At 47.7% G+C, this 144179-nt stretch overlaps 3 protein-coding genes across 3 annotated transcripts in view; all 3 read right to left on the bottom strand.

Moving 5' to 3' along the window:
* Positions 1-901: 901 nt before the first annotated feature.
* Positions 902-13187, bottom strand: LOC143927480 (galectin-1-like). Its single transcript, XM_077451572.1, has 4 exons — positions 13035-13187; positions 8803-8882; positions 4524-4695; positions 902-1525 (listed from the first exon to the last, which is right to left on the bottom strand). The coding sequence occupies exons 1-4, from the start codon at positions 13044-13046 to the stop codon at positions 1382-1384; spliced, it is 408 nt and encodes a 135-aa protein (XP_077307698.1). The 5' UTR covers positions 13047-13187; the 3' UTR covers positions 902-1381.
* Positions 13188-30082: 16895 nt separating this feature from the next.
* SH3BP1 (SH3 domain binding protein 1) lies at positions 30083-106642 on the bottom strand. Its single transcript, XM_077451571.1, has 18 exons — positions 106500-106642; positions 98196-98238; positions 94384-94488; positions 94226-94302; positions 77171-77282; positions 73099-73175; positions 72663-72786; positions 68667-68735; positions 56796-56886; positions 55005-55138; positions 46035-46146; positions 45832-45913; positions 45671-45751; positions 42337-42450; positions 38090-38187; positions 36318-36462; positions 34107-34228; positions 30083-30660 (listed from the first exon to the last, which is right to left on the bottom strand). The coding sequence occupies exons 1-18, from the start codon at positions 106553-106555 to the stop codon at positions 30386-30388; spliced, it is 1917 nt and encodes a 638-aa protein (XP_077307697.1). The 5' UTR covers positions 106556-106642; the 3' UTR covers positions 30083-30385.
* A 30278-nt stretch (positions 106643-136920) lies between these two features.
* GGA1 (golgi associated, gamma adaptin ear containing, ARF binding protein 1) overlaps positions 136921-144179 on the bottom strand; it is a 43078-nt gene continuing 35819 nt past the window's right edge. The window contains exon 15 of the mRNA XM_077451570.1: positions 136921-137279. Within this exon, the coding sequence (XP_077307696.1) occupies positions 137169-137279 (111 nt within the window). The 3' untranslated portion in view covers positions 136921-137168. The remainder of the gene's footprint in view (positions 137280-144179) is intronic.

Below are 144179 nucleotides of genomic sequence, written 5' to 3'. Positions count from 1 at the left end.
CCACCTAAACTGACCGGGCCGGGCAAGCAGAGCATTCATCAGAGAAGCAGCCAAGAGGTCCATGGTAACTCTGGAGGAGCTGCAGAGATCCACAGCTCAGGGGGGAGAATCTGTCCACAGGACAACTATTAGTCGTCTCTCCACAAATCTGCCCTTTATGGAAGAGTGACAAGAAGAAAGACATTGTTGAACGAAAGCCATAAGAAGTCCCTGTGCACTTCCGTGGGCTTTCGCAGGGGATCCCAAGCTGGCAGGAAGGTGGCCAGATGCGGGGCCATAATAAAGAGTTCCACAATGGAAATAAAAGGGCCCCGGGATCAGAAGAAAGGGCCCCAGTCGGGGGCCAGGGAGGCCCTACATGGTTTCTTGCACCAAGGCCCTGAAGGTTCTAGTTACGCCCCTGCTCCAACCCTTACTTTTCTATTGTAAAAACAATTCTTACAACTAATACTACTCTGACTGGTTTACTACATTTACAATGCTATTACCACCACCCCCCTGTTGCCCTGTTTTTACTACTACTCCTAATTTATTGCCCTCACTATGATATAACTTTTCTTGCAGCCTCAGCTCTGACTGCATCTAGCATTCTTCTTAGTGCGGGACTGAATCTGCCGCAGTAACTCCTACCCCTAGAGCTTCCCCCTGCCCATACTGGGGTACTACAACATGTACTGCCACCACTACCGCCCATACCCTACCACTGCCTTTACTTGCCAAATCCACTGAGGCTACTCTCTTTTTTTTTTCTGTATTTATTTTACCTATAGTTTGGGCTTTTCCCGAAAATTGCATTTTACAGCGTGTAATTGTTGTTGCTGGAAGTTTGTGGTGAAAGGATGGAATAACTATCTGTATACATATTCCTGTCTGGAGCCAGAAAAGTTTTAAAAAAAAAATATAAAAGATCAGAAAGATTTTTATTGTTTTACTGAAAATCCAATAAATCAGACAATGCAGGCAGACAATGTAGCATTAGCACCCTCTCTGTTGGTTACTGTGGACCTTTTAAAAGTAATGCCATAGTCCTCCAGCAGGACGGCGCTATAGAGCAGGCGGTGATTTGCTATCGACTACAAAGACTAATCCAAAGTTTCAGTGCTGAATGATAAAATGATCGGTTGGATCAGGCACGAGTTCGTTAGATATTATATGAACTGTGGATGAAATTCATTTCTAATAAATGAACTGAGCAAAGCACACCATAGGGCTATATGGTCAGCAAGGATACAGATTGGAGGAGAGGGTGAGGGTGAGGGGGGGGGGGGTTACAAAACAGGATAAAACTATTTTTTTTTTTCCTTCGTCCACTATGGCCATATTTCACAGATCCTGAATATGGACACGTGGGACGGGCGGCGCTCCTCTACTGCGGGATTCCTCATTCTAGCGTGAGGCACTTTAGCTGGATGCCTTCCAAGGACAAGAATGAGATCACATCTGTGGGAAAGCGGGCTGGAAATGAGAAATTCTCCCCGGAAGATAATTGTACGTTGATCTTGTCTTGGTCATACTTGAAGCAAATCTGTAAGAAACAAAAGAGGAGGCACGGTGTCAGCTTGGCCGTAGCGTGATGGACTATAAAAAGGTCAACGAGTGTTGGCCATAGAGACAAAGAGACTCTGCCACCAAAACCATTCATTTCAACAAAAAGTCTTTCCGTGGGGTGATATGTGCCTGTAACGTATTTCATGTATTCTTTATTTATATGTTGCGGGAAATTGTTAATGGAAAGAAAACCTGGAAGGATGTGCTTCTGTGCTGCAATGTTTTATTGACAGGGCCTCTTTGAGGACCTGGTATCTGTCACCTAGAACAATAACTGGAGCCATAAAGAGATCAATTGGTGTTGGCCAGTTTGGAGTCCCTGTATGCCAGTCAATCTGACCCGGGGGTTCAATGGAACCTGAAAGTTCCTTCAGAGGTTGCTACGGGGTTCCTTGAGCTTCGGGTAATTGACCTCCCATTTGATGATGCCTGCCTGTTTTTGGGTCCAACGCCACTTGGCAAAGCCAGCTTCCTGACACCAATGGTGTTTTTCACTGTCTGTATGGTTGGAGTGTGGACCACCACTGTAAGTGGGGCAATTCTTGACACTGACCACCACGGTAATGGGGCATTGTTTTTCACTGACTGCCAATGAATTGGTTTTATCAGAGGTTCCCCAAGACCTGAAAGTTGTTTCAAGGGTTCTCCACGGGCAAAAAGGCTGAGATAGGCTGCTAAATGCCATGCCAGCTACACAGTGTCTACCAGAAGACAATACATGAATACTGTGCAGGAGACTCGACTGTGCATTGAAACTCATTGAAACATTGGGCATTTGACAGTGAATTCTAGGGGGCACGCAGGGGTGTAACTATAGGGGGTGCAGCAGTTGCGACCGCAACCGGGCCCTGTGATGCAGAGGGCCCATACAGCCCCCTCTACATATGGCCGGCAGCAGCATAGGCAGCTAGGGGTACCAGTGCACCATGCACACGGGTGGCTGGAGGTGGAGGGTGACTAGCAGAGCTCCATGCTCTACTATCGCACTGGCTGCTCTTTAGTTGTGCATTCCCCGCATGACCTGTGTCCTCGGTCAGCCCCTCAGAGTACCCCTCTCCTGCTCCATGCATTGCCGCTCAGTCCGATGTCTGTTCTCCCCAACCAGTGGGGGAACTACAGGGCTCACAAAGGTCATACCTGTGACCACGCCCTGGAGTTCCACCGCCGGACTCGGAGGGAAGGGCCCTGGCTGGGGTTCAGGGGGGCCCTTCATGGTTTCTTCAATCGGGGCCCTGAAGGTTCTAGTTACGCCACTGGGGGCACGGCTTAATGCCAAAGGGGCTGGACTTAATATTTGATGTGTATATAACAATAGCAATGCTATGCTTCTGTTATCTGCAGATCACAATGACCAAACCATGTCTGAAAAGCATCTAATTATTTCTCCTTTTACTATACTGATTAACAAAAAAAAATCTCATCTTTCCAGGGGTCCCAATCCTTGTCTGTCCTGATTAGGGCCCCATCTACCACAGTCCTAGCCAGGGCTACAATTGATATGTGTTCTTGACAGGGGCCCCATCTACTATGACTGACCTGGGTTTAAGGAGAAGTATTGGTGAGAATACTATTATTTTGGGTCAATTGTATCCTATTCTACCCCATAAAGATATAAGCCTTGTCACTTTTAGTTTCTGAGGATTTCTGCCCCCAGAGATGACTTTAGATGAATAGAGCACTCACCAGTATTGAAATCCTTCCACTGCATCCCCTCCAGTACACACATTGGTATCTCCTCTGTATCCCTCCCAACATAACACACATTGGTCCATCCCCTGAAACTCACTCAGCTCCCCCATTGGTCCCTCCCCTGATTCCTGCCCTCAGCACACACATTGGTCTCTCCCCTGTATCCTGTCCCAGTGCACACATTGGTCTTCCTCTGTATCCACACATTGGTATCTCCTCTATATTCCTCCCAACATAACACACATTGGTCTATCCCTTGTATCCTCTCCCAGCTCACCCATTGGTCCCTCCGCTGATTCCTGCCCTCAGCACACACATTGGTCCATCCCCTGTATCCTCTCCCATCACAAACATTGGTCCCTCCCCTGTATCCTCTCTCAGCACACCCATTGGTCCCTCCCCTGTATTCTCCCCCAGCACACACATTGGTCCCTCTCCTGTATTCTCCCCCAGCACACACATTGGTCCCTCCCCTGTATCCCTCTCCCAGCACACAGATTGGTCCCTCCCCTGTATCATCTCCCAGCACAAACAATGGTCCCTCCCCTGTATCCTCCCCCAGCACACACATTGGTCCCTCCCCTGTATCCTCTCCCAGCACACAGATTGGTCCCCCCCCTGTATCCTCTCCCAGCTCACACACATTGGTCCCTCCCCTGTATCCCTCTTCCAGCACACCCATTGGTCACTCCCTGTATCCCTCTCCCAGCACACCCATTGGTCACTCCCCTGTATCCTCTCCCAGCACAAACATTGGTCCCTCTCCTGTATCCTCTCCCAGCACACCCATTGGTCACTCACCGTATCCCTCTCCCAGCACACCCATTGGTCACTCCCCTGTATCCTCTCCCAGCACCCACATTGGTCCCTCCCCTTTATCCTTCCCCTGCCCACACATTGGTCCCTTCCCTATATCCTCCCCCCAACACACTCATTGATCCTTCCCCTGTATCCCATCCCCGGGACCCACATTGGTCCCTCCATAACAAAGTTATAGTATGACACATATATAGTAATAAACCAACAGCAACCATTCGCTGGGCAGCATATCAGAGCCCACAAAGACAGCATGGTGGAATCCATTGGATCCTCCTATATGGAAGGTTCTCATCATTTATGGAATCAGCTGAATTGGCAAATATTGTGGCAAATCCGGCATACCCTTGACCAAAGGCGCCACTGGCTGCCTACGGCATCTTTCAGAGATGGATATTCTGTTTCCAATATGGATGGAAATGCCACTTTGCCCCATACAACCTTTGTCCTACCCCCCGTGGTAGACGTACCGAGGTTTCTGCCCCCTCCTGGAAGGGGAAGAAGCTCTCCCTCTGCTCCGCTCCCCAGGCGTTGTCCTCCTTCGAGTTGCAGACTATCTTGTGGGTGTCTCCATGAAGGTCAAACCGAGCGTTAAAGTGTAGCAGATAATTCTTATGATCTTTTCCCAAGTTTATGGCAAATCTAGACAGAAAGAATGGAGAATTATTCTGCTCAGCGGAGATATATCACTCGAGTCCTTCACCGGCGGTACTCCCATTTGGTTTCAGATGTACTTATGCTGCATTTAATGATACATCATATTAGCACATTATATATCAATTCTATTTTTGAAGATTTAAAACGATAAGGGTTTGCTTGAAAAACCTTTACAGTATAAAAAAAATATAGTCCTGGTAATAAATGTCCCCATACCAAGAAATCCTTGAGGTGAACCCGTAGCCAGGATATGGACATGTGTTATTTACACATTTTTAACACGCAGTAAGTAAGCTTTAGGACAATCCCTCACTGAACTTTGTAGTTGCAGCCACTGTGGAACAACTCATCCTGAAAGTTCCCAAGAGAAGCAGTGAACTCATGCCTGCTGCTGGGAGAGGGAGAAGGTGAGCTGAGTTGCTGAGTCACTGCTGGGAGAGGGAGCAGGGTGAGCTGAGTGTCCGAATCACCGCTGGGAGAGTGAGAGGGGTGAGCTGACCAGCTGGGTCACTGCTTGTTGAGGGAGCATGGTAATCTGAACAAATTCGGGAAAAAGGAGCAGGGTGAGCTGAGCTGCTGCTAGGAGAGGGAGCAGGGTGAGCTGAGCTGCTGCTGGGAGAGGGAGCAGGGTGAGCTGAGCTGCTGCTAGGAGAGGGAGCAGGGTGAGCTGAGCTGCTGCTGGGAGAGGGAGCAGGGTGAGCTGAGTTGCTGCTGACTCAACACTGGGAGAGGGAGCAGGGTGAAGCTGTTGTGTCACTGCTAGGAGAGGGAACAGGGTGAGCTAAGCTTCTGCTGGGAGAGGAAGCAAGGTGAGCTGAGTCACTGCTGGGAGAGGGAGCAGGGTGAGCTGAGCTGCTGTGTCCCTTCTCAGAGAGGGAGAAAGGTGAGATGAGCTATTGCCAGGAGAGGGAGCAGGGTGAACCTGTCAAGTCACTGCTGGGAGAGGGAGCAGGGTGAGCTGAGCTGTTGACTCAACACTGGGAGAGGGCACTGGGTGAAGCTTTTGAGTCACTGCTAGGAGAGGGAACAGGGTGAGCTAAGCTTCTGCTGGGAGAGGGAACAGGGTGAGCTTGGTCAGTGCTGGGAGAGGGAGCAGGGTGAGCTGAGTCAGTGCAGGATGAGGGAGCAGGGTGAACTGTGTCAGTGCTGGGAGAGGGGGCAGGGTGAGCTGAGTCAGTGCTGGGAGAGGGAGCAGGGTGAACTGAGTCAGTGCTGGGAGAGGGAGCAGGGTGAGCTGAGTCACTGCTGGGAGAGGGAGCAGGGTGAGCCGAGTCAGTGCTGGGAGATGGAGCAGGGTGAGCTGAGCTGCTGTGTCCCTTCTCAGAGATGGAGAAAGGTTAGATGAGCTACTGCTGGGAGAGGGAGCAGGGTGAAGCTGTTGAGTCACTGCTAGGAGAAGGAACAGGGTGAGCAAAGTCACAGCTGGGAGAGGAAGCAGGGTGAGCTTAGCTACTGTGTCCCTTCTCAGAGATGGAGAAAGGTGAAATGAGCTACTGCTGGGAGAGGGAGCAGGGTGAAGCTGTTGAGTCACTGCTGGGAGAGGGAGCGGGGTGAACTGAGTCAGTGCTGGGAGAGGAGGCATTGTGAGCTGAGTCAGTGCTGGGAGAGGGAGCAGGGTGAGCTGAGTCAGTGCTGGGAAAGTGAGCAGGGTGAAGCTGTTGAGTCACTGCTAGGAGAGGGAGCAGGGTGAGCTGAGTCACTTCTGGGAGAGGGAGCAGGGTGAGCTGAGTCAGTGGTAGGAGAGGGAGCAGGGTGAGCTGAGTCAGTGGTAGGAGAGGGAGCAGGGTGAGCTGAGTCAGTGGTAGGAGAGGGAGCAGGGTGAGCTGAGTCAGTGCAGGGAGAGGGAGCAGGGTGAACTGAGTCAGTGCTGGGAAAGGAGGCAGGGTGAGCTGAGTCAGTGCTGGGAGAGGGAGCAGGGTGAGCTGAGTCAGTGCTGGGAGAGGGAGCAGGGTGAGCTGAGTCAGTGGTAGGAGAGGGAGCAGGGTGAGCTGAGTCAGTGCTGGGAGAGGAGGCAGGGTGAGCTGAGTCAGTGCTGGGAGAGGGAGCAGGGTGAGCTGAGTCAGTGCTGGGAGAGGAGGCAGGGTGAGCTGAGTCAGTGCTGGGAGAGGGAGCAGGGTGAGCTGAGTCAGTGCTGGGAGAGGGAGCAGGGTGAGCTGAGTCAGTGCTGGGAGAGGGAGCAGGGTGAGCTGAGTCAGTGCTGGGAGAGAGAGCAGGGTGAAGCTGTTGAGTCACTGCTGGGAGAGGGAGCAGGGTGAGCTGAGTTAGTGCTGGGAGAGGGAGCAGGGTGAACTGAGTCAGTGCTGGGAGAGGGAGCAGGGTGAGCTGAGTGAGTGCTGGGAGAGGGAGCAGGGTGAGCTGAGCTGTTTAGTCACTGCTGGGAGAGGGAGATGGGGAAGCTGAGCTGAGAACTCACTACTACTTTGCGACATTTCACTCCCTTTTGCCATTCCAAGGGTGTCTGGACCTCTAACTAGGTACCTGACAGTGTTGAAGTGCTTTTACTGTAAATTTTGGAGATGAATTACTCTACAGTACCTGCAGCTACAGAGATAAATGTACTCCAGGAGGAGAAAAAGAAGACGGAATTTATGTCTAATGCCGCGTACACACGACTGGACTTTTTGACAGCAAAGGTCCGACGGAACGAGTCTGTCGGACAATTCGATCGTGTGTGGGCTCCATCGGACCTTTGCTTGCCAAAGATCCGGCAGACTTTAGAAATAGAACATGTTTTAAATTTTCCTACCGGAACTCCGCCGGACCGAGAAATCCGTTCGTGTGTATGCTAGTCCGACGGACAAAAACGGACGCGAGGGCAGCTATTGTCTACTGGCTATGAACTTCCTTATTCTAGTCCGGTCGTACGTCATCACGTTGGAATCCGTCGGACTTTGGTGTGATTGTGTGTGGCCAAGTCTGTTCATTCGGAAAGTCCGTCGGAACTCCGCCGAAAGTCCGTGGGAAAGACCGTCGGACCTAGTCCCTCGAAAAGTCCGGTCGTGTTTACACGACATTAGTGTTTGTTCCCACACCTATAGCACATATTGTGGATGGTGCATCTGGTGGAAGTAAAACATAAATCTAGAGATTAGGGTTGTCCCGATACTAGTATCGGTACCGGGACCGATACCGAGCATTTGTGCGAGTACTTGTACTCACACAAATGCTCCCGGTGCCAGATCCGATACCTGGGAGAGATAAATAAAATGACCTGGCACAAACGGAAGTCAGCAGACGGAACAACGGAAGTGACGCTCCGTGTTGACGTCGGTGGTTGGACATCCCAACGCCCACCTTTGTACTCGGCTGCAGTAAGCCAGCGCCGGACATCTTGTTACACCCAGCCCATATAGTTTGGGCAGGGTGTAACAAGATGGCCGCTGCTGCTTTTATGTGGCCGAGTGCAAGGAGTACCAAGCTGGGCCATCGCAGGCAGCCTTTGCTCATGGCATTTCAGTGCCTGCCCATCAGTGCCCATAAATGCCACCTATCAGTGTCCAATGCCCATAAGTGCTGCACATCAGTTCCAGCTACCTGTCAGTGCCATCTATCAGTGCCAGCTACCTGTCAGTGCCATCTATCAGTGCCAGCTACCTGTCAGTGCCACCTATAAGTGCCAGCAACCTGTCAGTGCCAGCATATCAGTGCCACCTAATCTGTATTGTGCTTTAAAAACTGTCACATGACATAAAAAAAAAAAAGTATCGGTAATCGGTATCGGTGAATACTCGAAAAAGGGTATCAGTACTTGTACTCGGTCTTTAAAAAGTGGTATCAGGACAACCCTGCTAGTGATATACAGTGGGGGAAAGTAATGATTTGATGCCCCGCAGATATTGTAAGTCATTTGTCAGGTGATGGCTGTTAAGTCACCAGACAACTTGGATTGGGATGACATTTTCTCACAATGTAGAAGGACAAATCTTCTCACTAAAGTTGCTGGGAGTGAAGCACTTGGATGTGCGGTCTTACTCGTAGTCTGGACCACACTGTACTCAGACCCCACCTTTCTACTGTTGTAAGCTGTACTCTTGGTAATATACAGAGAGCGGCGTATATTGTATAATAAACAGGCGACCAACCAGGACCTACCCTTTGCAGCCCTCCGGAATGATGGCCTTCACCTCCACACACTGACCACTCTTCAGGTTGAGGTGATTTAAGACAACGCCCTGTATAGGAGAAAGGAGAGGATTATTACACCCTGTATAATGGGGGGGGGGGGGGGTGATACACCCTGTATAATGGGGGGGGGGGGTGATACACCCTGTAAAATAGAGGGGGGATTTATTATTACACCCTGTATAATAGAGGGGGGGTGATTATTACACCCTGTATAATGGAGGGAGGGGGTTATTACACCCTGTATACTAGAGGGGGGGTGATTATTACACCCTGTATAATGGGGGGGTTGATTATTACACCCTGTATAATAGAGAGGGAGTAATTATTACACCCTGTATAATGGAGGGGGGGGGGGGTTATTATTAGATTATAATAGAGAGAGATATTTATTGCACCCTATATAATAGAGGGGGTGATTAATAATAGAGTGGGAGGGGGTGATCATTATGCCCTGTATAATATAGAGGGAGGGGGTGAATATCACACTCTGTATACTGGGGGGTGGGGGGAGGATTGCTTATTACACCCTGTATAATAGAGGGGGGTTGATTATTACACCCTGTATAATAGAGGGGGGTTGATTATTACACCCTGTATAATAGAGGGGGGGATTGATTATTACACCCTGTATAATAGAGGACGGTGATTATTACACCCTGTATAATAGGGCGGGGGTGATTATTACACCCTATATAATGGGGGGGGGGGTGATTATTACACCCTGTATAATAGAGGGGGGTGATTATTACACCCTGCATAATATGGGGAGGGGGTGATTATTACACCCTGTATAATAGAGGGGAGGTGATTATTACACCCTGTATAATATAGGGAGGGGGGGGTGATTATTACACCCTGTATAATATGGGGAGGGGGTGATTATTATACTCTGTATAATAGGGGGGGGGGGGGGTTGAATATTACACATTATATAGACACAGAAGAGCCGTCTCTCGGTTGCAGTCTCGGCACTTCAGCTATATTTGGGCATTTTGGCGGCGGTGCTGACGTCACATTCTGGCATTGTTGGGTCCTTTGTGTGAGGAGCTCCGATATTCGGATATCTCCATCACATGCAATGACAGATCAATGGTTGGACAATATACAAATCTTCTCCCCTATAATGTATCATGTCCTGTATGACGGCTGCCCAGACCTTTTCTAGAAGTACTAATCCCGTCGGCCCCACACAGTCATATACTGGCCGGCAGAACCCGCGCCGCCTGTACCATTAGTAAGGATTGTGGATTTGGTTTGTACAGTACGAATGTAATTCTAGTCATGATGTTAGTTTGTGGTCACGAGTACATCATCAGATATCTATTAAAGTGAACTGTCTGGAATATCCCCCCCGCCCCCCACCCCCCTTCCCCGCCCCGGCTTCCATCCAGCAGGGAAAGAGTTATTGATGCGGCACAATGGATTACCCCGGAGGGGCTGGACGTGCCACGTCTCAGAATAGAACCGTTATATTTATAAAACCGCACCGACCGAGCAACACATGGTTAATATTATCACAGATGGGGAGGGGGAGGCACGGAAATAATGAGTCACTGAGGCCAAGTGCAGAGGAGACGAGCGTCTGCGCCATACCCGTATATACATCTGTATACCTATATCCTGCCGCAAGATGTGCCCCGCTCTGTGCCAGGACATCGCAATTCATGCATCACACCCAAAATAGCCTGAATAACTGGAAGGTCAAGAACTAAAAGAATTACCTACAGTACACCCAGCAACCCTACACCAATCTATGCCAACACTCAGCAACCCTACACCAATCTATGCCCACACTCAGCAACCCTACACCAATCTATGCCCACACTCAGCAACCCTACACCAATCTGTGCCAACACCCAGCAACCCTACACCAATCTATGCCCACACTCAGCAACCCTACACCAATCTATGCCAACACCCAGCAACCCTACACCAATCTATGCCCACACTCAGCAACCCTACACCAATCTGTGCCAACACCCAGCAACCCTACACCAATCTATGCCCACACTCAGCAACCCTACACCAATCTATGCCAACACCCAGCAACCCTACACCAATCTATGCCCACACCCAGCAACCCTACACCAATCTATGCCCACACTCAGCAACCCTACACCAATCTATGCCCACACCCAGCAACCCTACACCAATCTATGCCCACACCCAGCAACCCTACACCAATTTATGCCCACACTCAGCAACCATACACACAACCTGTGCCCATACTCAGCAACCCTACACCAATCTATGCCCACACCCAGCAACCCTACACCAATCTATGCCCACACTCAGCAACCCTACACCAATCTGTGCCCACGCCCAGCAACCCTACACCAATCTATGCCCACACCCAGCAACTCTACACCAATCTATGCCCACACGCAGCAACCCTACACTCATCAACCCTACACCCACCGCTGCCCACACCCAGCAACCCTACACTAATCTATGCCAACACCTAGCAACCCTACACTAACCGCTGCTAACACTCAGCAAGCCTACACCCACCGTTGCCCACACCCAGCAAACCTACTCCAATCTTTGCCGACACCCAGCAACCCTACACCCACTGCTGCCAACACCTAGCAACCCTACGCTAACCGCTGCCAACACTCAGCAACCCAACACTCATCAACCCTACACTTACCACTGCCAACACCCAGCAATCCTTTACCCACTACTGCACACACCCAGCAACCCTTCACCCACCACTGTCCACACCCAGCAACCCTTCAGCCACCACTGCCCACACCCAGCAACCCTTCACCCACCATTGTCCACACCCAGCAACCCTTCACCCACTACTGTACACAATGAGCAACTGTACACCCACCACTGCCCACACCCAGCAACCCTTCACCCACCACTGTCCACACCCAGCAAACCTACATCAATCTATGCCCACACCCATGAAACCTGCACCAATCTATGCCCACACCCAGCAACCCTGCACCTACCACTGCCCACACCCAGCAACCCTATACAAGCCTATGCCCATACCCAGCCACCCTACACCCACCACTGCCCACATCCAGCCACCCTACACCCACCACTGCCCACAGCCAACAACCCTACACCTACCACTGCCCACACCCAGCAACCTCATACCAGCCTATGCCCATACCCAGCCACCCAACACCCCCCACTGCCCACACCTAACAACCCTACATCCACCACTGCTCACACCCAGCAACTATACACCCACCACTGCCCACCTCCAGCAACCCTTCACCCACCACTGCCCACACCCAGCAAGCCTACACCCACCACTGCCCAAACCCAGCAACCCTTCACCCACTACTGCCCACACCCAGTAACTCTGCACCCATGACTGCCCACATGCAGCAACCTTATACCAACCACTACCCACACCCACCACTTCCCACATGCAGCAACCCTATACCCACCACAACCACCACTGCCCAAACCCAGCAACCCTTCACCCACTACTGCCCACGCCCAATAACTCTGCACCCATGACTGCCCACATGCAGCAACCTTATACTCACCACTACGGTACCCACACCCACCACTTCCCACATGCAGCAACCCTATACCCACCACACCCACCACTGCCCAAACCCAGCAACCCTTCACCCACCACTGCCCACACACAGAAACTCTGCACCCATGACTGCCCACATGCAGCAACCTTATACCCACCACTACCCACACCCACCACTTCCCACATGCAGCAACCCTATACCCACCAGACCCACCACTGCCCAAGGCCAGAAATCCTTCACCCACCACTGTCCACACACAGCAACCCTATACCCAGCAACCATACACCCACCACTGCCCAAACCCAGCAACCCTTCACCCACCACTGCCCACACACAGAAACTCTGCACCCATGACTGCCCACATGCAGCAACCTTATACCCACCACTACCCACACCCACCACTTCCCACATGCAGCAACCCTATACCCACCACACCCACCACTGCCCAAGCCCAGAAATCCCTCACCCACCACTGTCCACGCACAGCAACCCTATACCCAGCAACCATACACCCACCACTGCCCGCACCCATTAACTCTCTACCCACCACTGCCCACACCCAGCAACCCCACACCCACCTACATTATAAAAAACAATGCCCACACTCAGTAGCCCTCTACCTACTGCTGCCTAAAACCCACAATCTCCATTTGCCCAGCTTTTGCAGCTTCCGCCGGTGCTCATACTCACGTCAGCTGCCATCGTGATCTTCTAGCAGAGAAACTTGTGAACAGCTGCACTTCTACTTCTTCATATATAGGACGTCTGCTCAGCCAGGAGGAGGGATCACCCCTCCCAGCGCTCCCTGGACTGAGAATTGTTCCAGAACCCTTCATTACAGAGAATGAATGGAAATGAGAATACAGTGTGACTGAGCACGGGCGGTCCATCGCCATTCCTCTATGATGTCATCACCGACCACACACAGCGAGGGGACAAAGGATGACCATCCTCATCAAAGGATACAAGCAAGGCAAACCCCTTCCTAAGATACAAAGTAACAAACAAATTACATTACATGATATATTATCACATCACCTGAGACTCCTGACATCACATGCGTGGCATCAAATGAGACGTATGCCATTGCATGAGACACCTGACATCACATGCAATGCGTGGCATCAAATGAGACGCACGCCATTGCATGAGACACCCGACATCACATGCGATGCGTGGCATCAAATGAGACGCACGCCATCGCATGAGACTCCCGTCATCACATGCGTTGCGTGGCATCAAATGAGACGTATGCCATTGCATGAGACACCTGACATCACATGCAATGCGTGGCATCAAATGAGACGCACGCCATCGCATGAGACACCCGACATCACATGCCATGCGTGGCATCAAATGACACGTATGCCATTGCATGAGACACCTGACATCACATGCAATGCGTGGCATCAAATGAGACGCACGCCATCGCATGAGACTCCCGACATCACATGCAATGCGTGGCATCAAATGAGACGCATGCCATCACATGAGACACATGGCATCACATGCAATGCGTGGCATCTAATGAGACGCACGCCATCGCATAAGACACCTGACATCACATGCAATGCGTGGCATCAAATGGACTGTATGTTATAACCTAGAGGCGATTCAGTTCGCATTGTGCGCTATACAAGTATTTCATTCATTCATTCATTCATTCATAACATGATACACATGACATCAACTGAAAAACATGGCATCACATGAGATGCATGACATAATATGGGATGCATGGCATCACATGATACACATGGCATCAACTGAGAAACATGGCATCAAATGTGACACGTGACATCACATGAGACGCATGTCATCTCATAGGACATGTGACATCACTTGAGACACATGTCATCTTATAAGACATGTGACATTAAATCAGATGCATGGCATCACATGAGATGCGTGACATCAAATGAGACGCATGGCATCACATGAGATGCGTGACATCAAATGAGATGCATGTCATCTCATAAGACATGTGACTTTAAATCAGATGCATGGCGTCAAATGAAACACATGACATCAAGTGAGACCCATGGCATCAAGTGAGACCCATGGCATCAAGTGAGACCCATGGCATCAAGTTAGACGCATGGCATCAAGTGAGATGCATGGCATTACATGAGGCGCATGCATGGCATCAGCTGAGAAGCATGGCATCAAGTGAGACACATGGCATCAAGTGAGACACATGGCATTACATGAGATGCATGCATGGCATCACCTGAGACGCATGGCATCAAGTGAGACGCATGGCATTACATGAGATGCATGCATGGCATCACCTGAGACGCATGGCATCAAGTGAGACGCATGGCATTACATGAGATGCATGCATGGCATCACCTGAGACGCATGGCATCAAGTGAGACGCATGGCATTACATGAGACGCATGCATGGCATCAGCTGAAAAGCATGGCATCAAGTGAGACGCATTGGCATCTCATGAGCCACATAACATCAAATGAGGTTCATAACATCACATGAGACACATTACATCATAAAAGATGCATGACATCACCTGAGACTTGTCATTACTGTTTATACTGTTGGGGGGGGGGGGGGTCCTGGCACAGCAAGGTGTCCTCCTATATTGGATGTTCTCCACTTGTCCTGGAGGAAGATCCGTTCTACTACATGAATCCCCCTTCCTCCCCGTGTGGCTCGTTTATGTCTGTATGCTGTAGCGTAGTACACAGGACAGGCTGGACTTACATGCGTTATGTGGGCCTCTTGAAATAAATGATATACGCCGTTTTTAATGTAGTTCTGTGCGTTTTTAACTCATGTATGTGAGACAGACAAGGTTTCTCTGTCTCACCAATATGTATTTTTCCTGTTGTATTGAACAGTATTAGATTACTATTGTTCTTTTGTATGCTGACATCTAGTGGTGGTTTAGGGCCACTAAAACTTGTCTTATGATTTGGTATCTCCCTAAGTTCTGCCCTCCTTTTTAGTGCTAGTTAGTGCAGTTCTAGCCGGACCCTCCCGTGTTTCTTCCATTTTCCCCCAGTCAGTTCTTTGCAAAGAGCCAATGTAGGAAAATAATTATTTTCTTACACTTTAAAAGACTGAACAAACATCTTCTGTACTGCCCGTATCTGAAATAAAATTGTGGGATCAACTTCTGTTGATTTCTTATTGATGAGTTAAGCTGCCTATGGATGGTGCCAAGTCAGCAGTTGATTATAGAAGTCTGGGCAGACTGGGTCTGTTGATGTATGTCAATGCATGAAACAGCATTTGAAACAGAACGCAGATACACCATGAAATGTTCCCGTTTCTGCTGATACAAACTCTTCTTTTTCGATTTAACAAAAAGTTTCATAACATTTTAGATTAATTGCACATTGAAAAAAAGTACAATTCACACAGCAGGGGAGGTAATACTGCGTTATATATAAGAGCTATAAAAATGTATTATAATAATAATAATAGTGTGTGACTGTGGTGGGGCCCAATCTGATGTGGCGCGCCACCTCCTGCTCTTGGATGGCAGGCCAGCAAACCTGGAGCGGGGGTTCCCGACCCGCCACCCAAGAGCATCAGTGTGAAGAACGGAGCCGACAGTAGAGGAAGCGGAGCCGATGCTCTGCTTTCTACTGAAGCCACATGCTCCTGTCACACTGATGCTCGGGGATGGCAGGTCGTGAACCAGCAATCTGGGGCAGCAGCCACCAGGGGTACCCCCAGCAGTAGCCACCAGCAGTGGCAACTGTCAGTTGCCAATGGCAGTACCCATCAGCAGTGCCCACCAGTAATACCCACCAGCAGTACCCACCGGCAGTACCAGCCAGCAGTGCCCACTGGCAATACCCACCAGCAGTGCCCATCAGGAATACCCACCAGCAATACACACCGGCAGTACCCACCAGGAATACACACCAGCAGTGCCCACCAGGAATACCCACCAGCAGTACCAGCCAGCAGTACCCACTGGCAGTACCCGCCAGCAGTGCTCACCGGCAGTACCAGCCAGCAGTACCCACAGCAGTGCCCACTGGCAGTACCCACCAGAAGTGCCCACCAGGAATACCCACCAGCAGTGCCCACCGGCAGTACCCACCAGCAAAACCCACTGGCAGTACCAGCCGGCAGTAACCACCAGCAGTGCCCACCAGGAATACCCACCAGCAGTACCCACCGGCAGTACCAGCCAATAGTGCCCACCATCAATACCCATAAGAAGTACCAGCCAGCAGTACCCACCAGCAGTACCCACCAGCAGTGCCAGCCAGCAGTACCCACCGGCAGTCCCAGCCAGCAGTGCCCACCATCAATACCCATAAGAAGTACCAGCCAGCAGTACCCACCAGCAGTAGCCCCCCAAGAATGCCCACCAGCAGTACCAGCCAGCAGTGCCCACCATCAATACCCATAAGAAGTACCAGCCAGCAGTACCCACCAGCAGTACCAGCCAGCAGTACCCACCGGCAGTACCAGCCAGCAGTGCCCACCATCAATACCCATAAGAAGTACCAGCCAGCAGTACCAGCCGGCAGTACCCACCAGCAGTAGCACCCCAAGAATACCCACCAGCAGTACCAGCCAGCAGTACCATCCAGCAGTACCCACCGGAAGTACCAGCCAGCAGTGCCCATTGGCAGTGCCCACCAGGAATACCACCAGCAGTGCCCACTGGCATTACCCACCAGCAGTACCTGCCCTGGAGGACAGCCACCAGCACCCGCCAGCCATGCCCACCTGGGGGATAGCAGCAGCCAGTGATACCTGCAGGAATCCTGAGGAAGAAGTGAAGATTGAGGTCAGTATAGGTGCAGGTACCGCAGTGCATCAGTGTGAAAGCAGCCTTAGGCCCCTTTCTCACGATGGGTCCGCCTGTCTGTTTTTCTTGCGGACCCAATCTTCACCTCTATAGTGGAAGATGTAAAAATAATGTGTGTGCGTTTACACCCACCTATCTCCAACAGAAGGGGATCCATCCCTCTCTGTCTGGGTGGATCAGAGGGTCCGTAGAGTAGAGCGGGCTGCGGCTCCTTAAAAAGTTGGGCGCCCCCTGCATTAGAGTGTAAGCTCCTCTGCTGTAGATACTAATGTATGGACTCGGTGTTCTCTGTACAGCACTGCGGTATATGTCAGAGCTATATAAATGTGTATAGTGTGTGACTGTGATGGAAACATTAGAGTGTAAGCTCCTATGGTACAGAGACTGATGTGACTGGCTGAGTGTTCTCTGTACAGCACTGCGGTATATGTCAGAGCCATATAAATGTGTAATGATGGTGTGTGACTGTGATGGGGACATTGAAGGGTGTACTGGAAGATTTCACATCGCAGATTCTGCAGATGTGTGAGTTGGCGGAAGTGAAGGCAGTTTTTTTTTTTTCTGTGGTTTGGCTTCTCTCCCCGTGTGTCATGTGGAGATATCCGGGGGGGGGGGGGGGGGCACAAATCCAGGACATTCACTGAAATGTGACAGTCATGGGGACACAGAGAGGTGACACCCGGCAGGAGGATCACACCCGGGCCCATCCATTATACAACACACAGGTTTTTCTGTACACAAGGCTCACATACAGTAGATGAGGAGTGATCTGGGCTGTGTGTTCTATGCACTCTGTACTTATTGTGCACCTGGGTGGCTCGGGACATCTCTGCACCTGGCTATGCCTGTTGAATGATGTCTGTGCACCTGGGTGGCTCGAGACATCTCTGCACCTGGCTGTGCCTGTTGAATGAAGTCTGTGCATAGGGTTGCCACCCGTCCAGGATTCACCCGGACAGTCCGGGTTTTCAATCATGTGTCCGGGTTTCGGTCTGTCTGAAACCCGGACACATTATTCAGACTGGGCTGTGGCTCCCCAGGTAATTGAGATAGTTACACAAAACTTTGTTCCCATCTGGGAGCTGCAGGCTGCTGTCTGTGGGCAGGTCCAGCATTCCAGGAGGCAGGAGGGGGAGGTGGTGATGATGTCAGCAAGAGCAGTTAGGCCACACCCACTGTTCTAGGTGTCCCAGGTCTTTTATAATTCTATAGTGTATACTACGGGGTGGGAAATAAAAAAATAAAAAGTTGCCCTGCGCCGCTAAAGTCTTTGGGTTTGGTTTGAAGAAAAAATGGCAACCCTACCTTAGCACCTGGCTACGGGTGACATGAAATATTTGTGCACATGGCTGTGAGCGGCATGGGACATCTGTGTACCTGGGTATGGGTAGCGTGTGATGTGTGCGCACCTGGATATTGGTGGCTTAGGACCTCTTTGCACCAGTCTGCGGATGTTGTTTGAAAACTGTGCACCTGACTTTGGGAAGCATGGGATGTCTGTGCACCTGGCTATGGGTAGCATGATATATCTGTACACATCTCTACACACGGCTGAGTGGTGTGGGCATAGGCATGCGCAAGGGGTGTGCCTGGGCACACCCTAATCCGGGGGGTTGGCAACTGGCAACTGCCTCTACTGATTGGCAGGTGATTGGTAGACCATAATCCTTCTATGCCAACTTCCGGAACCTTGCCACGAGGGGTAATGAGAGGGCAACACTTATGCCTTGTTTCCAATGAGCGAATTGGTTCGGTACGGTTCAGTGCGGTTCGGTATGGTTTGGTACGGTTCAGTACGGTTCGGTACGTTTCGGTACGGTTCAGTACGGTTCGGTACGGTTCAGTACAGTTCGGTATGTTTCGGTACGGTTCAGTACGGTTCGGTACGGTTCAGTACGGTTCGGTACGGTTCAGTACAGTTCGGTATGTTTCGGTACGGTTCAGTACGGTTCGGTACGGTTCAGTACGGTTCGGTACGGTTCGGTACGGTTCAGTACGGTTCGGTACGGTTCAGTACAGTTCGGTACGGTTCGGTATGGTTCGGTACGGTTCGGTACGGTTCGGTACGGTTCGGTACGGTTCAGTATGGTTCGGTACAGTTCGGTGCAGTTTGGTATGGTTCGCCATGGTACGCTATTTTGAGTGTTTATTTTGAAAGCGGTCCATGCAACCAAACTATACCGCACCATTCAGGGTCCTGCTTCAGATGTGGGGCCATAGAATATGGTACGGTACGGTTAGGGCGGAGCTATGATACATTCCACTGATTGGCAGACAGAAAAACATCTGCCAATCAGTGTGACGCCACGCTAGGCTTTTTTTTTGTAAACCCCGTATGGCCCCTGGTGGTCCGACTTGCAGTGGAAACGCTCACCTGAATAGGCCGGACCATTCTAACCCTTCCAATCTGTACCAACCCGAACCGATCCGCTCAGTGGAAACGAGACATTACTGTATCTGATCAGTATATTCCTCCTGCAGCCACTGAAAGTCTGCGTCCCCTTCTCTCCCTCCTGCCGGCATTCAGAGGCTGGAGGAGGAAAATACAGTGGATCGGTACCAGTATATGCCATCGCTCCTGCCGTCCCTGTTCCTCGTCTTTTATTTAATACCAATCACTCACCGGGTTCATGCATAACTGAAGCATAGTAAACTGTTTACTATGTATCAGTTTGCGAATGACTAGGAAGCCGCTCAGCACAGAGCACTTCCCATTCATTCACTGTCCAGAGCAGCCGACACTGCAGAGAAAGGGACTGGGAAATCTCTGTCTTCTGTTTTAAAAGCGAAAGACATCATGGGTGGTTTTAGACCCCTGATAGTTCAATAAAAATGTAATTAAAAAAATATTGTAAAAAAAACAAAAAAGAAAAACTACTGACACTGTCCACAGTTCAATTTTTGTATTATATAATATATATATATATATATATATATATATATATATATATATACACACACACACACACACACACACACACACACACATACCGGTATATATATATATATCCTCCATACATCAGACCAGATCACCTTCCTCTGTACATCAGACCAGATCACCTTCCTCCATACATCAGACCAGATCACCTTCCTCCATACATCAGAGCAGATCACCTTCCTCCATACATCAGACCAGATCACCTTCCTCCATACATCAGAGCAGATCACCTTCCTCCATACATCAGAGCAGATCACCTTCCTCCATACATCAGAGCAGATCACCTTCCTCCATACATCAGACCAGATCACCTTCCTCCATACATCAGAGCAGATCACCTTCCTCCATACATCAGAGCAGATCACCTTCCTCCATACATCAGACCAGAGCACCTTCCTCCATACATCAGAGCAGATCACCTTCCTCCATACATCAGACCAGATCACCTTCCTCCATACATCAGAGCAGAGCACCTTCCTCCATACATCAGACCAGATCACCTTCCTCCGTACATCATACCAGATCACCTTCCTCCATACATCAGACCAGAGCACCTTCCTCCATACATCAGAGCAGATCACCTTCCTCCATACATCAGACCAGATCACCTTCCTCCATACATCAGAGCAGAGCACCTTCCTCCATACATCAGACCAGATCACCTTCCTCCATACATCAGACCAGATCACCTTCCTCCATACATCAGAGCAGATCACCTTCCTCCATACATCAGAGCAGATCACCTTCCTCCATACATCAGACCAGAGCACCTTCCTCCATACATCAGAGCAGATCACCTTCCTCCATACATCAGACCAGATCACCTTCCTCCATACATCAGAGCAGAGCACCTTCCTCCATACATCAGACCAGATCACCTTCCTCCGTACATCATACCAGATCACCTTCCCCCGTACATCAGACCAGATCACATTCCTCCATACATCAGACCAGATCACCTTCCTCCATACATCAGACCAGATCACCTTCCTCCGTACATCATACCAGATCACCTTCCCCCGTACATCAGACCAGATCACATTCCTCCATACATCAGACCAGATCACCTTCCTCCATACATCAGACCAGATCACCTTCCTCCATACATCAGAGCAGATCACCTTCCTCCATACATCAGATCAGATCACCTTCCTCCATACATCAGACCAGATCACCTTCCTCCATACATCAGACCAGATCACCTTCCTCCATACATCAGACCAGAGCACCTTCCTCCATACATCAGACCAGATCACCTTCCTCCATACATCAGACCAGATCACCTTCCTCCATACATCAGACCAGATCACCTTCCTCCATACATCAGACCAGATCACCTTCCTCCGTACATCAGACCAGATCAACTTCCTCCGTACATCAGACCAGATCACCTTCCTCCGTACATCAGACCAGAGCACCTTCCTCCATACATCAGAGCAGATCACCTTCCTCCATACATCAGACCAGATCACCTTCCTCCATACATCAGACCAGATCACCTTCCTCCATACATCAGACCAGATCACCTTCCTCTGTACATCAGACCAGATCACCTTCCTCCATACATCAGACCAGAGTACCTTCCTCCATACATCAGAGCAGATCACCTTCCTCCATACATCAGAGCAGATCACCTTCCTCCATACATCAGAGCAGATCACCTTCCTCCATACATCAGAGCAGATCACCTTCCTCCATACATCAAACCAGATGACCTTCCTCCATACATCAGAGCAGATCACCTTCCTCCATACATCAGACCAGATCACCTTCCTCCATACATCAGACCAGATCACCTTCCTCCATACATCAGAGCAGATCACCTTCCTCCATACATCAGACCAGAGTACCTTCCTCCATACATCAGAGCAGATCACCTTCCTCCATACATCAGACCAGATCACCTTCCTCCATACATCAGAGCAGATCACCTTCCTCCATACATCAGACCAGATCACCTTCCTCCATACATCAGACCAGAGCACCTTCCTCCATACATCAGACCAGAGCACCTTCCTCCATACATCAGACCAGATCACCTTCCTCCATACATCAGAGCAGAGCACCTTCCTCCATACATCAGACCAGATCACCTTCCTCCATACATCAGACCAGATCACCTTCCTCCGTACATCATACCAGATCACCTTCCCCCGTACATCAGACCAGATCACATTCCTCCATACATCAGACCAGATCACCTTCCTCCATACATCAGACCAGATCACCTTCCTCCGTACATCATACCAGATCACCTTCCCCCGTACATCAGACCAGATCACATTCCTCCATACATCAGACCAGATCACCTTCCTCCATACATCAGACCAGATCACCTTCCTCCATACATCAGAGCAGATCACCTTCCTCCATACATCAGATCAGATCACCTTCCTCCATACATCAGACCAGATCACCTTCCTCCATACATCAGACCAGATCACCTTCCTCCATACATCAGACCAGAGCACCTTCCTCCATACATCAGACCAGATCACCTTCCTCCATACATCAGACCAGATCACCTTCCTCCATACATCAGACCAGATCACCTTCCTCCATACATCAGACCAGATCACCTTCCTCCATACATCAGACCAGATCACCTTCCTCCATACATCAGACCAGATCACCTTCCTCCATACATCAGACCAGATCACCTTCCTCCGTACATCAGACCAGATCACCTTCCTCCGTACATCATACCAGATCACCTTCCCCCGTACATCAGACCAGATCACATTCCTCCGTACATCAGACCAGATCACCTTCCTCCGTACATCAGACCAGATCAACTTCCTCCGTACATCAGACCAGATCACCTTCCTCCGTACATCAGACCAGAGCACCTTCCTCCATACATCAGAGCAGATCACCTTCCTCCATACATCAGACCAGATCACCTTCCTCCATACATCAGAGCAGATCACCTTCCTCCATACATCAGAGCAGATCACCTTCCTCTGTACATCAGACCAGATCACCTTCCTCCATACATCAGACCAGAGTACCTTCCTCCATACATCAGAGCAGATCACCTTCCTCCATACATCAGAGCAGATCACCTTCCTCCATACATCAGAGCAGATCACCTTCCTCCATACATCAGAGCAGATCACCTTCCTCCATACATCAAACCAGATGACCTTCCTCCATACATCAGAGCAGATCACCTTCCTCCATACATCAGACCAGATCACCTTCCTCCATACATCAGAGCAGATCACCTTCCTCCATACATCAGAGCAGATCACCTTCCTCCATACATCAGACCAGAGTACCTTCCTCCATACATCAGACCAGAGCACCTTCCTCCATACATCAGACCAGATCACCTTCCTCCATACATCAGAGCAGATCACCTTCCTCCATACATCAGAGCAGATCACCTTCCTCTGTACATCAGACCAGATCACCTTCCTCCATACATCAGACCAGATCACCTTCCTCCATACATCAGACCAGATCACCTTCCTCCATACATCAGACCAGATCACCTTCCTCCATACATCAGACCAGATCACCTTCCTCCGTACATCAGACCAGAGCACCTTCCTCCATACATCAGAGCAGAGCACCTTCCTCCATACATCAGACCAGATCACCTTCCTCCATACATCAGACCAGATCACCTTCCTCCATACATCAGACCAGATCACCTTCCTCCATACATCAGACCAGATCACCTTCCTCCATACATCAGACCAGATCACCTTCCTCCATACATCAGACCAGAGCACCTTCCTCCATACATCAGACCAGATCACCTTCCTCCATACATCAGACCAGATCACCTTCCTCCGTACATCATACCAGATCACCTTCCCCCGTACATCAGACCAGATCACCTTCCTCCGTACATCAGACCAGATCACCTTCCTCCGTACATCAGACCAGATCAACTTCCTCCGTACATCAGACCAGATCACCTTCCTCCGTACATCAGACCAGAGCACCTTCCTCCATACATCAGAGCAGATCACCTTCCTCCATACATCAGACCAGATCACCTTCCTCCATACATCAGACCAGATCACCTTCCTCCATACATCAGACCAGATCACCTTCCTCTGTACATCAGACCAGATCACCTTCCTCCATACATCAGACCAGAGTACCTTCCTCCATGCATCAGAGCAGATCACCTTCCTCCATACATCAGAGCAGATCACCTTCCTCCATACATCAGAGCAGATCACCTTCCTCCATACATCAAACCAGATCACCTTCCTCCATACATCAGAGCAGATCACCTTCCTCCATACATCAGAGCAGATCACCTTCCTCCATACATCAGACCAGATCACCTTCCTCCATACATCAGAGCAGATCACCTTCCTCCATACATCAGACCAGAGTACCTTCCTCCATACATCAGACCAGAGCACCTTCCTCCATACATCAGACCAGATCACCTTCCTCCATACATCAGAGCAGATCACCTTCCTCTGTACATCAGACCAGATCACCTTCCTCCATACATAAGAGCAGATCACCTTCCTCCATACATCAGACCAGATCACCTTCCTCCATACATCAGACCAGATCACCTTCCTCCATACATCAGACCAGATCACCTTCCTCCGTACATCAGACCAGAGCACCTTCCTCCATACATCAGACCAGATCACCTTCCTCCATACATCAGACCAGATCACCTTCCTCAATACATCAGACCAGATCACCTTCCTCCATACATCAGACCAGATCACCTTCCTCAATACATCAGACCAGATCACCTTCCTCCATACATCAGACCAGATCACCTTCCTCCATACATCAGACCAGATCACCTTCCTCCATACATCAGAGCAGATCACCTTCCTCCATACATCAGAGCAGATCACCTTCCTCCATACATCAGAGCAGATCACCTTCCTCCATACATCAGACCAGAGCACCTTCCTCCATACATCAGACCAGATCACCTTCCTCCATACATCAGACCAGATCACCTTCCTCCATACATCAGAGCAGATCACCTTCCTCCATACATCAGACCAGAGCACCTTCCTCCATACATCAGACCAGATCACCTTCCTCCATACATCAGAGCAGATCACCTTCCTCCATACATCAGACCAGAGCACCTTCCTCCATACATCAGACCAGATCACCCTCCTCCATACATCAGACCAGATCACCTTCCTCCATACATCAGACCAGATCACCTTCCTCCATACATCAGAGCAGATCACCTTCCTCCGTACATCAGACCAGATCACCTTCCTCCATACATCAGAGCAGATCACCTTCCTTCATACATCAGAGCAGAGCACCTTCCTCCATACATCAGACCAGATCACCCTCCTCCATACATCAGACCAGATCACCTTCCTCCATACATCAGACCAGATCACCTTCCTCCATACATCAGAGCAGATCACCTTCCTCCATACATCAGAGCAGATCACCTTCCTTCATACATCAGAGCAGAGCACCTTCCTCCATACATCAGACCAGATCACCTTCCTCCATACATCAGACCAGATCACCTTCCTCCATACATCAGAGCAGATCACCTTCCTCCATACATCAGAGCAGATCACCTTCCTCCGTACATCAGAGCAGATCACCTTCCTCCATACATCAGAGCAGATCACCTTCCTCCGTACATCAGACCAGATCACCTTCCTCCATACATCAGACCAGATCACCTTCCTCCATACATCAGAGCAGATCACCTTCCTCCATACATCAGAGCAGATCACCTTCCTCCATACATCAGACCAGATCACCTTCCTCCAAACATCAGAGCAGATCACCTTCCTCCATACATCAGAGCAGATTACCTTCCTCCATACATCAGAGCAGATCACCTTCCTCCATACATCAGAGCAGATCACCTTCCTCCATACATTTCGGGAGTCTCCCACATGCCTTTTCACAAACTCAGAACGCGCCATTTTGTTTTTTGATGAAAGTAATGTCTTTCTTCTGGCCGCTCTGCCATAAAGCCCAACTCTATGGAGCATACGGCTTATTGTTGTCCTATGTACAGAGATCAAGCTGCTGTTTATTATGATATTATCCCCCCTGCCCCCTCCCTATCATTATTACTTCAGCCCCTCTTTTGGCTCACGTTCTCCCCATCGCCTATTCCCGGCGTCTGATCCGCCAATTCTCCACTCCCATCAGGAGGAATTTGCGGTGTTTTGTTGATCTGAACATTCCTCAACTGTTAACAAACTTCTTCCTCTAATTGGCTTCAGTCTCCTCCTTCGAATCCCAGAGCAGAAACATGCCATGGCAGTACGCATTGCCAAGCATTTCCAAGGATCACATGACCTCCGCAGGTCTGACCGGCCAATAGAAGATGGCGCTGTGCCCTTCTGCATTGTAGAGGCTAAAAATAGAATTGTCCGCAGAGCTCGTCGCCTGTGCCAACCTTCCATTAGCCAGAAATCCTCGGCTGCATCCCTGATAATGATTCTGCTCTACAATAGTAGTTGTACTGAACCATGTTTGATGTTTGAGGCTGCTCAACCATGTGGTTTTCTCCATGCTCTCCTCATAGCGGAGTTCCTCCAGGCCGCTCAGCCATGTGGTTTTCTCTGTGGTCTCCTCATAGCGGAGTTCCTCCAGGCCACTCAGCCATGTGGTTTTCTCCATGCTCTCCTCATAGCGGAGTTCCTCCAGGCCACTCAGCCATGTGGTTTTCTCCATGCTCTCCTCATAGCGGAGTTCCTCCAGGCCACTCAGCCATGTGGTTTTCTCCATGCTCTCCTCATAGCGGAGTTCCTCCAGGCCGCTCAGCCATGTGGTTTTCTCCATGCTCTCCTCATAGCGGAGTTCCTCCAGGCCGCTCAGCCATGTGGTTTTCTCCATGCTCTCCTCATAGCGGAGTTCCTCCAGGCCGCTCAGCCATGTGGTTTTCTCTGTGGTCTCCTCATAGCGGAGTTCCTCCAGGCCGCTCAGCCATGTGGTTTTCTCTGCACTCTCCTCATAGCGGAGTTCCTCCAGGCCGCTCAGCCATGTGGTTTTCTCTGTGGTCTCCTCATAGCGGAGTTCCTCCAGGCCGCTCAGCCATGTGGTTTTCTCTGTGGTCTCCTCATAGCGGAGTTCCTCCAGGCCACTCAGCCATGTGGTTTTCTCTGCACTCTCCTCATAGCGGAGTTCCTCCAGGCCACTCAGCCATGTGGTTTTCTCCATGCTCTCCTCATAGCGGAGTTCCTCCAGGCCGCTCAGCCATGTGGTTTTCTCTGCACTCTCCTCATAGTGGAGTTCCTCCAGGCCACTCAGCCATGTGGTTTTCTCTGCACTCTCCTCATAGCGGAGTTCCTCCAGGCCGCTCAGCCATGTGGTTTTCTCCATGCTCTCCTCATAGCGGAGTTCCTCCAGGCCACTCAGCCATGTGGTTTTCTCTGTGGTCTCCTCATAGCGGAGTTCCTCCAGGCCGCTCAGCCATGTGGTTTTCTCTGTAGTCTCCTCATAGCGGAGTTCCTCCAGGCCACTCAGCCATGTGGTTTTCTCCATGCTCTCCTCATAGCGGAGTTCCTCCAGGCCACTCAGCCATGTGGTTTTCTCTGTGGTCTCCTCATAGCGGAGTTCCTCCAGGCCGCTCAGCCATGTGGTTTTCTCTGCACTCTCCTCATAACGGAGTTCCTCCAGGCCGCTCAGCCATGTGGTTTTCTCTGCGCTCTCCCCATAGCGGAGTTCCTCCAGGCCACTCAGCCATGTGGTTTTCTCTGTAGTCTCCTCATAGCGGAGTTCCTCCAGGCCGCTCAGCCATGTGGTTTTCTCTGTGGTCTCCTCATAGCGGAGTTCCTCCAGGCCGCTCAGCCATGTGGTTTTCTCTGTAGTCTCCTCATAGCAGAGTTCCTCCAGGCCGCTCAGCCATGTGGTTTTCTCTGTGGTCTCCTCATAGCGGAGTTCCTCCAGGCCGCTCAGCCATGTGGTTTTCTCTGTGGTCTCCTCATAGCGGAGTTCCTCCAGGCCGCTCAGCCATGTGGTTTTCTCTGTAGTCTCCTCATAGCAGAGTTCCTCCAGGCCGCTCAGCCATGTGGTTTTCTCTGTAGTCTCCTCATAGCGGAGTTCCTCCAGGCCGCTCAGCCATGTGGTTTTCTCTGTAGTCTCCTCATAGCAGAGTTCCTCCAGGCCGCTCAGCCATGTGGTTTTCTCTGTGGTCTCCTCATAGCGGAGTTCCTCCAGGCCGCTCAGCCATGTGGTTTTCTCTGTGGTCTCCTCATAGCGGAGTTCCTCCAGGCCACTCAGCCATGTGGTTTTCTCTGCACTCTCCTCATAGCGGAGTTCCTCCAGGCAGAGAAAACCACATGGCTCAGTGGCCTGGAGGAACTCCACTCTGAGGCGAGTGCATAGAAAATCACATGGCTGATTTCCTCCAGGTCGCTCAGCCATGTAGTTTTTTTCTGTGCTCTTCCCATAGCGCAGTTCCTTCAAGCCGCTCTGCTCATGTGATTTTTCTCTGCACTCTACTCATAGCGGAGTTCCTCCAGGTCGCTCAGCCATGTGGTTTTCTCCCCCCTTACCTGGTGACATTAGATAAGACATGGGCATTGCAAGGAGAACTTCCTCCTCCTCCTCTGAATTCCGGGGCATTGAGGATGGGCAAGCACGATTGGCTGCTATGAAATGGGTGGTCCTAGCAACCAAACCCTAGCACTAAGACCAGTGGGCGGCGGCAGATGCGGTCAGCCGTCGTACATTCAGGAACAGCTCTGATTGCTGCACAGCCTGCGCTGTTGCTGAGCGGTGCGGCTGTAGCAACAGCTACTCTGACTGGGTATTTGGGCAGGATTCTCCTGGGGGGGGGAGGGGGGAGGTCAAACCCAGCAACAGCTGGCTGTACCTACAACCTAGGCAGCAGTGTGCTCTAGGCGACTGCCTAGTTTGCCTAGTGGTAGCACCGGCCTTGCCTGTACAGTTCCTATTCCTTCCTACTTTCCCCTCTCACTCTATTTTCATCTCTGCACTTCTCACCCGTCTCTCACCACGTAGACTATATACTTTCAAGGGACATGATCCCTACTCATGGAGCTAACGCACTGTGTCACTCTGACCCTCTACTCTATTTAGTCACATCTATTTTTTACTTATTCTCATATGTAGACACATATCTCTTTTTGATGAAGGGAGGGCCATACACGCATGCATACTACATGCGTGGGGATATGCATTAATTTTATCCCATCCCCCATTTTTATTAGTGTGTTGCTACCATGTGAATTTTCTGTCTGACTGGATACATATATTGTGGGCAGGCTGATTAATTCATCCTGGATCTCTGCCACAGGTGTGATTTGCCCCCCCCCCCCCCACTCGATCGCCGCTCGATCCGTCTTTCTGGGGTGGGATTATCTTGAGTGTAACTCCTTGTAAGTCATATTGCCTGATTACTATCCCGGTCTGGTTCGTGCAGATGTGGAGTGTCTTGGAGCTACCAACTGAGGAGAGAAAAGGTTTTTAAAGGATCTCCATGTAGGAAGTACTCTTCCGGTGAAAAATATACACGATTGGGTAACTATACCACATGTTTGCACTGTACGGCATCTATTTTTTCTGTTACTGTGTGCATATCATTTTGACATGTGTACCCATACTATATGTTTTTTTAGCAGATTAAACCTCTGAAGAAGACCCTTGCATTCTGGGTTGAAACGCGTCAAGATTCATTTTTCAAAATAGTCAACATTTTTATTACTAATGTTGCTATGAAAAATTCTTTGTCTGCAAGTGTACTTTCGGTGTAGTTTTTATTTCCTACTGGAGCTCATGTTGTTTTAACGATCATGTCGTGCTTTTTGATACTATAAATAAATAATTACTTTTTTCATTTAACATTGCATCAATTATTCTACTTTGCTGCCTAAAAACCCCACTTTGGGGAAATTTTTCCTTTTTTTTTGTACTTTTGGGGTGAGCAGCACCTCTTTGTGTCCCTTCTTTGCTATATTCCTTCCTACTTTGAGCTCTGCTTTTTTTTTTTTTTCTTCCATGTTTCTGAATGGTGGTAGCTGAAGAAGAAGACAACAGACACTGAAGGGTTTAGAAAGAATAAAGTGTTTAATACATGGGCGCCAGTCCCACGTTATACAAAGAACAGCGTTATAAATTCTTCGAGTAGGTATATTCATTCGAGTAAAAGGAATGGCATGTCAGTGCATCAGTTCTGATTGAATATTCACCGTATTATTGTGTCCCTTGTCTGTAATATTCCTACACTGTATGTATTCATGGAGGGAGTGCCCCCTGGTATGCCCCGGGCAGCGCAATTTCCGATCCATTCAAATAACAGGGTTTGCTCAGTTCAGCTCCTCAGCCAGCGGCTGGCACAATCTTTTTCCTGGTTAGTTGTCTGTAGATTGGATGCGATTTCTTGGCAGTGGTCTGGGGGGTGTTTTTCTGGACGGGTCGCCATCACCGGCCTCAGGCTTTACATTGGCAACTTTGGGTGCTGGCGGTTGGGGAGGAGGCTGGTTGGGCACTTTTAAGCTTCCGCCGATATTCCTCCTTGGGACAGGACGGGGGTTCTGGAGTTCATCGGATGGTGGCTCGCCGATCATGGACCCGCGAGGCTGTATAGGCGGAGGCATGCTGGGCCGCAGAGGAGCCGGTCTCTTCACTACAAGAAAAAAGAAAATGTTTGAGTGGGAGCTTTTTTTTCAACCAAAGGTCTCGTAAGGAGCATTCTACAAGGTCAATGACATGCACCATTCAGCAAGGATTGTTGTTCTTCACCTTCTCTTTTCCTTTATTAGCCATTTAGACCAGCCTACTAATTGTACGAATCTTAAAAAATGCTGGCACTAAAAAGGCAAATAAAATATCCTGAATATAAAAATGTATATGGAGACTTCATAAATTGTAATCTAAGGCAACTTGCTTACCATTTGTCCTCAATATCTCCAGCACTGGAAACGGACAACAGAAGTGCCCAATTACGTGTCCAGCTGGTTGGGTCTCTACAATGTCACCCCAAATACTGGAATCTGATAACCTCTTATGGCAAAACATAACAAATGCATCCGAAATTAAATTCTTCAATTAACAAATGCATCCGAAACCAAGTTTTCGGGCATGCGCACGTCTAGACATGTGTATGCCCGAAGACTTTGTTTCGGATGCATTTTTTAATTGAAGAATTTAATTTCGGATGCATTCGTTTAGTGAACTGATTTGTTTCCAGAATTTGTTCTGTATCTTCGGCATTTGTGTTCTTTCATTTGGTTCGATTTGTTTCAATAGTTTTTATTCGGCATTCGATTTGTTTCAATAGCTGGTTGTTGGCCGTGTCTCTGTACAGGACCAGTTATGTTTGGTGGGCGTTGTTTTTTTGTTTTGTTTTTTGTGGGCGATCATTGTGGTTAATGCCAGATTTACAGCATGGCACAAGTTTTTATTTTATTTTTTTAATAAAGTAGATGTCAAAAAAACAAATCTTATGCCGCGTACACATGACCAGACTTTTCGAGGGACTAGGTCCGACGGTCTTTCCGACGGACGTTCGGCGGAGTTACCAAATGAACGGACTTGGCCACACACAATCACACCAAATTCCGACGGATTCGAAACGTGATGACGTACGGCCGGATTAGAATAAGGAAGTTCATAGCCAGTGGCCAATAGCTGCCCTAGCGTCGGTTTTTGTCTGTCGGGCTAGCATACACACGAACAGATTTCTCGGTCTGGCGGAGTTCCGGTGGAAAAATGTAAAACATCTTCTATTTCTAAAGTCTGCCGGATTTATGGCAAGCAAAGGTTCGATGGAGCCCACACACGATCGAATTGTCCTTTGCTGTCAAAAAGTCCGGTCGTGTGTACACGGCATTAGTGTTTTTATTTACTTTTGACACTTACCCCATACTCATTCACATTGGAGGGTTAGGGATCTGGGTGCCCCCTGCTGCCCACAGACCCCCACAACCACTGGGCCAGGGTTGTGCGGAAGAGGACCTTATTCCCATCAATATGGGTACACAGTGTGTTGGGGGTTTGGGAAAGCCCCCTCTCCCCCCAAAGCACTCCCCAGGGCATGTGGGCTGGTATTGTCCCCCTCCCCCGCATGCTTGGATAAGGGCCTGGTATGGATTTTAAAGGGGAGCCCAGGCTTTTTTTTTTTGGGCATAGCGGCATAGGGTACCCATTTATACCATACCCAAACGGCCTGGTATGGATTGGGGGGGGGGGGGCATGCTTTTTTTTTTTTTTGGGCATAGCGGCATAGGGTTACCTATTTAAATCCATACCATATCCAAATGGCCTGGTATGGAATGGGGGGGACCCCATGCATTTTTATTTTATTTTTTATGCATAGCAGCATAGGGTACTCATTTAAATCCATATCATACCCAAACGGCCTGGTATGGATTGGGGGGGGCATGCATTTTTTTTTTTTTTTTGGGCATAGCGGCATAGGGTTACCTATTTAAATCCATACCATATCCAAATGGCCTGGTATGGATTTGGGGGGGGGGAGCATGCATTATTTTTTTGGGCATAGCAGCATAGGGTTACCTGGATTGGGGGGGGGACCCCATTCATTTTAATTTTATTTTTGTTGGGCATAGCGGCATAGGGTACTCATTTAAATCCATACCATATCCAAACGGCCTGGTATGGATTGGGGGGGACCCTATGCATTTTTATTTTTAGGCATAGCGGTGTAGGGTGCCCATTTAAATCCATACCATATCCAAACGGCCTGGGGGGGCATGCATTTTTATTTTTATTCTAATGCCGGCTCTTCGTTTGTTTACGTTCTGGCTGCAACATGGATGTTATGGATGCAGCCTCTGCCCACTCCTTAAGGCCCCATTCGCACCTAAGCATAGCTTTTGCAGGCAGAAAGTCACGCAATTTTACTGCAATTTCGTACAGGTCCAAAGGTCACCAATGTAAGAAGCAGAAAACCGCCCAAATCTGCCTAACAGAAAAAACAAGTTCCAGAACTTGTTTGAGCTTCAGGGGTTTTGGAGTGGAGATGAGAACCCTCTCCATAAAGAATAATTGTTTTTTGTTTTTTTTCCCCTCCAGCATTTGAAGGTTGTAAGCTGAAGTCTGCAGCTACAACCTGGGGCCTAATGACCAGCTATTTGCAAATCAATTTGGATCATTCATTACTTCGGACGCTTCAAACATCTGAATGAAACAAATTAATTTAATTGTTTTTGTGATCATTTATTTCAGATTCGTTAAAATTCGTTACTGTTGCTATTTTGGAAATTCGAAAACATGCAAATCTCCTAAAATTTCTTACCGAAACCATCTGCACATGTCTAGTTGATCCAGGGTTTATGCAACTTAAGTCATATGGCCATGGAAAACAGCAATACACTGAGTGCGCCACGCTTTGTTCACACTGCGCATGGGCGAGATTAAGAGGTAGCCAGCTGTACTGTATCCCAGAAGAAACTCCGGACGGACTTCAGATGCCCATTGCCTACACTCAGGATGGGAGCTTACATGATACAGAGGGTTCAGTGAGTACATTAGATTTACAAACAATGACATATACAGCATATGCCAGTTTGAATACATAAGCTGCCAATATCAAGGTGGTGCTTTTGAGGGAAAATAAATAAATAAAAAATGACGCGAGCCCCGCTTTCAATGTATTTAAAAATCATTAAGCTGAATCTCTGAATGCTCTATTTATAAATTAAAATAAATGTTTTGCTCCTTTGAAGAAAGCTACTATATTGTAAATAGCGTTACATTCCTGTTTGGGTGTGGCAGCATTACAAACGTGTTTTTTAAATTAAATTGTAGCAGCAAATTCCGGGAACGGTATGCGTTTCCATGTAAACATGGGGTGGTTGTGTCCATGTGTATGTAATGGGGTATCTGCAGCTCAGTGACAATCGTTCCCAGTCTGCTGGGAGCCTAGAAAACCTCTGCACAATGTAGGATCTGAGAGTGTCACATTGAAGTCACATTGAATTCATCCCTTGTTTTGGATTAATTGCTAGGGTGGTGGTGCTTCAGGTTTCATGGTTTTCAGACTTTTCTATGGATCACTGGGCCAATCTCTAGGAAGAAATGAAAAATTCCAGCCAATCATCTTCTCACCTTTTCTGGCCATACTGGGGCTGGCCTCCCCCTGTGTGCTCTCATCACTAGGTGGCAGCATCTTCAGAGGAGCTGCCTTGATGGCAAGCGGTTCTTGGGCATCATTGGGGGCTTCATCATCTCTATAGCGTAAACCAAGGAGAATGTAGTTATATCTATGCAGTGATTAACAGAACACACTAATGTTGCCCATTGCTCCAAATAAAAAACATTCCGTGTGGTGGTGGTGATAGTAGGATGATAGGTGGGAATGAAATAGAGGCACAAATATGGGGTGTAAAGAAGTGCAATGTAGGGGTTCAGTATACCAAGGTGATACAGGAGAGGGAATAGAGCGTAGGTGGGGTATAGGAGTATGATAAAGGAGGACAGTATAAGGGGTAATATATGGGATGTAGTGTATGCAGTACCGGGACAGGGTTATCCAGCGCCTAGGGCAAGCATCCAGAATTGCACCCCCCTCCTTCACTGTTAATATTATATACCATAAAATAGGCGTAACACATGGTCTGTTCTTTGGCCCCTTGCTGGTCTGCATCCAGAGCAGCTGTCTCTACTGCCCACCCCTTGTCCCGACCCTGGGCCCATGCATTTGGTGCATGGCCGGACACCCCCAAGGTTTTAGAAACTATAGCCAATCCATATTAATCACCCTTATAGAAGAGGTCCAAATGGACATGTCATTTATACAGCACAACATTCAGAAGCTGCAAGTTGGAGTCCTCAAAAACGGAGGTACACATTTCTCAGATTCACGTCCAACTGATTCCACAATCTAAACTCTGCTAGCTGTGAATATTCAAAAGATGTGGAATACAGACTGTATTTTTACGCAAACTCAAAGTGGTGGGACTTCTCTGGATACTTTGAACTCTTCTCCATCCAAGAACCACTTGGAACCTTTACTGTCAAATTTTTGAGCTTCAAGACACTTTGCTTCCAGCTTAAAGGGGTTGTAAAGGTAATTTTTTTATTTTCTACATAGGTTCCTTTAAGCTAGTGCATTGTTGGTTTACTTATCTTTTCCTTTGATTTCCCTTCTAAATGTTTTTTTGCTTTGTCTCAATATCTCACTTCCTGTTTCTCCTCAGTAAACTTCACACCATCATCCGAGCTGGTGTTTAGTCAGCCAGAACAGCTTACTGAACAGCTTACTGAGGAGGAACAGGAAGTGAGAAATTCAGACAAAGAAAACAAAGAAAAAAACATTTAGAAGGGAAATCGAAGGAAAAGATAAGTGAACCAACAATGCACTAGCTTAAAGGAACCTATGTAGAAAATAAAAAATTTACCTTTACAACCCCTTTAAGTGCTTCACTTCGTCTTTATACCCATTGACCTCAAATGTATCCTGCTTTATCCTGAAAACTTGTTGGCGTTGGGTACCAGCGCTTGGTTAACACTTTTAGGAAAACGTACACGCTGCCCAGACTCGCAATGTACAGAAGCTACATGATGGAGTTTCCAAAACTGAGGTATACTTTCCTCCAATTCATGTCCACCCAATTCCACGATCTATGAACACTGCTAGCCATGAATATCAGACAGGAACTTCAAAATGGACTGTAAACTTAAAGGTATGGAACCCTTCCTTGTACATTGAACTTGCTCCCCTCCAACCAGGCATCACCTAGAACTTGTATTGTCGAAGTTTTGAGCTGAAAACACCAATAAACTTTACTTTTTTGAGAGCTAGTCTCTGGCTAAATTGCTTTACTGTATCTTTAAATTCTGTTTTTCAGTTCAGACACGAAAAAAAACAAAACTATAACTACATTTATGGAAGTTAGAAAATGTTACGTAATTTAGGGCTCAAGTGTCTCCAAAATTGTTGGTGGTGGGCAGTACCAGGACAGGGTCATCCAGTGCTCAGGGTAATGATCCAGAATTGCACCCCCTTCCCTCCTCGTAATACATGCCATAGAATGGGCATCCCACCCCGTGTCTGTTATTTGTCCCCTTGCTCGTCTGCGCTCCAGGGCAGCTTCCCCTCCTGCCCACCCCTTTTCCCGGTCCTGGGTGTAGGGTATAGAAAGAAGATGGGGGATGTAAGGCTAAAAGACAGGGTGAGGGGTAGGGGAAGAGTGATATAAGGGATGGAAAAAGAGGGTAATACATAGGATGAGGGGTATAGGAAGGTGATGCCAGAGAAATACACATGTGCATGATTTGGAGGTTGGTGGAGGAATCATGTAGTGTTCTATCACTCACATTTCTGTATTGATGGTTGATGACAGCGATGTTGGAGAACTGGGGAGATTAGCGCTGTCCATTTTCGGTAGAGTGCTAGAGATTTGTGGTGTGGATGCTTCTGGTGGGGAGACGGGACTTTCTTCTGTAACCCCAAAATCGACATCTTCGAGGGTGAGAGAAGAGGCAATCGTTATTGTGTACACACTGCGCTGCAGAAATACAGTAGACTCACACATAGTTTGGGCTGCAGAGCAATTCCTTTCTATATCCCATCTTCCACCCAGGCAGTGAATGGCAATCGTCATTAGGGAGGCAGACAGTATGGATATTTTCTGGCCAAAATTTGATGGAAATGTTACCAATCCGAGCACAAAAACTAGCCATATACACTGGGAAATCTGATCCTGCACCCTCTAATCCAGTGGTCTTCGAACTGTTACCCGGGGGGCCAGATGTAGCCCTTTGTGTGCCTTTATCCAGCTTTTGGGTCACTATTCCTTCTACTGATATGAGATACTATTCCTCACACACTGACACCAACATTGGGCAAATAATTCCTCCACTGACACCAACCATGGGGCACTATCCCTCCCACTGACACCAATGATGAGGCACTATTTCTCCCACCAACACCATTATTAAAGGGGCACTATTCCTTCGACTGATACAAACCATGGGGTACTACTCCTTCCACTGACCCCAATGATGGGGCACTCTTCTTCCTACTGACACCAATGATGGGGCAATATTTCTCCCACCAACACCAATCACGGAGTACTATTCCTCCCACTTATACCAACGATAAGGCGCTATAAGGGCAGCACAGTGGTGTAGTGGGTAGCACTCTCGCCTAGCAGTAAAAATGGTCACTGGTTCAAATCCCAACCATGACACTACCTGTCTGGAGTTTGCATGTTCTCCCTGTGCCTGCGTGGGTTTCCTCCAGGTACTCCGGTTTCCTCCCACACTCCAAAGACATGCTGGTAGGTTCATTGGCTTCTGTTTAAATTGGCCCTAATATATGAATATGAGTTAGGGACCTTAGGTTGGAAGCTCCCTGAGGGTAGGGACCAATGTGAATGTACAATGTATATGTAAAGCACTGCGTAAATTGATGGCGCTATACAATTACCTTAAATAATAATATTCCTCCTAATGACACCAATGATGGGGCACTATTCCTCCCACTGAAGCCAGGACAGTTTCTATTCCAACTTGCCACAACCCAGCCCCCCTAAATTCTGAAGGAAAGTAAATTGGCTCTCCAAGTAAATTCCAGTCCTCAAGGCGCCCCAACAGGTCATGTTTTCAGGCTTTCCATTATTTTGCACAGGTGATTTGATCAGTTTCACTGCCTTAGTAATTACCACAGCTGTTTCATCTGAGGGAAATCCTGAAAACATGACCTGTTGGGGCGCCTTGAGGACTGGAGCTGAGAAACACTGCTCTAGATGGCAACATTTGTCAGGGTTGGTATCCAATGAATCCCTACATGATTCAAGTGGTACCTGGTTGCTACAAGTGATGCTGAAATTGGCATTAAAATGGGTCTTGTTGGCACAGCACTGGGCTCTCACTAAGATGTCTTGAGAAAAGATTGCACTAATTCTTGGAATGGTTGTGGTGGTTCAATGTGCTTGTAGATGTTTAGAAGGTACATCCCCGATTAGAAGAGATACCAGAGCTAGATACATGGCCTGCTTGACCCATTCTATTACAAGGGAAGTAGGTTTGTCAGCTGAAATGGCTCCATAATGACACAAGACAAGGAAGGAATCCATCCACATTACCTCCTGGGAAGACTTCTGCAGAGCAGCTTATCAAACCTTCAACTACGGACACCACCAAGATGGGAGAGGCGGAAGCCATGTCCAGCATAGATGGGTCTCTAGAAAAAGGCAAAGATAGAGAAGGACCATGTTAATGTGTTATAAAGAGTCAGAATGTCAATTACATAACTACAAAATGACTTCACATCCCTGAATCACTTCATTCTGTAGACCAGGGGTTGGCAAGCCGTCAATTGCGATTTACTCATCGACCTCAGGCAGCCGACAGGTAGATCGCAAACGAATTCCTACTTTGCTGGTCCATCCCCCAGTGGAGAGTGAGAAGCAGCACAGTACTGGATGGAGGGTGGAAGCTTCCGGAGTTAACTTTCAAGTTAACTAGCAAGTTAAGATGAAGAGTTGACTTCGGCAGCTCCATTCCCACCCTCCATCCAGTACTGTGCTGCTTCCCACTCTCTGCTCTGCAGTACACCAGTTGTAAGATAGGAGAATGCTACCTACACACTGGTGTGTGCTTGTGTTTGGGGGGAAGATGATGTGAAGGGGCAAAGGGCACTGCTGGGGGGGGCAGAGGATACTACTGGGGGGCAAGAGTCACTGTGTGCGTGTTTGATCTCATGCTTTCCAGGGTAGAGGAGATATCTAGGGTTTGATATCATGCTTTCCAGGGTAGAGGAGATATCTGGGGTTTGATCTTATGCTTTCCAGGGTAGAGGAGATATCTGGGGTTTGATCTCATACTTTCCAGGGTAGAGGCGATATCTGGGGTTTGATCTCATGCTTTCCAGGGTAGAGGACATATCTGGGGTTTGGTCTCATGCTTCCCAGGGTAGAGAGGATATCTGGGGTTTGGTCTCATGCTTTCCAGGGTAGAGGAGATATCTGGGGTTTGATCTCATGCTTTCCAGGGTAGAGGGGATATCTGGGGTTTGATCTCATGCTTTCCAGGGTAGAGGGGATATCTGGGGTTTGATCTCATGCTTTCCAGGGTAGAGGAGATATCTGGGGTTTGATCTCATGCTTCCCAGGGTAGAGGGGATATCTGGGGTTTGATCTCATGCTTTCCAGGGTAGAGGGGATATCTGGGGTTTGGTCTCATGCTTTCCAGGGTAGAGGAGATATCTGGGGTTTGATCTCATGCTTTCCAGGGTAGAGGGGATATCTGGGGTTTGATCTCATGCTTTCCAGGGTAGAGGAGATATCTGGGGTTTGATCTCATGCTTCCCAGGGTAGAGGGGATATCTGGGGTTTGATCTCATGCTTTCCAGGGTAGAGGGGATATCTGGGGTTTGATCTCATGCTTTCCAGGGTAGAGGGGATATCTGGGGTTTGATCTCATGCTTTCCAGGGTAGAGGAGATATCTGGGGTTTGATCTCATGCTTTCCAGGGTAGAGGGGATATCTGGGGTTTGATCTCATGCTTTTCAGGGTAGAGGACATATCTGGGGTTTGATCTCATGCTTTCCAGGGTAGAGGAGATATCTGGGGTTTGATCTCATGCTTTCCAGGGTAGAGGAGATATCTGGGGTTTGATCTCATGCTTCCCAGGGTAGAGGAGATATCTGGGGTTTGATCTCATGCTTTCCAGGGTAGAGGAGATATCTGGGGTTTGATCTCATGCTTTCCAGGGTAGAGGAGATATCTGGGGTTTGATATTATGCTTTCCAGGGTAGAGGAGATATCTGGGGTTTGATCTCATGCTTTCCAGGGTAGAGGGGATATCTGGGGTTTGATCTCATGCTTTCCAGGGTAGAGGAGATATCTGGGGTTTGATCTTATGCTTTCCAGGGTAGAGGAGATATCTGGGGTTTGATCTCATGCTTTCCAGGGTAGAGGGGATATCTGGGGTTTGATCTCATGCTTTCCAGGGTAGAGGGGATATCTGGGGTTTGATCTCATGCTTTCCAGGGTAGAGGAGATATCTGGGGTTTGATCTCATGCTTTCCAGGGTAGAGGAGATATCTGGGGTTTGATCTTATGCTTTCCAGGGTAGAGGGGATATCAGGGGTTTGATCTCATGCTTTCCAGGGTAGAGGGGATATCAGGGGTTTGATCTCATGCTTCCCAGGGTAGAGGGGATATCTGTGGTTTGATCTCATGCTTTCCAGGGTAGAGGGGATATCAGGGGTTTTATATCATGCTTCCCAGGGTAGAGGGGATATCTGGGGTTCGATCTCATACTTTCTAGGGTAGAGGGGATATCTGGGGTTTGATCTCATGCTTTCCAGGGTAGAGGAGATATCTGGGGTTTGATCTCATGCTTTCCAGGGTAGAGGAGATATCTGGGGTTTGATCTTATGCTTTCCAGGGTAGAGGAGATATATGGGGTTTGATCTCATGCTTTCCAGGGTAGAGGGGATATCTGGGGTTTGATCTCATGCTTTCCAGGGTAGAGGAGATATCTGGGGTTTGATCTCATGCTTTCCAGGGTAGAGGGGATATCTGGGGTTTGATCTCATGCTTTCCAGGGTAGAGGAGATATCTGGGGTTTGATCTCATGCTTTCCAGGGTAGAGGAGATATCTGGGGTTTGATCTCATGCTTTCCAGGGTAGAGGAGATATCTGGGGTTTGATCTCATACTTTCCAGTGTAAAGGGGATATTGGGGGTTTGATCTCATGCTTTCCAGGGTAGAGGGGATATCTGGGGTTTGATCTCATACTTTCCAGTGTAAAGGGGATATCGGGGGTTTGATCTCATGCTTTCCAGGGTAGAGGAGATATCTGGGGTTTGATCTCATGCTTTCCAGGGTAGAGGAGATATCTGGGGTTTGATCTCATACTTTCCAGTGTAAAGGGGATATCGGGGGTTTGATCTCATGCTTTCCAGGGTAGAGGAGATATCTGGGGTTTGATCTCATGCTTTCCAGGGTAGAGGGGATATCTGGGGTTTGATCTCATGCTTTCCAGGGTAGAGGAGATATCTGGGGTTTGATCTCATGCTTTCCAGGGTAGAGGGGATATCTGGGGTTTGATCTCATGCTTTCCAGGGTAGAGGGGATATCTGGGGTTTGATCTCATGCTTTCCAGGGTAGAGGGGATATCTGGGGTTTGATCTCATGCTTTCCAGGGTAGAGGGGATATCTGGGGTTTGATCTCATGCTTTCCAGGGTAGAGGGGATATCTGGGGTTTGATCTCATGCTTTCCAGGGTAGAGGGGATATCTGGGGTTTGATCTCATGCTTTCCAGGGTAGAGGGGATATCTGGGGTTTGATCTCATGCTTTCCAGGGTAGAGGGGATATCTGGGGTTTGATCTCATGCTTTCCAGGGTAGAGGAGATATCTGGGGTTTGATCTCATGCTTTCCAGGGTAGAGGGGATATCTGGGGTTTGATCTCATGCTTTCCAGGGTAGAGGACATATCTGGGGTTTGATCTCATGCATTCCAGGGTAGAGGAGATATCTGGGGTTTGATCTCACGCTTTCCAGGGTAGAGGAGATATCTGGGGTTTGATCTCATGCTTCCCAGGGTAGAGGAGATATCTGGGGTTTGATCTCATGCTTTCCAGGGTAGAGGACATATCTGGGGTTTGATCTCATGCTTTCCAGTGTAAAGGGGATATCTGGTGTTTGATCTCATGCTTTCCAGGGTAGAGCGGATATCTGGGGTTTGATCTCATACTTTCCAGTGTAAAGGGGATATCTTGGGTCTTATTGACCCCAGATGTCTTTATAAAGAGGACCTGTGATCCTTAGTTCTATAACAAGGAATGTTTACATTTCTTATAACATAGACATAATAGGAATAAAAGTGATAAAAAAATAAAAATAAAGAGACAGTGTTAAAATTGAAAAGAAAAAAAAAAATAATAATAATATATATATATATTTTAAAGCGTCCCCCCGTTTGGCAATTTAAAAAACAAAAAACAGGCTTTAGGAGGTGGCAGTAGCGTCTCCTGAATGCCTGCCAACTGCTGCTATAATGCCTTCCGAAAAGTGATTTATTGTGGATCCTGTATCGCAGGAAGGCCTTAGAGGTTACAGCCTATTTTAAAAAAGCATAGCTAGTGTGCAGCTCAGAGATTCTAGTATTCCTTTTGGTGCTGCATTGTCTCCTTTATCCACAATGTAGGCAAGCAGAGTAATCTCATATTCTTTATATTTTTGGACTTGTTTATACAATACCAACCAAACCACCCTGACCGGTCACCGGACTGCGCTGAATAGGACGCCATAAGATGGATATTCATAATCTGCTGTCCTTCACTTCATATATGTGAAATAATGGACGTTGACTCTACTCACCCGTCAGATTTGGCCCACAGCAGGTTGGGACCGAGAACGATTGCGATATTGCTGGGCGTCATTTTGTTGACTTCTTGGTGTTCTCCTAACTTTGCCAAAAACTTGATTAGGAATCTGCAATGAAGACAGAATCATGAGCACAACCGTGATTTATTGCTGGAACGCAACTCAGCTTCCTCTGGAAAACAACAATAATAATTTCCAATCAGGAATAGTCACAGCCATGTAACCTATACAGGTGTCACCATCAGATGTGTGACGTCCACAAGTAGCAGAAGATAGATCGGTGACACCTATGTGTAATCTGGACAGATGATGTTGTCATGCATACTGGTGTATAACACAAAGGGGTAAAGTATACAGGTGCGTAATACATATTGGAAACAGACAGGTGGGCAACACATATGTGCAAAATAGACAGGTGTGTGACACATCCAGGTAATGTAGACAGGTATGTGACACACAAAACATGGACAGGTATGTGACACACAAAACATGGACAGGTGTGTGACACACAAAACATGGACAGGTGTGTGACACACAAAACATAGACAGGTGTGTGCACATCCAGGTAATGTGGACAGGTATGTGACACACAAAACATAGACAGGTGTGTGACACATCCAGGTAATGTGGACAGGTATGTGACACACAAAACATAGACAGGTGTGTGACATACAAAACAGACAGGTGTGTGACACATCCAGGTAATGTGGACAGGTGTGTGACACACAAAACATAGACGGTGTGTGACACATCCAGGTAATGTGGACAGGTGTGTGACACACAAAACATAGACGGTGTGTGACATACAAAACATAGATGGGGGTGTGACACATCCAGGTAATGTAAACAGGTGTGCGACACACAAAACATAGACAGGTGTGTGACACACAAAACATAGACAGGTGTGTGACACATCCAGGTAATGTGGATAGGTGTGTGACACACAAAACATAGACGGGGTGTGACACATCCAGGTAATGTAAACAGGTGTGCGACACACAAAACATAGACAGGTGTGTGACACACAAAACATAGACAGGTGTGTGACACATCCAGGTAATGTGGATAGGTGTGTGACACACAAAACATAGACGGGGTGTGACACATCCAGGTAATGTAAACAGGTGTGCGACACACAAAACATAGACAGGTGTGTGACATACAAAACATAGACAGGTGTGTGACACATCCAGGTAATGTGGATAGGTGTGTGACACGCAAAACATAAACAGGTGTGTGACAGACAAAACATAGACGGGGGTGTGACACATCCAGGTAATGTGGACGACAGGTGTGTGACACACAAAACCTAGACAGGTGTGTGACACACAAAACATAGACAGGTGCGTGACACATCCAGGTAATGTGGACGACAGGTGTGTGACACACAAAACCTAGACAGGTGTGTGACACACAAAACATAAACAGGTGTGTGACAGACAAAACATAGACGGGGGTGTGACACATCCAGGTAATGTGGACGACAGGTGTGTGACACACAAAACCTAGACAGGTGTGTGACACACAAAACATAGACAGGTGCGTGACACATCCAGGTAATGTGGACGACAGGTGTGTGACACACAAAACCTAGACAGGTGTGTGACACACAAAACATAGACAGGTGCGTGACACATCCAGGTAATGTGGACAGGTGTGTGACACAAAAAACAAACAGGTGTGTGACACATCCAGGTAATATGGACAGGTATGTGACACACAAAACATAGACAGGTGTGTGACACATATGGGTAACACAGAGGAGGTGTGTGACATATACGGGTAATGTGAAAAGGTGTGTGGCACATATTGGTAAATGTGGACAGGTGTGTGACACATAAAGTAACATAGACAGGTGTGTGACACATATGGGTAAGGTAAACAGGTGTGGGACACATACAGGTCATGTGGACAGGTGTCAGACACAGGGAGTAACATAGAAAAGTGTACAACACATACAGACAACAAAGATTGGTGTGTGGCAAAGTAACTTAGGTTGCATTCACATCTGTTTTCAGCTCATAAAACGCCCGAAAAAATGACTGAAAAAACGCTCAACTAGCAAAATCCCATTCATTTCAATAGCACCTGTTCACATATGAGCGTTTTGGCACCCGAAGCAAAAACGCCTGAAAAACGTCCTAAGCTCAAAAAAGAACATGAGCTTCTTTGGGGCAGATTACAAGTGTTTTTCTGCCTTTTACATTGGTGAGCTGAACAAAATTGCGGCAAAAACACAGCAAAATCGCAGTAGAAACGCTCAGGTGTGAATGCAGCCTTCATGTGACAACACTGAAGAAATGACACTTGTCTACAATGTAAAGTAGTGAGTGTACAGCTTGTATAACAGTGTAAATTTGCCGCCCCCTCAAAATAACTCAACACACAGCCATTAATGTCAAAACCGCTGGCAACAAAAGTCAGTACACCCCTAAGTGAAAATGTCCAAATTGGGCCCAAAGTGTCAATATTTTGTGTGGCCGCCATTATTTTCCAGCACTGCCTTAACCCTCTTGGGCATGGAAGTCACCAGAGCTTCATAGGTCACCACTGGAGTCCTCTTCCCCTCCTCCATCACGAAGCTGGTGGATGTTAGAGACCTTGCGCTCCTCCACCTTCCGTTTTGAGGATGTACCACAGACAGCAGGGTGGCACAGTGGTGTAGTAGTTAGCACTCTCGCCTAGCAGTAAGAAGGGTCGCTGGTTCGAATCCCAACCACACTACCTGCCTGGAGTTTGCATGTTCTCCCTGTGCCCGTGTGGGTTTCCTCCGGGCACTCCGGTTTCCTCCCACAATCCAAAGACATGCAGGTAGGTTAATTGGCTTCTGTCCAAAAACTGGCCCTAGAATATGAATGGGGACCTTGGATTGTGAGCTCCTTGAGGGTAGGGACCAATGTGAGTGTGCAATGTACAGGGGTAGGGACAATTGTAGACACTCACTCAGGTTGAATTAGATGGACTGGTGTCTTTATTCAACCTTACTAACTATGAAACTATGAGTAACATAGACAGGTATGTAACACAAATGGATAAAGCAGACAGGTGTGTGACACATACAGGTAATGTGAACAGGTGTGTGACACATAGGGTAACACAGGCAGGTATGTAGCAGCTCCTATCATAAATCTGATAAGCTCAGGTAGAGCGCACTGCTAAGGTGAATGAGTTGGGTATCTGTCTGGTATCTGTCTGATGGTCTATGTAGGGAGAGATATTATGAAGACCTGAGACATTAGATGGTCACAAAGCTGATGGGCCCAATGAAGGTTTGCATAGAGCAGAATACATCGTTTTAACATATTTAGTCATGGTGGGCACTGCATACCTGAGGTTGTTGTAGTTTTCAGGTGGCAGCTTGGCACACACCTCTCTAAAACTCTCCTGCCGTTTTTCTGGCTCTTTAATGCTGAAAAATAAAACAGAATTGGCATGACAAGGTGAACTTGGCAGAGACGTGTCCCCACCAAGCTCTGCGGTCACTTTTACCTGGCAGCTCTCATCCAATCATCAAAGAGTTCAGAGGTCATGAGCGGTTCTGGAAGTTCCCGGAGATAGGACTTGAGGGCACCTAGAAGATACTTAATATGATAATCCTGCATGGAGTATGGAAGAGGCAGCAATAAGCTAAAGTGCCATATATGAAAAGGATCGAGATAGAGGTTGGGGGGGGCAGAAAAAAAGTCACGTACCGGCCACAGCATGCGGCTCATTAATAAACTCCGCCAGGTCCCTGGCACCGGCACCTAGACTGGCCTTCAGCTTTTTCAGAATTGATGCGCCTGCAGCCAACCGGAACAGACCCTGAAATAGAATTACCAGTTACCGACCTGCCCACAAAAATACTACATCGCCAATACCAATCACTAGATTTACACCTAGTAGCATAAGGAATTGTCTTTCAGTTTGAACAATTATTCCTGGATTTCTTGAAAGGCTACATGGGCCCCAGCGTAAGCCGGCTGACTTCCAGGTATTGGATACCCTTCCAGTTATACCTCACATGAATGAAAGCTACATTTCCACTAAAAAAAAATTATATAGCATAAAGAACTGCTATACAATCCAATATGCAAATGACCTTCACATTTCAATCTGCAGATGATGTTATTTTCTAAACTCAGTAAAACCTTAGATCAGGGGTCTCCAAACTACGGCCCTCCAGTTCTTCAGCAACTACAATTTCCATCATGCCTAGTCATGTCTGTGAATCTCAGAGTTTTACAATGCCTCATGGGATGTGTAGTTCCACAACAGCTGGAGGGCCGTAGTTTGAAGATCCCTGCCTTAGATCATAAGCTCCTTGAGAGCAGGACTGATGTGAATCCGCAATATACACTATATTGTCATAAGTATTGGGACACCTGCCTTTATACGCACATGAACTTTAATGGCATCCCGGTCTTAGTCCGTAGGGTCCAATATTGAGTTGACTCCGCCCTTTGCAGCTATAACAGCTTCAACTCTTCTGGGAAGGCCGTCCACAAGGTTTAGGAGTGTGTCTATGGGAATGTTTGACCATTCTTCCAGAAGAGCATTTGTGAGGTCAGACACTGATGTTGGACAAGTGGCTGTCTCCACTAACTCTAATTCATCCTAAGGCTAGGTTCACACTGCTGCGGTGCGGATTTAGTGCGATTTTGATCCGATTGCGTTGCGAATTTGCATTGCGAATTCTTTATGTGCTCTTTTGCGATTCTACTGCAAATTTTGCAGTCTATGGAGCTGAATTCGCATCGCACACGGATCAAACTCGCACAGGACCTTTTTTTCCCCCGCAGGTTATATTCGCAACGCATTGATGTGAACGGCACTAATGTTATTCTATGTAATTTAAATGACTTGCGAATTTGAGAAATCGCAACGGCTCAAATTTGCAATAAAATTTGCAGCAGTGTGAACCTAGCATAAAGGTGTTCTATCGGGTTGGGGTCAGGTCTCTGTGCAGGCCAGTCAAGTTCCTCCACCCCAAAGTCACTCATCCATGTCTTTATGGGCCTTGCTTTGTGCACTGGTGCGCAGTCATTTTGGAACAGGAAGGGGCCGTTTCCCAAACTGTTCCCACAAAGTTGGGAGCGTGAAATCGTCCAAAATGTCTTGGTGTGGACATGGATGAGCGAGTTTGGGGTGGAGAAACTTGACTAGTCTGCACAAAATCCTGAGTTCAGAACGAAGATCGGAGTGTGCGAATGACGGCGGAAAAATTGAACATGTACCAGGGGAACAGTGCAGCAGATTCGTTGGATTTGGTACACAAAGACGGCGCCTCCAATCCTGACAGAAGATCAGACAGAACATTGGGGTTGATTTACTAAAACTGGAGAGTGCAGCTCTGCGTAGAAACCAATCAGCTTCCACGTTTTAGTGTCAAAGCTTTACTGAACAAACTGAAAGTGGTTGTTAACCCTTACAAACCACTTTGACCTAAAGGTAAGCCTAGATTAGGGCTTACCTGTAGGTCCAAGAAATATCTCCTAAACCTATACGGTTTAGGAGATATTTACCCGAAAACAGCCACCTCTGCAGGCGCACTGAGCGCGGCATCGTTGATGACGAAGATGCCGCGCGTCTCGGCTCCCATGCGCATGCGCGGGAGTGACGTCATCGCGGCTTTGCCGAATGAGAGCGGCGGAGCTGCGAGACCCCACCGAGAAGATGGATGCGCCGGACTACAGGGGACAGCGGTGACTTCGCTGGCTCCTGTGTCAGGTAAGTGACACATAATGGGCTACTATGCGATGCGATGCGATGCATAGTAGTCCATTATGCTTTGCCTTTGCAGGGAATGAAAGAGGAAGTAAATCCACCAGATTTTGCATGCTCCAGTTTTAGTAACTCAACCCCATTGTCTTTAAATTTCATCTGATCTTTTTGAAGAATGTAGGGGTGTTTGAGATATATATATTTATGGCCCAGAGCCCTCTGACCGATACGGATAAGGATGACAAACAAGGATAACACAAAACTCGCTTACTTGAACCGGACCTGAAAGTGTGCCCCGGCCTAACGTAGGGTATACCAAAATAAGGGGGCATACCCTTGATAGAGAAATGAGTAATGAATGAAATGAAAATGAAATGGAGTGAAATGAGTACTCGCCCGGGAGTATAATGCTTGAGAAATGCCCTGACAGGGGATGGGTGGGTGGGTATCGCGCACCGGAACCGACGAGGGAGCCAGGCGAACGGGCTGGTTATATACTCCACCGGGCTCCACCCATAATTCCAGGCCACCATACTGGCCTTTCCATTTATGGCCCAGAGCCCTCTGACCGATACGGATAAGGATGACAAACAAGGATAACACAAAACTCGCTTACTTGAACCGGACCTGAAAGTGTGCCCCGGCCTAACGTAGGGTATACCAAAATAAGGGGGCAAAAACATACAGGTAGGGAATGCCTTTATTGATTCGAGTTTGTTACTGGGTGAGCTTGATGAAGGCCTGGGCCATCTCTACTTGCGGATTGGGTATGTAACGGGCGAAGCAGGCGGATTTCCACCTACCCAACTTTTTGATGATGTGGACCGGGACCCCTTGGCGGGAGGCAGTTGAAGCTGCTCCGATCCGAAACGAATGTCCGGAGTAGTGAGCCGGATCGAGGTGAAGGATGCCCAGGAGTATCCTGACATGCTCCATGAACTGGGCTGCGTTCAGTGGCTTACCGTGGAATGGTAGAAGCGGGCCAGTTCCTGGTTGATCGGCCAGAAGGGTCAACAAGCGGGTGAGCATGGCGACCGGGCACCAGCGGTTGTTAGTTTTATAAAAATGTATGTCCGTCCCCGGGCCAAGTTGTTGCGTCTTGGACACTGCTATATGCAGGATGAAATGGTCTCCGTGCCTGACCAGGTGGTGCTTGCATAGCGTGCGAGCTGAGGGGCTACTGGAGGTAAACTCGCCTGGCCGCAGGAAGCCGTAGAAGGCCAGGTGTATGGCTGCTTGTATAATGGTACTAGTGTGGAGTCCGAAAGGTGCAGTGGCCAAAATATCGGACATGTTTCTGAAAATGTCTCCTGTGATAGGCAAGCGTTTGAGGGAGGCCGCAGGCTGGCGTTTCTGGATGCCACGCATGACGGCCCGAATGGCGTGGAAAGTGAACAAGGAGGGTTCAGCGGGGTCCTGGAGGGACGTAAAATGTTGTACCCCGGCCAGGTATAGTCGGATCGTGTTGACGGATAGCGCCAAGTCCGAGTGGCAATGGGCAACGAAGGCCAGAACTTGCTTGACCCGGGAGGTCTCTGTGGAGTGAGACGTTAAGAAGCGGTTAAAGGCCCTCCAGGCTGTTTGGTAGGCCTTGCGGGTATTGTCTGCGAGGGAGTGATTGATGAGTTGAGTCGCGGCTACTAGGTGAGGGGTTAATCCAGGGTCAGTTGAGACCAGTCCGGGATAACTGCTGACGTTGGTCCGGCTCCGGGCACCTGATCAAAAAAGGAAACTAAGTTAAAGCGGGAAAGGGCGTCCGCTGCCCGGTTACATTTACCGGGGATAAAGGCACAATGGACATTAAATTGAAACAATAACGAGAGCTGGACCAGTCGCCGCAGGAAGGACATAATCTCCAGAGACTTGGACCTGCCTTTGTTAATGATTTCCGCAGTGGCGAGATTGTCCGTTGAAAAGGTCACTGTTTGACCGGACCAACTGCGGCCCCACGTATGGGCAGCGGCTACGATGGGGTACAACTCAAATAGGGAGGACGTCTCGGTGAAGCCCGGAATAGCCAGTATCTGAGGAGGCCAAGGGGCTGCAAGCCAGAGGTGGCCAAAAATTGCCGCGAAACCCGTGGAGGCCGCTGCGTCGGTCACGACCTGCGGCGATGAGGAGGACACGGAGGGAATGAAGAGGGACACGCCATTCCAGGACGTCAGGAATTCTTCCCACATGGCAAGGTCTGCTATAGCTGCGGGGTCCAGGCTGAGGATATGCTCCGGGTCTTGTGAATGAGACAGTAGGACTAACAGGCGTGATATGAAAGCGCGACCTTGAGGGATGATGCGCATGGCAAAATTAAGCATACCGAGAAGGGACTGTAACTGCCTCTTGGTACAAGTTCTGGTGCGGGTGAAGTCCCTCATGACCGACCTGATGCGGCTTAGTTTATCCGGGGGGAGGCTGGCCTGCATAGTGCTGGTATTTAAGCTGACCCCGAGGAAGGTGATTGCCTGCGCAGGGCCCTCTACCTTGTGCTCAGCAATCGGGACGTCAAGATTATTGAAGACCACCCTTAGTTTATCCAAATCCCCTGGAAGGGAGCCAGGTGACTCGACCAGCAGGAAGTCATCCAAGTAGTGTATGACTCCCTGGCACTGGGCTACGTGCAGCAAGATCCATTCGAGAGCCTGCGCAAACGAGTCGAAGAGCCAGGGGCTACTCTTGGACCCGAAGGTCAGCTTAGTGGCAAAATAGTAGAGCTCCCTCCATTTGATGCCATGCCAGCACCAGAGAGATGGATGGATAGGAAGGAGCTTGAAGGCGTCCGAGATGTCGGCCTTGGAGAGCCATGTACCTGTGCCTGACTTGAGAATGGCCTGGATGGCCATGTCTACGGACGCGTATTTGAGGGAGAACTCCTCGGAGGGGATAAGAGAATTAAGACTGGGGACAGAGGAAGAATAAGGCGCTGACAAGTCGTAGACCAACCTAAGTTTATTTGAGAACTTGCCCTTGACAAGCCCAATAGGGCTGACTCGCCAGGTGTTAAATGGGGGCTTCGTGAAAGGGCCTATGATGAAATTCCGGTCTAGTTCTGCCTGTAACAGCTGGTCGATGGCCTGTACGTCGGTGGCTGCTGACCGCAGGTTCTGGCACTCGTGTGTGAGGTGAGGGAGGGAAATAAGTCCTGTATGAAAGCCCTGAGTAAAGCCCTGGACTAGGTAGGTGGCAAGTGAGGGGGTGGGGTGATTGGCGAGGTAGACACCGAGCCACGACACGTTGACCCGGCTCAGTCATGATTTCCTAGCCTGCTTAAGCTCGCACATGAGCCTGGGATGAGCTCTATTACACCGTGAGCATACATGGAGCAGCCTGCACTGGCTGAAATTGCACGACCCACTGTTATAGTTGTTACAGATGGCTGCGCCACCCAAGGTCTTGACCGGGCGCCCCAGTTTATCTGTCTGAGGCAGGCGTGCCGGTGCTGGTAGGGCCTGGGCAGAACCTGAGGTCGATGGACCGTCTACAGGCGGGGTTGCCACCGAGCTGGCACACCAAGTCGCGGTGTGAGTAGCTGACTGGCAGATGGCACAAAGAGGAGACCGCAGCCCTGCGAAGTGTCGGCAGAACAACTCGGTGTCCAAGGCACTCCAATCCGTAGGTAACTGAAATTGAGAGAGCCTGGCGGCCGCCTTAGCGGAGAAGGAGCGGTGATAGTCATAAAAAGCGAAACCGCCGTATTTGTACCCCAGGTCGACTACTACGTGGAGGTAACGATCCAGTTCCTCCCTTCTGCCGGGGGAGGCCGAGCAGATGACATCCCTCAGCATGCCGAAGGCCAGGGTGAACTCGGTGACTGACAGCTTTCTGTCCAGCCTGGGGTCTTTGGCTTTGAGGACCACCGACACGTCCCCCCAAGTATAAGCTTTATTTTCTGCCAGCTCGTGAATGGATATCAGTAGCGAGGCCAGATTGACGTCCTTTCCCTCTAGGATGTCCTTCCTGATGTTGGCTGATATTAAATGGGAAGGGTACACTACTGGTGTACACCCGGGGGTACCTGCGCTGGTGTTCTCCACTGCTTGTGAAGCTGGTATAGGAGGAGAAACGACTGGGCGGGTCTCGAGGAGGGCCACCCGACTCTGAACTTCTGACATTGAGGTCGTCAGGGATGACACCAGCGTGTGAAGCTGCGTGATGGAGGCAGCGATGGAGCCCAGGGAGGCCTGCTGGGCACTATCCTCAACCGCGGCTGGGGGAGGAAAAAGGAGCCTGAAGAGCTCGGCCTTTCTGGCTGTAGCTGGGAAGGGTACACCCCTACGCCTCAACTCGGCCGTCAGCCTGGGGATGGTCCATGTTCTGAAGGACCTTTGGCTGCCGCTCTCTGAGAAAAGAGACGGAGACAACGGAGCCGTGTAGTCCTCGCTGCCAGCCTGGGACATGGTGGCAAAATCCGGGCTTGGTAAGCTTTATTAACCCCTGGGACCGGGTTTTTCTCCTATACGAAACCTAAGAGGGTGACATGGATTACAAGACTCGTAGGAGACTCCTAAGCAAACTTTTTTTTTTTTTTTTTTTTTTTTTTTTTTTGAGAAGGGTACTACCGCTTGTGGGCGTTTCCCTTCCCGAAGATTCTCTTACCTAAGGAGGCACCGTCCGACCCGGTGCAGGTTGGACCTACTGAAAACTCGACTGATCTGAGGAGATGAAGGTAAGTTTGTATGAGACTCCTATGCCTGCAGAGAGATGTCTAGCTAAATCGTGGAGGTAAGACTGGAAAATGTGAAGAAAGACATAACTGAAACGAGCTGCATAAATGAAACGAGCAGACAACCGAATTTAGAATAATGTGCGTATGGCGACAGAGGCGTGACTTGGTTGCGTCGTAGATGCAAAATTTCCTTTTCCCTTCCCCGTTTTTTTTTTTTTTTTTCCACGCAGATGCGCATAGAACGTGGGGCTTAAGCGGAGGTGGACCCGCCACGTGGAGCTCAGGCGGAGGTGGAGCCTGCCACGTGGAGCTCAGGCAGGGGAGGGGGGGGGGGGGGGCTGCCGCGTGGAGCTCGGGCGGGGGGGAACCCCGCCGCGTGGAGCTCAGGCAGGGGAGAGGGGGGGGGGATCTGCCGCGTGGAGCTCAGGCGGAGGTGGAGCCCGCCACGTGGAGCTCAGGCAGGGGAGGGGAAGGGGGGGGATCTGCCGCGTGGAGCTCAGGCGGAGGTGGAGCCCGCCACGTGGAGCTCAGGCAGGGGGGGGGGGGGGGGGCCTGCCGCGTGGAGCTCAGGCGAGGGGTGAACCCTGCCACGTGGAGCTCAGGCAGGGGAGAGGGGGGGGGGGATCTGCCGCGTGGAGCTCAGGCGGAGGTGGAGCCCGCCACGTGGAGCTCAGGCAGGGGGGGGAGGGGGGACCCTGCCACGTGGAGCTCAGGCGAGGGGTGAACCCCGCCACGTGGAGCTCAGGCAGGGGGGGGGGAGGGGACTTTGCCGCGTGGAGATCAGGCAGGGGGGGGGGACCCTGCCACGTGGAGCTCAGGCAAAAAGGGGGGGGGGGTACTGAAATGAGGCGTGCAGCTGGGCGCACCAGAACGAATCGATGCATGAGGAATGCGATGGGATTCGAATTGGAGCGTAATAAGTGACAGAAATGATATGCCATGACAAAGAAAATTAAATGATCCGACATCACCGACTGACATGATTGAAGTGACTGCAATGATTGACATGAAAGGAAATGACATGACGGACATAGTACAAACGGTATGACGGTATGACGGTATGACAAGCAGACGGCTGTGATTTCGAGATGGTTCGATCGGTTCGAACACAACAAGAGTCATTCGGTCTAGCAACGACGTGCTACGAAACGAAGTGCCAGTTGGCACGAACGACATGTATCGAAAAGGTGACAACGACTTCTACGAAGAAGGGGTAGTGACAGTGAGGTACCGAATACAAGTGTCGCGGTTAAGCCGTTCGTGTGACCTAGAGTGAGTGGTTCGTGAGTTCAGGAATCTAATTTTCGTGACTTTAATAACACATGAAACGAAAAGGGTGCCGAAGCCCTACCTGCGACAGCCGGCCCAGACGTGTTGTACGACAACGAAACTTTCGATTAGAGTATAGCGACTCAGACGGCGACCGGACGGACGCTGATGAACGACAAGGTTTTGTCGACACGAGGCGGACGAAAACGTAGGAACTCACGAACCCGGCTCACTGTAAAGTCTCGTGGATAGTCGGCCCTTGATTTCTGACGTATCAGATATCGCGCACCGGAACCGACGAGGGAGCCAGGCGAACGGGCTGGTTATATACTCCACCGGGCTCCACCCATAATTCCAGGCCACCATACTGGCCTTTCCATATATATTTTTACAGTCCATTAAAATTGTTGCACCTTGTACATAGTTCACCCAGTGGGGAGAGATTTTATCGTAACAGAACTGGAGTAAAGCTGACCATACATGGATCAATATTCATCCAGTTCAGCAGGAACCAGCCAAATTTCAATCCATGTACGAGCTGACTGGTTGTACAGTAACAGAAGTCGGTCTACCGATCAGCTTCTTTACAACCAGCCTTTTGGAAAATTTCCGCATGATCAACGCCGCTGGCTACAGAGCATTCCTTACTGTAGCAGGATAGGTACCAGAGATGTGGTTGGGACCATGATAGCAATCTAGTCACTAGGCTCCGAGGCCTCTCATAGTGAAGTCCCGGGTAGTTATGGTCCCAGGAGGAAACATTCCACCTTATTATTACCCCCAGGGATCCTCAGTGATGTCCAGTCTTCAAGGTGTAAACCAGACTCAGGACATGTTGTGACCAGGTCCACTCATGGCGGTTTACAGGAGGGGGAAATGACCACAAATGAGAATATAGGAAAAAAAAACCTGAAAACATTTATTTTGAATTCTAGGGCTTTTAGTATTTCTACCGGAAAAGATGAAATATATAATTGTCTCATCCACCAAAGTATAATCAGAGGTGGCCGTCAGGGACCATGGCACCTACCTCTTCTTGCATCCCGTGGATGAGCAGCATTCGCACACAGGCTGATATGGGCGCAGCGATCTCACACCCAAATCTGTCTAGGTGTGTTGCCAGCGGCACTCCGTATACTTCGGCAGGAGACTGATGTGCTGGGGCTGGTGAAGAAAACAAGAAGACCAATGATGTGGAGATGTACGAAGAAGGCTCAGTAGTTACAATAAGGTGTGACTGGTAAGGAATTCTGAGTAGGTTCCCAGTATGTTCAGTGGTACAATGGCTCAATAGAGAAACTTTATACGGGACCCTCTGAGGGGTGATGACCAGTTAGAAGCTTATTAAAAGGATTTTCTCAAAAAATCTGCACTCAGTTTTGGCTGAAGAGGGATATTTAGTGAATGCATTCAGTTGAAGAGGGACATTTGTTGACTTCACTTGTTAGGCGAATATGGACATTTAGTGACTGCACTTGTTGGTTGAAGTGGGACTATTAGTGACTGCAATCGTTGTTGGTTGAAGAGGGACATTTAGGGACTGCACTCGTTGTTGGTTGAAGAGGGACATTTAGGGACTGCAATCGTTGTTGGTTGAAGAGGGACATTTAGTGACTGCAATCGTTGTTGGTTGAAGAGGGACATTTAGTGACTGCAATCGTTGTTGGTTGAAGAGGGACATTTAGGGACTGCACTCGTTGGTTGAAGAGGGACATTTAGTGACTGCAATCGTTGGTTGAAGAGGGACATTTAGTGACTGCAATCATTGTTGGTTGATGAGGGACATTTAGTGACTGCACTCGTTGGTTGAAGAGGGACATTTAGGGACTGCAATCATTGGTTGAAGAGGGACATTTAGTGACTGCACTCTTTGGTTGATGAGGGACATTTAGTGACTGCACTCATTGGTTGAAGAGGGACATTTAGGGACTGCACTTGTTGGTTGAAGAGGGACATTTAGGGACTGCACTTGTTGGTTGAAGAGGGACATTTAGGGACTGCACTTGTTGGTTGAAGAGGGACATTTAGGGACTGCACTCATTGGTTGAAGAGGGACATTTAGCGACTGCACTTGTTGGTTGAAGAGGGACATTTAGGGACTGCACTTGTTGGTTGAAGAGGGACATTTAGGGACTGCACTTGTTGGTTGAAGAGGGACATTTAGGGACTGCACTCATTGGTTGAAGAGGGACATTTAGCGACTGCACTTGTTGGTTGAAGAGGGACATTTAGGGACTGCACTTGTTGGTTGAAGAGGGACATTTAGGGACTGCACTTGTTGGTTGAAGAGGGACATTTAGGGACTGCACTTGTTGGCTGAAGAGGGACATTTAGGGACTGCACTTGTTGGTTGAAGAGGGACATTTAGGGCCTGCACTTGTTGGTTGAAGAGGGACATTTAGGGACTGCAATTGTTGGTTGAAGAGGGACATTTAGGGCCTGCACTTGTTGGTTGAAGAGGGACATTTAGGGCCTGCACTTGTTGGCTGAAGAGGGACATTTAGGGACTGCACTTGTTGGTTGAAGAGGGACATTTAGGGCCTGCACTTGTTGGTTGAAGAGGGACATTTAGGGGTTGATTTACTAAAACTGGAGAGTGCAAAATCTGGTGTGGCTGAGGACTTCTGCATAATAACCAGAAACAGTTTTAAGATCTTCAACAATTTCCAGCCCATTCTACATCATAGACATCAACTACTCATCACTAGTAATGAGTCTGATATATGTAAGGGGTGAGGGACCTGTGTGGTTGACCCTAGTGGTGGACACTCTCCCATGATGGTTTACCAAAATACGGACAGGATGGGAGATGAATACTGACCGCTCTCCTTCATGGTGTCTCTCAGCTCCCCCAATGCATCTGTCAACTGCGCCAATGATTTCCGATGATACTCTGCCTGAAGCTCCAGAAGCTGTGGGGAAACATCAAGTTATAGGGGTTTAATAAAAGGATTTAATAGGACAACCCTAACTACTAATACAGAGATGTGACCATAAGAATAGTCACATAGGGTGAGATTTACTAAAACTGGTGCACTCAGAATCTGGTGCAGCTGTGCATTGTAGCCCACCAGCTTCTAACTTCAGCTTGTTCAATGAAGCTTTGACCATAATACCTGGAAGCTGATTGGTTTCTAAGCAGAGCTGCCCCAGATTCTGTGTGCACCAGTTTTGGTAAATCTCCCCCCGTAGTTTGAATAGAAACAACATTCATTACGTTCAATGAAAAAAATAGCCTGCTTTGAAGAACACCAAGCTGGTTCTTCTAATGCCTCGTACACACGATCAAACAATCCGGTGGAAAAGAGGATGCTGGGACTGTGACATCATAATGGGCGGGGACATCATCCGGCGATGTCCCTATATAAGTCGCCGCGTCCCTGCCATTGTGACCGGAGGCAGCAACGAGGCAACATCTCCAGAAGAGAAGAACAGAAGACGGCGACAGAAGACCGGACCACCGCTTGTAAAAGAGCTAGAAGAAGGTGCGGTAGCCCAGCAAGAAGAACCGAAGAGGGGGACAAGACCCCCGAGGTCGGAAGAAGAGGGCGGCGGTGAAGAAGAAAGCCGGGCTACTCCGCTAGTGAAAGAGCTAGCAAAAGAGCAGAAGATAGCGGAGGAGTCCGGCGAGAAGACCCCCGGAGCTGTGCAATAAACTATTTTAACCCTTGTGTGTTGTGTTTTTTTTTTTTTTTTTACATTTTTTTCACAGGTGAATGGGTAGGGGTACATTGTATCCCATACTCATTCACATAGGGTGGGGGGCCGGTATCGGGGAGCCCCCTTATTAAAGGGGGCTCCCGGATTCCGATAAGCCCCCCACCCGCAGACCCCGACAACCAACGGCCAGGGTTGTCGGGAAGAGGCCCTTGTCCTCAACAACATGGGGACAAGGTGCTTTGGGGTGGGGGGGCCGCGCGACCCCCTATGTTGAGGGCACGCAGCCTGGTACGGCTCGGGGGGGGGGGGGGGGGGCTCGCTCGTCCCCACCCCCTTTCCTGGCTGGCTGGGTAGCGTGCTCGGATAAGGGTCTGATATGTACCTGGGGGGGACCCCCACGGCGATTTTTCCCCTTTGGCCGCGTACACACGAGAGGATTGTCCGTCCAACTTAGTCCGCTGAAACGTGTTTCAGCGGACAGTCCGCTCGTGTGTGGGCTTCAGCTGACTTTTTCAGCAGACAGTCTGGCGGACTAAGTATTTGGGAATTTCCGTAATTTTGTCCGTCCAACTTTGGTTTCAGCGGACAGTCCGCTCGTCAGTAGGCTAGTTGGACGGACTAAGTATGGCGCATGCTCAGAAAGGATTTACACGGCGGAAGGTTGCATTGCTGTGTATTGGACGTCCTATTTCTAGTCCCGTCGTACGTGCTGTACACGTCATCACGCAAGCTTTCAGCGGACTGTCTGTTCATCGTGTGTGGTCAAGTCCGTTCATTCAAAAGTAGGACGGACTGTCCGTCGGATTGTCTGACGGACTTAGTTGGCCAGACAATCCGCCCGTGTGTACGCGGCCTTTAAGTTCATACCAGGTGACGGGGCCAGCGACGCCTCCTTCGCTGGCCCCAGGCTACCAGTTTCAACCTTTTGATCCGGCGTGGGATGGATGATCTGAGGTCCTTAACGGAGGTCAGGTGTGCAGTACAGGCTAGATTGTTGCAGTGACAAAAACTGTCCACAGATGGAGATGAAGAGTGATTCAAAATGTCTTACACACGCAGTCCATGCGTGACCTGCAAACCAGGGACCTGCACCCCAAGTTTGGGATTAAAGTGGCACGTCTGTGTTTTGGAGGCCTTGCAGGCTGTAGGTAGGGGCACCACCAGTTATAAAGCCATCCCTAGAATGTATGACGCCTATCGCTAGGATGTATGACACGTCAGATGCTTATTAAAACGTTATTTCACTACATAGCTTTGCGTCACTTGAAAACACAGACGTGCCACTTTAATCCCAAACTTGGGGTGCAGGTCACGCGTGTGTAAGACATTTTGAATCACTCTTCATCGCCATCTGTGGACAGTTTTTGTCACTGCAACAATCTAGCCTGTACTGCACACCTGACCTCCATTAAGGACCTCAGATCATCCATCCCGCGCCGGATCAACAGGTTGAAGCTACATTCACACTTAGCTGAGCGTTTTCAGGCATTTTTTTTTTTTCAGTCATCTTTGAGCATTTTTTCGGGAAGGTTTTCGAAAAATATAGTCGTTTTTTTCAGGCTTTTTTTTAACTAAAAGGTGTGAAGTGGTGCTGAAAAAGAGGCGGAGAGCTGCTGTTTGAGCAGAGAATCGCATGACAAAAAACGCTTATGTCGCATTTTTCCAAGGCGTTTCCAAGTCTATGGGGACAAAAATGCTCAAATCTTCCTGAAAAGTGGCTCCTGTACTTTTTTGAGCGACGTGCGTTTTGCTGCAAGCGACAAAAAACGCTCAAATGTCAACAGGGGCCATTCTGAAGCCTGAATGAAGCCGCTCTGCAACCGCCCCGCAGTGGGGGTTTTTAGGGGGTAAAAACCAGTGGTGGGAAGGTGACAAAGCGCCTCCTCACGTCAAATGCCCTCTATGAAGAGATCCCTCGTAGATCGCTCTCTGATACAAATGAGCCTATCGTTTGTCTGTATCTGCCTGACTGTTGCATGTAATAATTCCCTCTGGAATCTGACCCCGACCTGTACTTTGGATTATACTTTAGTCTGCTGCCTGCCTCGATTTCTTATCTGTCTGATTTTTTTGCTTCTGCCCGTTGAATTGGTACCAGGCCTTGTTGTCTGCTGGTCGGCGGTCCCCACCAGATCCTTGGCCGGTTGCACCCCGGGTATTGGCAGAAGAACATCTGCACCTCCTAGAGGCTCTGGGGGAACACCTGATGAACGGGAGGTTGGGGTTCGGAGGGAGTCTGGCACTTCCATGGCATGGAAGATTCATAAACTGGTCAGCGAAAAACCCCAACCTGAACCTTGGGGCACCCCACAGAGATTCTGAATAAAGACCCTGATCTCTTTTTATCAACCACCTGCCTACCGGGGTACTTACAGTATACCCCCTTCCTGCCCAGGGCAATTTTCAGCTTTCAGCGCTCTCACACTTTGAATGACAAATGTAGCAGCGGACATTCTAGACCGTACACATATGACGTTTTTATTTTTTTTTTCACACAAATAGAGATTTCTTTTGGTGGTATTTAATCACCTCTGTCATTTTTATTTTATTGCTAAACAAACAAAAGAAGACGGAAAATTTCGGAAAAAAACAACAGCTTTTTCTTAAATTCTGTTAAAAATGTTGGAAAATAAGTAATTTTGTACGGTAATGAGGCAGCACTGATGGGCACTGATGAATCGGCACTGATAGGTGACACTAATAGGCTGAACTGATGGGCACTGATAAGTGACAATGATGGGCACTGGTGAGGCGGAACTTATTGGCAGAACTGATGGGCACTGATAGGCAGCACTGATAAGTGACAATGATGGTCACTGGTGAGGCGGCACTTATTGGCAGAACTGATGGGCACTGATAGGCAGCACCGATAAGTGACAATGATGAGCACTGATGAGGCTGCACTAATAGGAAGGCACTGATGGGCACTGATAGGTGGCAATAATAGGCGGAACTGATGGGCACTGATAGGCGGCACTGATAAATGACAATGATGGGCACTGGTGAGGCTGCACTAATAGGCGGCACTGATGGGTACTGATAGGTGGCACTAATAGGCGGAACTGATGGGCACTGATAGGCAGCACTGATACATGACAATGATGGGCACTGATGGGTGGCACTAATAGGCAGAAACTGATAGGTGGCACTGATAGGCAGCACTGATAAGTGACAATGATGGGCACTGGTGAGGCTGCACTTATTGGCAGCACTGATGGGCACCGATAGGTGGCACTTATAGGAGGAACTGATGGGCAGTGATAGTTGGCACTGATAGGCAGCACTGATAAGTGACAATGATGAGCACTGATGAGGATGCACTAATAGGCGCCACTGATGAGGCTGCACTAATAGGCGCCACTGATGGGTACTGATAGGTGGCACTAATAGGCGGAACTGATGGGCCCTAAAAAGCGACAATGATGGGCACTGGTGAGGCTGCACTGATTGGCGGCACTGATGGGCACTGAGAGGTGGCACTTATAAGAGGAATTGATGGGCACTGATAGGCAGCACTGATAAATGACAATGATGGGCACTGATGATGCTGCACTAATAGGCGGCACTGATGGGTACTGATAGGTGGCACTAATAGGCGGAACTGATGGGCACTGATAGGCAGCACTGATACATGACAATGATGGGCACTGATGGGTGGCACTAATAGGCGGAAACTGATAGGTGGCACTGATAGGCAGCACTGATAAGTGACAATGATGGGCACTGGTGAGGCTGCACTGATTGGCGGCACTGATGGGCACTGATAGGTGGCACTTATAAGAGGAATTGATGGGCACTGATAGTTGGCACTGATAGGCAGCACTGATAAGTGACAATGATGAGCACCGATGAGGATGCACTAATAGGCGGCAATAATAGGCGGAACTGATGGGCACTGATAGGTGGCACTGATAAGCGACAATGATGGGCACTGATGAGGCTGCACTAATAGGCAGCACTGATGGGTACTGATAGGTGGCACTAAGACCCCTTTCACACTGGGGCGTTTTTCAGGCATTTTTCAGGCGCTTTAGCGTTAAAAAAGTGCCTGTAAAGCGCTTGAAAGAAGCCGCAACTGCAATCCCAATGTAAAAGCCCGAGTGCTTTCACCCTGAGGTGCTGCACTGGCAGGGCGTCAAAAAAAGTCCTGCAAGCAGCTTCTTTGCAGCGCTTTTGAAGCGGTGAATACAACGCTCCTAAAGGGCCCCTTTCCATTGAAATCAATGGGAAGCGTCTGCAAAACTACTGAAAAGCGCTTTTGGCAGCAGCGTTTTGTGGGTGCTTTTAACCCTTTATTTGGCCACTAGCAGGGTTTAAAAGCACCCCAATAGTGCTAGAAAAACGCTGGTAAAGCGCCGCTAGTTTAAGCAGCGCTTTACGAGCGTTTCTCGGGTGCTGACTTTGTGAAAGGGCTCTTAAAGCACTCGGGCTTTCACATTGGGATTGCAGATGAGGCTTTTTTCAAGCGCTTCACAGGCGTTTTTTTTTTTAACGCTAAAGCGCCTGAAAAACACCTGAAAAATGCCCCAGTGTGAAAGGGGTCTAATAGGCGTAACTGATGGGCACTGATAAGTGACAATGATGGGCACTGATGAGGCTGCACTTATAGGTGGCACTAATGGGCGGAACTGATAAGCACGGATGAGGCTGCAATAATAGGCGGCACTGATAGGTGGCACTAATAGGTGGAACTGATAGGCAGCACTGATAAGCAGGGATGAGGCTGCAATAATAGGCGGCACTGATGGGCACTGATAGGTGGCACTAATAGGTGGAACTGATGGGCACTGATAAGTGACAATGATGGGCACTGATGAGGCTGTACTCAGGGGCGTAACTATAAGGGGTGCAGCAGTCGCGACCGCAACCGGGCCCTGTGATGCAGGGGGCCCATGCAGCCCCCTCTACATATGGCCGGCAGCAGCATAGGTAGCTAGGGGTACCAGTGCACCATGCACACGGGTAGCTGGAGGTGGAGGGTGACTAGCAGAGCTCCATGCTCGACTATCGCACTGGCTGCTCTTTAGTTGTGCATTCCCCGCATGACCCGTGTCCTCGGCCGGCTCCTCAGAGTACCCCTATCCTGCTCCATGCATTGCCGCTCAGTCCGATGTCTGTTCTCCCCAGGCAGAGTCCCACCCCCGAGTTCAGACCACACTGCACTGCATACTTCTCCCGGGTAAACAAACTTTAAGCACACAGATGCAGTACAGCCCTATGAGAGCCCCCCGGAGGACACTGCAGGCTTGTCTGCCAGCCCCCCTCCTCCCCCGTCATACACAGATGATGAAAGGTCTTTCTGGGAGATATGCTGATCACCCGTCCAGCACACTGGATGGAGCCCAGGCCAACATGGATGAGTGTGCGGATTACAGCTTGGTCATGGTGAGTGAGAGGACCTCACCCCCCACACACCATTACATACCCCCTCCATCTCCCCCTGGGGACAGGGACCCCTTCTCATGTGGGGACAGGGACTCCTTCTCACATGGGGACAGGGACCCCTTCTCACCTGGGGGCAGTAACTTCATCTGCCCTGGAGAAAAGGACCTCATCTCTTCTGGGGACGGGGACCCCATCCTGCCTAGGGACAGTCCCCCAATGGAGCACCTAAAAATTTAAAAAAATATATAAAAAAAAACTACCGATACCAGTGGTGGAACTACAGGGCTCAAAAAGGTCATACCTGTGACCACGCCCTGGAGTTCCACCACCGGACTTGGAGGGAAAGGGCCCTGGCTGGGGTTCAGGGGGGCCCTTCATGGTTTCTTGCATCGGGGCCCTGAAAGTTCTAGTTATGCCACTGGCTGTACTAATATGTGGCACTGATGGGTACTGATAGGTGGCACTAATAGGCAGAAGCTTTTTTTGGGTTCCATTGGCCAGACATAGAATTGCAGCTTTAACTTTAAAATTTGCATCAAATTTGCATTAGAATCGCACTTAACACACAAAAGTCGCACTGTGAATTCGTCCCGCAATGGCACTCAAAAGCGGATGTCATTTGGGATGTGAACGGAGCCTGAAAGTGAAGTGATCTTTCAAAAGTCTCTAAAACGATGGGTTCAAAATAGCCGAGCTCTCAGGCTGTGAGGGTGCCGGCATCTTAGCAACGTTATTTTTATATCGGTTTATTTAAAGAAAGTTTTGGAATTTTCCTTCTTGACATTCCGAGCCCTCAATGTGAGGAGCAGATAAAGTGGAACTTCTCTCATTCCACATTTTTTATTTTTAATCCTCATTCTGCCGGCATTAGTAAATAGATAGGAAAGTATATCATATCTACTTGTTTTAACCACTTAAGAACCGAGCCTCTTTTTGAGATTTGTTGTTTACAAGTTAAAAAAAAATTTTTTGATAGAAAATTACTTGGAACCCCCAAACATTACACTTTTTTTTTCTAACACCCTAGAGAATAAAATGGCGGTCATTGCAATACTTTCTGTCACACCGTATTTGCGCAGCGGTCTTACAAGTGCACTTTTTTTGGGGAAAATTTTAGAATTAAAAAATAAGACAACAGTAAAGTTAGCCCAATTTTTTTTCTTTTATATTGTGAAAGATAATGTTACGCCGAGTAAATTTGATACCCAACGTGTCACGCTTCAAAATTGCGCCCGCCCGTGGAATGGCGACAAAATTTACCCTTAAAAAAATCTCCATCGGCGACGTTTTAAAAAAATTCTACAGGTTGCATGTTTTGAGCTACAGAGGAGTTCTAGGGCTAGAATTATTGCTCTCGCTCTACCGATCGTGGCGATACCTCACGTGTGTGGTTTGAACACTGTTTTCATATACGGGCTTTATTTACGTATGCGTTCGCTTCTGCACGCGAGCTCGCTGGGACAAGGTGCCTTTTTAAAAAAAAATAAGAAATTTTATAATCTTTATTTAACAAAAAAAATTTTTTATTTTTTTTGCTGGGACAAGGTGCCTTTTTACATTTTTTTTTTATAATCTTTATTTAACAAAACATTTTTTTATTTTTTTTTGCTGGGACAAGGTGCCTTTTTACATTTTTTTTATAATCTTTATTTAAACAAAACATTTTTTTATTTTTTTTTGCTGGGACAAGGTGCCTTTTTAAATTTTTTTTTAATAATCTTTATTTAACAAAACATTTTTTTATTTTTTTTTGCTGGGACAAGGTGCCTTTTTACATTTTTTTTTATAATCTTTATTTAAATAAAACATTTTTTTATTTTTTTTTGCTGGGACAAGGTGCCTTTTTAAATTTTTTTTTTTTATAATCTTTATTTAACAAAACATTTTTTATTTTTTATTTTTTTTTCCCTTTTTTTCTCAGCCAACATTTACAATTCTAGTTTTTATCAATCAATACAATCGGATTAAATGTCTCAACTTTATTTATTAATTAATCTTGTGCTAATTCTGTAACCCTACTATCTATCTGTTCTATACTCACTCGTACCCCCACCCCCATGCTCTACACTTCCTTTCTCAACATTCACACATCCTACAAAGAAATAAAAAATAAAATAAAAAAAAAGAATTAACCCCCCAATTATATAATTATATACCCGCCCTCCCCCCCCCCCCCCCCCCACACTCCTCCCTATTATTGGTAATATAGGACGATAACCCAATCAAAGACAGAAGAGAGAGGTGCAAAAAAAATTATTTTTTCTTATTTATTTTATTTTTTATTTTTACACTTTTCTTTAAAAAAAAAAAAAAAAAAAAAAAAAACTGTCTCTTTTATTCCTTTTACAAGGAATGTAAACATCCCTTGTAATATAAAAAAAAAAACATCACAGGACCTCTCAAAAAGACTTCAGATCTTATATTTACACTAAAATGCAATAAAAAAAAAAAAATTATAATAATGTGTCATTTAAAAAAAAAAATAAAATAAAAAATGGCCCTTTAAGAGCTATGGGCGGAAGTGACGTTTTGAAGTCGCTTCCGCCCTGCAATGGTATGGAGATGGGTGGGGGGCCATCTTTCCCCCCCAATCAAGGAAGAGAAGCAACATCCAAGCCAACAGCCAAGGAAGGAGCAACATCCGATCACCTCCACCGCTGACGATGGCTCTAGTAAGCGGCGGAGGGGAGGGGGGGGTGGCCCCTCTCCCGCCACCGAAAAAAGCGATCTTGCGGCGAATCAACCGCAGAGACCACTTTATATCTGAAAGCGGACCGCCAGCCGAAGAAGAGGATACCAGGGTTATGGCAACTAGCTGCTGCCATAACAACGATATTCCTCTTCAAAGTGAGGATGTATATCGGCATGCGACGGTCCGGGAGTGGTTAAACCTTTTTTTTTTTTTTTTTTTTACATTGCTTCAGTTGCTTTCTGGTCTCTGGCCTAGGCCAAAATCATGTCATACAGTCTATCCCAGGAGTCTTCATGGGAATTTTTGTTTTCTATCTGGAGGAAGGGAGGAGGAGCTTTCTCAGCTAGGCACGCCCTCCTGCCTGCGTGCCTGAGCTAAGGGCAGATGGATTCCAGGAAATAAATGCTACGTGAATCATCTGTCCTTACGCAAGATGGCCACAGACAGAAATGCTAGGGGGGGTGGGGGTTTCAAAGTGATTTTTTCAGCAAAATAAAGCATAGAATACATGGATAGACAGACGGGTTTGTTTTGAATATTAAAAATGCATTAAATCAGGGCTCGACAAATCCCAGGCACCAGGTCGCCATGGAGACAAGAGCTTGCATCCTTCCCCCCCCCCCCCCCCCCTCCGTGTAGGGTTGCCACATGTCTGGGATTCACCCGGACAGTCCGGGGTTTTGAATCATGTCAGGCAGACTGAAACCCAGACACATTATTTGTGTCAAATTTGTTAACATAAATACATTTATAAATAAATAAATGTATTTATGTCAAATTTGTGTCAAACAAATCTGGCCATGTAAGTGCCGGTTCACACTGGGACCACTTGTCAGGCGACTTCGCCGCCTGACAAGTCGCATCCCGTTTCTATACAATGGAACCGTTCTAATCGGAGCCTCACAAGTCCCTCTGACTTAGAAAAAGGTTCCTGTACGACTTTGGGGGTGACTTGAGGCGACTTGCATTGACTTCTATAGAGAAGTCGTTTTGCAAGTCGCCGCTGCTGCCGTGTCCAGGTCGCCTGAGGCAGTCGCGCTGCAAGTCGTGCTGCCTCAGTGTGAACCGACACTAAGGCTGGGTTCACACTGCTGCGGGGGGAGATCCGGATGTGATTCGCACAGCAAATCACATCCGATCTCCGTAGCACTGCGAGTTCAGCCATACAGATAGTATGGCTGAACTCGCAGCTGTCCCGCAGCAAACTCGCACGGGACCATTTTTTGGGTCCGCAACGGAATCGGATCGCATGGGGGTTCACACCATGCGATCCGATTCCTGTGCGAGTCGGCAGATCGCACTGCGATATGCCGACGGATCTGGGGGTGTCATTAACATAACATTGACACCCCCAGCCGTCCGCATAGGGCAGTGTGAACTGCCGGCGGGAGGTATGCGATGCGGGAAAACGCCGCGGATTCGCGGCGTTCCCGCATCGCAGCAATGTGAACCTAGCCTAAAGGGAATTTGGAAGTTTTGTATATAATTGTATTCTATTTTGTATGTATTGCACACTGCCCTCACTGTGCACACGGCACTAATAAGATTTTCATTACATGTTTTGCATTCTTTCGAGTGCTGATTAGAATTAGCCTGTCTATGTTACGCCCCTTATTACTATAAACATACAATTGTAATATTAATCTGATACCTACGTAATCATGTGTATAAAAACCTTCAATTGCATCATAATAATGCAGAACAGTTATTTGGAAAGATGCTGAGTGTATCTTTTGTGTCTGTTCCCTACTGCGGTAGTTATTAATTTGAAACCATTAATCAATATAAGGATAGGAGTTGCCTATCTATAAAATGGCCAGGTCAGCCACGCCCGCTGGTCACTGCGGTATGCTATGCGCACTGCACACCTCCCAACTTTTTGAGACGGGAATAAGGGACACCTATCAGCAAAAGTATGCAAGCATAGGACACACCCCTGACCACGCCCCCTTAAAGGAGAATTGTACAAAAAAACAAGATCGGCTCTAACACTGAGACCCGAGCGATCAAACACCGCCGGTCGCTCAGTTCTCACAGCTCCCTGAGCAGAGAGCTGGTGGCTGTCAGTCACTGCTGTCTGCTCTGCCCCCTTCCCCCGTGCTCACTGGATTGCTGAGCTGTGGAGGGGGCGGGAGCAGCCGGGTCAGGCTCTCAGCAGATGGCTGAGAGGTTGAGCCAGGCGCCAGTCCAGGTATGTGGGCGGATCCAGACTATATGGTCACAATCTTTCCCAAGCCTGGACCGGCTCACTGGATTGTTGGGCTGTAGAGGGGGTGGGAGCAGCCGGGTCAGGCTCTTAGCGGCAGGCAGGAGCAGCCGGGTCAGGCTCTCAGCGGCTTGCTGAGAGGTTGAGCCAGGTGCCGGTCCAGGCATGTGGGCGGATCCTGACTATATGGTCGCGATCCTTCCCGAATCAGGACCTCCTCACTGGATTGCTGGGCTGCAGAGGGGGCGGGAGCAGCCGGGTCAGGCTCTTAGTGGCAGGCAGGAGCAGCCGGGTCAGGCTCTCAGCAGCTTGCTGAGAGGTTGAGCCAGATGCCAGTCCAGGTATGTGGGCGGATCCAGACTATATGGTCGTGATCCTTCCCGAGCCTGGGCCAGCTCACTGGATTGCTGGGCTGCGGAGGGGGCGGGAGCAGCTGGGTCAGGCTCTTAGCGGCTTGCTGAGAGGTTGAACGAAGTGCTGTTCCAGGCATGTGGGCGGAACCAGACTATATGCTCGCAATCTTTCCCGAGCATGGGCCGGCTCTGCAACGTCAGCTGACAGCCGGCTTCTGCCCGCCGTCTGCTGAAAATGGGTCACAGAAGTGCAGAACAAACTGCACTGCTGTGATCCATAGGTGGAGTACAGCCAAACAAGCTTTGGTTGTACTTCTCCTTTAAGTTGTCCCCAAATACATGATCACCTTGTCACCTGCCATTACAGCAATAGTAATAATATATTTTACTACTCACCCGTATGAAATAGTTCTTGTATTCATTTTCTTTTGTCCCAAAGTGATACAGGTCACATAAATAGTCATCCTGCATCAGAAACAGAACTGTTATTTTTAATACAAACTGCTCCTAAATGGCAACCTATTGATGATGATGATGATGATAAATATCATCATCATAATTAATCAATATTATAAATATAAATAATCAATATTATAAATATAATTAAGAAATTAATGATCAATATGATGATGATAATGATAATAATAATGCATATACAGATAATAATGATAATAATAAAAATATAACAATAATCAAAATAATAATGATGATAATGAGAATAATAAATCTAATAAAAATATGAATAAATTATAAATAATACTAATAATAATAATAAATATAATCATCATCATCATCATTAGGAGCATTTAATACAAACTTCTCCTAAATGGCAACCCAATGATGATGATGATGATGATAAATATAATCATCAAAATAATCAATATTATAAATATAATTAAGAAAATGAATGATCAAAATGATGATAATGATGACACATATACAGGTAATAATAATAATAAAAATATAACAATAATCAAAATAATAATGATGATAATAATAAATCTAATAAAAATATAAATTATTAATAATACTACTAATAATAATCAATATAATCATCATTAGGAGCATTTAATACAAACTGCTCCTAAATGGCAACCCAGTGATGATGATGATGATAAATATATCATCATCATCAAAATAATCAATATTATAAATATAATTAAGAAAATGAATGATCAAGATGATGATAATGATAATAATGGTACATATACAGATAATAATATTAAAATATAACAATAATCAAAATAATAATGATGATAATGAGAATAATAAATCTAATAAAAATATGAATTATTAATAATACTACTAATAATAATAAATATAATCATCATCATCATTAGGAGCATTTAATACAAACTTCTCCTAAATGGCAACCCAATGATGGATTATGATGATAAATATAATCATCATCATCAAAATAATCAATATTATAAATATAATTAAGAAAATAAATGATCAAAATGACGATAATGATGACACATATACAGGTAATAATAATAATAAAAATATAACAATAATCAAAATAATAATGATGATAATAATAAATCTAATAAAAATATAAATTATTAATAATACTAATAATAATAATAAATATAATCATCATCATCATTAGGAGCATTTAATACAAACTGCTCCTAAATGGCAACCCAGTGATGATGATGATGATAAATATATCATCATCATCTAAATAATAAATATTATAAATATAATTAAGAAAATTAATGATCAAAATGATGATAATGATAATAATGATACATATACAGATAATAATAATAAAAATATAACAATAATCAAAATAATAATGATGATAATGAGAATAATAAATCTAATAAAAATATGAATAAATTATAAATAATAATAATAATAATAATAAATATAATCATCATCATCATTAGGAGCATTTAATATAAACTTCTCCTAAATGGCAACCCAGTGATGATGATGATGATAAATATATCATCATCATCAAAATAATCAATATTATAAATATAATTAAGAAAATTAATGATCAAAATGATGATAATAATGATACATATACAGATAATAATAATAAAAATATAACAATAATCAAAATAATAATGATGATAATCAGAATAATAAATCTAATAAAAATATTAATTATTAATAATACTTATTATAATAATAAATATAATTATCATCATCATTAGGAGCATTTAATGCAAACTGCTCCTAAATGGCAACCTAAGGATGATGATGATGATCAAAATGATGATAATGATAATGATAATAATGATACATACAGTGGTGTAAAAAAGTGTTTGCCCCCTTCCTCATTTCCTGTTCCTTTGCATGTTTGTCACACTTAAGTGTTTCGGAACATCAAACCAATTTAAACAATAGTCAAGGACAACACAAGTAAACACAAAATGCAATTTGTAAATGAAGGTGTTTATTATTAAAGGTGAAAAAAAATCCAAACCATCATGGCCCTGTGTGAAAAAGTGATTGCCCCCCTTGTTAAAACACACTATAACTGTGGTTGTCCACAACTGAGTTCAATTTCTCTAGCCACACCCAGGCCTGATTATTGCCACACCTGTTCACAATCAAGGCATCACTTAAATAGGAGCTGCTTGACACAGTAAGGTCCACCAGAAGATCCTTAAAAGCTACACATCATGCCGAGACCCAAAGAAATTCAGGAACAATTGAGAAAGAAAGTAATTGAGATCTATCAGTCTGGAAAGGGTTATAAAGCCATTTCCAAAGCTTTGGGAATCCAGCGAACCACAGTGAGAGCCATTATCCACAAATGGCGAAGACATGGAACAGTGGTGAACCTTCCCAGGAGTGGCCGGCCGCCCAAAATTACCCCAAGAGCGCAGCGATGACTCATCCAAGAGGTCACAAAAGACCCCACAACAACGTCCAAGGAACTGTAGGCCTCACTTGCCTCAGTTAAGGTCAGCGTTCATGCCTCCACCATCAGGAAAAGACTGGGCAAAAATGGCCTGCATGGCAGAGTTCCAAGGAGAAAACCACTGCTGAGCAAAAAGAACATCAAAGCTCGTCTCAATTTCTCCACAACACATCTTGATGATCCCCAAGACTTTTGGGACAACATTCTGTGGACCGATGAGACAAAAGTGGAACTCTTTGGAAGGTGTGTGTCCAAGTATATCTGGCGTAGAAGGAACACTGCATTTCATAAAAAGAACATTATACCAACAGTAAAATATGGTGGTGGTAGTGTGATGGTCTGGGGCTGTTTTGCTGCTTCAGGACCTGGAAGACTTGCCGTGATAAAAGGAACTATGAATTCTGCTTTCTACCAAGAGATCCTGAAGGAGAATGTCCGACCATCTGTTCGTGTACTCAAGCTGAAACGAACTTGGGTTCTGCAGCAGGACAATGATCCTAAACACACCAGCAAGTCCACCCCCGAATGGCTGAAGAAAAACAAAATGAAGACTTTGGAGAGGCCTAGCCAAAGTCCTGACCTGAATCCTATTGAGATGTTGTGGTATGACCTTGAAAAGGCCGTTCATGCTCGAAAACCCTCTAATGTAACTGAATTAGGACAATTCTGCAAAGATGAGTGGGCCAAAATTCCTCCAGGACGCTGTAAAAGCCTCATTGCACGTTATCGCAAACGCTTGGTTGCAGTTGTTGCTGCTAAGGGTGGCCCAACCAGTTATTAGGTTTAGGGGGCAATCACTTTTTCACACAGGGCCATGATGGTTTGGATTTTTTTTCACCTTTAATAATAAACACCTTCATTTACAAATTGTATTTTGTGTTTACTTGTGTTGTCCTTGACTATTGTTTAAATTGGTTTGATGTTCCGAAACACTTAAGTGTGACAAACATGCAAAGGAACAGGAAATGAGGAAGGGGGCAAACACTTTTTCACACCACTGTATACAGATGATAATAATAATAATAATAATAATAAAAATATACCAATAATCAAAATAATAATGATGATAATGAGAATAATAAGACTAATAAAAATATTAATGAATTGTTAATAATACTAATAATAATAATGAATATAATCATCATCATACATAAACAAAAGGTTCACAAAACACTTTCCAATACAAAGAAATATAAAAAGTACCAAATGACAAACTACATCAAACTATGTTTTCAGATTGCTTTGAAAAGTTTTAAATGTTTTACTTCATTGGTGTCAGTGAGAGGAGTGGTGCCCCCTTCTTGGTGTCACTTTGAGAGCTCCAAAGACCGGATATAGGCAGACAAAGGGTTGGCTCTGGTTCCCCAAGACCACCGTTCTGCACCAAATCCACTGAACAGCAAAAAGTGGACAGAGCACAATCTGGGGGTCACCTGGACCTGGATTCTGATTGGATTCCTCGTTAGCCTGAGCCAAACTATTTTACAGATTCTTTCATAATAAGAGCCCACCTTGCTCTGCTCCACCCTTCTGCGCAGCTCCTCTTCTTCCTCCTTCAAGCTCTCCAGTTTAGCCGGGGTTCCGATAATGCTCCCCCCTTGGGCCGCTGACATGTTCTTCTGGGCCTGAGATAACCTGCCAGGCCGAATGGGAGGATAATATGTTTGTAACATTTTAACATTCAGTTTGCAGGGTGGCTTACCAATAAGAAATAAGAAATTCAAAAATAATCGGCTTTCTAAAAAAGCAAACTAGATCGTTAGTGATAGGAGAATAACTCGTCTAGCAGTTAAATGGGACATTTTAATAGATATCTGGACATCAGACCAAAAAGAGGCACGATGAAGGAGGGAAGGGGGACAGGGGGATTTGGTTCCTATTGAGGGACAGTTGGAAGGTAGGGCAGCAGTCCCTCCTGTGTGCACACAATGCGTTGTCTATACTCACCGAGTCTTTACATTGTTCAGGTCTGTCAGCAGTTTCTGTAGCTGTTTCCGGTGCTTTAGAATTGCAGGTAGGTCTTCCTGAGGAGGGAGAGATGCAGCTGTAGGTGGCGGTAATGGAGGACAAAGAAGGATTAAAGAAGCTTAGCATAGAAACGTAGGTGTATATATGGACGTCAGTGATAAAAAGGTCATAGGTCAATTACAGAAGACAAGTGCTTGGGGCAAGACATGAAGAACCAAATACACGGAGAGAACATGGAAAGAACATGAAAGCCCAGTACATGGAGAGAACATGAAGAGCCCAGTACATGGAGAGAGCGTGAAGAGCCCAGTACATGGAGAGAGCGTGAAGAGCCCAGTACATGGAGAGAACATGAAGAGCCCAGTACATGGAGAGAGCGTGAAGAGCCCAGTACATGGAAAGAACATGATGATCCCAGTACATGGAGAGAACATGAAGAGCCCTGTACATGGAGAGAACATGAAGAGCCCAGTATATGGAGAGAACGTGAAGAGCCCAGTACATGGAGAGAACATGAAGAGCCCAGTACATGGAGAGAACATGAAGAGCCCAGTACATGGAGAGAGCGTGAAGAGCCCAGTACATGGAAAGAACATGAAGGGCCCCGTACATGGTGGGAACATGAAGAGAACACAAAGAGACCAGTACATGGAGAGAACATGAAGAGGCAAGTGAATAGAGAGAACATGAAGAGTTCAGTACATGGAGAGAACGTGAAGAGACCAGTACATGGAGAGAACATGAAGAGCCCAGTACATGGAGAGAACGTGAAGAGCCCAGTACATGGAGAGAACATGAAGAGCCCAGTACATGGAGAGAACATGAAGAGCCCAGTACATGGAGAGAGCGTGAAGAGCCCAGTACATGGAAAGAACATGAAGGGCCCCGTACATGGTGGGAACATGAAGAGAACACAAAGAGACCAGTACATGGAGAGAACATGAAGAGGCAAGTGAATAGAGAGAACATGAAGAGTTCAGTACATGGAGAGAACGTGAAAAGCCCAGTACATGGAGAGAACATGAAGAGCACAGTACATGGAGAGAAGGTGAAGAGACCAGTACATGGAGAGAACATGAAGAGCCCGGTACATGGAGAGAACATGAAGAGCCCGGTACATGGAGAGAGCGTGAAAAGCCCAGTACATGGAGAGAACGTGAAGAGCCCAGTACACGGAGAGAACAAGAAGAGCCCAGTACACGGAGAGAACAAGAGCCCAGTACACGGAGAGAACAAGAGCCCAGTACACGGAGAGAACACGAAGGGCCCGGTACATGGAGAGAACATGAAAAGCCCAGTACATGGAGAGAACATGAAGAGCCCAGTACATGGAGAGAACGCGAAGAGCCCAGTACATGGAGAGAACGTGAAGAGCCCAGTACATGGAGAGAACGTGAAGAGCCCCGTACATGGAGAGAACATGAAGAGCCCAGTACATGGAGAGAACATGAAGAGCCCAGTACATGGAGAGAACATGAAGAGCCCAGTACATGGAGAGAACGTGAAGAGCCCAGTACATGGAGAGAACATGAAAAGCCCAGTACATGGAGAGAACGTGAAGAGCCCCGTACATGGAGAGAACATGAAGAGCCCAGTACATGGAGAGAACATGAAGAGCCCAGTACACGGAGAGAACGTGAAGAGCCCAGTACATGGAGAGAACGTGAAGAGCCCAGTACATGGAGAGAACATGAAAAGCCCAGTACATGGAGAGAACGTGAAGAGCCCCGTACATGGAGAGAACATGAAGAGCCCAGTACATGGAGAGAACATGAAGAGCCCCGTACATGGAGAGAACATGAAGAGCCCCGTACATGGAGAGAACATGAAGAGCCCCGTACATGGAAAGAACATGAAAAGCCCAGTACATGGAGAGAACATGAAAAGCCCAGTACATGGAGAGAACATGAAACTTTGAAAAAAATAAAAAGTAAAAATAAAACATGAAGAGTCATGTATATGGAGAGAACATGAAGAGCCCAGTACATGGAGAGAACATGAAGAGCCCAGTACATGGAGAGAGCGTGAAGAGCCCAGTACATGGAGAGAGCGTGAAGAGCGCAGTACATGGAGAGAGCGTGAAGAGCCCAGTACATGGAGAGAGCGTGAAGAGCCCAGTACATGGAGAGAGCGTGAAGAGCCCAGTACATGGAAAGAACATGACGATCCCAGTACATGGAGAGAACATGAAGAGCCCAGTACATGGAGAGAACATGAAGAGCCCTGTACATGGAGAGAACATGAAGAGCCCAGTACATGGAGAGAACATGAAGAGCCCAGTACATGGAGAGAACATGAAGAGCCCTGTACATGGAGAGAACATGAAGAGCCCCGTACATGGAGAGAACATGAAGAGCCCTGTACATGAGGGGGGACATGAAGGGGCAGGTTCATGGAGCAGAACATAAGATAAGAAGCCAAGTGCATAAGGGAGGGACAAAGTGAAGAGTCCACCAAAATATCAGGTGAAAATCGTGACACGTTGGTAAAATGCATTGGGAAGAATAGGGGGAAAGAACCTATGGCAGTTTTGTAAACTAATTGGCCTTAAATAATTCCTGAGGTTTGGAAAGCCCATTTTAAACTTCTTGGCTATTTTATTTAAACACTTTCAAAACAATATAGGACTGTGATTGGTGACGGGGGTATAGGACTGTGATTGGTGACGGGGGTATAGGATTGTGATTGGTGATGGGGTTATAGGACTGTGATTGGTGACGGGGGTATAGGACTGTGATTGGTGACGGGGGTATAGGACTGTGATTGGTGACGGGGGTATAGGACTGTGATTGGTGACGGGGGTATAGGACTGTGATTGGTGATGGGGTTATAGGACTGTGATTGGGGATGGGAGGTATAGGACTGTGATTGGTGATGGAGGTATAGGACTGTGATTGGTGACGGGGGTATAGGACTGTGATTGGTGACGGAGGTATAGGACTGTGATTGGTGATGGGGGTATAGGACTGTGATTGGTGACAGGGGGTATAGGACTGTGATTGGTGACAGGGGGTATAGGACTGTGATTGGTGATGGGGGTATAGGACTGTGATTGGTGACGGGGGTATAGGACTGTGATTGGTGACGGGGATATAGGACTGGGATTGGTGACGGGTATATAGGACTGTGATTGGTGACGGGGGTATAGGACTGTGATTGGTGATGGAGGTATAGGACTGTGATTGGAGACGGAGGTATAGGACTGTGATTGGAGACGGAGGTATAGGACTGTGATTGGTGACGGAGGTATAGGACTGTGATTGGTGACGGGGTTATAGGACTGTGATTGGTGACGGGGGTATAGGACTGTGATTGGTGACGGGGGTGTAGGACTGTGATTGGTGACGGGGGTATAGGACTGTGATTGGTGACGGGGGTATAGGACTGTGATTGGTGACGGGGGTATAGGACTGTGATTGGTGACGGGGGTGTAGGACTGTGATTGGTGACGGGGGTATAGGACTGTGATTGGTGACGGGGGTATAGGACTGTGATTGGTGACGGGGGTATAGGACTGTGATTGGTGACGGGGGTATAGGACTGTGATTGGTGACGGGGGTGTAGGACTGTGATTGGTGACGGGGGTATAGGACTGTGATTGGTGACGGGGGTATAGGACTGTGATTGGTGACGGGGGTGTAGGACTGTGATTGGTGACGGGGGTATAGGACTGTGATTGGTGACGGGGGTATAGGACTGTGATTGGTGACGGGGGTAGAGGACTGTGATTGGTGACGGGGGTATAGGACTGTGATTGGTGACGGGGGTAGAGGACTGTGATTGGTGACGGGGGTATAGGACTGTGATTGGTGACGGGGGTATAGGACTGTGATTGGTGACGGGGGTATAGGACTGTGATTGGTGACGGGGGTATAGGACTGTGATTGGTGACGGGGGTATAGGACTGTGATTGGTGACGGGGGTATAGGACTGTGATTGGTGACGGGGGTATAGGACTGTGATTGGTGACGGGGGTATAGGACTGTGATTGGTGACGGGGTCATATGATATGATGAGAAGCTGGACATAGACATAAGGACAGTCAGATTACCTCACTCAGCTTGTTCAGAGGCACTAGGACATCTCTTTCCATGTTAATTTCGAATTCTGCCAGAGACTGAGCCAGCGATCCTTCAGCACAACACCCCATCTCCAGGGTCCTCCTAACAGGGACAGACAACACTGTGAGCATGATTGCAATAAGAGATGGCATAAGAAAATCCCCCCTTTATATACCCCTGTGCATCTAAGGATCCCCTCTGGTCTGCTCTGAATGTTATATAGAGGAAGGAGCAGAGTCCTCCAGCAGGGCAGAGTATTTCAGGAGAGGAGAGTTATAGAGGAAGGGGCAGAGTCCTCCAGCAGTGCAGAGTATTTCAGAAGAGGAGAGTTATAGAGGAAGGAGCAGAGTCTTCCAGCAGTGCAGAGTATTTCAGGAGAGGAGAGTTGGATAGAGGAAGGGGCAGAGTCCTCCAGCAATGCAGAGTATTTCAGGAGAGGAGAGTTATAGAGGAAGGAGCAGAGTCTTCCAGCAGTGCAGAGTATTTCAGGAGAGGAGAGTTATAGAGGAAGGAGCAGACTCCTCCAGCAGAGTATTTCAGAAGAGGAGAGTTATAGAGGAAGGAGCAGAGTCTTCCAGCAGTGCAGAGTATTTCAGGAGAGGAGAGTTGGATAGAGGAAGGGGCAGAGTCCTCCAGCAGTGCAGAGTATTTCAGGAGAGGAGAGTTATAGAGGAAGGAGCAGAGTCCTCCAGCAGTGCAGAGTATTTCAGGAGAGGAGAGTTATAGAGGACGGGGCAGAGTCCTCCAGCAGTGCAGAGTATTTCAGGAGAGGAGAGTTATAGAGGAAGGGGCAGAGTCTTCCAGCAGTGCACAGTATTTCAGGAGAGGAGAGTTGGATAGAGGAAGGAGCAGAGTCCTCCAGCAATGCAGAGTATTCCAGGAGAGGAGAGTTATAGAGGAAGGAGCAGAGTCTTCCAGCAGTGCAGAGTATTTCAGGAGAGGAGAGTTGGATAGAGGAAGGGGCAGAGTCCTCCAGCAATGCAGAGTATTCCAGGAGAGGAGAGTTATAGAGGAAGGAGCAGAGTATTTCAGGAGAGGAGAGTTGGATAGAGGAAGGAGCAGACTCCTCCAGCAGAGTATTTCAGAAGAGGAGAGTTATAGAGGAAGGAGCAGACTCCTCCAGCAGAGTATTTCAGAAGAGGAGAGTTATAGAGGAAGGAGCAGAGTCTTCCAGCAGTGCAGAGTATTTCAGGAGAGGAGAGTTGGATAGAGGAAGGGGCAGAGTCCTCCAGCAGTGCAGAGTATTTCAGGAGAGGAGAGTTATAGAGGAAGGAGCAGAGTCCTCCAGCAGTGCAGAGTATTTCAGGAGAGGAGAGTTATAGAGGACGGGGCAGAGTCCTCCAGCAGTGCAGAGTATTTCAGGAGAGGAGAGTTATAGAGGAAGGGGCAGAGTCTTCCAGCAGTGCACAGTATTTCAGGAGAGGAGAGTTGGATAGAGGAAGGAGCAGAGTCCTCCAGCAATGCAGAGTATTCCAGGAGAGGAGAGTTATAGAGGAAGGAGCAGAGTCTTCCAGCAGTGCAGAGTATTTCAGGAGAGGAGAGTTGGATAGAGGAAGGGGCAGAGTCCTCCAGCAATGCAGAGTATTCCAGGAGAGGAGAGTTATAGAGGAAGGAGCAGAGTATTTCAGGAGAGGAGAGTTGGATAGAGGAAGGAGCAGACTCCTCCAGCAGAGTATTTCAGAAGAGGAGAGTTATAGAGGAAGGAGCAGAGTCTTCCAGCAGTGCAGAGTATTTCAGGAGAGGAGAGTTGGATACAGGAAGGGGCAGAGTCCTCCAGCAGTGCAGAGTATTTCAGGAGAGGAGAGTTATAGAGGAAGGGGCAGAATCCTCCAGCAGTGCGGAGTATTTTAGGAGAGGAGAGTTATAGAGGATGGGGCAGAGTCCTCCAGCAGTGCGGAGTATTTCAGGAGAGGAGAGTTATAGAGGATGGGGCAGAGTCCTCCAGCAGTGCGGAGTATTTCAGGAGAGGAGAATTATAGAGGACGGGGCAGAGTCCTCCAGCAGTGCAGAGTATTTCAGGAGAGGAGCGTTATAGAGGACGGGGCAGAGTCCTCCAGCAGTGCGGAGTATTTCAGGAGAGGAGAGTTATAGAGGACGGGGCAGAGTCCTCCAGCAGTGCAGAGTATTTCAGGAGAGGAGAGTTATAGAGGAAGGGGCAGAGTCCTCCAGCAGTGCAGAGTATTTCAGGAGAGGAGAGTTATAGAGGACGGGGCAGAGTCCTCCAGCAGAGTATTTCAGAAGAGGAGAGTTAGAAGGAAGGAGCAGAGTCCTCCAGCAATGCAGAGTATTTCAGGAGAGGAGAGTTATAGAGGAAGGAGCAGAGTCTTCCAGCAGTGCAGAGTATTTCAGGAGAGGAGAGTTATAGAGGAAGGGGCAGAGTATTTCAGGAGAGGAGAGTTATAGAGGAAGGAGCAGAGTATTACAGGAGAGGAGAGTTATAGAGGAAGGGGCAGAGTCCCCCAGCAGTGCAGAGTATTTCAGGAGAGGAGAGTTATAGAGGAAGGGGCAGAGTCCTCCAGCAGTGCAGAGTATTTCAGGAGAGGAGAGTTATAGAGGAAGGGGCAGAGTCCTCCAGCAGTGCAGAGTATTTCAGGAGAGGAGAGTTATAGAGGACGGGGCAGAGTCCTCCAGCAGAGTATTTCAGAAGAGGAGAGTTAGAAGGAAGGAGCAGAGTCCTCCAGCAATGCAGAGTATTTCAGGAGAGGAGAGTTATAGAGGAAGGAGCAGAGTCTTCCAGCAGTGCAGAGTATTTCAGGAGAGGAGAGTTATAGAGGAAGGGGCAGAGTATTTCAGGAGAGGAGAGTTATAGAAGAAGGAGCAGAGTATTACAGGAGAGGAGAGTTATAGAGGAAGGGGCAGAGTCCCCCAGCAGTGCAGAGTATTTCAGGAGAGGAGAGTTATAGAGGACGGGGCAGAGTCCTCCAGCAGTGCAGAGTATTTCAGGAGAGGAGAGTTGGATAGAGGAAGGTGCAGAGTCCTCCATCCAGTTGAGTGAAGATGGGTGGAGGTGTCGCGGTGCTGGGATTCTCTGCAGAGGACGCACATATAACATTCTAGTTTGCAGGGTGAAGTCATCATTATAAGTTCTGCTGGTCTGGATCTTGGCACCCACGAGAGAAGGATTCGGGAGAGGGCATCTCCCTTGTTAGTAGTGTTCAGGAGGTTGGGTTCCTCTGCCAACCCCCCCGATGCTGGCACTATTCCTGGAATGGTACACAGAAGACATGGATGGCATCAGCAACCCAAATTTAGAGTCGGGATTGACAGAAGGCCCCTGAGTCCAGTGCCAGGAATAAGCCGATGATTTGTCCGGCGGACGTGGCGGTGACGGAGCCACGGCTCTTGTGTTCAGAGAGGATTGGGAGGAAAGTCTTCTATCACCCAAACTTTGTCTCCCCGTCCCTACAGCTTCCTTACATCACCGATGCATTACCTTTAATGGAAGGCAGGCGAGACATCAGGGGTTGAAAAGACCACCTCCCATGCATTTACCTCCTTGAATTCTGTAAAACGTAGTCACTATGACCTGTGAGTACAGAGGAGCCGAGAGGAGGAGTTTCAGGAGGCGGAGTCAGTGCAGGAATCACTGCTTGCAGACAGCAAGGTACCATGGGATACGTAGTCCCTAGAAATGGAGAAGAAGCTGCAAAGCATGCTGGGAATTCAGAAAGTTGTGGAAAGAGGCGGCCACTAGACATAGACAGCACTCACAACATAAAAGGTGCTGAGATTGAACAAAAAAGGGTCCGGATGGCCGCACTCCAATGAAAACGATTTCTTTATTGTTATAATAAATCCATGCAGCAAGAATAAAACTCTGACGCGTTTCACACCGTTGCAGCAGGTGCTTCGGATTAAGCACCTGCTGTAACGGTGTGAAACACGTCAGCGGTTTTATTCTTGCTGCATGGATTTATTATAACAATAAAGAAATGGTTTTCATTGGAGTGCGGCCATCCGGAACCCTTTTTTTGTTCAATTTTTGCATATTGAGCTGCACCCACGCCTGGAGAGGGGAGAGATCACTAGGAAGTAGACACCTGGAGCGGGTTCTTCTTTTTGTTTCATAAGGTTCTGAGAGGAGGAGTTTTAGGAGGCGGAGTCAGTACAAGAATCACTACTTGCAGGCAGCAAGGTACCGTGGGATATGTAGTCCCTAAAATGGAAAAGAAGCTGCAAAGCATGCAGGGAATCTGGAGAGTTGTGGAAAGAGGCGGCCAGCAGAGAGACAACACTCACAACATAAGGTGCTGAGAGGAGGAGTCTCAGGAGGCGGAGTCAATACAGGAATCACTGCTGGCAGGCAGCAAGGTACCGTGGGATATGTAGTCCCTAAAATGGAAAAGAAGCTGCAAAGCATGCAGGTAATCTGGAGCATTGTGGAAAGAGGCGGCCAGCAGAGAGACAACACTCACAACATAAGGTGCTGAGAGGAGGAGTCTCAGGAGGCGGAGTCAGTACAGGAATCACTGCCGGCAGGGAGCAAGGTACCATGGGATTTGTAGTCCTTAGAAATGGAGGAAGCATGCAGGGAACCCAGGAAGTTGTGGAAAAAAACGGCCAGCAGACAAGCAGCACAACACGAATGTAGATTTTTTTAAGTAATCTTATAATGGATTGTCGGATATAACTATTGTTTGTTATTACAATGCTGATGTTATATAATGAAAGTGTTTGCCGTGACCACAGACTTCCTTTAGCCTCTTGCAGCCCACGTAATGTGTATATGTGGCCTTAACGCCTACACGCTGCTCAAATGCATCCATAGGCAGCCGAGGTTTCTGAGCTGAGAACATGATCACTGTGAGCTCCTAAACATCTCTCATTATTATCAGGAGCTGGCAAGATGGGCTCCCGATCATGTGACCACTGTCACAGCCAATCACAGTGGTCAAGTGATTGGGAAGCCAGTGCCAGACTGGATTATTGTTTAAAATGTATTAATAAGAGAGATGTATGGCTTTTTTTTTTTTTTTAAATCATACTTATAGGTGGATGCAGCATCGGTCCCCCCAACGTCTCTAACACTGAGAACCGGGCGATCAAACACCGTCGATCACTCGGTTCTTGTAGCTCCCTGAGCGCGAAGCTGCTGACTGTCAGTCACCACTCTCTGCTCTCCCCCCCTCCCCCCCCATGCTCACTGGAGTGCTGGGCTGTGGAGGGTGGTGGAAGCAGGGGGCTCAGGCTGTCAGCAGCTCTCTGAAAGGCTGAGCCAGGTGCCGGTCCAGGCATGTGATTGTCGCGATCCTGCCAGAGCCTGGGCCAGGCCGCAGCTGACAGCGAGCTTCTAGCAGGACTGTGATATTGTGGCAGACAAACTGGACACTAACTGACACTTTTTTGGAAACCAGTGACGCTAATGCAGTGATCAGTGCTAAAAATATGCACTGTCACTGTACTAATGACACTGGCTGGGAAGGGGTTAACAACACCGACGATCAAAGGTTCAAATGTGTGCCTAACATGTAATTCAGGGTAGTGGGGGAGGTGCTTTTACTAGTGGAAGGCGTGGATCGGTGTTCCCGTTTCACAAAGGATCCATGCCTTCTGTACTGACAGAATGACAATCCGCCTTGTGTACATAGGCAGACTGCCATTCTATCAGTGTACCGAATTATCAGCGGGTGCCGGCGGACATGGGATCCGAAGGGACCCGACGATCAGCTCCCACTGTGTATAATCACACTGGGAGTAAGCCGCAGGCGGCGCGCACTTGTACCCAAAGCCCGGAGGAGGTGCAGGATTACCTAGATTTACGTGATTCTGCCCAGCGCCGCTGCCCTGTAAACGGCAAATGTCGGCAAGTGGTTAAAGCGGAGGTCCACCCTAAAGTGGACCTCCGCTCATCGGAACCCTCCCCCCCTCCGGCGCCACAATTGGCACCTTTCAGGGGGGAGGGGGGGTGCAGATACCTGTACAGTACAGGTATTCTGCACCCACTTCCGGGATAGCTCTCTGCGGAAAGGGGCGTAGATTACGCCCCTTTCCGCAAGTGCCCGCCCCTTTCCGCAAGTGCCCCGCTGCCTGCTGGGAAACACACAGATCCCAGAGGCAGCGGGGACCGTCCTTATTGCGCAGCGCGATTCGCGCATGCGCAGTAGGGAACCGGGAAATGAAGCCGAAAGGCTCCATTTCCTGATTTCCATACCCAAGATGGCGGCGGCAGCACACGACAGACGATCTAGAGATCGGCTTCGGGTGCCGACATCGCGGGCGCGCTGGGCGGGTAAGTGTCATTATTTTAAAAGTCAGCAGCTGCAGTATTTGTAGCTGCTGGCTTTTAAAAAAAAAACAAAAAAAAACGCGGAGTCCCGGCGGACTCCCGCTTTAAGAATCATGCTTCTAAAACTAAGAACCTCTAACACTGAGAACCAAGCGATTGAACACCGCAGATCGCTCGGTTCTTACAGCTCCCTGAGCGGAGAACTGCTGACTGTCAGTCACCGGCTCTCTGCTCTGCCTCCCCCGCACTCACCGGAGCAGCGGGCTGTGGAGGGGGGTGGAAGTGTCCGGCTCAGCGACTCGCTGAGAGGCTGAGCCAGGTGCCGGTCCAGGCATGTGGGCAGATTCCCGACTCCACTGACGCGATCTTGCCCGAGCCTGGACCTCCTCTGCGATGTCAGCCGACAGCGGGCTTCGGCCTGTTGTCTGCTAAAAACGGCTCACTTGAGTGCAGAACAAACTGCACCGCTGTGATCCACAGGAGAAGTACAACCAAGCGAGCTTTCCCTGTACTTCTCCTTCAAATGTATACATATTGTAAACATTCTATATATTGGGTTGCATGATATTCTGAGTTCATGTTCTAAGTGATAATTCACATTAGTGAGGCGATTGGCGTTTTGCCAGCCACTGCACGGAAACACAGAAAACAACTCACTAGACATGTGCGATTCGTTTCATTCCGAATCGAAATTTGGAAGAAATTTTCATTATTCGTGGATTCGGATGTATCTAAATCTCTGAATCACAATACAGTAAAACCTTGGATTGGGAGCATAATTCGTTCCCGGAAGCATGCTTGTAATCCAAAGCACTCTTATATCAAAGCGAATTTCCCCATAAGAAATAATGGAAACTGAAATGATTCGTTCCACAGCCATTTATTCATAAATCCTTCAGTTTATAGTCCATATACAAAGATTATAGCAATGTGACCAGGTTGTGTAACCATAAAATGTCCATCCACACATGGAAGACTCCACAAAGGGGATTAGAAGCAAAATCCAGCAGGTGCTCCAGAGTATAAAAGAGAAGAGAGGGCGCCTCTAAAGTGTAGCAATATGTTGCTAAATTTTGTAACTTCATGAAATGTAACCACATTGCTACACTTTAGAGGCGCCTCTCTTCTCTTTTATACTCAGCTGTGATGTGACACTACTTGCAGGGCTGGACTGGGACAAAAATTTGGCCCTGGACTTCATCCAGACCGGCCCACTTTAATTTTGAGTGTACCCATCGGCAGTCCACTTACATCAGTGTCCCCATCACCAGCAGCCCCCTTACATAAGAGTGTCCCGATCACCAGCAGCCCCCTTACATCAGAGTGTCCTCCCTCTCCTCCCCCTCCCACGTGTACTCACAGTTCTGAAGGCAGCATCTCGTTCCTCTCTCCAGTCATGTGATAAGTGACAAGTGATAAGGGGATAGAGGAAGGAAAGAAAGTCTGTCGGCTGTCTAGCTCCCCCTGCAGGCTGGGCTGGAGGGAGCAAAAAGCCTAATCCTCTCTCCAGCAAGTGACGGCAGCTGCTCCTCCTGACAGGAGTAAAATCGCGATCACAAGGACTGGAACCGACCGGCCCACTGAGCCATCGGCCCACCGGGAAACTCCTGGTAGTCCCAATGGCGAGTACATGCCTGACTACTTGTGTATCAAGACATCGCTTGTATATCAAGTCCAAATTTATTTAAAAAAAATGTGCTTGCCTTACAAAACGCTCTCAAACCAAGTTACTCTCAAACCAAGGTTTTACTGTAGTACCAAATTCCTATGAATCCGGAAAAAAAAAAAAAAAACGTATTCGTTCGTTTCATACAGATGACATCATGAGATAGTTTGGGGTCTTTTGTTAATGTTTGAAGCATCCAAAATAATGTAACGACATGATGAACGATCCCAATAGATTTAGATCCATTCATATTTACTCCAGTGAGCGGAACGTGAACATTCAAATCCCGGGCTTGATCAATTTGCTTTGATTCTAGGAGCCAGCCAAAAAAAAAAAAAGTTAAGAGCCAATTTTTTTCTACCACTTGCCCATCGGGCGCTTTCACCCCCCTTTCCTGCCCAGGCCAATTTTTCAGCTTTCAGCGCTGTCACACTTTGAATGACAAATTGCGCGGTCGTGCTACGCTGTACACAAACATTTTTTATCATTTTTTTCACACAAATAGAGATTTCTTTCAGTGGTATTTAATCACCTCGGGGCTTTTATTTTTTGCTAAATAAACAAACAAACAAAAAAAATCTAATATTTGGGGAGGGGGGGGGGGGGGGAAACTTTCTTAAATTCTGCAAAGAAGCTATTTTCCTTTTTCACTGATGTGCACTAATGGATACTGATGAGGCTGCACTGATGGGCACTAATGAGGCTGTGCTGATGGCACTAACGAGGCTGCACTGATGTCACTGATGAGGCTGAGCTAATGGCAATGATGGGCACGAATGAGACTGCGCTGATGTCACTGATGAGGCTGCACTAATGGCACCGATGGGCACTAATGAGGCTGCGCTGATGTCACTGATGAGGCTGCGCTGATGGGCACTAATGAGGCTGCGCTGATGGGCACTAATGAGGCTGCGCTGATGGGCACTAATGAGGCTGCACTAATAGCACTGATGGGCACTAATGAGGCTGTGCTGATGGCACTAATGAGGCTGCACTGATGGGCACTGATGAGGCTGCGTTAATGGCACTGATGAGGCTGCACTAATGGGCACTGATGAGGCTGCGCTGATGGGCACTAATGAGGCAGCACTGATGGGCACTACAGAGGCTGCACTGATAAGACATCACTGATGGGCACTAATGAGGCTGCACTGATGGGCACTAATGAAGCTGCACTGATAAGACAGCACTGATGGGCACTAATGAGGCTGCACTGATAAGACATCACTGATGGGCACTAATGAGACTACACTGATGGGCACTAATGACGATGCACTGATAAGACAGCACTGATGGGCACTAATGAGGCTGCATTGATGGGCACTAATGACGCTGCACTGATATGACATCACTGATGGACACTAATGAGGCTGCACTGATAAGACAGTACTGATGGGCACTAATGAGGCTGCACTGATAAGACATCACTGATGGGCACTAATGAGGCTGCACTTATAAGACATCACTGATGGGCACTAATGAGGCTGCACTGATAAGACAGTACTGATGGGCACTAATGAGGCTGCACTGATAAGACATCACTGATGGGCACTAATGAGGCTGCACTGCTGGGCACTAATGAGGCTGCACTGATAAGACATCACTGCTGGGCACTAATGAGGCTGCACTGATAAGACAGCACTGATGGGCACTAATGAGGCTGCATTGATGGGCACTGATATGCTGCACTGATGATCACTTATAGGGGGCCACACCAGCTCCAGGCTGTTCAAGGGGTAGCAGGCTCCTGATCTACCCAGACCTGACTTGGAGCCACAGTTGAAGCCTGTCCGGGAGGGAAAAGGCCCCTGGGGGCTCCCCTGTGAGGGGGTGTCCGGCTCAGGGCCATTGCTGAGCTCTTTCAGCTCCACCGGTTCCTGCCCCGAGGTGGGGCTGAGAGTCTTCCCGGACAGCTCTGCCTGGACCTGCGCCCAATGATTCTGTAGGAGGAGCTCCGCCTCGAGTCCACACCGCCATGGTGTCACTGAAAGCCCCACAGGGGACACTTCCTCCCAGCAGCTCAACTCCTCCCCTTTCAGCTCTGCTCCTCACCTGCCCCTCCTACTTCCCTACAGCCCCGCATCCCCCCCCCCTAACCTGCCCCATTCCTCCTTTAACCTGCCCTCACAGCGCCGCCCCTGCCCATCCCCACCCTCATATACACACACGTGGGCACAGTGACACCCGCCGGCCACCCGCCACTCGCAGGACTGGCGTCTGTTCCGTGACATTATTTCATTCCAGTCCTTACTTGCAGATACACGTGGCTCCGGTCACTATCGTCCAATCAGCTTATTCCATTCCTCTTTGTGGGTTGGACTAGCAGGGATGACTCCAAGCGCATAGGTAATCTCCCAAAATGACGAATTAACGCGTTAAAATTCATGTAGCCGATCTTCCCGAAAAAAAAAAAAAAAAAAGGTCCGAAAATACAAACTGATTTAGGACAACGAATCGCGAATTTCGAAAATAAATCACTCGAACGTAAGAAATAATGAATGAAACCAAAACGAAAGAACATTTTCCGTCTGGCACATCTCTACAATTCGCAATGTTTTACTATTCACTGCATTGTTCTATGTACATTGAAGCACAGCCCGGAGCTGCACCGCAGTCATCCGCCATAGAAATGCAGACAGACCGCATTTTATTGCAAGGCACTAGAGAGGATGACCTGTGTCACTGTACACCCAGGTCCACCCAGGTCCACATCTGTTCCAAGTCAGGAGCATGTGAATAATCATGTGTGTTCCCGACCCACCGGCAAAACATACTGCTCTTTAGCAGACGCGCATGCAGGGGTGCCATTAATCTTTAGTGGTGCCCCCATGCATGTTTTTGGCTTGCACGAAACTGCATGGTGCTGCAGTACTACTGCGTAAATTTCCATGAAGCGTATTTTAAAAAAAGGGTCAGATACTTCTTTCCTCACATTCCTTGCAGCCCATTCAAATAGGGTGCTGTACCTGCAAAGTGCACGCAACACCCCGCACAGATGTGAAGCTACTCTTATGTTGCTTTATGTTACATAGTTAGTAAGGTTGAATAAAGACACCAGTCCATCCAGTTCAACCTGAGCGTCTACAATTGTCCCTATCCCTGTACATTGCACACTCACATCCCTACCCTCAAGGAGCCCACAATCCAAGGTCCCCATTCATATACTAGGGCCAATTTGGGACAGAAGCCAATTAAAGCGGAGGTCCACCCTAAAGTGGACCTTCCGCTCATTGGAACCCTCCCCCCCCTCCGGCGCCACAATTGGCACCTTTCAGGGGGGAAGGAGGTGCAGGTACCTGTACAGTACAGGTATCTGCACCCACTTCCGGCGTAGATTCTGCAGAAGCTACGCCCCTTTCCGCAGAATCTACGCCCCTTTCCGAAAGTCCCCCGCTGCCTGCTGGGAAACACACGGATCCCAGAGACAGCGGGGACCATCCTTATTGCGCAGCGCGACTCGCGCATGCGCAGTAGGGAACCGGGAGATGAAGCCGAAAGGCTCCACTTCCTGATTCCCATACCCAAGATGGCGGCGGCAGCACCCGAGAGACGATCGAGAGATCGGCTTCAGGTGCCGACATCGCGGGCGCGCTGGGCGGGTAAGTGTCACTATTTTAAAAGTCAGCAGCTGCAGTATTTGTAGCTGCTGGCTTTTAAAAAAAAAAAAAAAAAAACGGCGGACTCCCGCTTTAACCTACCTGCATGTCTTTGGAGTGTGGGAGGAAACCGGAGTACCCGGAGGAAACCCACGCAGGCGCAGGGAGAGCATGCAAACTCCAGGCAGGTAGTGTCGTGATTGGGATTCGAGCCAGCGACCCTTTTTACTGCAAGGTGAGAGCGCTACCCACTACACCACTGTGCTGCCCTAATGTATGTTTTAAAAGCTTCATCAAGGGTGGTGAGGGGTGCCATGCCTTGGGCTGCAGTCTTGCTGGTTTATATTAAAAATTTAAATAAAATTGATGGAAGAAACCTCTTTCCCATGGGAAGTGCACAAAGCAAGGTCCATAAAGACATGGATGAGGTGGAGGAACATGACTGGCCTGCACAGAATCCTGACCTCAACCTGATAGAACACCTTTTGGGGATGAATTATGCCACGTACACACGGCCGGACTTTTTCGACAGCAAAGGTCAGACGGAACGAATCCGGCGGACAATTCGATCGCGTGTGAGGGCTTCATTGGACCTTTGCTGTTAAAAAAATAAAATAAAAAATCAGACAGACTTTAGATTTAGAACATGTTTCAAATTTTCCAGACTGACTCGAGTCCGGTCGAAAAATCCATTCGTCTGTATGCTGGTCCGACGGACAAACAAAGACGCAAAGGGCAGCTATTGTCTACTGGCTATGAACTTCCTTATTCTAGTCCGGTCGTACGTCATCACGTTCGATTCAGTCGGACTTTGGTGTGATTGTGTGGAGGCAAGTCCGTTTTGTCAGAACTCCGTCAAAAAGTCCTCCGGAAGTTCAGTCCGTCGAAAGTCCGGTCGTGTGTACGCGGCATTAGAGCGAAGACTGAGAGCCAGGCCTTCCCGTCCAACATCAGTGCCTGACCTCACAAATGCGCTTCTGGAAGAATGGTGAAACATTCCTATAGACACCCTCCTAAACCTTGTGGACGGCCTTCCCAGAAAATTTGAAGCTGTTATAGCTGCAAAGGGCGGAGCCAACTCAATATTGAACCCTACGGACTAAGACTGGGATGCCATTAACCACTTGCTTACTGGGCACTTAAACCCCCCTCCTGCCCAGACCAATTTTCAGCTTTCAGCGCTGATGCACTTTGAATGACAATTGCGCGGTCATACAACACTGTACCCAAATGACATTTTTATCATTTTTTTCCCACAAATAGAGCTTTCTTTTGGTGGTATTTAATTACAGCTGGGATTTTTATTTTTTGCAAAATAATTTTTTTTTTTCTTAGTTTGTTATACAATTGCAAACAGGTCATTTTTCTCCTTCATTGAAATGCGCTGATGAGGCGGCACTGGTGGGCACTGATAGGCTGCCCTGGTGGGCACTGATAAGCACAGTTAAGGCGGCACTAATAGGCACAGATAAGGTGGCACCGATAGGCACAGATAAGGCAGTACTGATGGGCAAAGATAAGGCGACACTGATGGGCAAAGATGGGCACGGATGGGTGGCACTAAGGGGCACTGATAGGTACCACTGATAGATGGGACTGATGGGCACTGAGAGGTGGCACTGATAGGTGGCTCTGATAGGTGGCACTGCTGGGCACTGATGGGCGGCACTGATGGGCACTGGTAGATGACACTGATGGGCACGGATATGTGGCACTGGGGTGCAGCACTGTTGTTGAGGCAGATTTTGGGCACTGATAGGTGGCACTGTGGGCACTGATGGGTGGCACTGTTGGGGGGCACTTTCTTATTAGTTAGGTGGCACTGGCAGGGGGCAGGTGGGCACTGATAAGCTGGCCGTGATCGGGACTGATGTCCCGATCACGGCCGCCGGTGATCGGCTTTTTTTTTCTCCTCGCGCTGTGAACGCGAGGAGGAAAAATAGCCGATTACCGGCTCTGTTTTGTCACATGATCAGCTGTCATTGGCTGACAGCTGATCATGTGGCAAGGGGTCATAGACTCGCTGATCAAAGAGCGCGCCGCGGGCGCGCCACTCAGGGGGCGTGCAGGCCGCTCATGCACGGGACGACGTCAATAGCCGCTGTAGCCGTCATTCAGCTATAGCGTGGATCTCTAGTGTTAAAGTTCATGTGCGTTTAAAGGTAGGCGTTCTAATACTTTTCATATTATAGTGTATAAAAAAGAGGTAGAGAAGAAGAGTGAGAAAAGAAATTGAATGTAGAGGGAAAGAAGAAGGAGAGAGAGAGAGAAAAAAAAAAAGTGGAGAAAGTTGACCCGACGGGAGGGGAAGGGACCTGCCGCACCCATCTGCCTGTGGTACTCATGTCAAAGAGGGCTTTACCTCTTTGACATGAGTAGACAAACTTGTTCCACAAAGTCCATGTTTTAGAGTATGCTTCTTTTCTATGTTGTGCAGAAAGCACCAGATCTTCCCTCTGATTTAGCTCTTCAACCTTATTGAAGCCCAATGGACGGCGGCTGAGAGTTTTTTTCCCAAGTAAGAGGAATGCATGATTTTGTAGCGTTCAGGAGATGGTGTAATATACATTTTTTGTGTGTTTTGACTGGTATAGTGGAAAAACAAGGACAGGGCTGGACTGGGACAAAAATTTGGCCCTGGACTTCATCCAGACCGGCCCACTTTAATTCTGAGTGTACTCATCAGCAGTCCTCATTACCAGCAGCCCCCTTACATCAGTGTCCCCATCACCAGCAGTCTCCTTACATCAGAGTGTCCCGATCACCAGCAGCCCCCTTACATCAGAGTGTCCCCACCACCAGCAGTCCCCTTACATCAGAGTGTCCCCATCACCAACAGCCCCCTTACATCAGAGTGTCCCCACCACCAGCAGTCCCCTTACATCAGAGTGTCCCCATCACCAGCAGTCCCCTTACATCAGAGTGTCCCCATCACTAGCAGCCCCCTTACATCAGAGTGTACCCATCACCAGCAGTCCCCTTACATCAGAGTGTCCCCATCACCAGCAGCCCCCTTACATCAGTGTCCCCACCACCAGCAGTCCCCTTACATCAGAGTGTCCCCATCACCAGCAGTCCCCTTACATCAGAGTGTCCCCATCACTAGCAGCCCCCTTACATCAGAGTGTACCCATCACCAGCAGTCCCCTTACATCAGAGTGTCCCCATCACCAGCAGTCCCCTTACATCAGAGTGTCCCCATCACCAGCAGTCCCCTTACATCAGAGTGTCCCCATCACCAGCAGTCTCCTTACATCAGAGTGTCCCGATCACCAGCAGCCCCTTTACATCAGAGTGTCCCCACCACCAGCAGTCCCTTTACATCAGAGTGTCCCCATCACCAACAGCCCCTTTACATCAGAGTGTCCCCATCACCAGCAGCCCCCTTACATCAGAGTGTCCCCACCACCAGCAGTCCCCTTACATCAGAGTGTCCCCATCACCAGCAGTCCCCTTACATCAGAGTGTCCCCATCACCAGCAGTCCCCTTACATCAGAGTGTCCCCATCACCAGCAGCCCCCTTACATCAGAGTGTCCTCCCTCTCTTCCCCCTCCCACGTGTACTCACAGTTCTCAAGGCAGCATCTCGTTCCTCTCTCCAGTCATGTGAAAAGCGACAAGTGATAAGGGGAGAGAGGAAGGAAAGAAGGTCTGTCGGCTGTCTAGCTCCCCCTGCAGGCTGGGGGGAGCAGAAAGCCTAATCCTCTCTCCAGCAAGTGATGACAGCTGCTCCTCCTGACAGGAGTGAAATCTCGATCACTCACTGTCAGAGAGGAGCCGCTTCAGGACTACAGCTGACCAGCCCACTGAGCCATCGGCCCACCGGGAAACTCCCGGTAGTCCCAATGGCCAGTACATGCCTGACGAAGGAGAAAAAAATGCGGGATAATCCAGTATAATGTAGTCGGTAAATTTCAGGGAAATCCTCCAGACCTATTTCCAATAATGACTAAGCTTGAGGCAGGACCAATAGTATGTGTAGCAGCGTCCTCTGCTCCTCCTGGCACTTCTAGCAGCAATCCGTAACATTTAGGAAATACTTATGAAGGAGAGAAGAGTATGGATACTGTCCGACGGACGTATCCACTGTTGTATGTTACCTATTTTAAAATTCAATAAAAAGATTAAAAAAAAAGAAAGAAAATGAAGGAGAGAAGAGGTTTGATACCACCAAGACAAAATTCTGAATTGACTGTAGTTCCCTGGACTCTCGTACAGATCGAGGACTTCAAAGCAAACCCAGTGATGTTACTCAGTTGGGTCCACTGTAAATGTCTTCTCCAAGTCTAGTTTCCATTTTTTGAAGAAGGGCAATTGATAGTTGCCGGTGGGTGTTGCCAACGGGGAGTACATTGTCAAGAGTGCATGAGGTAACACTCCTGGATCAGTGCAATATGTCTCGAACACATTCAGCGGCGAAAGTCATGTAAAGGTGGGAGGGAGCCCAAAAAATGATGTAACTGCGAGGCCCTCCAACCAAAAGTCCAAATAGAAAGGGCCTTCAGAGTTCATCAGGTCCTGCAGAGTAGGCCCGGAACCCATCGGCAGAAAATAAGAGACCTGATAACGTCCAGAGATGATTAGAGTATAAAAACGCCCTATCCTAAAGACCTGGGGAAAAACCTGGGTTGCCCAAAATGGATAAAAGTGGAGAAGCAGTGAGAGATAACGTGCTTGTTTTTGACGAAGAGCGAGGCCCTCCAAAAGTCCAAATGGAAAAGGCCTTCAGAGTTTGCCAGATCCTGCAGAGTAGGCCAGGAGCCCGCCGCCAGAAAATAAGAGGCCTGATAACGTCCAGAGATGATTAGAGTGCGAAACGCCGCCATTCCGAAGACCTGGGGAAAAACCTGGGTTGCCCAAAATGAGTGAAAGCGAAGAGGCAGCGGGAGATAATGGGGTTGTCACTGATGCCGCGTACACACGACCGGACTTTTCGACATCAAAGGTCCGACGGAACGATTCCGGCGGACCATTCGATCGTGTGTGGGCTCCATCGGACTTTTGATTTGCAAAAATCCGTCAGACTTTAGAAATGAAACATGTTCCTACTGAGAAATCCGCTCGTGTGTATGTTAGTCCCACGGACAAAAACCGACGCGAGGGCAGCCATTGGCTACTGGCTATGAACTTCCTTATTCTAGTCCGGTCGTATGTCATCACGTTCGAATCCGTCGGACTTTGGTGTGATTGTGTGTGGCCAAGTCCGTTCATTCGGAAAGTCCGTCAGAACTCCGTCAGAACTCCGCCGAAAGTCCGTCGGACCTAGTCCCTCGAAAAGTCCGGTCGCGTGTACGCGGCATTAGAGTGAGGTGCATTAAAGGGTGCGCTTTGAGAGAAGGGGGGCAAGTCGCCATAACACCACGGCACTCTGCGTAGCGGTACAAAGCTTTGGCCCTGTTTTCGTTGGGGCGAAAGCCTTAATGTCTGCATGACGGCACCAATCGATGAGTCTACCCATCACTTTAAAGAACCCTTTGGCATATAAATAATCCATAAATCAAACCTTTACAATCAGAAAACTGCAGTTAATAATCGCACAACCCTGACCCAACTCACCGGAGACTGGACTCGCTCTCCATATCCTTCAAACAATCTGCCATGGCCATAGAGAGTGACATCAAGGCAAGCTTCCTCTGTAAAGATAAATCACCATCATCATCCTTGTGTTCCCTTCATCTTGTTCTACAAAGAATGACGTTGCCACCAAAACTCACCAGTCTCTTCTCCATGTCGGAGCTGAGTGGACCCTGCATACAGCTCGCCAGTCTCTTCCCTACAAGATGAGCCGCTCTCTTCACCACCTCCACCTGCTGGTCTGCCTGAGAGGAAGAAGAGAAATACAAGTATCAACTCCACCCGGGACTGGCATTCAGGCCAGCACATCCCACTACTGCCATGCTCAACTAGCTGTACTGACACAGAACAATGGGGGACCAAAGGAACATAGCCAGTCTTGCAGTGCTTGGGGCTCTATTTGCATGGAGTTTGTCCGAATTGTGTTAGTTTGGACTTCCATTCATAACTCATAACTTACCTGGACTGCCATCTAACCACAACCGCCTATTGAGTATGTGACTTGTACAATATTCTCTGTACAACACTGCGGTATATGTCAGATCTATAGAAATGTATAATAATAATAATAATAGTGTGTGGTTGTGAGGGGACATTAGAGTGTAAGCTCCTCTGGTACACAGACCGATATGACTGATAAGGGTCCTCTGTACAGCACTGTGGTATATGTCAGAGCTATATAAATGTATAATAATAATAGTGTGTGACTGTAGGAAACAGAGTGTAAGCTCCTCTGGTACAGAGACTGATGTGATTGGCTCAGTGTTCTCTGTACAGCACTGCAGAATATGTCAGAGCTATATAAATGTATTATAAATAATAATAATAATAGTGTGTGGCTGTGGGGAGACATTAGAGTGTAAGCTCCTCTGGTACACAGACTGATGTGACTGGCTCAGTGTTCTCTGTACAGCACCACGGTATATGTCAGAGCTATATAAATGTATTATAATAAAAATAGTGTGTGACTGCAGGAAACAGAGTGTAAGCTTCTCTGGTGCAGAGACTGATGGGACTGGCTGGATAAAACATTTTTTTTATTTAAATCTGATTTTTAAATCTGTTTTTATCAAATTTATTTTAATAAAATGCTTCTGGAGTAAAAATCTATCTAAAGATATAGTTTTCTATTGAAGACACATGAATAATTTAGTTTATTCAGCATGAAATGGAGCTTAGTTATGTAGCATGAGGCTGTATGTTCTGCATTATTTACATTTTTGGTAAACTCATTCAACGAATCCAAAGCTCTGCAAGCTGAGATAACATGCACTGCATTGATGCACTCACATCATTTCACAGTAACCATGAGATAAAACAAAGTTCAGGAATATTCCTTTATCCCATTGTTTTGCAAATCTATGTACACTACAAACTGTATGATTAAATCAGTTCTGATATCGCTGTTTTACTAACCTGACAGCTTTATTATTCTAAATAGGAAACCTTCATTTTGTTTGTAAATATTAAAGATTATAACTACCAGCAAGAATGAGTTCTTACATTTAAAGAGCGCCTGTCATTTCAGATCCATTATGGCAGCGCCTGTTAGCGGGCATCCAATCACCTGCTGCCGCCACGTCCCTCACCTTGTTGTGTTACTGCCGCATCACCAGCCATCCCATTAAAGTGAATGAGACTGTCGCTGAGTCAACACCGGGTCAGAGGAGGAGTCAACAGCAGGGCAGAGGAGGAGCCATCAGCGGGCAGAGGAGGAGCCAACAGCGGGGCAGAGGAGGAGCCAACAGCGGGGCAGAGGAGGAGCCAACAGCGGGGCAGTTGAAAAAAAAAAAAAAAACCAAGCCTTTTTACTAGTGATTCAAATCAAATCCACCCTGCTGTTCACTGTACAGCATTGCGGTATATGTCAGAGCTATATAAATGTATAATAATAATAATAATGTGTAAATGTGTGGGGGGGGGGGGGGCATTAGAGTGTAAGCCCCTTTGGTGCAGAAACTGGTGTGTCTGGCTCAGTGTTCTCTGTACAGCACTGCAGAATATGTCTGAGCTATATAAAATGTACTCAGCATATATCTCCTGAGCACAGCACCAGAGTGTTGCCTATACTGAGCATGCCACCCCCCTAGCACAGCATGAAATGCTGCCTATAGTGAGCATGCATCTTCCAAGGGTGTTGCCTGTACTGCGCATGCATCTCCTGAGCACCGCACCAGCACGCTGCCTGTACTGAGCACGTATTCCCCTGGCACAGCACCAGCTCACCACCCATACTGAGCATGGATCTCTTTAACACAGCACCAGCTTGCTGCCCATACTGAGCATGGATCTCTTGAGCACAGCACCAACTTGCCGCCCATACTGAGCATGGATCTCTTGAGCACAGCACCAGCTTGCTGCCCATACTGAGCATGGATCTCTTGAGCACAGCACCAACTTGCCGCCCATACTGAGCATGGATCTCTTGAGCACAGCACCAACTTGCCGCCCATACTGAGCATGGATCTCTTGAGCACAGCACCAGCTTGCTGCCCATACTGAGCATGGATCTCTTGAGCACAGCACCAACTTGCCGCCCATACTGAGCATGGATCTCTTGAGCACAGCACCAACTTGCCGCCCATACTGAGCATGGATCTCTTGAGCACAGCACCAACTTGCCGCCCATACTGAGCATGGATCTCTTTAGCACAGCACCAACTTGCCGCCCATACTGAGCATGGATCTCTTGAGCACAGCACCAACTTGCCGCCCATACTGAGCATGGATCTCTTGAGCACAGCACCAACTTGCCGCCCATACTGAGCATGGATCTCTTTAGCACAGCACCAACTTTCCACCCATACTGATCATGGATCTCTTGAGCACAGCACCAGCTATCTGTCCGTACTGAGCATGGATCTCTTGAGCACAGCACCAGCTTTCCACCCATACTGAGCATGGATCTCTTGAGCATAGCACCAACTTGCCGCCCATACTGAGCATGGATCTCTTGAGCACAGCACCAACTTGCCGCCCATACTGAGCATGGATCTCTTGAGCACAGCACCAACTTGCCGCCCATACTGAGCATGGATCTCTTGAGCACAGCACCAACTTGCCACCCATACTGAGCATGGATCTCTTGAGCACAGCACCAACTTGCCGCCCATACTGAGCATGGATCTCTTTAGCACAGCACCAACTTGCCGCCCATACTGAGCATGGATCTCTTGAGCACAGCACCAGCTCACCACCCATACTGAGGATGGATCTCTTGAGCACAGCACCAGCTGGCCACCCATACTGAGCATGGATCTCTTGAGCACAGCACCAGCTCGCCACCCATACTGAGCATGGATCTCTTGAGCACAGCACCAGCTGGCCACCCATACTGAGCATGGATCTCTTGAGCACAGCACCAGCATGCACCTTATACTTGAGCATGCATTTCCTGAGCACAGAACAAGCATGCGGTCCGTACTAAACATGCATACACTGAGCACAGCACCAACTGAGTATGCATGGGTAGTGCTGCCCACAGAACCAGCACGCTTCCCCTACGTCCTTCAAGCAATGCAGCATGAGAAGATTCAATGCCAGCCGGGATTGTGCACGTCAAGGTGGCTCCAAGGAGACCATCCAAGGTACACTATAGGTGGAAACGCCACAAACAATACTTTAAAGGCTCATGATGATGGAAAGCTTGCAGGAAAAAGGTCCAGGAACCAATGATGATGTAAGGTGTGCTTCTACATTGAGTTGTTATATCTTTCCATGGAGGGTTCAAAAACACTTTATATTCAGCGGAATAGTGTCTATATGTGAAAGATGATCCTGACTTCTATGTCCTATAAAAAAGAAATCTGCATTGTACCCCTTCCCTTTACTGGAAAAAAGCCTTTCAGCCATTAGCCCCCCCCCCCCCCCCTCAGCTCCAGGTTAGTGAAAACATGAACACCGTTATAAGATAATAATATCATCATTTACAACATCTCAAATTATTACTTACCAGAAGTAACTCTTCAGGCAATAGGTCTGTGACGTCATTAGATCTGGAAGGAGAATGACATTTAATCAGGGCGCGGTACTGGCCATGCAGATCTTTATCTATTATAAACCGATGAGCTGACACAACTTTTCTTAAGGTACCCTGCTATGAGTGGAGACAATCTACAGACAGGGCTGGTGCTACCACTAGGCAAACTAGGCAGCCGCCTAGGGCGCACTGCTGCCTAGGGGCGCCCGACCACTGGTTTCCCTCCATGTCTGCAGGCTGCAGCTTGTAACTAACTCAGTCTGAAGCCATATCTGAACAGGATCCAGGAACGCCGCCATCTTCTTTAGGCCAAAGCTCATATAAAATGGTCTGTTGCAAAGTGGAAAACTCTTCTGTGGTCAGACGCAGGGCCGTTTTTTAAGGCAGGGCAAAAGGGGCAGCTGCCCTGGGCCCTGTCATTTTTGTGGGGCCCGAAGCAGCTGCCTCATGCTTGCCAACTATCCTGGTTTAAATTCCCTTGTTCCTTGAGGTTTTAGTCCTGTGCTGTGTCCCGATATCTCAGTGTGAAGTGCTTCTACTAATGCTGCCCAGCTCTGCCCTATTGTTGTGTAAAGATGACTCAACTGCAGACCCTGTGTTTACATGTACATTACCAGCACTCATATGTAAATAGTGGCGGCCAGCAGCATTGATATGTATATCATGCCCCCCCCCCCCCCCCCCCCCGAGGTCATATCCACAGTAGTCTCTAGCAACCAATCAACAAGCAGAAATCATGTGCTGTAACCTCTAGCAACTAATCAGTGAGCCGTAATGTGTGCTGTAACCTCTGGCAACCAGTCAGTGAGCGGTAATGATACACTGTAACCTCTGGCAACCAGTCAGTGAGCGGTAATGATACACTGTAACCTCTGGCAACCAGTCAGTGAGCGGTAATGATACACTGTAACCTCTGGCAACCAGTCAGTGAGCGGTAATGATACACTGTAACCTCTGGCAACCAGTCAGTGAGCGGTAATGATACACTGTAACCTCTGGTAACCAATTGCAATAGCTGCCTGATCTGATTCAGTACACTGATTTTGAGTCTAGCTGCTATTTATTGTATGTCTCAGAGCAGATGGAGAGCAAAACTGCATGGGAGGGGGGGGCCCAAGAAAAGTTTTTCCCAGGGTCCGATCAATATTAAAGACGGCCCTGGTCAGACGAACTGAAATTTGACATTCTTTTTGGCAACCATGTGTGCCGCGTCCTCCGGACTAAAGAGAAGAGGGACCCTCCGGCTTGTTATTAGCGCTCAGTTCCAAAGCCTCCGTCTCCGATGGTAAGTGTGTGCGGGGGGGGGGGGGGGGGGGGAGTTAGCATTAGTGTGTATGGAATGGGCATCTTGCTCATCTGGAGAAGCGCCATCAATCCTGAAAGATATATCCAAGTTTTGCTGAACATGGCCCCCAACTTTTTTGAGACGTGTTGCTGTCATCAATTTTACAATCACCTTTTATTTTTTTACCTTAAAGCGGAGGTCTGGCCATTTTTTTTATCTTCAAACACTGTAGCTGCTGACTTTTAATAAGGGCACTTACCTTGTCCAGCCCCCCCGAGGCCGATCCGTCTATCGGATCGGGTGCCGGCGCCGCCATCCTAACTAAAGGGAACAAGCAATGGAGCCTTGCGGCTTCACTGCCCGATTCCTACTGCGCACACGTGGCTCAGAAGACAATGGGGCCGCTCGTCGAAGAGGAGGAAGTGAAGGAGCAGCGCCGCTGAATAGGAAGAGGCAGATTAGGAAGACTGCCTAGCAACAGGGGTTTCTGGTAAGTAAAAAAAAAATGTAAAAAAAATTTCACATTTTTTTTATATATTTTTTTTTTTGTAGAATGTCATTTTAACATTTTAGGGTGGACCTCTGCTTGAAAATGGTCCATTTTCTCAGTTTAACCACTTGCCGACTGCACTATAGCCGAATTATGCCTACAGCGTGGTCGTTCAGTTCTGGTAGGGCGTCTGTTGATGTCCTCCCAGAAGCCCGCTCCCCGTGCGACCGCTGCGGCGCACACCCAGCCCCCTCTCTGTGATTGTTGTGTTCTTCGGACACAGCTGATCACAGATCGGGGTAAGGGGCTAATCACAGCGGCCCTTTACCGTGTGATCAGCAGTGTCCAATCACAGCTGTAAACAATTCCTCTGGGTGGGTTGTCGGGCAGAGCCACCTCTGATCCCACAGCAGCTGCAGAGTCGGTCATGGGCTCCTGTGATCCGATTGGCCCGCCTGCCCTGCCAGCCCTATATACCACGTCAAACATGGCTGAACGATATGACCAATAAAGGAGCGCGCATGCTCCGAACGCAAGCACGTCACAGCCTCATCATGCCGCAAACCGGAACTCACCAACGGAAGACTTCCTCCTGCGCCAGGACAGGTGGCAACCCTATGCGGGATGGAGCCCTTCAGGAAAGCGTGGAGGTTATGAACAGGAGGCATAGGAGGAGCAAGAGAGGACAGCAGGAGCTAGAAATGCCCGGCAAGTCTTCAGGAGGGAACTCCCGGTTGCAGCCAGGAGGGCTGGTGAGTGACATGTACAGTTGGGAGGACTGGGGAGGCATGCCTGAGAGGACTGAGAGGAAACAGTCAGAGATGGGTGCAGAGCTGGTAGTGAGGACTACAATGTCATGGGCAGTGAAGTTGGGCAGCTGCAGCCAGGACGGCTGGCAGGGCCTGCAGAGGACCGACTGGGAGCAGTAGTCCATCGGTAGGACAGCTAGCACTAAAGACTTCCTATTTCTGCTACATTACACTATAGGGTCCCTGCCTGCAAACGGCAATTGTTGAGGCCTGACTGAGCCAGTGTCAGACCTAAACTGTGCTAAGCTGGTCCAGTTCTGGTAGGGCGAATGTTGATGTCCTGCCAGAAGCCCGCTCCCCATGCGCCCACTGTGGCACGCACCCAGCCCCCTCTGTGATTGTTGTGTTCTTCGGACACAGCTGATCACAGATCGGGTTAAGGGGCTAATCACAGCGGGCCTTTACCGTGTGATCAGCTGTGTCCAATCACAGCTGATCACATGTAAACAATTCCTCTGGGTGGGTTGTCAGGCAGAGCCACCTCTGATCCCACAGCAGCTGCAGAGTCGGTCATGGGCTCCTGTGATCCGATTGGCCCGCCTGCCCTGCCAGCCCTATATACCACATCCAACACGGCTGAAGGATATTGGCTGAACGATATGCCTGATGAAGGAGCGCGCATGCTCCGAGCGCGTGCACGTCATAGCCTCATCACGCCGCGACCAGGAATTCTCCAACCGACTACTTCCTCCTGCACCAGGACAGGTGGCAACTAGAGGTCGACCGATATATCGGCCGATATTTGCCGTTTTTTAAATAATTGGCATCGGCCGATTTGTGCTGATAAAAAGCCGATTTAGAACTACAGCGGGACTTTGAAATGACTTCTGTATAGAAGTCAGTCTAAGTTGACTGAGTCCTCATAGCAACCCTTTCCTCCTCTCTGGGCAGTCTGCCAAGAAAAGAACAGAAAGATACAATGTTTACACTTCTGAATGAATGAAGTCATCTCAGTGTGTAGAAGTTCTCAGTTTAACCATTTAAAGACTAAATCTTTTCTGACACTTGTTGCTTACAAGTAAAAATCCTGTATTTTCTGCCAGAAAATCACTTAGAATCCCCAAAAATGATATATATTTGTTTAGCAGAGATCCTAGGGAATAAAATAGCGGTTGTTGCAATATTTTATGTCACACGGCATTTGCACAGAGGTCTTTCAAATGCATTTTTTTGGGAAAAAAATACACCATTTAAAAAATAAAAATAAAATAAAAACAGTAAAGTTAGCCCATTTTTTTTTTTTTTTTGTCCAAAAGTTTTGACTACCTGTTTTTATTTAATTATATATATATATATATATATATATATATATATATATATATATATATATATATATATATATATATATATATATATATATATATATATATATATATATTTTTTTTTTTTTTTTTTATCTAAATCATACATACAAGTAAACTGATTGGAGGTTTGTTTTGTTTAATAAATGTTTAAGTGTAAGAAATTTTCTGTATCACTTATGAAGGCCGCTTTCACACTGGAGCGGGCAGGCGTTGATGGTAAAACGCAAGTTTTAGCGGCTCTTTACCATCATTTTAGCGGTGCTATTTGGCTGCTAGTGGGGCACATATAACCCAGCTAGCGGCCAAGGAAGAGGTTAAATGCGCCCATTAAGCCCCGCTGCCAAATCGCATTGCATGCGCTTCGGCAGTGGTGCCCATTCATATCAATGGGCAGGAGTGGTGGAGGAGCGGTATACACCACTCCAAACATGCTGCTTGCAGGACTTTTTTTTTAAAAGATCCTGCCAGCGCATCGCCTCAGTGTGAAAGCACTCTGTCTTTCATGCAGACTGCAGGGGAGCCATTTTACAGGCACTTTACAGGCGCTATTTTTAGCCCAAAAGCGCCTGAAAAACGCCCCAGTGGGAAAGGTGTGTTAGATCAAGGGGGATTAAAAATAAATAAATAAATAAAATAAAATCGGCCTAACATATCGGCCCAAAAAAAATCGGCATCATATATCGGCTATCGGCCGCCATGATTTCTAAATATCGGCATCGGCCAGAGAAAAACCCATATCGGTCGACCTCTAGTGGCAACCCTATGTGGGATGGAGCCCTTCAGGAAAGCATGGAGGTTCTGGACAGGAGGAGCAAGAGAGGACAGCAAGAGCTAGAACTGCCCGGCAAGTCTTCAGGGAGGGAACCCCCGGTTGCAGCCAGGAGGGCTGGTGAGTGACATGTGCATTCGGGAGGACTGGGGGGGGGGGGGACGCCTGAGAGGAAACAGTCAGAGATGGGTGCAGAGCCAGTAGTACAACGTCATGGGCAATGGAGTTGGGCAGCTGCAGCCAGGAGGGCTGGCAGGGCCTGCCGAGGACTGACTGGGAGCAGTAGTCCATGGGTAGGACAGCTAGCACTAAGGACTTCCTATTTCTGCTACACTACACTATAGGGGTCCCTGCCTGCAAACAGCAATTGCTGAGGCCTGGCTGAGCCAGAGTCGGGCCTAACCTTACATGTGCTGAGCTGGTCCTGAGGGTTAAGAGTTGTGCAGGAGGAAGGAAGAGGAATAGTCTGCAAGCAAGGAAAGTGGTAAGTTGTACAGAGAAGTGTATATAGTTGTCCCAATTGATTGATATACAATCCGCCGGACATCCCATAGACAGGAGAGGAGCGAGGGCTTGGTCTGCTGCTCCTCCTCCTCCCACCCCCTACAAATCTCAGTGCCGGAGCCCCACGAACCCGGAAGATCTCAGCAGCCCCCCCCTTCGCCAGTGACCGGGCGAGCTGCAGGAGCTTCGTTCTAAGGTAAGTATTTCTTAATGTGCTAGTTTGCGATGCATACTAGCACATTATGCTATTGTCTTGCAGGTTGTTTTTTTGGCGGGGGGGGGGGGGTTACTACCTCTTCTAAGAGTTCCCTTCACCGGAACTAAGAGGCCAAGTTCAACCCCTGAACCCCCCCCCCCACCCACCCTAATACCCCTATTGCTGATACAATGTATACTGGAAGTGACGAGTTATTGAGAATTTGTATCAGATAACAGAGAGAATCCGGCCGGCCCCGCCCCCTCCTCCCGGCCCCGCCCCCTCCTCTCTCATTCATGGAATGCAGAAGAGCAATAAAAGCTGCTCAGATTGGAGATCTGATTTCTGCTGCCGACATCATAAAGGAATAAAATGATCAAGGTACACGTGTGATAGAATGGGGGAGAGGACATTCCACACCCAGCACAGTGTACAGGGCACATACCACACCCAGCACAGTGTACACGGCACATACCACACCCAGCACAGTGTACAGGGCATACGCCATACCCAGCACAGTGTACACGGCACATACCACACCCAGCACAGTGTACAGGGCATACGCCATACCCAGCACAGTGTACAGGGCACAAACCATACCCAGCACAGTGTACAGGGCACATACCATACCCAGCACAGTGTACAGGGCATATGCCATACCCAGCACAGTGTACAGGGCATATGCCATACCGAGCACAGTGTACAGGGCATATGCCATACCGAGCACAGTGTACAGGGCATACGCCATACCGAGCACAGTGTACAGGGCATACGCCATACCCAGCACAGTGTACAGGGCACACACCATACCCAGCACAGTGTACAGGGCACACACCATACCCAGCACAGTGTACAGGGCACACACCATACCCAGCACAGTGTACAGGGCATACGCCATACCCAGCACAGTGTACAGGGCACACACCATACCCAGCACAGTGTACAGGGCACACACCATACCCAGCACAGTGTACAGGGCATACGCCATACCCAGCACAGTGTACAGGGCACACACCATACCCAGCACAGTGTACAGGGCATATGCCATACGCAGCACAGTGTACAGGGCATACGCCATACCCAGCACAGTGTACAGGGCATACGCCATACCCAGCACAGTGTACAGGGCACACACCATACCCAGCACAGTGTACAGGGCATATGCCATACGCAGCACAGTGTACAGGGCATACGCCATATCCAGCACAGTGTACAGGGCATACGCCATACCCAGCACAGTGTACAGGGCACACACCATACCCAGCACAGTGTACAGGGCATATGCCATACGCAGCACAGTGTACAGGGCATACGCCATACCCAGCACAGTGTACAGGGCATACGCCATACCCAGCACAGTGTACACAGCACACATCATACCCAGCACAGTGTAGACAGCACATATCATACCCAGCACAGTGTACACAGCACACTTCATACCCAGCACAGTGTAGACAGCACATATCATACCCAGCACAGTGTAGACAGCACATATACCCAGCACAGTGTACAGGGCACATACTATACCCAGCACAGTGTACAGGGCACATACCATACCCAGCACAGTGTACAGGGCACACACCATACCCAGCACAGTGTACAGGGCATACGCCATACCCAGCACAGTGTACAGGGCACACACCATACCCAGCACAGTGTACAGGGCATATGCCATACGCAGCACAGTGTACAGGGCATACGCCATACCCAGCACAGTGTACAGGGCATACGCCATACCCAGCACAGTGTACAGGGCACACACCATACCCAGCACAGTGTACAGGGCATATGCCATACGCAGCACAGTGTACAGGGCATACGCCATATCCAGCACAGTGTACAGGGCATACGCCATACCCAGCACAGTGTACAGGGCACACACCATACCCAGCACAGTGTACAGGGCATATGCCATACGCAGCACAGTGTACAGGGCATACGCCATACCCAGCACAGTGTACAGGGCATACGCCATACCCAGCACAGTGTACACAGCACACATCATACCCAGCACAGTGTAGACAGCACATATCATACCCAGCACAGTGTACACAGCACACATCATACCCAGCACAGTGTACACAGCACACTTCATACCCAGCACAGTGTAGACAGCACATATCATACCCAGCACAGTGTAGACAGCACATATACCCAGCACAGTGTACAGGGCACATACTATACCCAGCACAGTGTACAGGGCACATACCATACCCAGCACAGTGTACACAGCACATATCATACCCAGCACGTGTACACAGCACATATCATACCCAGCACAGTGTACAGGGCACATTCCATACCCAACACAGTGTACACAGCACACACCATACCCAGCACAGTGTACACAGCACATATTATATCCAGCACAGTGTACAGGGCACATACCATACCCAGCACAGTGTAGACAGCACATATCATACCCAGCACACACCATACCCAGCACAGTGTACAGGGCACATTCCATACTCAGCACAGTGTACACAGCACATATCATGCCCAGCACAGTATACAGGGCACATACCATACCCAGCATAGTGTACACAGCACATACCGTACAGGGCACACATCATACCCAGCATAGTGTACACATATTACAGACACACATCTCAGGGTTGTAGATCTGTCAGATGTAGACAGGGAAGGAAGTAGACAGGGAAGTTTGTACTTTGCCCCGTGTAGTGCTGATCAGACATGGGGGGGGGGGGGGCTGTTGCCCTGTAATGGGGTCGCTGTATACCTCCGGGGAAGTGACAGTTATTTGGAGGGATTAGATCTACTTCCCTCCCACAGAATATCATATATACAGAGCAGTCACCGGCGTGCCCCGGGGACAGAACCGCCTCTGATAACTGCTGTGTGCCGCAGTTTGGTAAACAGAGAAAGTTCGGTGCGCTGTGCGGGTGTCTCCGGTACCCACCTGCCAGGCCCGTGATTGGCCAGCTGTCTCATTCTGTTGATCTGTCTCTGTAACATGGTGCAGGTGTCTCTGACCTTGCCGTCTGATTTCCTCTGCGCTCTCTGTGCTTCTGGGTGAGGCTGTCCCCTCCTCCTCCTCCTTCTATTATATACAGTATATAAGGCTGCCTCTTCTTCCTCCTCCGACACCACCCGAGCTGCACTCCTATATCTTCCCAGTCCTTATACTGGACCTCAACCAATATATAATGTCCCCGGATTAATAGATTATGTCCTAGTCCTTCAACTATATATACAGTCCCTGAACCAATATATAATGTCCTCGGATTAATAGATTATGTCCTAGTCCTTCAACTATATATACAGTCCCTGAACCAATATATAATGTCCTCGGATTAATAGATTATGTCCTTCAACTATATATATACAGTCCCTGAATCAATATATCATGTCTCTGTGCAATAATATACACTGTCCCTGTAAAAAGTAATGATATAATGAAGCATAAGAAAATGGTTAGCAGGGCAAGAGAGCTAAACATATGGGGGGGGGGATGATAAAAAGTGTCTGCGTCAAATTATTTCTGAGTATGCGTCAAATTGTTTCCAAGTATGCGTCAAATTGTTTCCGAGTATGCGTCGAATTGTTTCCGAGTATGCGTCAAATTGTTTCCGAGTATGCGTCGAATTGTTTCCGAGTATGCGTCAAATTGTTTCCGAGTATGCGTCGAATTGTTTCCCAGCATGCGTCGAATTGTTTCCGAGCATGCATCAAATTGTTTCCGAGCATGCGTCGAATTGTTTCCGAGTATGCGTCAAATTGTTTCTGAGCATGCGTCGAATTGTTTCTGAGCATGCGTCGAATTGTTTCCAAGTATGCGTCGAATTGTTTCCGAGCATGCGTTGAATTGTTTCAAAGCATGCGTCGAATTGTTTCCGAGCATGCGTCGAATTGTTTGAATATGCGTCGAATTGTTTCCGAGTATGCCTCAAATTGTTTCCGAGTATGCGTCAAATTGTTTCTGAGTATGCGTCAAATTGTTTCCGAGTATGCATCGAATTGTTTCTGAGTATGCGTCAAATTGTTTCCGAGTATGCGTCAAATTGTTTCTGAGTATGCATCGAATTGTTTCCAAGTATGCATCGAATTGTTTCCAAGTATGCATCGAATTGTTTCTGAGTATGCGTCGAATTGTTTCCGAGTATGCATCGAATTGTTTCCGAGTATGCATCGAATTGTTTCCAAGTATGCATCGAATTGTTTCCGAGTATGCGTCGAATTGTTTCCAAGTATGCATCGAATTGTTTCCGAGTATGCATCGAATTGTTTCCGAGTATGCATCGAATTGTTTCCAAGTATGCATCGAATTGTTTCCGAGTATGCGTCGAATTGTTTCCAAGTATGCATCGAATTGTTTCCAAGTATGCATCGAATTGTTTCCGAGTATGCATCGAATTGTTTCCGAGTATGCATCGAATTGTTTCCGAGTATGCATCGAATTGTTTCTGAGTATGCATCGAATTGTTTCTGAGTATGCATCGAATTGTTTCCGAGTATGCATCGAATTGTTTCCGAGTATGCATCGAATTGTTTCCAAGTATGCATCGAATTGTTTCTGAGTATGCATCGAATTGTTTCTGAGTATGCATCAAATTGTTTCTGAGTATGCATCAAATTGTTTCTGAGCATGCGTCGAATTGTTTCCGAGTATGCGTCAAATTGTTTCTGAGCATGCGTCGAATTGTTTCTGAGCATGCGTCAAATTGTTTCCAAGTATGCGTCGAATTGTTTCCGAGCATGCGTTGAATTGTTTCAAAGCATGCGTCGAATTGTTTCCGAGCATGCGTCGAATTGTTTGAATATGCGTCGAATTGTTTCCGAGTATGCCTCAAATTGTTTCCGAGTATGCGTCAAATTGTTTCTGAGTATGCGTCAAATTGTTTCCGAGTATGCATCGAATTGTTTCTGAGTATGCGTCAAATTGTTTCCGAGTATGCGTCAAATTGTTTCTGAGTATGCATCGAATTGTTTCCAAGTATGCATCGAATTGTTTCCAAGTATGCATCGAATTGTTTCTGAGTATGCGTCGAATTGTTTCCAAGTATGCATCGAATTGTTTCCGAGTATGCATCGAATTGTTTCCAAGTATGCATCGAATTGTTTCCGAGTATGCGTCAAATTGTTTCCAAGTATGCATCGAATTGTTTCCGAGTATGCATCGAATTGTTTCCGAGTATGCATCGAATTGTTTCCAAGTATGCATCGAATTGTTTTTGAGTATGCATCGAATTGTTTCTGAGTATGCATCGAATTGTTTCCAAGTATGCATCGAATTGTTTCCAAGTATGCATCGAATTGTTTCTGAGTATGCATCGAATTGTTTCTGAGTATGCATCGAATTGTTTCCGAGTATGCATCGAATTGTTTCTGAGTATGCATCGAATTGTTTCCGAGTATGCATCGAATTGTTTCTGAGTATGCATCGAATTGTTTCCGAGTATGCATCGAATTGTTTCTGAGTATGCATCGAATTGTTTCTGAGTATGCATCGAATTGTTTCCAAGTATGCATCGAATTGTTTCCAAGTATGCATCGAATTGTTTCCGAGTATGCATCGAATTGTTTCTGAGTATGCATCGAATTGTTTCTGAGTATGCATCGAATTGTTTCCGAGTATGCATCGAATTGTTTCTGAGTATGCATCGAATTGTTTCTGAGTATGCATCGAATTGTTTCCAAGTATGCATCGAATTGTTTCTGAGTATGCGTCGAATTGTTTCTGAGCATGCATCGAATTGTTTCTGAGTATGCATCGAATTGTTTCTGAGTATGCATTGAATTGTTTCCGAGTATGCATCGAATTGTTTCTGAGTATGCATCGAATTGTTTCTGAGTATGCATCGAATTGTTTCCGAGTATGCATCGAATTGTTTCTGAGTATGCATCGAATTGTTTCTGAGTATGCATCGAATTGTTTCCAAGTATGCATCGAATTGTTTCTGAGTATGCGTCGAATTGTTTCTGAGCATGCATCGAATTGTTTCTGAGTATGCATCGAATTGTTTCTGAGTATGCATTGAATTGTTTCCGAGTATTGTATATATATATATATTAAAAAAATGAACACATTTTATTGAAAGAAATAATCCACATAAAACATTGAACATAAGTGATCAATAACTGATCAATAACTTATGACTGCAACTTCCAGTATCAATCAAACTCCGCTTTCCGACATGTGGGCAGATCAATCGTATGGATTGTAGACTTTAGATTGATTATTCCTATAAGGAGAGATTGATTAGAAGAGAAACTGATCCTTTTACTGACGCTTGTTTGGCCGCCATTAGCAAATCGCACGCTAATGTCAAAGTGAAAAGCGATCGCTGCAAATTGATTTAAACTAATTACAATAAACATACAGAAAATATCTGAGTGTGTCGGTATACTCCCTTATTAATAGGGCACACATCCATCATCACTGACACCCAATACTTTCCAAAGTTACATAATACATAAACGGAGCTGACCTGTGTTTGTACTGAGAAGATACACTATATTACCAAAAGTATTGGGACGCCTCCCTGGCCTTATGCTGCGTACACACGATCGGACATCCATCGGACATTCCGACAACAAAATCCATGTTTTTTTTTTCCCCGACGGATGTTGGCTCAAACTTGTCTTGCATACGCACGGCCGCACAAATGTTGGTCGGAAATTGCGAGAACGTCAAGAACGCGGTGACGTACAACAACACGTACGGCGAGCCGAGAAAATAAAAAGAAGTTCAATAGCCAGTGCGGCTCTTCTGCTTGATTCCCAGCATGCGTGGAACTTTGTGCGTCGGACTTGTGTACACACGATCGGAATTTCCGGGGAAAAAAAGGATTTTGCTGTCGAAAAAATTTGAGAACCAGATCTCAAATTTCTGTGCGATGGAAATTCAGATGGAAACTGTCCGATGGAGCCTACACACGGTGGGAATTTCTGAGAAAGGGCTCGCATCGAACAGTTTCCGTCGGGAAAATTCGACCGTGTGTACGGGGCTTAAGCCCGTATAGCTCAATATTGAGTTGGCTCCGCTCTTTGCAGCTATAACAGCTTCAACTCTTCTGGGAAGGCCGTCCACAAGGTTTAGGAGATGTGTCTATGGGAAGGTTGGACCATTCTTCCAGGAGAGCATTTGGGAGGTCAGGTACTGATGTCGGACGAGAATTCAGCTTTTATTTAATCCCAAAGGTAAGAGAATTCATCTCTAATTCATCCCAAAGGTGTTCTATCTTGGGTTGAGGTCAGGACTCTGTACAGGCCAGCCAAGTTCCTCCACCCCAAACTCACTCATCCATGACTTTATGGACCTTGCTTTGTGAACCGGTGGGCAGTCATGTCGGAACAGAGAGGGGGACATCCCCAAAATGTTCCTACAAACTTGGGAGCATGAAATTGTCCAAAATGTCTTGGTATGCCGACACCTTAAAGCGGAGGTCCACCCTAAAGTGGACCTTCCGCTCATCGGAACCCTCCCCCCCCCTCCGGCGCCACAATTGGCACCTTTCAGGGGGGAGGGGGGTGCAGATACCTGTACAGTACAGGTATTCTGCACCCACTTCCGGGATAGCTCTCTGCGGAAAGGGGCATATATTACGCCCCTTTCCGCAAGTGCCCGCCCCTTCCCGCAAGTGCCCCGCTGCCTGCTGGGAAAACACACAGATCCCAGAGGCAGCGGGGACCGTCCTTATTGCGCAGCGCGGCTCGCGCATGCTCAGTAGGGAACCGGGAAATGAAGCCGAAAGGCTCCATTTCCTGATTCCCATACCCAAGATGGCGGCGGCAGCACCCGAGATACTATCTACAGATCGGCTTCGGGTGCCGACATCGCGGGCGCGCTGGGCGGGTAAGTGTCACTATTTTAAAAGTCAGCAGCTGCAGTATTTGTAGCTGCTGGCTTTTTAAAAAAAAAAAAAAAAACGCGGAGTCCCGGTGGACTCCCGCTTTAAGGGTTCCCTTCACTGGAGCTAAGGGGCCAAGCCCCTGAAAAACAACCCCCACAACATAATCCCCCCTCCACCAAATGGTTTGGACCAACGCACAAAGCAAGGTCCATGAAGACATGGAGGAGCGACTTTGGGGTGGAGGAACCTGACTGCCCTGACTACCTGAAAAGATCTAATAAAATATTAACAAAAATATGAGTACTCACTTTTGTGAGACACTATATAAATCGCTGCAAACTCTTGGCGCTATATAAATCCTGTATACTTAGGGCGGCACAGTGGTGTATTGGTTAGCACTCTCGCCTAGCAGTAAAAAGGGTCGCTGGTTCGTATCCCAACCACAACACTACCTGCCTGGAGTTTGCATGTTCTCCCTGTGCCTGTGTGGGTTTCCTCCGGGCACTCCGGTTTCCTCCCACAATCCAAAGACATGCAGGTAGGTTAATTGGCTTCTGTCCAAAATTGGCCCCAGTATATGAATGGGGACCTTGGATTGAGGGTTCCTTGAGGATAGGGACCAATGTGAGTGTGTAATGTACAGGGATAGGGATGATTGTAGACGCTCACTCTGGATGGACTGGTGTCTTTATTCAACCTTACTATGTAAGAACTATATACTGTATATAGGAAACATTTCTTTAGTATTGGACTGAGAAGGAAGGGTTATACGGCCCCTCTGTTTTTATTGCCATCCCAGCCAAGGAGGTTCACCTAATTTATCATGGAGACCGGACAACGGGGACAGAAAGTCATGGGAGATCCGAAATTTTTTTACAGGAGGAACAGGAGGCGAGGGGGCAGGGGGTTAACCATAGGGGGTGCAGCAGTTGCGACCGCAACTGGGCCCTGTGCTGCAGGGGGCCCATGCAGCCCCCTCTACATATGGCTGGCAGCAGCATAGGCAGCTAGGGGTACCAGTGCACCATGCACACGGGTGGCTGGAGGTGGAGGGTGACTAGCAGAGCTCCATGCTCGACTATCGCACTGGCTGCTCTTTAGTTGTGCATTCCCCGCATGACCTGTGTCCTCGGCCAGCTCCTCAGAGTACCCCTCTCCTGCTCCATGCATTGCCGCTCAGTCCGATGTCTGTTCTCCCCAGCCAGATGGGGCACCTAAAAATAAAAATAAAAAAATAATAAAAAGGACTACTGATGCTAGTGGTGGAACTACAGGGCTTACAAAGATCATACCTGTGACCACGCCATGGAGTTCCACCGCCGGACTCGGAGGGAAGGGCCCTGGCTGGGGTTCAGGGGGGCCCTTCATGGTTTCTTGCATCGGGGGGCCCTGAAGGTTCTAGTTACGCCACTGCGAGGGGGGAAATCTTCCATTGGGGACACTCGTCCACCATGACATTTATCTCAGAAGGGAGTTTCCATAAATTTCAAAGAGATTTCCTCTCAATTCCTGTTTTGTTTTTTGTTTTCAGGGGAAGGAACTGAATTGAAATCTCTGCAACAGGAGACAAGCGTCATGCATTGCAAAAATAACTCAAAATTCGTGGAATAGGGAAGGCAGACGTGGTACCGGGTACTGGCGATACAAACTATCTCACATGATTTCTTTCTTACCATACCTTACTTACAAACCACAATGGGATAATAAAAAAATAAAAATAAGTCTTAGAAAGTTAAGATTAGGCCTTTTTTGACACTTTTTAATTTAAAAACAAAAAGTAAAATTTTTTTATTTTTTGCTAGAAAATAACTTAGAACCCCCAATATTATATATATATATATATACAGTTGTGCTTATAAGTTTACATACCCTGGCAGAATTTATGATTTCTTGCCCATTTTTCATATATATACTGTATATAAAATATAATAAAATATATGTTTTTGTGCCAAAAAATGCCAGAAAAAGGCCTAGTCTTAAAGTGGTTAAGCTGTCTCAATGGCCGTCTTGTCTCTTTATGTAATCCCAGGCAGACTTGACATTGTGATCAGGGCTCTGTAGGGGGCCAAACCATCACTTCCAGGGCTCTGACCGAATCCAAACCTCCATGCTTAGAAATTCAGCCCCCAAACACCCCCCCAAAGGAATGTCCACCACTTCTGTTACAGCCATATATTTCAAATCTAGGCTTATAGTCTCAAAGGACATCTTCTCACTGCGTAGACAAGTCGGCGTGATGTTTCTTTGATCCCCCTGTAGCCGTTAGACACGGCGCCGTCAATAAATTTGTTTTTGTTTCGTTCTATATTAAAATTAATTCGTAATTCGTGTCCGAAATTCAAATCGGATTCGTACGAAATATGAATCTTTGTTAGGTTTGTAAACTTTTCGTAACAATAACGAAAGTTCGTTATGATGAATTTATCATTATGAGGGGCTCCCACCATCCCTGTGCTGTGCTCATTATGAGGGGCGCCCACCATCCCTGTGCTGTGCTGACTTCCTGGGTTTTTAACTTTTAGTTTCGTTAACTTTTTCGTAACAATAACGAAAATTCGTTATGATAAAATTATCCGAAATTCGTAAACGAAAATTTCGTACAGAATTCGTACACATAAAAATTCGTATTTCGGATCCTCACGAATGTACGAATTTCCGGAAACTTCGTTATGATAAAATTATCCAAAATTCGTAAACTTAATTTTGTATTTCGTACAGAATTCGTACGCATAAAAATTCGTATTTCGGATCCTCACGAATGTATGAATTTCCAGAAAGTTCGTTATGATAAAATAACCTGAAATTCGTAAACAAAATTTCGTATTTCGTACAGAATTTGTACGCATAAAAATTCGTATTTCGGATCCTCACGAATGTACGAATTTCCAGAAAGTTCATATGATAAAATTATCCGAAATTCATAAACAAAATTTCGTATTTCGTACAGAATTTGTACGCATAAAAATTCGTATTTCGGATCCTCACGAATGTACGAATTTCTGGAAAGTTCGTTATGATAAAATTATCCGAAATTCGTAAACGAAAATTTCGTACAGAATTCATACGCATAAGAATTCGTATTTCGGATCCTCACGAATGTACGAATTTCCAGAAAGTTCGTTATGATAAAATAACCTGAAATTCGTAAACAAAATTTCGTATTTCGTACAGAATTTGTACGCATAAAAATTTGTATTTCGGATCCTCACGAATGTACGAATTTCTGGAAAGTTCGTTATGATAAAATTATCCGAAATTGGTAAACGAAAATTTCATACAGAATTCGTACGCATAAAAATTCATATTTCGGATTCTTACGAATGTACGAATTTCCAGAAAGTTCGTTATGATAAAATTATCCGAAATTCGTAAACAAAATTTCGTATTTCGTACAGAATTTGTACGCATAAAAATTCGTATTTCGGATCCTCACGAATGTACAAATTTCTGGAAAGTTCGCTATGATAAAATTATCCGAAATTCGTAAACGAAAATTTTGTACAGAATTCGTACGCATAAAAATTTGTATTTCGGATCCTCACGAATGTACGAATTTCCGGAAAGTTTATGATAAAATTTTCGGAAATTTGTAAACGAAATTTCGTATTTCGTACAGAATTCGTACGCATAAAAATTCGTATTTCAGATCTTCACGAATGTACAAATTTCTGGAAAGTTTGTTATGATAAAATTATCCAAAATTCCTAAACAAAACTTTGTATTTCCTATAGAATTCGTTCGCATAAAAGTTTGTATTTCGGATCCTCACGAATGTACGAATTTCCAGAAATTCGTGCGAATTTTCGGTTTCGTACGAAACTAATCGCACATGTCTAGTAGCCGTTCAGTGCGTTTTTGGCCCTCAGCGTTGCCTTTTTCTTTGTGCTTCTCCTGAAGAGCTTGGATAGCATATGTGGAAACATCGATTGTTTTTGAAACGCCTGCTTTTGAGAGACCTTGTTGATGAAGTAAGACCATCCTGTGGCTAGTTGCTGCGCTCAGCCGTACCGCTGTGTAAGATTAATTGCATTGCACCGTCTTCAGTGACCGCAACTTGTTAGTAGAGCGTGGCTTGTTTTCTCAACCATTTCCATTCCTCCTACAATGCTGATTCCGTTTGATTTAAGGTGGAAATAAACCCCTCCCCCCCCCCCCCCTATCGTTATCAGCCAAGGAAGGTGCCATCTTTGCTTCTATTTAATCTACAACTGCCATAATGCTGCACATGTGATCAGTTATGACACCAACCATTGGATGGTTTGACAGTCTGGTTGAGAGCACAACCAATGGGAGTGTTACATTTCCGTCACGTGCCGTGGACGGGTTTACTTCCACTTTAAACACTTGCTGACCGCCGCACACAGATATATACGTCGGCAGAACGGCACAGGCAGGCATATGGGCGTACCGTTACATCCCTTTAAATTTGTCGCCTATTGGGTGCGCGCACGCCTGCAGCGGGAACGTGCCCACGGGTCCCCGGTAACTCCATGTTCGCCGGCGGCCCATGGTGTGGAGAGGTAGAACGAGGAGATGCAAACAAGGCATTTCCCCCCTTCTGCCTAGTGACAAGACAGGGATCTACTGCTCCCTGTGATCGCTGTCATGTCAGTGGAAGCCCCCCCCCCCCCCCCGCCCACAGTTAGAACACCTCCCTAGGACACACTTAACCCCTTGATCGCCCCCTACTGTTTAACCCCTTCCCTGCCATTGTCATTTACATTTAAACCCTTACAACACACTTTGACCTACAGGTAAGCCTAGATTAAGGCTTACCTGTAGGTCCAAGAAATATCTCCTAAACCTACACGGATTAGGAGATATTTGCCGAAAGACAGGCACCGCTGTCTACTGAGCGCGCCACGGTCAACGGCGATATGTCACGAGTGGCGGCTCCCGTGCGCATTGCGTGGGAGTGACATCATCGCGGCTTCGCTGAATGACAGCGGCGGAGCGGCGAGACCCACTGAGAAGATGGATGCGCCGGACTACAGGGGACAGCGGTGACTTCGCTGGCTCCTGTGTCAGGTAAGAGACACATAATGGACTACTATGCGATGCGATGCGATGCATAGTAGTCCATTATGCTTTGCCTTTGCAGGGAATGAAAGAGGAAGTAAACTCATCAGGGTTTACTTCCTCTTTAAAGGGGTTGTAAAGATAAATGTTTTTTCACCCTAATGCATTCTATGCATTAAGGTGAAAAAACATCTGACAGTGCCTGCGCCCCCAGCCCCCCCCCCCCCCCCGTTTTACTTACCTCACCCCTCGAAAGTCCCGCGCTCGTCCTCGACTTCCTCTTCACCACTACTCAGCCTGGCCGCTGATTGGCTGGAGTGGATGGATGGAAAGCAGCGCAGCCATTGGCTCGCGCTGCTGTCAATCACATCCAATGATGCAGCGCGCCGGGGGGGGGCTATAGCCGCCGGCCTTATCACGGGAGCACGCTCGCAGGTGCTTCTCACCAACGCGAGGGAGCTCGCATGAACGTGAGAAGCACCTGCGGGAGGAAGCCGAGACAAAAATTAACTTTACAATCCCTTTAAAGTAGTCTATTAGGCAGCTCCAGGGGTCTTCTTCGGACTTCGGGGGTCTTCTTCGGACTTCGGGGGTCTTCTTCCGACTTCGGGGGTCTTCTTCCGACTTCGGGGGTCTTCTTCCGACTTCTCAACGCTTTCCGGTTCTTCTCACCGGGCTCCTCCGCTATCTTCTGCTCTTTTGCTAGCGGTGGCCCGGCTTTCTCCTTCGTCGTTGTCGCCGGGCCCGCAGTTTTGGAGACCCCTGCACTAGAAGAATGGGTAACATCGATTCCCCGGGTGAAGCGCCCAGCCTGCTTTCCTCTCTTTTCTATATAAACTCATCTCATCTCTTTTTATTCCCTTCAGCTCAATACATTTTTTTCATCCCTTCTCTCTCTTTCCATATTACATTCCCCACAAGGCCTCCTTTATGTACATTCTAATACCTAGCTTCACAAATGAGGAAATAAGGTGAAAAAACAGAGAAGTGGACAAACAATGGCTTTATATTAGAAGCACAATGACCTCATATAGTAGATCTAATCACAGAAAACGGTCATTGGCCTCAAAGCGGTCGAAGGGGACACACACACAGCCTCGAGACGGGGGCCATCTTCCTCCGAGCCACTTCATTGCTGCTCACTTCATCTACAGAAAACATGCCGAGGAATGAAACCAGACTTGTTTTTGGAAGCAGGAGCCACTTCCTGGGTCGGGGGGGGGGGGGGGGGGGTCTCAAAACTTTCTATACAAAAGGCCAACGTTCTGTCCTTCAGACCTTAGGCCCCTTTCACACTGGGGCGGTGCGGCCGTCGGCGGTAAAACGCCGCTATTTTTAGCGGCGCTTTACCGTCGTTTTAGCGGCGGTCTGCAGGCGCCGAAAAAGGGTTAAAACCGCGGCGCTTTGCCGGCGGTATTGCCGCGCTGTCCCATTGATTTCAATGGGTAGGAGCGGTTTAGGAGCGGTGAATACACGGCTCCTTCACCGCTCCAAAGATGCGGCTAGCAGGACTTTTTTCACCGTCCTGCCAGCGCATCGCTCCAGTGTGAAAGCCCTACGGCTTTCAAACTGGAGTGAAAGGGGCCGTTTTTTTTCAGGCGCTAACGCCTGAAAACCGCCCCAGTGTGAAAGGGGCCTTAGAGGGACCAGACTGTGGTCAGTGCGAGTGGAAAATGTTCCAATATCAGTCTCAGGTTTAGTTAGTGGGAGTAAAAAACAAAACAAAAAAAAAGAAAAACATAACTCCTATGGTCGATTACAGAAGCAATAGTGCCCCATCTTTGATCTCAGTGGGAGGAATAGTGCCCCATTGTTGGCATTAGTGGGAGGAATTGTGCCCCATCATTGGTGTCACTGAGGGGAATAGTGCCCCATCACTGGTAGCAGAGGGAGGAATAGTGCCCCATCGTTGGTGTCAGTGGGAGGAATAGTGCCCCATTGTTGGAATCAGTTGGAGGAACAGTGCCCCATCATTAGTATCAGTGGGAGGAATAATGACCCATCGTTGGTGTCAGTGGGAGGAATAATAACCCATTGTTGGCATCAGTGGGAGTAACAGTGCCCCATTATTGGTATCAGTAGAAGGAATAGTGCCGTGTCAGTGGGAGAAACAGTGTCCCATCATTGGTGTCAGTGGGAATAGTTTCCATTGTTGATATCAGTGGGAGGAATAGTGCCCCATCATTTGTGTCAGTGGGAGGAACATTTCCCTCTCATTGGTATCAGTGGGAGGAATAGTGCCGCATCATTGATATCAGTGGGAGGAATAGTGCCCCATCACTGGCATCAGTAGGAGGATTATGCTCATCTGTTAGTGCAGGTGGGAGGAATAGTGCCCCATCATTGGTGTCAGTGGGAGGAATAGTGTGCCATCATTGGTGTCAGTGGGAGGAATAGTTCCCTTTCATTGGTATCAGTGGGAGGAATAGTGCCCCATCATTGGTGTCAGGGGGAGGAATAGTTCCCCATAATTGGTATCAGTGGGAGGAATAGTGCCCCATCATTGGTGTCAGGGGGAGGAATAGTTCCCCATAATTGGTATCAGTGGGAGGAATAGTGCCCCATCATTGGTATCAGTGGTAGGAATAGTGCCCCATCACTGGTATCAGTAGGAGGATTATGCGCATCTGTTAGTGCAGGTGGGAGGAATAGTGCCCCATCATTGGTGTCAGTGGGAGGAATAGTTCCCTTTCATTGGTATCAGTGGGAGGAATAGTGCCCCACCATTGGTGTCAGTGGGAGGAATAGTGCCCCATCATTGGTGTCAGTGGGAGGAATAGTTCCCCATCATTGGTGTCAGTGGGAGGAATAGTTCCCCATCATTGGTGTCAGTGGGAGGAATAGTGCCCCATCACTGGTATTAGTGGGAGGAATAGTGTCCCATCACTGGTATTAGTGGGAGGAATAGTGCCCCATCACTGGTATCAGTGGGAGGAATAGTGCCCCATCACTGGTATCAGTGGGAGGAATAGTGCCCCATCATTGGTGTCAGTGGGAGGAATAGTGCCCCATCACTGGTATAAGTGGGAGGAATAGTGCCCCATCATTGGTATCAGTGGGAGGAATAGTGCCCCATCACTGGCATCCGTAGGAGGATTATGCTCATCTGTTGGTGCAGGTGGGAGGAATAGTGCCCCATTGTTGGTATCGGTGAGAGGACTAGTGTATAAGGGCTGGGTAAAGGCTAGCAAACATCTGTATCTGGCCTGTGGCCTGTAATTTGGAGATCACTGTTCTAAGTCATGAGTGCACAAAGATATACACAGATATATTTAGCATATACTCGGGATTGTCTATACGGCCTGGCTGATCGGCAGCACATAATGCACAGTTGGTGGCTTGTTATTCTGTTAATAAAGATCATATAAATACCACTTTTCAGGCCCTTCAGATAATTGTGAAAGCCGCAAACGACAACTATGATGTTCTGAATGATAAACAATGACAAGACATCTGGGCGGATTGTCAGACTCGTTCTGCATTGTGCTGTGTCTTCATGTTTAGGTCTAGCCTAGGCATGTCCTAATAGGCTGTAGAATGATAAGTCACACCCTAGTAAGAGGCAGTGAAAGCTCTCTATATACATGACATCAGATTTTATATACTTTGCAGAGATCAGAAGCGCTGAGGAAAAAAATCAATAAAATACAGAACTGAGACCAGAAAGACTAAGAAAATGTGCCGGGTGGATAGCCAGATGGTGGGGGAATAGCCGATATTGGTGGGAGATGGCCGATGCTTATGCTGGATGGGCGATATTGGTGGGAGATGACCAATGCTGGAGGGGATGGGCAATATTGGGGAGAGATGACCAACTCTGGAAGGAGAAGACCAACGCTGGAGGGGGATGGCCGATATTGGTGGGAGATGACCGATATTGTTGGGAGATGACCAACGCTGGAGGGGGATAGCCGATATTGGTGAGAGATGACCAACTCTGGAAGGAGATGACCAACGCTGGAGGGGGGTGGCCGATATTGTTGGGAGATGACCGATATTGTTGGGAGATGACCAACGCTGGAGGGGGGTGGCCGATATTGGTGAGAGATGACCAACTCTGGAAGGAGATGACCGACGCTAGAGAGGGATGGCCGATATTGGTGGGAGCTGAGCAACGCTGGAGGGGGATGGACGATATTGGTGGGAGATGAGCAACGCTTGGGGGGGGGTGGACTATATTGGTGGGAGATGACCAACGCTGGAGGGGGGTGGCCGATATTGGTGGGAGATGACCAACGCTGGAGGGGGATGGCCGATCTTGGTGGGAGCTGAGCAACGCTGGAGGGGGGTGGACGATATTGGTGGGAGATGACCAACGCTGGAGGGGGGTGGCCGATATTGGTGGGAGATGACCGATATTGTTGGGAGATGACCAACTCTGGAGGGGGATGGCCGATATTGTTGGGAGATTACCAATGCTGGAGGGGGGTGGCCCATATTGGTGAGAGATGATCAATTCTGGAAGGAGGTGACCAACACTGGAGAGGGATGGCCGATATTGGTGGGAGCTGAGCAATGCTGGAGGGGGATGGACTATATTGGTGGGAGATGACCAACACTGGAGGGGGATGGCCAATATTGCTGGGAGATGACCAACGCTGGAGGGGGATGGCCGATATTGGTGGGAGATGACCGAGGCTGAAGGGGGATGGCCGATATTGGTGGGAGATGACCGAGGCTGAAGGGGGATGGCCGATATTGGTGGGAGATGACCAGCGCTGGAGGGGGATGGACGATATTGGTGGTAGATGACCAACGTTGGAGGGAGATAGCCGATATTGGTGGAAGATGACCAACACTGGAGGGGGATGGCGGATATTGGTGGGAGATGCCCAACACTGGAGGGGGGTGGCCGATATTGGTGGGAGATGACCAACACTGGAGGGGGATGGCGGATATTGGTGGGAGATGACCAACGCTGGAGGGGGATGGCCGATTGTTGGTGAGAGATATCTGACGCTAGACGGGGATAGCCGATATTGGTGGGAGATTTCCGATGCTGGAGGGGGTGGCCGATATTGTTGAGAGATATCTTACGCTAGACGAGAATAGCTGATATTGGTGGGAGATGTCCAACGCTGGAGGTGATAGCCGATATTGATGGGAGATGACTGACACTGAGGGGGGGTGGTGGCCGATATTGATGGTAGATGACCGACGCTGGGGGGGGGTGGCCGATGTTGATGGGAGATGACTGACACTGGATGGGGATTGCTGATATTAGTGGAAGATGGATATTAGTGGAAGATGGCTAACGCTGAATGGGTATAGCCAATATTGGTGGAAGATGGCCGATTCCGACGGAAAAAGTTTGAGAGCAGGATCTAAAATTTTCCGACAACAAAAATCCGATCTGACTTTTTCCGATCGTTTGTAGAGAATTCCGACGGACAAAGTGCCACGCATGCTCAGATTAAATTCCGAGACCAAAGCTATCGGCTACTAGCCTCTACGTAGTCCCGCCGTACGCAACGAATGTCACCTCGTTCCGAAAGATCGGATTTTCCGACAACTTTGTCCGACCATTTGTATGCAAGACAAGTTTGGCACAAAATCCGTCGGAAAAAAAATCTGATGGATTTTGTTGTCGGAATGTTCCGACCGTGTGTACAGGGCATTACTCTACGGCCATCGGCTTAGGTGCTGCTCCGTAAAAAAGGAGAGAAATATTTTAGGGACCTACCTGCTGGGCTAGAGTGACACTTTATTTAAGCTGGAGAAAAACTCGCCCAAGAGTAAACCCGAAAACTTGAAGAGTCATTAAAAAGGATGTATATAAAGAAATGTAAATAAACTAAATTGAGCCGCCTGTGGAGTATAGGACGCGTCTCTGGTGTGCTGCAGAACGCCAAAGCGGGCGTTTGTGAAGGCGGACGGCGCAGGGTGGAAGAAAACCGAGATATGACATCCGGGAAGATAGATGAAACACTCTGTGGTAAGTCAGTAAAGACTGACCAATGGTAAGAGGATGGAAATGTGCAAATAGGAATCTAAAGCAAGAAAAGAGGAAGGAAAGTTACAGAACAAAAAACAAAAATAAAAAACAAGGAAGTGTTGAGGAGAAAAACGTAATCAGAGCGGGATTGGGGCTTATTTTATATATATATATATATATATATATATATATATATATATATATATATATGTATATATATATACATACACCATGCCCCAGTGCAGGACACAACCATAGTCATAGAGGACTCTGTCCTGTATTGCTTGAGAAAGACAGCAGTAAGAAAAGTTTCTATCTCAACCACACTGCCAGGGGCGGATTGACGACTCACGGGGCCCCCCGGGCAATAGGAGATTATGGGGCCCCCAGGCAATCAGATATTATGGGGCCACACAGTATACACGCACACAGTATACAATCACACAGTATACACAGACATGTTTCTATTGGCTGAGAAGGTACTGGAGAGGTGGGGCAGCTATAATCTCTGGATTTTTAGACCAAAAGGATGTCGGTAAGGGACATTTCAGAGACAGATGTAAAAAATAAATAAAAAAAAACACAGATTTTTTACATACTGTCCCTGGTTTTACTGAGGCTGGCAACCCTGATGGGGCCCCCCAGTGGTCCGGGGCCTTCGGGGCAGTGCCCGAGTGGCCAAATGGTCAGTCCACCCCTGAGCACTGTTGTACATACAACAGGGGTAATGGAACTCCAGTGTGTACCTACCTGCTCAGTCCCTCATACTAATACAGCGCCTTGAAAAAGTATTCACACCCCTTAAAATTTTCCACATTTTGTCAGGTTACAACCAAAAACGTAAATGTATTTCATTGGGACTTTATGTGATGGACCAACACAAAGTGGCTCATAATTGTGAAGTGGAAAGAATATGATAAATAGTTTTCCAATTTTTTTACAAATAAATATGTGAAAAGTGGGGGGGGGGGGGGTATTTGTATGCCCCCACCCCCCCCCCCCTCCCCCCGGAGTCAATACTTTGTAGAACCGCCTTTCGTTGCAATTACAGCTGCAAGTCTTTTTGTGGGTGTCTCTACCAGCTTTGCACATCTAGAGAGGGACATTTCTGCCCATTCTTTGCAAAATATCTCAATGTGGTTGTAAAGTCGGATTTTATTATGCATTCTATGCATTAAAGGGATTGTAAAGTCTTTTTTTTTTTTTTAAATAACAAACATGTTATACTTACCTCCACTGTGCAGCTCATTTTGCACAGAGTAGCCCCGAACCTGCTCTTCTGGGGGTCCCTCGGCGGCTGTCTCGGCTTCCTCCCGCTGGTGCTTCTCATGTTCATGCGAGTTCCCGCTCATGGTGAGAAGCACCTGCGGGCGCGCTCCCGTGATACAGCCGGCGGCTATAGCCGCTCGCTGTGTCACACGGCCCCGCCCCCCCGGCGCGCTGCGTCATTGGATGTGATTGACAGCAGCGCGAGCCAATGGCTGCGCTGTTTTTAATACATCCACTCCAGCCAATCAGCGGCCAGGCTGAGCGGCGAAGAGGACGTCGGGGGCGAGCGCGGGACTTTTGAGGGGTCAGGTAAGTAAAACGGGGGGCTGGGGGCGCCGGCACTGTGAGATGTTTTTTTCACCTTAATGCATAGAATGCATTAAGGTGAAAAAACATTTACCTTTACAACCCCTTTAAGATAAAAATCCTTCTGTGTGCAGCAGCCCCCTTAAAGAGGAAGTAAATCCTGATGGGTGTTACTTCTTCTTTGTCTCCCTGCAAAGGTAAAGCATAATGGGCTAGTATGCATCGCATAGTAGCCCATTATGTGTCACTTACCTGACACAGGAGCGAGCAATGTCACCGCTGTCCCCTGTAGCTCGGAGCATCCATCTTCTTCCGGGTATCGCTGCTCTGGCCACTCACAGCACCGGAGCAGCGATGACCTCACTCCCGCGCATGGGAGCCACCACAAAACGGCATATCGCCGTTAGCAGCAACATGCTGCTAACGGCGATAGTGTGCCTGCGTGCGGATGCGTAGACAGCTGTGACTGTCTTTTTGCAAATATATCCTAAACCGTATAGGTTTAGGAGATATTTCTTGGACCTACAGGTAAGCCTTAATCTAGGCTTACCTGTAGGTCAAAGTGGTTTGTAAGGGTTTACAACCACTTTAACACTTACCTGAGGTCCCTCTCTGTCCAGAAATGTCCACGAGTGTCTCAGCTGTCCAGGATTCTCACTCCTGATTGGCTTCTGCTGCTGTCAATCAAAGCCAGCTAGTCAATCAGGGGAAAGCGGGGGTGGGGCCGGGTCATGGCTCCATGTCTGAATGGACACAGGGAGCTGTGACTCGGCTCATGTGCCCCCATAGCAAGCTGCTTACTGTGTAGGCACTGAACAGGAGGGAGGGGCCAGGATCACAGAAGAGGGACCCGAGAAGAGGAGGATCTGGGCTGCAATTCCACTGCAACAGAGCAGATAAGTATAACAGGTTTTTCATTTTTTTTAGGAAAAAAAACAAACATGACTTTACAATCACTTCAAGCTCTGTCAGATTGGATGGGGAGCATCTGTGAACAGAAAATTTCAAGTCTTGCCACAGATTCTCAATTGGATTTAGGTCTGGACTTTGACTGGGTCATTCTAAAGGCCCGTACACACGGTCAGACTTTTTGACAACAAACATGCAAATTAGCTGTTTTGGAGCAACATCCGACTGTGTGTACGCTCCATCGGACAAACTTTTTCTGTTTTCATCTGACTTTTGTTGGCTGTGTGAACGGACAAACTTTCTGGCAACAAAAGTCCGATGGAGCAAAGTCTGATCGTGTGTACAGAAAACCATAGGACTTTTGTACAAAGTACAAACACGCATGCTCAGAACCAATGCAAAAGATCAGACAACAATACAGAAGTTGACCAAAGGTGGCGGTAAAGAGCAGAAAAAACACATGATTTGGTGAAAGTTGGCTGAAAAAGTACTGCTGTGTGTATGCAATACAAGTTCAGGGCCGACGCCCTTTGTACAAAAATCCAAGGGAAAGTTTGTACAAAGTCCTATCGTGTGTATGAGGCTTAACACTTGAATGTGCTTTGATCTAAACCAGGGGTCTCAAACTGGCGGCCCTCCAGCTGTTGTGAAAACTACAAGTCCCATGAGGCTTTGCCAGGCTGGCAGTTACAAGCATGACTCCCACAGGCAGAGGCATGATGGGACTTGTAGTTTTGCAACAGCTGGAGGGTCGCCAGTTTAAGACCCCGATCTAAACCATTCCATTTGTAGCTCTGGCTGTATGTTTCGGGTCGTTTGTCCTGCTGGAAGGTGAACCTCCGCCCCGGTCTCAAGTCTTTTGCAGATTCTAACAGGTTTTCTTCTAAGATTGTCCTGTATTTGGCTCCATCCATCTTCCCATCAACTCTGACCCCCCCCCCCTTACAGATAGATAAAATGATCAATGGTGTCAGTGGGAACTTATCTGAGAGGCAGAAATTGCTGGAGGAACCCCTACCAACCTCTGGAGGAACCCTGGCTGGCAAAGACTGATCTAGATATACTATCCAGTATATCGCAATCTTTCTCCAGTCGATGGTTTCTAGTCCTCCAGCAGGAAATCTATCTCCACCATAAGGTAGATATAAACCAGAACTGAATGTAATGTGCTGAAGCAATAGAAAAGCAGTAAATGAGAGACCTGTTTTTTTTGTTTTTTTTTATAGATTTATTTTTACATTTTGTTGTGTCGTTTTTGTGTCATTAGAGTGCTGCTAACCTGCAGCAGCCACTTCCTGTCCATATATGAACTGCGGTAATGGCAGCACGTCACTTTTCAGAGCGAGTTTCCTGACGGTGGGCCATACCTGACGTTTGGAGAATTTGAAGGAAGCTATAGGGCAAGACAAGGAATTTTATTAACGATTTCGCTGCTAGAGCGGTTTTTACACACATGCTTTAAAAAAAATCATTTTAGTCCTAAATATTACATAACCCCCCCCCCAACAACAGTATAATTTATCTGAAAGCAGATACCCTAGAGAATAAAATAGTAATAATTTTTTTTTATGTCACACGATATTACCGCAAAGGTTTCAGAGTATGAGTAAGCGCTAATTTCAGCGTGAAACGCGTCAGCATTCCCTGTTCTACATTCCCTCTGCTGCTGTAATTCGCATGATGTGAAGGTTTTTTTTTTTTGGTGGAAACAATAAAGGCACAACCTATTTTACCTGATCCGGAGTGCGGCTATCCAGAGTTTTTTTCGGTTTCTTCATAAGGTTTCAGAGTGGTCGCACTTTGAATGACAATTACGCGGTCATGCAACACTGTACCCAAACAGAATTTTCATAATTTTGTTCATACAAATAGAGCCTTCTTTTTAGTGGTATTTAATCACCATTGGGTTTTTACTTTTTGCTAATCAAAAAATAAATAAAATAAAAGACAAAAAATTCTGATAAAACAAAAACAAAATGTGGTTTTCCTCATTTTGGTTATACAATTTTGCAAACAAATAATCTTTCTAGATAAATTTAGGTCAAACTGTATTCTGCTACACTTCTTTGGTAAAAATAACCCAAATCAGTCATCATTTCTCAAATGTCAGGGCAGTTCAAATCACAACCCCCCTCCATGACCCTTTTTGGAAAGTAGACAGTCCAAGGTATTTAATAAGAGGCAAGGAAAGTTTTTTTGAAGTTGTAATTAATGTCCGAATTTTTTGGAAAAGGAAGAAGAAAAAAAAAAAAGTTTCTTCATGTAATTTTGTTGAAGTGGTTGTACCGGGGTGATGCCATCACCCCCACTACCGCGTTTTTTCGAGCTGACGGTTGGCTTTTAAGTGGTACAAAATACTCAGTCTTTATCACAAGCACCGGGAGGGGATGTCTACCCCCCACCTCAGCTGCCTTCCGCCACTCCGCCCAGGTCTCCCGCCCCACCGAGAGACGAGCGGCCAGCCGGCATGACCGCTGGCTGGCCGGAGTCCCGAACACAGACTAAATCGGCTTCCATCGGTTCTCCGATCTGATGTAGTCACCCCGAAGCGATGTCATAACGTCACTTCCGGTTTACTCGGCAGCCAATGGTGCAGATTTAAAAAAAAATCTAAGACCCCTTTCACAGGGAGGCAGTTTTCAGGCGTTTTAGCACCGGAAAGTGCCTGTAAACTGTCTCCCATGCTGCCAGAACGTGAAAGCTTGAGTGCTTTCACACTGGGGCGGCGCGCTTACGGGACATTCGAAAAAGTCCTGCAAGCAGCATCTTTGGGAGTGCTGAATACATTGCTCCCAATACGCCCTGTCCATTGAAATGAATGGCCTTAAGAGTGCTTTGGAAGCGTCGAACACAGGCGCTTTTAACCCCTTCATTGGCCGCTAGCGGGGGTTAAAATTGCTTTAGCGTGAACGCTCGGGCAGTCCCAGTGTCAGCTTTTCAAATACTGTAATGTGCATATAGGTGAGTATAAAAAAGTTATTCCTGCGCCTAATCAGGAAAGCAAAGAGCGTTTGTACTGCTGCACACACTGAGGTGGGGTACTTAAACCTTTGTAATGTGCATATTATGCTTTGTTCTACAGCGCGTAATGAGTGATCTCTGAGCAGGAGGTCGTCCAGATACCCGAGCGCTAGGATCCCTTGGGCACTAAAAAGACCCAGAACTGGTGCTAGGACCTTTGTGAACACCCGGGGAGCTGTAGCCAGCCCGACGTGTAGAGCCACAAACTGAAAATGATGTTCCTCTACTGCAAAACATAGGAACTGCTGATGAGGCTGAAAGATAGGCATGTGCAGTGGCAGACTGACCATTGGGCCACTCGGGCACTGCCCGAGGGCCCTGAGCCAATAGGGGGCCCCATCAGGGTTGCCAGCCTCAGTAAAACCAGGGACAGTATGTATAAATCTGTGTTTTTTTTTTTTACATCTGTCTCTGAAATGTCCCTTACCGACATCATTTTGGTCTAAAAATCCCAAGATTATAGCTGACCCACCTCTCCAGTACCTTCTCAGCCAATAGAAACATGTCTGTGTATAGTGTGTGATTGTATACTGTGTGATTGTGTGTGTGTGTGTGTGTGTGATTGTGTGTGTGTGTGTGTGTGTGTGTGATTGTGTGTGTGTGTGTGTGTGTGTGTGTGATTGTGTGATTGTGTGTGTGTGTGTGTGATTGTGTGTGTGTGTGATTGTGTGTGTGTGATTGTGTGTGTGTGTGTGTGTGGCCCCATAATCTCGGATTGCCCGGGGGCCCCATGAGTTGTCTGTCCACCCCTGGGCATGTGTAAATACGCATTTTTTATATCAATGGAGGCTTGAAAGTCTCCGCTCTGGAGTGAAGCTATTACTGAGCGGACAGACTCCATCCGAAAGGACTGTATCAGTATAAACTTGTTCAGGGATCTTAGGTCCAAGATGGGCCTTGCCTCCTGTGGCCTTGTTTCCTGTAAACGGGTTTGAGTAAAACCCCGTGCCCCTTTTTCAGATAACGGAACCTCTACAATCACTCCTCAATGCACTAGATGATGTAGTGCCTGAAGCAATACGTTTCTTTTTGGAGGATCCGAGGGAACGCTGGATCTTAAAAACCTCTGAGGGGGAACCCCCCGCAACTCCAGCTTGTAACCGCAAGATATAGTTGAGGTGACCCACTCGTCCTGAATTATTGTTCTCCAAATGTCCGCAAAGTGCAGCAGCCTTCCCCCCACTCGATGGAGTGGGGGCATCCCCTCAGAAGGAGGGCTTGGTGCTGGGTTTAGCTTGGACACAGGCCTTCTTCTGGCACTGTGGCTTGCCCCTGGCCCCAGCACCCTGTTAGCGGCGGAACCGCCTTGACACTGAGACACTGGAGGAAGCAGTCCCCGAGGATTTAAACAAGGGACGCCTGGTGCTTTTCTTCACAGGAAGTAGAGAACTCTTCCCTCCAGAAATCTTTTGGATATATTTGTCCAAATGATCACCAAATAAATGTTCCCCATGGAAAGGGAAACCTCTGCTCGAGAATTATCGGTCTTACTTTCAGGCAGATCATCCTTCTGTAGGGGGAAAGTCTGTGCGGCCTGAAGAGGTCTCAGGGATCCCAAAGAGGACCGGGGGGCTCAGTCCCCTCTGCAAGAGGCAACCTAAAGGCAGAATGAACCATTTCAGTCAGGATCAAAAGCCTCTGCGACTGAGAGACATCAACTGGATATCTTCTTGTCCAGATTGCTTGGAAGTAGACTCATCTGCCGGCAGGCCACAGAGTCCTGAGCTTTAAGCTCTTCCCCATCCTCAACCTATTCCTGCTCCAGACTAGGAGGCTCCGGGGAGGGGGATCTGTCACGCTTCCTGCTACCCTGCGGGATGGAGGCAATCAATCATGCCAGCAATCCTGTGCTATAACCCGGCTAGGGCCTAGGACAGTTCATCCTTGGTGATAAAGGGTGAAGCAGCGGCGTTGACTATAGACACAATACCAGATAGACGCAGCAGCTCAAATTGCATGGAAGCCTCTGGTCTTTCAGGGGATACAACACTAGGCATACGACTAGGGTCATCAGGAGCTACTGACGACATCGGTGTGCCCTTCCCTGTCGTGTTAGTCCCGCTCCTCCTTTTTGAAGACATTTACTAGCCATAAAAAGAGTACTAGGGTGTAGTATTAAAACACCTCAGAAGGGGGACCCTTTAATAGGGCTCGCCAAGCCCCTATGTAACAATCCTGCTAAGAACCTTTAGCCTGCCAAGCGACACTTGGTGACTCACGTGACCTGGGTAAAAAAAATAAAAAAATGAACCGCTACAAGTGTCTGTACAGAGCCTGCTCTGTCCCACAGCTGCCTCTGGAAGCACCGCATGCTTGGCTTGCACAGCTTAAATAAGCTGGATGGGTGGCGGAACATTCTGTGCATGCACGTGCACGGTCCCAGTGAACGGGCGTGGCTGTATTCGCATATGACGCAAATCCACGTGTGCCCAGATAAAAGGCTACTGCGATGTGCGGAGAAGTCGTGGGGACCATGGCCGCCAAACAAACTGCTTACATAGCGGCACTCTTGCGAACGCACGTGCGCCCCCTGGTGAACCAAGGCGAAATGGTGCACCGTCATGCCTCTAGCTAGGTTGACTGATTGTTACAATCAATTGTAAAGATCTTGCGAGCTACCTAATTAAATATACCTTTTCTCTCTGTAATATACTGACAGCTGCTAGCACCAATCACGCCCCACACTGTCGTGTAAATCAAATTAAAATAAATGATGTGCTGCGCTATACCCTTAATGATCCGCTGAACCTGCAGCAAAACTATAAAAAGATACCAATAATTAACTGTAATAATATCTGTGAAAAAAACACTAATAATTACCTGGGATAACGTATAAGCGACCAATATTACCATGCAACTTTCCACATCATATATCATGAATATACATCATAAATTTGTATATATAAACATATAAAGTGACATATATGATGACATAAAAGTGATCCATAAAGTACTCAAGTGCATACAAGTCACTATAGGGTCAGTTTTTGGTATAACAACGTCCTTAAAAAAAAATGGTAAACGCGACTTGTGGCGACTGTGAAAATAATGATCTTATGTAGCTATTTCACTCAAGTGCTCCCCCACCCCCCCCCCCTCCCCCCAGGGTAATAGCCGCTCACCTCAGAGCGTGTGACCTCACAATCAAGTTTGGTCAATACACGCTTGTGAATCACCTTAAAGGATTCCAGGTTAAGTTGCAAGGTCCCAAACTGCTCAATAGCCCAATGATGTTGCCCCCCTCACATATAAATAGCAAAAAGAAACTCCATAGTGTGATATAGTTTAAAACGATTTTAATTAACTAAACACAACCTTAGTTTAGGGTACTCACATGGGTCTGGTGCGTCAGTGCACCGCTCTACAACATGCATGTCGATACAAGGGAAATGACTTATCTTCATCAGGGGGATCCCCCTGATGAAGATACGTCATTTCCCTTGTATCCACACGCGTAGGGGAGGGGACTGGACGGTGCAGGAGACAGCTGGTCTGTCGGAGGGAGGAGTATATGATCTCATCTACAGCTTGGTGTTTTTAAGGCATGTTATAGAGCGGTGCACCTATGCACCAGACCCATGTGAGTACCCTAAACTAGGGTTGTGTTTGCATAATTAAAATCGTTTTAAAACTATATCACACTATGGAGTTTTTTTTTTTTTTTTGCTATTTATATGTGAGGAGGCAACATCATTGGGCTATTGAGTAGTTTGGGACCTTGCAACTTAACCTGGAATAGTTTAAGGTAATCACCTTGGATTATTATAAGCGTGAATTATTTTGGGGTGGGGAGCACTACAAAAGGCCGTTATTTTCTCAGTCACATATTAAGTCACGTTTACCATTTATTTTAAGGATGTTATTATACCAAAAACTGACCCTATGAGGTCAGAGTGCCACGGACTTATGCACTACAGCACTTTATGGATCACTTTTATGTCATCATATATGTCACTTTATCTGTTATATATATGAATTTATATGTATATTCACAATATATATAAGGTGGAAAGCTGCATGGTAATATCTGTCGCAGTTAATTATTGGTGTTTTTCACAGATAATTATTACAGTTAATTATTGGTATCTTTATAGTTTTGCTGCAGGTTCAGTGGATCATTAATGGGATAGCGCAGCACATAATTTATTTTAATTTGATTGTTACAATCACTGGGATACCCCCCCAATAACAAGTAAAGGGGTTTCAATTACCCGTCCAGGCGCAGAGCAGCTTAGAAACTAAGAGCCCAATCTTCACCCTTCACGGCAGGTTCCTGTCACTTGAGGACCTTCAAGGACTGGGTAAACCTTTCATGTTTAGGGTCCACTCCCTTGGACCTGTACAGCACCCTGCTGGAATGCCTTAGCACTGTGGTGTCCAGGATTCCACTTCGCAGGGTGCGGTTCCCAGAGGCCGCATTACAGGTAAAACCTTGCAAGATCTCTACTCTTCTTGGCGAGGCTCGGGTACCATTTATCTAAGCATATAAAGCCCATGTCAAATGGATCCGATCGGTCAATCCCTTGATTCATTTAAGAACAGTTTGTGGGACTAGAGACCTGGAGCTCAGAGAGCTCAAACAAACCATGCCATCCACCTTGCAGACACTGGTAAAAAAAACTGAAGTGCTTCCTGTGTGGGAGGGGTTATATAGGGGGATCACTTCCTGTCTGAAGACCTTTGGTCTACCAGCATCCATTCACCTGGAGATGGAGTATAACCCAGTAGGTAATGAATATTAGCCTGAGTCCCATGACGTATGAAAAAGAAAGCCTCTCAAATGCTTCAGGTGCTGTAAACGAGCGTTGTAATAGACTTCTATGGAGGCTTTGGAGACGCTTTGAAGCGACAGGAAAGCAACGTGGGGTGTAATTTTTAAAGCAAAGCAAACGCAAGGTGTGAACAGGACTGTAAGGTAACCATTTGGTGACAGGTCCTTTGACTGACATTTAGAGCGTCCAATGCCAAATTTTGAAGTGTAAAGCCCTCGTGTTTCCTATTTGATTTCTCCTCCCTTTGGTATCTGCACGAATCACTTCTTACAGGTTGAGCAGACACCACAGAATCTCAGAAGATGCCCCCCCCCCCCCTCCAACACACAGAAGATCGACAGTGAATGTTTCCTTATGAGAAGGTGTAGAGGGGGGTATTGTCCATTCCCTCCACTGAGGTCTCAGTTTACACTCAGCTCTCTGCTGTACAGTGTGTGACATTAGATCCCTGCCTTCTAGAGCCGATAAACAGCCTTTGATCTGTGCATTGTAGAAGGCTGTAGAGGAGAGGGGGCTGCAGATGAACAGGTACAACTTATGTAGTAGGATTTATTTAATCTCTATGTATCCCCTGAGGCCAGTCACTTCAATAGGTATATATATGGAAGAGTTTACAACCACTTTAAGTTCCGCTTTCACAATGCAGCAGAAACACAACTCTGAAGAGGTTTCAGTGCTTCATCCTGAGTACAAGTGAAAGTCTGAGACAGTCATGCGCCTCCTCTGTTCACTGCTGAGCCTGCACAAAGCAGAAACATCACCACCACCACTTTCAAGACTTTTGAAATAAAGCTTTTATTTTCATTTTAAATTACACAGTTCAGTGTGCCGTTCCCCTGCACTGTTCACACCCAAAAAAAAAAAGTTATTTCTGAGAAAGCGCATGTGTGCATTCAACGCAGGAAAAAAACGCTTTCAGACACAGCTGATCAGGAAGAGACCGAAGGAGAATAACAGAAACGCCGCAGAGCCGGCGGCAAGTCCGGGATGCGACAACCGGCTGGAAATCAGTGCTGTGAGTGCATCCAACTGACCGACCGGCATCACCCGCACAGAAGAGAGTGTAAGATTTCCAACATGACCTAATAGTGGGGTTTTGTAAAAGAAGAGAGGACTGATGACAGATCACAACATTCAGCTTGAGGTTTCGCAGAAGCATGGACACTTCCTTTTTTCTAGACAGAGTCTTATGTACATGAGGAGAAGTGAGAGTATAAAACACTGCTTCCTCTTCATGGGTTACAAGCATTCCCAACTCCTGCTATAGCAATACATTATACCTGCAGGACAGAGGACATGAGAAGGGGACAGAGGCCTGGAGGCACAATGTACCCCCGAGCAACGGACATTAGAAGAGCGGAGAGGCCGGGGCATATTATACCTGCCGGACAGAGGACAATAGAAGATAGGGAGGCACGATACCTCCAGGGCAACTGACATTAGAAGAGTGGAGAGGCCTAAGAGGCTCATATTACCTCCAGGGCAACTGGCATTAGAAGAGTGGAGAGGCCCGAGAGGCTCATATTACCTCCAGGGCAACTGGTATTAGAAGAGCGGAGAGGCCCGAGAGGCTCATACAGTGCCGGGACAAGGTCATCCAGCGCCCAGGGCAAAGATGCCAAAACTGCACCCCCCCTTTCCCTTAGGGTTAGGGTGCCCCTACCCCAATTAACCATTGCGCCAGGGGCAGCCGTCCCTCCTGCCCACCCCTTGTCCTGGCCCTGGGCTCATATTACCTCCCGGGCAACTGACAGTAGAAGAGCAGGGACCCTGAGGAACATGATACCTGCAGGACAGATAACAAAAGACAGAGGCCTCAGGCACACAAAACTGACTATGTAACTATATCTCCATGGCGGCTGACATTAGAAGGGTGGAGAGGCCAGGGGACATTAGAAGGGTGGAGAAGCCAGGGGACATTAGAAGGGTGGAGAGGCCAGGGGACATTAGAAGGGTGGAGAGGCCAGGGGACATTAGAAGGGTGGAGAGGCCAGGGGACATTAGAAGGGTGGAGAGGCCAGGGGACATTAGAAGGGTGGAGAGGCCAGGGGACATTAGAAGGGTGGAGAGGCCAGGGGACATTAGAAGGGTGGAGAGGCCAGGGGACATTAGAAGGGTGGAGAGGCCTGGGGACATTAGAAGGGTGGAGAGGCCTGGGGACATTAGAAGGGTGGAGAGGCCTGGGGACATTAGAAGGGTGGAGAGGCCAGGGGACATTAGAAGGGTGGAGAGGCCTGAGGTACATTATACTTCCAGGATAGCTTACATTAGACTGATAGATAGGTCTGAGATATAATATACCTCCAGGACCATTGACATCACAAGGGTGGAGGGGCCCGAGGCACATTATACCTCAAGGACAGCTGACATTAGAAGGGTGGAGAGGCCCGAGATGCAACATACCTCCAGGACCCTTGGCGTGTGGAAGTATGAATATCCCTTAAGCAGCACATGGAAGCAAGCCCACTCGTGATGGAACGTGGCAACCATAGCCTGGGCTCCAGCCAGGCCACGCCTCTAACGCATTGCACCCCGCCCCTGGAGTGAAACCGCATTGGGAGCATGGCCTGTCTGGAGCCAAGGCTGAGGCTGCCACGTTCAATCACGAGTGGGCTTGCTTCCATGTGCTGCTTAAGGGATATTCATATTTCCACACACTAATGTCTGGAACTGGGACGGCCTCCCTCCCCAGTCCAGCACTCATAGCAGTGAACCAGGACTAGCATCCCTTCTCTAAGCTTGATCGGCTCGCACATGAGGTTTTTGGTCCAGGACCCTTGGCATTACAAGGGTGGAGAGGCCCAAGACACATTATACCTCCAGGACAGATGACATTAGAAGGGTAGAGAAGCCTGAAGCAAATGATACCTCCAAGACAGCTGACATGAGAAGGGTGGAGAGGCTTGATAGATACCTCTTGAACCATTGACATTAGAATGGTGGATAGGCCTGAAGTCACATTAAACCTCCAGGACCAGTGACATTACAAAGGCGGATAGGCCCGAGACACGTTATACCTCCAGAACCATAGACATTACAAGGGTGGACAGGCCTGAGACACATTATACCTCCATGACCATAGATATTATAAGGGTGGATAGGCCTAAGTCACATTAAACCTCCAGAACCATGGATATTACAAGGGTGGAGAGGCTCGAGGCACTCAATACCTGCAGGGCAGTTGATATTAGAAGGGTGGATAGGCCTGAAGTCATATTAAACCTCCAGGACAATAGATATTACAAGGGTGGATAGGCCTCAGACACATTATACCTCCAGAACCATAGACATTACAAGGGTGGACAGGCTTGAGACACATTATACCTTCATGACCATAGATATTACAAGGGTGGATAGGCCTGAGACACATTATACCTCCATGACCATAGATATTATAAGAGTGGAGAGACCCGAGTCACATTAAACTTCCAGAACCATAGACATTACAAGGGTGGAGAGGCTCGAGGCACTCAATACCTGCAGGGCAGTTGATATTAGAAGGGTGGATAGGCCTGAAGTCATATTAAACCTCCAGGACAATAGATATTACAAGGGTGGATAGGCCTCAGACACATTATACCTCCAGAACCATAGACATTACAAGGGTGGACAGGCTTGAGACACATTATACCTTCATGACCATAGATATTACAAGGGTGGATAGGCCTGAGACACATTATACCTCCATGACCATAGATATTATAAGAGTGGAGAGGCCTGAGTCACATTAAACTTCCAGAACCAGACATTACAAGGGTGGAGAGGCTTGAGGCACACAATACCTGCAGGACAGCTGACATTAGGAGGATGGAGAGGACCCCCCTTCCCTCAGCACTGGGAGCCCAGGCATGAGCCTTGTGACTCATTACAAAAGGGGATGTGGTCTGCGTATAGCAGCAGCGTGTAGTGAAATGCAGAGGCCCAGCACATCAGGAAGTGGTGAGCGGCTCGTACAGGATGCTAGAGCAGTTGGACCTGACATGAAATATCAAACAGGAACCGGATTTAAAGGACAACTCCACTTAAAGAAGTTAAACAATCTCTGACAACACCGTGTGCACCCGACTCCGAGGCCACCTTATGCAGCGTGCGCGCACACACATAAATAAAAATAGAAAAAAGGGAATGGCAGGCAGTGGTTTGCACACACCGGGGACGCACAGATTTAAGCCCTCTGGCTTTTGTTCCTGGGTATTACATGTCCAGAAGAGGGGGGGGGGGGGTATTTCTAGGCTACAACGACACTCACTTACGTCAAGTAAGTGCAGGAGTGCAAGACAAAACAGAGTATGGAGATAGAGAAATGAAGATAATTTAATAGGAGACGTCCATAGCAGCAAGATGAGCAGAATGTCACACGTAGGATGAAAGGGACTTCCTAAACACAGAGCGCCCTGAACAGAAAAAAGAGAAGAGCTTTGGGTAAAAACGTCCAGAATGATTGGTAGATAGTGCAGTTGTAGCCGGATTCTTCTCTGGAGGGTTGCCTGTTCTCGTAGAAGAGGCGGCCTTGTAGTCTTCAATACACCATGTTCTACTTCCACCTAGAGATGCCCCCACTTCTCCACCGGGGGGAAATCCTCCACGTCCCCCATTTCATCGAAGCTCTGATCTCCTTGTGTGTAGGTGAGCTTGTATCGTAAGCGCACCTTTTCCTGCCAGACAGAAAGAGAGAGATTTAAATGGTAATTTATTATGGTAAATGTATTTGTTAAGGAGTAAAAAAAAGAAATAGGATTTACCAGTAAGGTAGTTGAGGATCTTTAGTCTATTACAGGGGTCTCCAAACTTTATAAACAAAGCGCCAGTTTACTGTGCCTCAGACTTTAGGAGGCTGGACTGTGGCCATCGGGAGTAAAAAAAAAAAAAAATACCTCATCTTTGGTGTCAGTAAAAGGAATTGTGCCCTATCCTTTAGGTCATTGGGAAGAGTTGGGTCCCTTTGGTTGCGTCATTGAAAGGAATCGTGCCCCATCATTGGAAGGAATTGTGCCCCATTGTTGGTGTCATTGCATCCCAATTCTTGTGGTCATTGGACAAGTCTCTTCTACGAGAAACTGTGCCCCATCATGGGTGTCAGTGGAAGGAATTGGGCCCCAATTGTTGGTGTCATTGGAAGGAATTGGGCCCCACTGTTGGTGTCCCTGGAAGGAATTGGGCCCCACTGTTGGTGTCCCTGGAAGGAATTGGGCCCCACTGTTGGTGTCCCTGGAAGGAATTGGGCCCCACTGTTGGTGTCCCTGGAAGGAATTGGGCCCCACTGTTGGTGTCCCTGGAAGGAATTGGGCCCCACTGTTGGTGTCCCTGGAAGGAATTGGGCCCCACTGTTGGTGCCATTGCATCCCATTGTTGTGGTCATTGGACAAGCCTCCTCTTCTACGAGGAATTGTGCCCCATCATGGGTGTCAATGGGAGGAATTGTGCCCCATCATTGGTGTCATTTAAAGGAACTCTGCCCCATTGTTGGCAGGAACTGGACCCCATTGTTGGCAGGAACTGGACCCCACTGTTGGCAGGAATTGGACCCCACTGTTGGCAGGAATTGGACCCCACTGTTGGCAGGAATTGGACCCCACTGTTGGCAGGAATTGGACCCCACTGTTGGTGCCACTGCATCCCATTCTTGTGGTCATTGGACAAGCCTCCTCTTGTACGAGGAATTGTGCCCCATCATGGGTGTCAATGTGAGGAATTGTGCCCCATTGTTGGCAGGAATTGGGCCCCATCGTCGGTGTCATTGGAAGGAATTGGGCCCCATTGTTGATGTCATTGGGGGGTATTGTGACCCTTCAATGGTGTCTTTGGGAGCAATTGTGCCCCATCATTTGGTGTCATTGTTGGGGTCATTGGAAGGAACTGTGCCCCATTATTGGTGTCACTGGGAAGAACTGTTCCCCCCATTGTTGGTGTCACAGGAATTGTTGCTGTATGATTAAGATCTCTTATTTTCCTAGTACAGTACAGGAAACAGGTTCTTAAAGCAACTTTTCACCCCCTGGAAAGACTTCTCTCCCATTCAGCCCTCCTCCCTCTGCCAACAGAACAGGGTAGTCTTTTTTTTGTTTTGTTTTGTAAAAAAAAAAAAAAAAAATAAAAAAAACCCTGCTGCCACCCCCGCCCATCACTAACCAAACCAGGAAGAACTGGTGGGCCTTTTGATGATGTCACAATCAACATGGCGGGAACGAGAGGTGGCAGAACACAAGAGGATCTCAGCGGGACAACGTTGTACTCTTTGGGTTGGCGAGTATCGGAAATGTGCACAACAGACCACCCGGTAAGCAGAGGGGGTGGGCAGAGATCTGCTTTATGATCAACACAGCAAACCACGCCAACCAGCCCATGTAAACAAACAGGTCAAGGAATCATGTCAAGACAAGTCCTTTGGGATGTTTCAGAGGAGGACATAAAAAGGAGGCAAGGATAATGTCCTAGATGAGGTGTAAGGAGGAGACCACCTTCGGGAGAAAAGAGGTTTTTGACCTCAGGGCAAAAAGGGAACAACAGGGAGTGCCAGATGAAGTGCAGCAAGTAAGAACCACGGTTTTATTGATTGGCTCCTCACATAGGTAACAAACAAGCAGGCATGTAGTAACTAGTGATGTCTGGGGCAGGTGGAAGTGTCTTGGAGTTACCATGGAGGGCAAGCCACTCCCAAGCCTGGTATGTCTGCACTGGACCAAGAGCAGTAAGCCAAGTCGAACCATAACCAGCGTGGAACTTACAGGAGGCCAAGTAGGAAGCGATGTTATCTGGAGACCACGACCAAGTGCCACATCCTACAGGGCCAGTTCGATGCATTGAGAACCAGGATTGAGAACCAGGCGTAGACCAGGTGAACCAGTTTACCAGAGTGTCCAATGAGAAGGCCCAAGGGGCCCTAGAGCTGGTGACAAACCTGTCCAGTTTGGTGCCTGGACACCAGAAGAGGTTTCTTGCCCAGGAGTTCTGCTGACCAGAATTCTCCACATCCTGGAGATCTGGTGAAGCATATCTGCCAAGCCATTTTATGCAGTAATGTAAGGCAACAGGTAAAAGCTCTAATTGGTGGTGAATGAAGTTCTGTTAAGGTGGATGTAGAGTCTCCGGCCATGTCCTTAGTCTATAGGACCCCAGATGACGTCTGTTCACGACGAAACGCGTCGGGACTTCATTGCAGCCTGAATTTTTATTGAAAAGCGCTTAAATTCTTTGTACACGTGAGTTTAATACGTTTTTATTAAATTATTTTTATGAAAAAAAAAACGGAATTACACTATTGTGGTCCCAGCTTCTCTTTATATATATGCTCAATTATCCATGCGGATTCATATGGGTGGAGATATGTCATCTTTGTGAATGAAATAGCCACACTTGAAATCCCTCCAGAAAAGTGCAACACCGAAAGAGTTTACATATATCTACAAGCTTATGCGATCCTCCAAATATAATTTTGAGTAGGATCCATTAAGTCTGGTAAGCCTCCATTTCGTTTGGTGGAGGGCTCATGTGGTGACTGCATGGTCTTTCTATGGAGAAGGTGTAGGATCATTTACACTTTATCGTGCCATACACGGAAATTTTAGAGACTTTTTTCACCTGTTTCACATTTTTTCACTTTTTTATTTTAATTTTTTGGACATTTGTTTTTTGTATGTTCATTGCATACAGTAAAGGGTGCATGGTGTGCTTATTAGCTTATACTGTTTAGTGAATATATGCACTTGTTATATTAGCATTAAATATGCCATAATTTTCTAAAACAAAAAAGCGCTACACTTTTTCACAATATTTATTATGTCCTTAGTCTAAACTGCCAGGTTCCGGCCTGGCAAAACGCCATGAAAGCAAATGCAGGTTGCATGGTGAGGTCTGCAAAGATAAAAAAAAAAAGGCCCTAAAAAGGAAGTCACAGGAATCTGTGAATGAAAAAACTACAAGTCCTGTGCGTCACTGCAGCAGACAGATTTGTAGTTTAAATAAACTGTAATCCCTCCGATTAGCATGTTGGCAGTTCATTCACATGGCCAACAGCTTATACAGAGGTACGGGAACAGAGCTGCAAGCAGTGTCTGTGCATGAGCCAAACATTACACAAACAATCTGCTGATCGCGGGTGCAACGCTCTGCAGGCTCCTGTTTAAAAAAATAAAAATAAATGCACATTCTTTTTACCTCTAACACTCACTTGACACTTTATTAGGTATACCCATTCAATTGCTTGCCAACACAAATTGCTAATCAGCCAATCACATGGCAGCAACTCAATGCATTTAGGCATCTAGACATGGTGAAGACGACTTTCTGAAGTTCAAACCGAGCATCAGAATGGGGAAGAAAGGAGATTTAAGTGACTTTGAACGTGGCATGGTTGTTGGTGCCAGACAGACTGGTCTGTGCATTTAAAAAAACTGCTCATCTACTGGGGTTTTCACACACACACACACACACACAACTATCTCTCGGGTTTACAGAGAATTGTGGGGGAAAAGAGAAAATATCCAGTGAGCAGCAGTTGTGTGGAGGAAAATGCCTTGTTGATGTCAGGGGAGAATGGGCAGACTGGTTTTAGATAATAGGAAGGCAACAGTAACTCGAATAACCACTCGCTACACCCAAGGTAGGCAGAATACCATCTCTGAACATACAACACAACGAACCTTGAAGCAGATGGGCTACAGCAGCAGAAGACCACACCGGGTGACACTCCTGTCTGCCAAGAACAGGAAACTGAGGCTACAATTGGCACAGGATCACCAAAATTGGACAATAGAAGATTGGAAAAACATTGCCTGGTCTGACGAGTCTGGATTTCAGCTGCCACATTCAGATGGTGGGGTCAGAATTTGGCGAAATAATACAACGTGGCAGAAAATCCCTACTGAGATAAGTAGGAAGAATGTGGGAGTGGTGGAAGGTCCAATGAAGAGCCTGGAGGAAGGCAAGGAATCAGACTAGGAGCAGCTTTCCGTTTAATAGAGCCCGGTGGAGATAGACTTCAAAAACTTCTCCAAGAACAGAGAAGAAGACACTAGCAAAAAAACATGAGGAATGCTGGGAGTGGAGTGGGAGGGGTTATATGGGGGGATAACTCTGTAACTTTCTTTTTGCCAGTGGTTTATAATTCATTGATAAAGACTATAAAATTCCTTGTCCTGTACAACTTGAATATAACTCATTTCATTTTGGTAATATTGGTTATATTTCATGTTTCTGTTTTCCGGCCAGCAGGGGTTTATCAGGCTTATCTGCTTCATTTACAGAGCTGAATAGCTCAAATCTCGTCAGCAGTAAATAAAGTTTTCCTAGCCTGAATGGTGCACAGATGGCCAACCGGCTGGCAGCTGAAAGAACAGATTGTGAGATTCCAGCCTAACAAAATATCACCAAAAGTATTGGGACGCCGGCCTTTACACGCACATGAACTTTAATGCCATCACAGTCTTAGGCCGCGTACACACGGGCGGACTGTCTGACGGACTTGGTCCGCTGAAACGTGTTTCAGCGGACAGTCCGCTCGTGTGTGGGCTTCAGCGGACTTTTTCAGCGGACAGTCTGGCGGACTAAGTCTTTCGGAATTTCCGTAATATTGTCCGTCCAACTTTGGTTTCAGCGGACAGTCCGCTCGTGTGTAGGCAAGTTGGACGGACTAAGTATGGCGCATGCTCAGAAAGGATTTACACGGCCGAAGGTTGCATTGCAGTGTATTGGACGTCGTATTTCTAGTCCCATCTGACGTGCTGTACACGTCATCGCGCAAGATTTCAGCGGACTGTCTGTTCGTCGTGTGTGGTCAAGTCCGTTCATTCAAAAGTAGGACGGACTGTCTGTCGGATTGTCGGACGGACTTAGTTGGCCAGACAGTCCGCCCGTGTGTACGCGGCCTTAGTCCGTAGGGTTCAATATTGAGTTGGCCCCGCCCTTTGCAGCTATAACAGCTTCAACTCTTCTGAGAAGGTCGTCTATGGGAATGTTAGACCATTCTTCCAGAAGTGCATTTGTAAAGTCGGACAGAGAAGGCCTGGCTCGCAGTCTCCGCTCAAATTCATCCCAAAGGTGTTCTATTGGGTTGAGATCAGGACTCTGTGCAGGCCAGTCAAGTTCCTCCACCACAAACTCACTCATCCATATCTTTCTGGACCTTGCTTTGTTCACTGGTCCAAACCATTTGGTGGAAGGGGGATTTTGGTGTGGGGGTTGATATTCAGGGATTGGCCCTTGGTTCCAGTGAAGGGAACTCTTAAAGTGGTTGTAAACCCTTACAACACACTTTGACCTACAGGTAAGCCAAGAAATATCTCCTAAACCTACATGGTTTAGGAGATATTTGGCGAAAGACAGGCACCGCTGTCTACCGTGCATGCGCCGTAGAAGCGGCGCGCAGGCGCACTGAGCGCGCCGCCGTCAACGGCGATATGCCGCGCGTGGCAGCTCCCGTGCGCATGCGCGGGAGTGACGTCATTGCGGCTTTGCCGAATGACAGCGGCGGAGTGGCGAGACCCACTGAGAAGTTGGATCGGCGGACTACAGGGGACAGCGGTGACTTCGCTGGCTCCTGTGTCAGGTAAGTGACACATAATGGGCTACTATGCGATGCGATGCGATGCATAGTAGTCCATTATGCTTTGCCTTTGCAGGGAATGAAAGAGGAAGTAAACTCATCAGGGTTTACTTCCTCTTTAAGGAGCTTTATGGACCTTGCTTTGTGCACTGGTGTGCAGTCATATTGGAACAGGAAGGGGCCGTCCCCAAACTGTTCCCACAAAGTTGGGAGCATGAAATTGTCCAAAATGTCTTGGTGTGCTGACACCTTAGGAGTTCCCTTCACTGGAACTAAGGGGCCAAGGCCAACCCCTGAATATCAACCCCCACACCATAATCCCCCCTCCACCAAATGGTTTGGGGCCAGTGAACAAAACAAGGTCCGTAAAGACATGGATGAGCGAGTTTGGAGTGGGAAAACTTGACTGGCCTGCACAGAGTCCTGACCTCAACCCGATAGAACACCTTTGGGATGAATTATTGCAGAGACTGTGAGTTAGGCCTTCTTGTCCAACATCAGTGCCTGACCTCACAAATGCGCTTCTGGAAGAATGGTTAAACATTCCCATAGACACCCTCATAAACCTTGTGGACAGCCTTCCCAGAAGAGTTGAAGCTGTTATAGCTGCAAAGGGTGGGCAAACTCAATACTGAACCCTATGGACTAAGACTAGGGTGTCATTAAATTTCACATGTGTGTAAAGGCAAGCGTCCCAATACTTTTGGTGCTGGACATTTTCATAACAGGCCAAAAGAGGATTATCCTGATGTACCCAGAACTGGAGATGAAGTGGTGACAGTGTACCTGTATTGATGACAATGTGGCGGACGGGGATGACCGAAAACCCAATTTTAGTGACATTTTGTCAGACAGTGGTGACAGTGCACCTGAATTGAGGACAATGTGGTGGGCAGTGGTGACAGCGAACCCCATATTAGTGACCTTGTGCCAGACAGCGGTGACAGCATCCCGTACTGGCGACAATGTGGCGGGCAGGGATGACCATGTAGCTTGTACTGGTGACAATGTGGCG

This window comes from Lithobates pipiens, unplaced genomic scaffold (assembly GCF_037356315.1).
Source record: "Lithobates pipiens isolate NorthernLeopardFrog02 unplaced genomic scaffold, aLitPip1_a1.2 Scaffold_23, whole genome shotgun sequence".
Classification (NCBI taxonomy): Eukaryota; Metazoa; Chordata; class Amphibia; order Anura; family Ranidae; genus Lithobates; species Lithobates pipiens.
Note: the sequence above shows the minus strand (reverse complement) of the source record. Positions and strands in the feature narration are given on the sequence as shown.

Coding starts and splice junctions, on each gene's coding strand:
- LOC143927480 (XM_077451572.1), bottom strand. Junction 4,696..8,802: donor ATTCCGGAGGGCTGCAAAGG/GTAGGTCCTGGT, acceptor CTTTCTGTCTAG/ATTTGCCATAAACTTGGGAA. Junction 1,526..4,523: donor AGGAGGGGGCAGAAACCTCG/GTACGTCTACCA, acceptor TGTTTCTTACAG/ATTTGCTTCAAGTATGACCA.
- SH3BP1 (XM_077451571.1), bottom strand. CDS start 106,555: ATGTTACAGAGACAGATCAACAGAATGAGACAGCTGGCCAATCACGGG. Junction 38,188..42,336: donor CTGTGGGCCAAATCTGACGG/GTGAGTAGAGTC, acceptor GCCTTTTTCTAG/AGACCCATCTATGCTGGACA. Junction 34,229..36,317: donor TCAACCATCAATACAGAAAT/GTGAGTGATAGA, acceptor TTTACGCTATAG/AGATGATGAAGCCCCCAATG.